This window comes from Podarcis tiliguerta (genome assembly GCF_965153285.1).
Source record: "Podarcis tiliguerta genome assembly, chromosome: Z".
Taxonomy (NCBI): domain Eukaryota; kingdom Metazoa; phylum Chordata; class Lepidosauria; order Squamata; family Lacertidae; genus Podarcis; species Podarcis tiliguerta.
The window spans coordinates 34,109,357-34,253,535 of NC_139553.1; the positions used below are offsets into that span (position 1 = coordinate 34,109,357).

A 144,179-nucleotide genomic window follows, 5' to 3' on the forward strand; every position below is an offset into this window, starting at 1 on the left:
TATGGAGGACAACATGTTGGCTTCCCCTGATTTAGATCTTTGGTTCATGTTAGTTCCTAAAACCTGTCCTGTTTTTTTCCACCCTAGATTGAAACATACTCTGTATGTGAGTGTGCTTAATTCCCTTCAAACAAATCTGTAGGAGAGCATATCATGAATCTCAGTCCGTGGTCGACCTGTTACTTCACCACTAATGTGAATGTCTCCCAGCATTTCTTTTTATTGTAAATTATAACTGCCAGGAAAGGCTAAGTCCCTGTGATAATTATTCAGTCGGATAAGAGAAATCAAACCTCACCACACTTGTGAATGAATGTCAGAAGACTTCAGTTCATTTACTCATTGGAATCCATTATCTGTTCTCTTTCATATGAATCCTCTTAATAGGACTTGATTCTTGATCTGGATGCAGGACATTTCATTATCCTTGACTCCATTGAGCTGATGCTCTAAAATTATACTCGGCACACATCCTGTGTAGCTAGATGGCTCCAAAATTAAGTGGCTATCCAAGCAAATGGTGATGAAATATCTCTCTGAAAAATAAAGAGGTCATCAGTGACAAGCAGTGAGAGATAGAAGAAGCCGATGCAGTCTGATAGCTAAAGGGCTGCATTTGTGAAAAGGAAAGAAAGCACTGATCATATCGTTCCCTCTAATGCTGAATCTGGGCAGGATGTGCTGATGGCTTTGTAGCCAAAATACCACACTATCCATGAACAAAAGAAAGGCATCTTTGAGTTGGGGGTGAGTCCTATGCTATGCAGAAGTACTAAAACAAATCAAAACCCAAACCAAAAAAGAAAGGAGGAGGTGGGTTGTACATGAATGCACTGTTGTGGGTTAGAGGGGGCAAGGGAAGGTGCTCAGAGTGAATGTGAAAATGTGAGTGAAATTAGCATAAACTGCATCCCCAGTGGTTTAGAAGAAAACAATTAGTGCCAGGTTTGGGATGAAGAGAATGCAAAAGGAGGTAGAGAAAGGAGCACTCAGAAGGACAACTAGAAGCTGGAAAAAGAAAACAAATGCTATTCAAGGTTGCATTAACAGATGTATGCAGTTTGAGCTGCTACACTAGCTTTTTGGCAGCAAGATGATATTGCTTACTGGGAGGGAGGGAGGGAGGGAGGGAGGGAGGGAATGGTGGGGAGAAGTTTCCTGCCAGTGTGTTTGTACCATACTGACCACACAGCTGAATCCCCTATCCCTCCTGGTTAGGAACAGCAACCCAACTGCCAGGAAGATAACATTAGATATCCACCACATCCAATGAGAGGCTCCAGAGTGGAATCTACCAATGAATCCTGAGAATTATAGATTGGTACAAAAGTAGATCATCCTTTCTTATTGAATATTTATTTCATAGAGGTTTCTCCTTAAGAAACAGGGGTGAATGTCAAAACTAGAGTGCAGACATACCCTTTTCAGAGATGGAGATTCCCCCCACCCCCCACTTCCTATAACATATATTGTGGCCCCATTTTTGACAGATGCAGAGCACAGCTAAAAGACTATTTTTTGCCAACTATAAATGCCATCAAGGGACATAACTCTGTATTTTTTGGCCTTGTACTGAGCTTAGTGTAAGACCAGTAGAGATCTCTGCGCATTCATTCATTCTCTTTAGCTTCCCACCTCCCATTTCCACCACTAACTGAGATTGCTGATCAAAACGAGACAGGTTTGCATGTATCATTGGTAGGTTTAGTAGAGAATATGGAGAAATCCCCAGTCTAAAAAGAAAAAGGAAGAAAACGTAACCTCCCTGTTCCCTTGTGCTATAAATTGAAGTCAAAGGTAAGGATTAATTTTCCATTTAGCTTTAATGGGTTGTGCTTATTTGTTTGTTTGCTTGGAGGACCGCTGAGCTTACTTTCCTAGTTCTATTACTTCGTGTGGCTATGGGTGCTTATCATTAATTACAGGAAATAATTGGGACCAGCAATTTGGAATTAAAAGTGATGTGGAGGAGAAAGCATTTGTATTTTTCAAAGAGACAGTCCTCATCACCAAGGGATGTGCTCTGCTAAAATAATGGCAGCAGAGTTCAGCTGCAAGCTTTGAAAGCTCTACGGCCTGCAGCAATTCTGCATAGATTGAAACATTGTCTGTTTCTTTCTCCAATGTCTGGATTGTCATTTCAGAAACGTACAGTAAAACAATCAGCGCCACAGACAGCAAAGCCATTCACAAATGGTTTGCTGCATCTCTCCAGTCAGGTTCCTCACTATCAGTGGCTAGCATCTGAAACAGAACTGAACTCTGTCTAGGCATCTAAGTCCTCCTGTGATAAGGGGAGGGGAAGGGTGCACTTTCTGCAACCACCTGCTCTGTGGCATTCTGCTCAGTGCCAGACTCCATTTGTTAGAGGGCAAAGGTCTGCAATGGGAAGCCTGCTCTGGAAGTGTAGGCTCTCTGTGTAATTTAGAACCCCAAGCACAACAGGAGAAAGTTGGGGGCTAAAGGGCAACAAATTTTCATCCTCCAGCACCAGTCCAGAGCATTGTGGGAAGGAAATGGAAGCCACCAATATGTGTTTGTGTGTGTGGTTTGCATGCAGAAGATCCCAGATTCAATCCCCGACATCAGTTGTGTTTGGGAGAGATTCCTGTGTGAAGAGAGCCACTGCTGATCAGTGCATGCAATACTGAACTAGGTAGACCAATGATCTGACTCTGTATAAGGTAGCATCTTGTACAGATGCTCACTTAGTTAAGGTCCATAGATTATTGGTAGAGCATCTGCATGCAGAAGGTCCCAGATTCGTTCCCCAGCATCTCCAGGTAGGGCTGGAAGAAGCCATGGAGAGCTGCTGCAAACCAGTGTTGACAAGTATCAGCTAGACAGACCTATGATCTGACCTAGTGTAAGACTGTATCCTATGTTCCATTAAAAAGAAATCTGCATAGTGCCCTCCTTTATCAGAGGGATTACAAAGAAAATTTCGCAATTTTTTCTCAGGAAATTGTCTTCTGAGAAATTTTGGCTTAGTTCTACATCTGACCAAGCAAACCAAGCTTTCACTTGGTTTGTTTTCCCAACCTTCATTAAGCTTGGGGTATGTTGAGGTTCAGAATGCAAATGATTTCAGAGGAGAATGACACATGAAAGAGATATTGAGGGTTAAACCAAAACAACACTTTTGAAGCCAAACCACAATAGAACACTATGCAGTGTTCCATAGGCAAATGCAAAGCATTAATCATTCATAATAACCTTTCCTTGTGACTCAAATATTAGTAAGGTAAAGGTAAAGAGACCCCTGACCATTAGGTCCAGTCGTGAACGACTCTGGGATTGTGGCGCTCATCTCGCTTTATTGGCCGAGGGAGCCGGCGTACAGCTTCTGGGCCATGTGGCCAGCATGACTAAGCCACTTCTGGCGAACCAGAGCAGCGCATGGAAACACTGTTTACCTTCCCGCCAGAGCGGTACCTATTTATCTACTTGCACTTTGACATGCTTTCGAACTGCTAGGTTGGCAGGAGCAGGGACTGAGCAACGGGAGCTCACTCCATCGTGGGGGTTCGAACCACTGACCTCCTGATCGGCAAGTCCTAGGCTCTGTGGTTTAGACCACAGTGCCACCCAATAGTATGCCACCCAATACTACGCCAAGTCCATTGCCAGCTTTGACCAAACAGATGTGTGAGGGAGACAAGCCTATGTGCTGTTACTGTCTTAAGATAAACACAGTTGTCTGCTCTTAACAGATCCCCTTGAATGTCAAGATCTTCCAAAACATATTGAGACATCATTTTTACTTACAGGTTATTACACCGCCAAGGGCCTATGACTGGTATATGTCAGCTTCCATGTGTCCATATTGGCCAGCCTCCGAGAGCTAATGTTGTTTCCCATGCCAATAAATCTGCTGCTATGTTGAGAGAAAATACCGCCACCCAACATAATCACCAGTAACTGTGAAGATTTCATCATGCTGCAAAAATGGTTCCTCAAACACCTCCATAGCATAGTCCAAAGGCTTTTAACGCATCCCTTTGCTCAACTGTAACTTTTCTTTTTAGCTATGTTGAACACATATTTCATCAACTACTCCTTTGTGAATGGACAAGTGGGAACAAATACAGCCCCAAGTCCAAATAAATCTAACCAATCCCAGCAACACTGAATCACTGTCTATTTGTCTCAGCTTTAGCAGCTTAATGACATGCGTGCACACTCATGCCACAAATCCTGGCTGCCCTATAGGACTTTTTTCAGCTTTTCCTGTTTAATTCTGAACAAGTTTAATACTGACTCTTCCCCTTTGAGGGCTAACAAAGAGGGAGCAAATAAGGAGAAGGTTTCCAATATTATCTAAAATATTGTCAGTCTTAATCGGCTGTGTAAATGACACCTCCTGCATTCCCAGAAGAGCTAGAGCTGTCTGATTCACTTTCGCATTAAATAGTTTAATCATAACTACTCAGCTAAGATAGGGCAGGGGTACAAACAAATAAAGTGATCACTCCATGACAGGAAATTGGCCAGCACAAATCATAGCACTTATATACCAGAAGCATTCACATCTACTCATCAAATAGCTCAGTTGGTTAGAGTGTGGGGCTTATAACACCGAGGTTGCAGGTTTGAGCCCCATAAGGGGCAGGCACATGGTCGTGTATTGCAAGGTTTTGGAGCAGATGATCCTCACAGTCCCTTCCAACTCTGATCTATGATTCTGTGATTCTACTGGAGCCTATTAGATTATCAAACTGAAAGCCATTTCACACCACTACAAACCATTTCATACTACAATTTACTGTTAGAGTGTGGGTGGTGAGATTTTGGAATGGTGGATTCACCTGGTAAATGCCTTAAGTCTTTTGTTGAAACTAAGACTGTTCATCTGGTCCAGGCATAGCCTGGATCCTGAACCAAATTTGGGTCATTCTGGGGTTTGTCCAGAGTGTGTTTAGTTAGCAGTGAATGGTCCCATGTCAGGTCCACCTGAAGCAATTTGGAGCTGAGAGAGAGAGAGAGAGAGAGAGAGAGAGAGAGAGAGAGAGAGAATAAATATATGGTCAAGCAGAGAAGAAAAGAGGGAGAAGTAAGCAAAATACAACATTAAAACAATTTATATTTTTTGTAATTGTAAGTTTTTCAATTACAAAAAACAACATAAAATGACAGTAGCATCTAATAAAAAGTAACAAAAATTCAAAAAAAGAAGTAAGCAATGAAAAACAGTCTTTTTGAGATCCCATAAATAGAACCATACTATTGCTGACTGTTAAACAATCACCATTTCTACTTTGAAAACATGTGGATTGATGTTTGCTCCAATTCAGTAGACAGTGTTTTTCCCCCAGGGAAAGTGGTGGGATGAAAGAAAAACCCCAGACCTGCACCTAGAAACCATGGGAGAAATGGGAGTGTGGATGAGCCCTTAGTCTAAAGATGTGGAGGGGGTTGACCACATCCTGCCATTTTATTTAGAGTAACCCTGCCTACCAAGGCCAGAGTTGCAGAATGTGTAAACCTCAAGATGTTGCTAGACTACAAGTCCCATTTGGCAATGCTCCAAGCTACGCGCACCTTGAAGGAAAAGAACCAACTTATCTCATGGCTACCATGTTGGCCTGAAATTATCAGCCAACCGACACAGAACAAATGGTATTAGCTTTATCAAGGCCTAGCTGGGAGGGCGGTGGACAGGGTGGAACTTCCAAGTTAGCAAGGTTAAAACTTTCTTCCTTTAGCAGAGTGGGGAAGGGGTCTTACAACCAAATGGTGGCAGCGATAGAACCTCTCATAGGGCTTTGAGATGCCATTAAAATCCAAGAAAAAAGAAGTATGGGGTGATGAGAGCAAAGCAGAGGAATTTATGGTTGTCAAGTTGTTCCAGGACTCAGCTTAGTGGCCACGGAACAAAGGCAGGGGACCAATTGACTTCACACTGCAATGGGAATCCTGCAACTTCACCTGACCAGACTGGGTTGGAGCCTCTTACTGCAGGCATCCAATAGGCGCATTATCTTCTTCCCTGCATTGGTTTGTTTCTGTCCTGGAAGCTACAATCCCTGGGAACCAGTGGACATTAACTGGCTGAAGTATTTTTATCGCAGCTCCCCCATGTGAGTTAAATGAGATCTCCCTGCACAGGCTGCACTGTGCCTAAGGATTGAGCAAAAGCCTAACACTACCCCTTTAGGGTGTGTCTCTGTGTAGTTCAGTTCCAAATAAGTTTTACAACAGTGCTCTGTCTGTGGCACCACTTTTCTCTTAAGGTGTATTGAGAGGTTCCAAAATACACCTCCTGACTACACATCCAATCTTTGCATGTTTATTGTTTGCTTATCCAAATACAGACATTGTTTCCACTTTAATCTGTATTTCATGAGTACAGCAGAATTAAGAAAAGGAGTACATTTGCTTTCTCACTGAGCAGAAGAAAAAGCAGCTTATCACCAAGAGCATTTATGCTAACAATACCTCTTGCTTGCCATGTGCTCATTACCCTGAACATTTAAGATAACAATGCCTCTCACTTGCCATGTGCTCCAAGTTAATGACATCTAGTCTTACCAAATCATTGTAAATGAGAGAGAGAGAGAGAGAGAGAGAGAGAGAGAGAGTTCTCTGCAGTCCTTGGCACAACTGCAGAGGTTCTTTAAGATTCTTGGTCATCCTTTTCATTTGTAATACCTAAGAAACAGCTTCCCCTTGTTTTATGAGGCCATCTATCCAGTGACCTGTATCTGCCCCCTCCGCACGGTTGATTTCAGTTCTGCCCTTGAAGCGTGGCTCTGGCAGAGCTGCCAACACACACTCAACATCCTTCTCTGCTTTTCATATGCTGTTCTTATAAGAACTCCATAGACAGGAATGGAATTAAATTTCTCATCCATGTGCATTGCCAGAATCTCTTCCTTTGCTTGCCATTATGGGTTCTAGCCAATGCTATTCCTACTCAGAACAGACACATGAGCCTTCTGTATATATGAAATTATATATTACTATATAATAGTTATATTATAATTATTATGTGTTACAAAAGCCAAATATATAGGTGTAAAATTATAAAACATATAAAGGAATTACAGCTGTGGCAAAATCCCTCAGTGAAATTGGGGGTAATGTAACATACTGAGTCTGGGTGACTTAACCCTAGTGACTCTAGAATTATACATAGAATTCATAGAATTATACATAGAATACATATAATTCATAGAATACATAGAATTATATATAGAATACATAGAATTCCTGTTAATTCAGGAATTCTATGTATGTGGTAGCATTTAATTATATTCAGCAGAAAGGAATCTTCTATCATTGTGTGGTTCCTGTGACCACCTACTCCTTTAATTGGGAATAAATTCAAGGTGCAGCAAGATGGAAACCAAACTAGAATTTTATCAACCAGCACTCTGTGAGTGCTTAATGGTTTCCGCTAGTAAAGAAACAATACTTAGTTTCAGTCAAAACATCTATTACACATATACTTATGATGGAACTTATAACTTTCCTCTATATGATGGTTTCTAGCAAATCAAATTCCTCCTAGGATGGCTCTTTTACCCTATCTGTAAAATACCTCTAGCCACTTTCTGTGATATCTTCCTTTCCCTGAAATTTGCATGTGCAAATTTGCCCTTGCCCAGGACTACTTTTCCAGCCAAGCTCTATATGGCTGTTAATCTGTCAGATTCCACTATTATACTCTGCACTTCATCCTGATTGGTCGTTTCTCTACCCAACCATGATTGGCCAGGAGGATGACCAAAGTCTGTCCATCACAACAACCATGAACCAAGAAAACTGTAAAAGCAATAAAGAACCATTCAATATATTAAAAAAAACATAAACAAATGTAAAACAAATATTTATATGTATAAACAGAAGTGTAAAAGCTGCATTAGAGTTTGATTTAGCTCACCTATATCCCACTGGAAATTACAGCAAGTAAGTAATCTATATTTTGCAGTATTTTTATTTTGTAAGTTGCCTTGAGACTATTTTTAGTAACAGGCAGCTAAGAAATTAAATAAATGGATAAATTTTGTTTTAGTTGCTGATTGGTTTTTGACACTTTGTTGCACTCCACTGTATAGTTTGTTAATATTGTTTGCTTTTATCACTTTAATGGCTTTTGGATGAAACATGATAAAGAATTGTTGCTGTTGCTATTTTATTTTTGTTTATTATTATTTCATCACCACCAACAAAATGCATATAAGTTAATGCCTCTTTAATCTCTTATCCCTCTTCCCATCATATGTTCCAAGACAATGAAGTTTATGGTTCCATTAAAAAAAAAAAAAAGCCACCTGATTTATTTAATAGATTGATGTGAATTTCATTCGATGGGGAGAGAAAAGTATGAGCCACTAGACCTAGGGTTTTGACAGCACATTTTTAATTCTCTTCTTTAGCATTGAAATGCTCTTTGCCTTTGCAAAATGTCATTGAAAAGCAATCCACCCGGGACATTTGCAGAACACAGGACTGTGCATAGAGTTGAACATTAGTTCCGATGTGATAAATAAGGAAAGATTTCTTTGCCCACCAATACCCACCATCCCACCAGCACCCACATTTCCACCCAAGATTTATAGCTAGGTTCAAAAGATTTCTCCAACAGGGAAATAGGATAGGCCACTCCTGCAGAGGCATTTTCAAAACGGCATTTTGATTCACAAGCTGTCATAAATCACAAAAAAACTAGGGGAAATGTAATATCAAGTTCTGTTTTATTAAAAGTCTCTCAGCATTCACAGCTTCATCATTTTTAGTGAACCATCCAGTGGTGTGTGTGTGAGTAAAAAAATATGGTTCGGTAAGTGGCCGGCTGTTAAGCAAGGAAATGCTTTGGCAACAAAAGCCATGAGGATCCCACAAAATGACAAAAGAAAAGTGGAGATACGGGGGGGGGGGGGATGTGTACAGAAAACACACAGATTTGTCATCTCTCTCACCTGGAGCCTAGATACTGCAATGGGGAGATGGAGTGCATGAAGAGAAGGGTTTACTTTGAAACCACTGCCAGTTTCCTTATTGTAAGGTTGGCTTTTGTGTGTATCCATATCTATCTAGCTATTCTAGTCGCTTTTACTCTGCAAAGAGAAAGGTAGATGCATAAGCCGAGCTGAGCTAATTTCTCATTCAGTTAGCATTTAGTCTGGATATTCACTTCCCCTTTAAAGTTCAAGTACTAGGGCACTTGGAAAGTACTCCTATGGTGGCCAGTGTGCTACACATGCTACTCCCCCCCACCCCAGACACTGCATAACATTCACATCTTTGTTGTGAGCATTATGCCCCCCAGTGAAACCCAGTAAAATTTTCTGATATCTTTATGTGTGTATATGTGTGTACAGTAACTCATATATTTCGGTGTGTTTTCATATATATATATATATATATATATATATGCAGGTTTTGGTGTCCTCGGGTGTCTTCCCGTGTAAAAGTTGGGGTGTCTAGGCGACGTTTCGACGAGGTCTCACTCGTCATCTTCAGGCTGGTGCTTTCGGCTTCTTGTTACTGGAACAGAGCAGGATCTCAGTGTTTGAGTTCCTATAAATACTGTTGAGGAGGTGTGGTGTATAGCCTCCAATGTTCTGGGCAGAGAGGAGGTTCCCAGGCTAGTGTGCCTTTTCTTCTTTTGTTCCTTAATTACTTGAGGGATATCTTGGGTGATTTCTTGAGTGATTTCCTGAATCCCACTTAGGTGGGTCATTAGGTGTGGATTAGTTGTTAAAGCCTTCGTGTCTTGAACTCTTGAACTTTGTGAAGAGTTTTTCTGAGAAGATGGCTGTACTGCACTTGGTTGTGCTCTGGCTTGGCTTCGTGTATAGGGGCGAGCTGTGGTTTTGTGGCCTGTGCTGCACCCCCCTGCAATCCCTACACAGATCTGGCTGGCACAGGCCACAAAACCACAGCTCGCCCCTATACACGAAGCCAAGCCAGAGCACAACCAAGTGCAGTACAGCCATCTTCTCAGAAAAACTCTTCACAAAGTTCAAGAGTTCAAGACACGAAGGCTTTAACAACTAATCCACACCTAATGACCCACCTAAGTGGGATTCAGGAAATCACTCAAGAAATCACCCAAGATATCCCTCAAGTAATTAAGGAACAAAAGAAGAAAAGGCACACTAGCCTGGGAACCTCCTCTCTGCCCAGAACATTGGAGGCTATACACCACACCTCCTCAACAGTATTTATAGGAACTCAAACACTGAGATCCTGCTCTGTTCCAGTAACAAGAAGCCGAAAGCACCAGCCTGAAGATGACGAGTGAGACCTCGTCGAAACGTCGCCTAGACACCCCAACTTTTACACGGGAAGACACCCGAGGACACCAAAACCTGCATTCCTGTACCCGTGAAAATCTACGAAAGCATATATATATATATATATATATATATGACAGCGACTATACCCTAGCCTAATCTAATTGCAGCAGTTAAGAAAGTCCTGAATAACTTCATTTTTATTGTGCTAGCTCATAAACGTCAACCATGTATACAGTGTTCAAAGGCAATTTTATGCCAGGATAATAATTTCACCAATTCCCCCCGCTCAAAAACACCCCCACCCTAAACTGCTCTGACAGGTTTTCAACTGTTGGACTGGACAGGTGCTGTCTTAATGCTTTTAAGAGCGCTATATGCATTTCTAATAAACAGTATGATTTGAGATCCCTTGCACAGTTCTAAGTAATAACATGGTCGATATTGTCTCCTTGAAGTCAGCGTAAGTAGCAAGAGAAGTGGTCAACAACCTATTTTTAAGCAGCGAAATAAAATGGGGTAGAGGCCACCGGGAAATTGTAATCAAGTTACAGCAGAACACCACACAACCAACACTATAAAAGCATGTCATGGGGAATCAGAACAAAAGTGCCTCTATTTCAGCATTCTTACTCCAGCTACAGTGAGCCAGATGCCTCTGAGAAAGCATAGGATCTGATGGAAATAGGCAATCTGTAATTGTTTGTCCCCAGCACCTGGTAATTAGAGGTCTCCTGACTCATTATATAAATCTAAATTTATTTATTTATTTTGGCTGTCATTACTAGCATCCACTGAAAGTCTTTTCTCCCATTGCTGCTTTTTTAAAAAATAGTCATTATACATTTACTGTAGCTTGCATGTCTTCTGGTCCGATGTTCTGGTGTGAGCCAGCTAAGTTGTACCAGGCAGCCAGGCTGAAAAAGGAGTGTCTTCCAGTCCAGCACTGTGGCACGAGCCTGCTGACTTGCACCAGAGCAAGTGTCATTTCGTCTGACATAGTGGCGCAAGCTAGCTGACTCGTACCACAGAGCCAGGCCTAAAAAAAATGAACATTCCAGGATCTAATCAGAAGCCAGGATTGGCTTCTGTACTTTTCTGCTTAAATTGAGACAGTTAAGCGGTATGCACCTGATGAAGCTGAGCTTGAAGGAATCATTATATTGTAGCCAATAGAATGGCTTGTGGAGTGTTCTTAGTTGGAAGTTGAGCATGATGCCCATGACAGCTTCCTCACTTTGGAAATGTGCCCATAGACCCAAAAGGCTGGAGAGCTTGTTCCATAACATGGGGAACACTGCAAAGTAGCACACAGCTACCAAATATTTTGGCTTATCTGGTTATCCAAGAAACAATGGAAGCTAGCTGTGAATGATTTGTGGCCAGTGGCCTTCATTTAACAAACTGTCTAAGGATGCCACTCAACCAACATGAATAAGGAGACATAAACAGCCAACCTCTTCCTTTGCAGCCATTCTCCTCTGTTTACATTTTTATATGCATGGTCAGCATAAGACAAGCAGGCTTAGAGGCCCAATTCCTCTAGTTAGTGGAGGTGTTGCTGCCCCTATGCAAAAGCATGCCTCTCTTTTGGCAGCCTACCAATAAATAAAGAGGAAAACATCCATTATTAATACACTGTCTCATTCCAAATTAAATGTAAATGTGCAAAAATGTGCAGAGGCCCCTCTCAATTTGGAATCTGTATTCATTCTGTTTTGCCCTGAAAATATGATGAGCACAACATTTCTCTCTCAGTAATTGTGCGTTAGAGTGTGTGTGAATGATCTGATGGCCTTTCAAATGCAAACCTGATAGCTCAGTTGGTTGGAGTGTAGCATTGATAATGTCAAGGTTGCAGGTTCAATCCTCTTATGGGACAGCTGCATGTTCCTCCCCCCCCCCCCTTACTGTTCTCCACCCTGTTGGGAAAATTTGTTAGGACTGGTGTTGTTTGGCTTAATTGTTCATTAGTCTGGATGGGAAATGTAGGTGAAGAATGATTGAGTAATCAAATGAGGCAGTATTGGGTTAAGGGCACTCTTGGTCACCGTAGACTTTGCAGGGGTCATTGGGGATGCTTTTATTCTTGGCATGCGCACTGGGCTTAAGGGTGCTTGTTGACTTCCAATCCTTTTCTCTAGCACATACACATGCCCATCAGTAGGAAGGGACATGAACCCTCCAATTTAGGGAGATTCCCTACTGAAGAATATTTTGATTTGGTTACTCAGGTTGATTTCTGCAGAAAATCAACTTTCTCAAAGTTCTTATTATGTATATTACAACATATGCAACCTTCCTCCACAATTTGTGTCCTGGGTCTTCTTTAAGGGTGTGGTGGCAATGACTTTCTGGTGAAAGAAAGTCTTTTATCTCAACAATATTTCCACTTAATCTTCCCCAACTTGGTGCCCTCTAGATGTTATGGACTAAAACTCCCATCAGCCTCAGCCAGCATGGCTAATTTGACAAATTCACATTAAAATGCTGCTGAATTTTCATGAGGACATTAAAAGAAACAAACCTAGAAATGGATGGACTGGATTTAAGATGGGGGAAATGAGAAGCGGAGAGAAAATGAAATTGACAGATTCTCTAATCACGAATAGGGCTAAAACACCCCCCTCTCCAATTTCACTTATATAACACAGAAACTACAATTCTCTATTTTCTTTTTCTTTTTGAGCACTGGTAGTTTTCCTCATGCCAAATCCTCGGTGTTCAGGTTCAGTGTAGATTGGAAGACCTGTTAAACAAAGAGTTGATCTGCCTACACCTTTCCTTCCATGTTTTATTTTAGGATGGACCTTAGGCAGGCTACCAACTAATGCTAAAAATCCACAGCACGTATAGGAAACATAAAGTTCACAACTGTGAAGAACAGGGGGGGAAAGATGGGGCATACCAAGGGTCAGCCTAATCTTCAGCATGAAGCAAAGAGCGGGTTAAAACATCATCTTGTTCTTTAGCCGGGCCTTGAACTTTTAACAGTGAAAGGATCAATCTTCTTCCAGACAATCCATTCTTCAGAGACATTTAAAGCCTCGGACATTTTTACTTCTGTTGTTTCTACAGAGATCTTTGTTGTGTAACCCTTTTCCAGGTACCACAAAGCTTCCTTTATGTGTAAATTCTGTTTTGTATATGATGGATCAGTGAGAGCAAAAGAGGCATTATTTCGATTTTCCTGCTTCCTCTCGTTCCAAAGCCATTCCCAGGGTTGCTAGGTAGGAGATGATGAAGCAGACTGGGAAAGGCAAACTTGTTTTGCACGTGTAGTGAGATGGGGTGGGAATGTAGCAATTCCTAGATTTAATATAACTGGGGATGTGCCAAATGAACACAAATCTGAACTTGGCCATGTAGTTCCCTGGGTGACTTTGGGCAAATCATTGCCTCTCGGCCTAACCTACCTCACAGAGTCGTTGTGGGGATTAGAAGGAGGCACATGTCACCCTCAATTCCCAGTAGAAAAAAGGTGGGATATAAATACAAAAAGAAGAAGCGAGTAAGTAGAATCTGTCCCCTGCCAAACTCACTCACCATTTGGGGTGGGGGGATAATTGGGAAGGCTGGGAAATGGTGTGGAATCAACAGCTCTTAAATTATTCATGACTAACCTGTCCCTTGGGACACGGGAGGTGCTGTGGTCTAAACCACAGACCCTAGGGCTTGCTGATCAGAAGGTTGCGGTTCGAATCCCCATGATGAAGTGAGCTCCCGTTGTTTGGTCCTTGTTCCTGCCAACCTAGCAGTTTGAAAGCTCGTCAAAGTGCAAGTAAATAAATAGATACCACTCTGGCGGGAAGGTAAACAGCGTTTCCGTACGCTGCTCTGGTTTTGCCAGAAACGGCTTAGTCATGCCGGCCACATGACCTGGAAGCTGTACGCCAGCTCCCTCGGCCAGTAAAGCGAGATGAGCGCCGCAACCCAGAGTCGTCCGTGACTGGACCTAACAGTCAGAGTCTCTTTTTAACCTGTCTCTTTGATTTCATTGGGGCTAAAGCATGACTAACTTGGTCTGGATCCAGCCCATGGAAGGTAAGACTATCAATGGTGCCAGTACATCCTTCACAGTGGCCATAGGTTCCCTGATTGTTTGAATCTCTAATTGCCTGGATTAAGCACCCTCTTAAAGCAAAAGTGCACCCAATCAGTTGCATGCTCAAAATAGTGAAAAATTGGCAAGTTTTGAATGTCTTTATGTGTCTTTTTCAGATAACAGTTACATCATGATGGTTTCTGTTGTATTTGTTATGTTTTGTTATTTCTGGTTGCAACAGGTTGTTGTACCTACAAGGTGTTTTTTTTAAAAAAAATAATAATAATGTAGTGCTATTCAAACTAAGTGCATTCTTAACACATGATACCAGGAGCCGGGGGTTGTCCGCATTCCCAAAATAGTAGCAGAAGCTTACGCCTCTGAATCAGATCACTTTCTCTTGGGACAGATAAACACAGCTGAGATGTGCGAGACTCTTAATTTTAGTACCTGCGACACCATATGCTAAATGTGAGATTTAATATCTAAAGTGGTTGTCATTAAGAATTCAACTTAAAGTAACTATTATCAGAAATAGCATCTGGCAGATGTAAGTTTTCTCCCTCACCTAGGACAAGAACTAACCACAATGCTGTTAATAATGAACTCCAAGGATACACACACAGATATGAAAAAATAAATTACTATAAAAGGCTACAGGCTTCTAGCTAGAAATTTCATGGTGAGCAAGCCTAAGGGGTCAAGGAATCATTACAGCAGAGCCTTATTGGTAACTGAAAATGTTTGAAGTTATTTCATTTCATTAAATATCAACAATATACCATTTTAAAATAAGACCCACTGCTTGTCAGTCATGCCAGTGAGTAATATGATAGAATACTGTCTGTGTGCTTTATATCTCCACAGGTTAAAGGCTGAAGAATGAGAGGTACCATTCAGAAAGGGACCAAGAATATCCTTCTGAAGAGAGGCAGGGCCTTCACAAGTCACCCTGAAACTACAGGGCTGAAATGGTGACACTGAAAATGGTAGCCACAAAGCTGGAGTTAAGGAACCTTTGGTCTTCCCAACATTGTTGGACTACAACTCCCATCAACCCTAACTATTGGCCATACTGGCTGGGGTTGACAGGCACTGGAGTACAGCACCATCTGGTCTTAGCTGAAGATTTATACAGACAAAGAATGAGGCTTGTCGGCAGAGCTTAGACGTCATTTCCACTTAGTTCATCCTAGAAAGTGACTGTCGGTCTAGTTTAAATTCATCTACTTGAGTAGCACTGTGGTGAAATCCAGGGGAAAGTCTGTAACTCAGTTGTAGGGCATATATTTTGCATACAAGAGGTCATAGGTTTCATCTCCAGCTAAATGGATCTAGTAAATGATGGGAAAGACCTCTGCTTCAGACTTTGGATCATCATTGTTGCTCAATACTGGGGCAGAAGGACAAAAACAGTCTGACTTGGTATAAGGCTGCCTCCAAGATTCCTATCCCACACTATATAATAAAATGTATAAAGACCAATATTGTATGGGGTGTGTGGACATGGGTAATATCCTTGCCGGTTTATGTTGTTCAGTTAAGTTAAGTGTACTGGAATGGAAAGAAACAGCTCATTGGATGGGGCAGAGCCACTATTGTAGCTTCCCACTTGCTTATGAGGAGGGAGAGGAGGGGACAAGGGAATTTTGAGGCTGTTGCAGTGCAAATGTACTGGCAGGAGCACTGGATTGGCTCCACCAGAGTGTTTGCCTCACACTGACCACATTGTCACCTCAGCCCCTATCCCTCTCCTCCCTACAATGCAACAGTGAACTAGCTGCCAGGAAACTAGAGTACAGACTCTACCTCCATGCAGCAAACCACTTCTGGATGTGAGTAGCTTCTATGTGATCTGTTTCCCCACATGATTCTAGCTAGCCCATATAGGAGAAAGAAAACTCTAATCCTAAATTCTGCAGTGATTAACAATAACCAACACATAAATCTTAGTTATTACGCCCTCCTTTTGAGATAGGTAGTTCAAGGGACTAAGCTGTTCTTCAAGCTGAGGACAAGAGGTTTTAAGATGCGGAGAGCATATGAATTACCTCATGGAAATTAATCAGCATTTTATTGCAAATTTCTCCTAAAGTACATTTTTTTGTATGCAGCTTTGCCTAAAATGATGCACTTGTGAATGTTATGTTCACAATTATATGCATTTTGGTACACATTGCTGAGCTGGATAACTGTACTGCAAAATTTGGAGAAATGAGAATTTCGAATGATTGCTGTGTTTCACTTTGCATAGTGTAAGGTAGGTTTGCCTTTAAATGTGGACTGAATCTAATTCCTTCTCAGCCATAGCTGCAAATAGGGATGGAGGAGAAATTTGATTTAGCATGCATTTGAAGCTGAATCCACTCCAGCCATTGTAGCTGGATATTGGGAACTGTAGTCCAACAACATATGGAGGAAAACAGAATCCCCAACCCTGCCTTTAACCCAAGGCTTATGAGTCATATGTGGCCATCCAGGGTTCTCTAGGACACAACTTGTCTATGGGCCACACTCTCACTCAGTGCAATTTTTCTAGAAAAGGAGGTGCTGCAACTCACCATGAACGCCTCCCTTGTTCTCTCATAATGGCAATGGCGCCCACCTGAGAGATGCTGGAACTGAGTTCTGGCTGGAAAACCCCCCTGTTCTCAGCCATTCTGCTCTATGATCTCCAGAGTGCTAATGTCTGGCTTCAGTGTGTCTTTGAGTTGTGATCATGTCTTGCTGGCTTGAGTGAAAAGATGTGATTGTAGAATCCTCTGGCTTTTGTGTTGCTGGAATGCAACCTATAGTATGAAAGAGTTTGTTGCCTCTTAACCACTGGCATATGGTCTCCTGAAGGGCTTCTGCAACAGAACATCACCCTTGGGCCGCCAAAGGTTCCCATCCTTCCTTCTTAGGACTGTTTGTTTGTGTGTGTTTACAATGGCAGACTAGCATGCCTACTACTTCTCTGGAGGCGTCTTGTGAAGTCTCCCAAAACAACAACAACAACAATAAAACTCAACACCTTTGTGGATGGTTCATACTTACATATTCATGCTGTGATGTCTGGAACATCAAGTGAAGGCTTCAGTGTGTGAATGGATCATCACTGCTTAGCAGCACATATGGGATTTTCAGTTGGCCTCAGATTCCATGTTTTTTGGTGGAATCTGTTGACATACTTTGGGACTGACATATTTCAGGACACAGGCATGTCTTTATGAGGCAGCCCATATTCTAATCAATACAAACATTGCACAAAAACTCAAAGGCAATTTGGGGGATGTTCCAGGTTATAAAGTTCCCAGCCATCTCAAGTTGTGATGGCAGTTTTCTTGTTTTTGGTAGTGAGTCCTGCCTCATCTCTAGACTTTGATATTCTTTCTAAGAAAAGAACTTCCCCTTGGTAATCCAGCATTCTATTAAAATTGGATGCAGCAGTCACACTACTTGAGCTTATTCACTGTATAATCCATCATTATTTGCCAGAACTCTGAGTGATTTGTGCTTTTTATTTTTTAAAGGAAGCTTTTAAATATTTCCCTTTCTGCACACAGCAAGGTATACTACTCGGTCAGGAACCGTAAGTGGAAGGGACAACTGTGAATTGGTGTAGAGTGCACAGCCTAAGTGTTCTAATAGCAGTATAATACAATTTATGCTTATACTGCTTAGTTGGTTTGGGTATATTCAGCATATCATTATTCTATCAGAACTGAAAACTCCTAACTGGCTTGCATATTTTTTTTTTTAGCAGATGCACCCATAAAGGTAAAGGTACCCCTGCCCGTATGGGCCAGTCTTGACAGACTCTAGGGTTGTGCGCCCATCTCACTCAAAGAGGCCGGGGGCCAGCGCTGTCCGAAGACACTTCCGGGTCGCGTGGCCAGCGTGACATCGCTGCTCTGGCGAGCCAGAGCCGCACACGGAAACGCCGTTTACCTTCCCGCTAGTAAGCGGTCCCTATTTATCTACTTGCACCCGAGAGTGCTTTCAAACTGCTAGGTTGGCAGGCGCTGGGACCAAACAGCGGGAGCGCACCCCACCGCGGGGATTCGAACCACCGACCTTTCGATCGGCAAGCCCTAGGCGCTGAGGCTTTAACCCACAGCGCCACTGGACCAAAATACTGCATCTAACATTTTTAAGGAGTTTGCAACTCAGGGGTGGCAAACCAACAACAATGCCCCACTCCCTTCCTTTTTAATTTCTTCACTATATCCAGAGTAATGTATCCTGCCCTCACACCTATTTAGCTGCATGGCAGTGCCATGTAACCAATGGGATTTTGCTAAGTGATGATCTCTAGTGTCACAAGGTTGCAAGGTGACAGGGCTGGCCCTATCAATAGGCAGAGTGACAATGGCCTCAGCTGGCAATTGCTGAGAGGCAGCAGTGAATGCTCTTTCAGCTGTTCCTTCTAAGCTCCCCACCCTTAGCTATACCCTTCTAGTGGAAAACAAGCTTGTGTTTGCCCCATGGTTTGCTCTGTACCCCCCATAACTTGCTGCTGCCCTCAAGTGTGGTGAAGAACACTACCCAATTACTAGTATTGAAGTAAGATCCAATTGGCAGTCTGGTCCATTTCTGTCCATCAAATGCAGGGACAGGAATGATTTTGTTATTCGCTGCTTCAGGCAGCAAAATGTCTTGGGCTGGCCCTAGGTGGAAACCATCTCCAGAACATGTTCAGTCTTGCATTACAATTCCAAAGGTCACAATGTGGGGGTTGTAAAGGCACTGAAGACTAAGTGCCTTGGGTTATGCTGGGCCTGTGCAAAGTCACGGCCAGGTGGAATAAATCCCAGCACTCCTTGGATGTGAACCAAATGATTCTTCTGCTCATCCCTAATTCAGACTTAAATAGTTGCCATTCATTCTCACAACAGCAAAATGTTAAAAATGACAAGGTTTATAAGGGTTATTAAGTTTTGTAATAGGCTGTTCTTTTGAAGCTTGTTATATGCTTGTTCTATTCCCATCCATTAGCTGTGTTCGCCACTCCCCATCCTCCTTCCAGCAAGTGATGGATCCACAAGGGCCACAATGAAATGTGTGTAAATAAAGCACTCCTTGGGTGGGTGTGGAGGAATGGGAATAAGAGACTTTGCATGTGTTCAAGAAAGAACCCAGGAAGGAGCTTTGATCTATGCAGGATGACTGACAGGTAAATGAAGCCCTTGGAATGAGGAAGAACAAGTTTTGTCTTTTTGTCATAAAATAATTTTCTTACAAAATCTGTTTCAATATAGCTTCACCCTCTCTCGTTTGACTCACTTAAAGCTGCAGCCTTCACCAACCAAGGTGTTAGATTTTTCATAGAGGGCTTTTTGTTCAGCATCACTAAAAGGATGGCTATTTTTAATGAGCTGGCTGACAGCCTGGATTTAAAAGTGGTTTGTCTTTAAAAGGTGTGATGCAGAAAAACCAATGACATATGGATGGTGGTAAAAAAAAAGTTATTTGAAATTACATAGTGAGTTAACTGGTTTTCAGCCAGTGGTTCAGGACCTAAGAGTTGTCTCAAGGCTATAATGTGAAGGCACATGATGTAGTCACCACACTGAAGATGAGTGGGTCTAGTTCTAATCGGGGCCTGATTGAGAGAATAACTTGGGAACTTACCCACGTCTCTTTCAGTACCATGTCAGAAGAGTACCAGTTGCTGCCAATCACTAGTGGGGAGAGTGCTGATGTTCTCATGTCCTGCTTTGGGACTTTCTGTTGAGAACAGGATGCAGGACTTTGGCTAAGCCTTTGGCCTCTGTTAGCAGAGCTATCTATCTATCTATCTATCTATCTATCTATATCTATCTATCTATCTATCTATCTATCTATTTATCTATCTATCTCAGAAAATGTATACACCACTTGATGGTAACAAACAAACAAATAAATCCTCAAAGCAGTTTACAAAAGATAAAACAGTAAAATCAAGGGAAATTCAAAACCCTACTTTAAAACATGAAAAAAAGTTAAGGTACTGAAGCAGAATAAAATTACCTCTACTTTCTAAGCATCTGGGTAGGCTTGTCTAAAGAGGAATGTTTTAGCAGGTGCTGAAAAGAGTATGGTAAAGTTTCCTGCTTGGTTTCAGTAGGCATGGAGTTTGAAAGTGCAGGTGCTGCCACACTAAACAATCAACTTATTGCAAATGCGGATCGGGTATTATGTGGCGCCTAGGGTGATACCAATTCTGTTGATGGAAGCAGTCAAGTGGGCACAGGCAGAGTAAGGTGATTTTGTAGGTAAATTAATTGCACTTTGTTAAGTGCTTTATTTACTAATAGTAACACCTTGAATGTGGCCCAGTAGCAAATAGCTAACCAGTGCAGATCTTTGAGCACAGGTGTTATATGCTGGTAAGGCCTTGCTCCTGTCAGCAATCTTCACCAACTGCAGCTTCCAGATCAAGCACGAATGAACCCCCAGGTAGATCATATTGCAGTAATCCAGTCTAGTAGTAACCAATATATGAACTACTGAAGCAAGGCTTTCCTGGTCCAGGAATGACCATATTTATCAAACCAGCTGCACTTGGCTAGAGGCACTTCTAGTCACAGAGGCTACTTGAGCTGGATTCAGTGACAGAGCTGGATTCAGAAGCACCCCCAAACTGGAAGCCTGCTCCTTCCAGGAGAGTCCATCCAGGGTAAGCAACTGACCAGTATCTTGGACATGAGAACTATTCGCCTTCACTTCCTCTGTCTTGCTAGGATTCAAGCTGAGCTTGTTTTACGTGATGCATTTCACCACGGAGCCTAGGCCTGCCCTGATTCAGATGTTATACACAAACAGAGCTGAGTATTATCAGCATGTTGATGGCACCATACCCCGACACCCCCAATGGCTTTATGTAGATACTAAATAGTGCTGGAGATAACATAGCCACTAGGGGGCTGAAAGGCACTCTCCCAACCCTACTCTCTGGACTCAGTCCTGAAGATAGGATTGAAACCATTGCAATTGGTTCCAAATGAGGAATTTCCATTCCCTGGAGCCGGTCAGGGAATACAATGGTCAGTGGTATCAAATGCTGACGAGGGGGGGGGATACAATGGTCAGTGGTATCAAATGCGGATGAAAGATCAAGAAGCAGGAGCAAGGTCACACTCCCTCTGTTCTACTCTCTGCAATGGTCATCCACCAAGGTGACCAAGGCTGACACTTTCATGACCAGGTCTGAACCGAGATTGAAATACATCTAAATAATCTGTGTCTTCCAAGAATGCTTGCAGCTGTCCCACCACGGCCCTCTCCACCACCTTCCCCAAGAAGAGGGTATTGGCAACTGACTTAAAGCTGTTCCAATCCAAAGGGTCCACAGCTGGTTTCCACAAATGCCTCTTTCAATGCAGCAGGAACCACCCCCTCATGTAGCAATGTGTTAACCACACTCCGAACCCAGCGAGTCATAATCCCTCTGCTATATTTGATAAAACAAAAGGGACAGAGTTTGAGGGGGCATGTGGTCAGATGCCAGGACCTTGTCCATGCCAGCCGATTAAAGGTAAAGGTAAAGGGACCCCTGACCATTAGGTCCAGTCGTGACTGACTCTGGGGTTGTGGCGCTCATCTCGCTTTATTGGCCGAGGGAGCCGGCGTACAGCTTCCAGGTCATGTGGCCAGCATAACTAAGCTGCTTCTGGCGAACCAGAGCAGCGCACGGAAATGACATTTACCTTCCCGCCGAAACGGTACCTATTTATCTACTTGCACTTTGACGTGCTTTTGAACTGCTACGTTGGCAGGAGCAGGGACCGAGCAACTGGAGCTCAACCCATCATGGGGATTTGAACCGCCGACCTTCTGATTGGCAAGTCCTAGGCTCTGTGGTTTAACCCACAGCGCCATCCGCGTCCCGCCAGCTGATTACGTTAGGTGAAACCAAACACATAAAACATCATCAATAGTGGCACTGAATACTTCAACTTGAGTTCAAGATTACTCCAAAGTCAAGTGACTTTATTTTCAAAGTGCATATCAAGTTGGTCACAGTGGGTCTTTGATGCCTCCAGATATCCTTCCCCCACACTGGCAGTCAGTAACCTCTGGACTGTTTGAGACAACTCCACCACTGCCTGCTAGAGGAAGCAGAAGGAAGAGGAGAGAACTCAGCCTCATAGCTGGGCTTGCAAAGCTTCCCTGCTGTTTGGGGAGGTATGACTCAGCCTAGAACCAGGACTTGTGCAGCCTTCAGGGACTTGTAGTGTTGGGGGAAAGTGTATGGAGGGAGGGGGTCAACCAAATGCCAGGTCTATCATGACCTGTGGGGCCTTGAGGCCGATCTCCCCAGAGGGAGAGAAATGCAAAATGGGTGAGGTGGCCATGTATGTCTTCCCAGCCATGCTCCATAACTTAAATCTCTGTGTCTGAGCACCCTTTCTTTGGTTCCAGTGCTTTCCCCACAAAAACTTGCTCTCTAAAGCTCAGTTGGAGCAAACGTCAATCCACAGAAAACCCAAACTGATGCTCTGATTCAGCTTTAAAGAGTGGGTTTTCACAAGTAAGCTCAGCGGGGGAAAACAAAGTTCAGACATGGAGCTTTTAAGCATGGACCCATGCCTGGAAAGTGTGGGTCAAAAGGTTAATGTAGATATCCTTGAGCAGGCACACAAATCAACTGGTCGTAGTTTTCCTCACTACAGTGAGATATATAATACATACATTAAATTACCACATGCACATATTATGTACATCTTATCATGAGAATCTTTACTTATACGCAGAAAGAAGGAGTTTTATCTCCATATGGCAGGTAGGAAACTGAGGCTGAGAAAATGGCTGTTTGCCCAAGGACAACTTGTGACCTGAGATTTTGGCTGTGGACTTCTTGGTTTGCAGTTCACATTTTTTAGTGACTATATTATGCTAGAGGCCAGGCTGGGCTGTGGGGAGGCTATCATGAAGGAAGGAAGAATTAGGTTTTTTGTGTTCATCCCTGAGGACAAAAATGTTAAAAATGGAAATGTTAAAAGCAAAGTGAGAAAAAAAATATATTCTCACTTCAAAGTGAAATAAAATTGTTTTGAAAGGAGTCTTGGAATGCAATCTCAATGCAAAGAGAGCCTATTTAGAGAAAATGGGATCCATAAATGTCAACGACACCTGTAGGCTGCCTGTGAATGCCCCTGTTTTTTTGACAACTGCATTGATAAGCCACAAGCACATTAAAACAAACATGCTCACTTTATCAGGTTAGGGGGGGGAGCAGGGGAAGTTGCTGAGTTGGAAGAAGAACCTTTTGAAAATCATTTGTTTCCCTGCAAAGTGGCAGAAAAAAAGATTTTGGAAGAATGGAAAGCAAGAAATAATGGCTGCATACTCCCCCCATCACAATAGTTTTGGATTTTTAATTTCTCTCTTTGGGCATGGAGAGCAGCAATCAGAAGTCCTTCATTAAGTCCTAAAGTGTCTCAGTGCTATCCCATAACTCCTCTGAAGGGGAAAGTTCCATTATGAAACTGGTGAAGCTATTAACTCCCACTGATGTTAAGGGGAAAGACAACAGTCTGCACCCAATTTGTGCAGGGTTTTTTGTTTTGTTTTTGTTTTTGTTTTACCTTTAAAGCCTTAAACCAGTGCAGCAAACCCCCTTTGTATGCCCTATATAACCACCACGGGTTACCTTTCAGTTTTTGCGTGAGGTTAAGCTTAGATGCTTGAAGACTCAGTCAGAAGGTGAACAAATAAGAAAGATTTATTATACAGAACAGTGTAGATAAAACAAATGATGTGTTGGGAGATAATGTTCTTTCAGGAAATAGTTAACTTATTAATAATTATACTAAAGCTAGTGGATGTTACAGGCTTCTAAATAAGGTTGTAAATGCACAGCTTCTTTTAAACTTCAGTTGCTTATTTTATTACTCTTCAGTTAGATGTTACAGGTTTCTAGACTAGGTGGTAAATGCTCAGCTTATTTCCAGGTACTTCAGTTCCTTAACTTAATTGCATAGGTGTTACAGCTTAATACTTAGGTTCTTAAACAAGCTTAATGCACAGCTTCCTTCACAGTTCAATACTTTGGTTCCTAGCCAAGAAGATACTTTCTCTCAGTTTCTCAACCTCTTAACAATCACATTCCTGAGGTACTGCTAGCAGTATAACAAACCCAGGGGGTCACCACACCCCTCCGAACTGGTTTGGGAGCCTTTCTAGAATATTTATCATCTCCTGACTGAAATGAGACCTCAGTAGACTGTAACCTCACAGCTACTACTTCTGCTCAAATTCAGCCCCACCCCCAGTTAACTCCTGTCTGAAGGCTCTCCCAAGACACTACACACTGTCTTTCTACCTACGTTCAGAGACTTCTTTCTCTAGCTGTAGATATTTTCCTCAGAGTGGATGTTACACACAGAGACCAGAATCAACTCAATAACTCTCCATCCCCAAACTGTCTCTTAAAATATCTCACTCCAGCTCTTCCCCTTTAACTATCTCCTTAACTATCTGAACACTATTTCAGAAACTGATCCTTTTATTCTCCCTCCCAAAGTGCTGTCACCACCTCCCTCCCCCCTCTGCCTAGCTGTCTTGGTAGTCAATCAGAGAGAGGCTCCAGCACTTTGGTGGACCTCTGAGGCACTGCATCACCAGACTCTGGTCTAACTCAGCTGTCTATTGCAGCCAGCCTTTGCCAACCTAGTGCAGGATAGCTGTGCCTCAAACTGTTTGGGATCTTGATATATGAAAGACCACCTCTACTTCTGTGAACTTGCCCATGCATGCCGGCTGTTAGAAGAGGCCTGCCTTTATGACCCTAAGACTGGTGGGCACAAGAAGCAGGGTCTTCCTATTTGTGGCATCAGGGTCAGTTCCCCACTCCCCATGGGTAACTTGAAAATTGCTAAGGGTCTTGGGCAGATCAGCTCATGATTTTTCTTCCTGGTGCAGCAGTTGCAATATACTATGTTAGATGCTGAATGGTTTTTAATTGCATTTTTACAGATATAGGATGGACCACCAGAAGCAAGTTTGAGGACCACTGGTGGTCCTTGGTTGACAGTTTGGGAGCCCCTAACTTAGGTTATGGAGTTCCCTGCTATGGGAGATCTGACAGGCCCCCTCTCTGTCTTCAGGCATCAGTTGAAAGTGGGGAACTAAGAGTTGTTGAGGTATTTGATGAAGTTACTGTTGTTTTATGAATGCTTTGCTTAAAAATGCACACAGTGATGGAACTAAAAGGCTAAGTTGAAATGTATCATTGGATGAACACTGGATCCAAACAAGCAACTTTGAAGGTCCTTGTGCAAGCAAAATGTCTGAAGGATATCAGTGAAAGCCTTAAGAAGGTCAATGCAACTAGGAAAATTTATCAGGGGGCTTAATCAAAACTTTTGGCTTCAGCCGCAGCCAAAGGGAGAAAGGTCATTCTGGTAGGAGATGATGGGATGGCCCCAGACTGTTTAACTGGAAGGGACTGCTTAACTGGAAGGGAGATCCTTTTCACACCTTCATAATGCAAAAGCTCGGTAAAATTAAAAATAATAATATTGTTTGCTATACAGCATCAGGCTCCCCCCCCCCCCATTTTCAAAATGTGTGTGTGTGTGTGTGTGTGTGTGTGTGTGTGTAATATATCAACAGCCAAATGCCACAGGAAAAACCACTTTTGCAGCTGGAATTATGATGGGGCACCTAAGAGCAATAGACATAAATGGTATTTTAAATGCTGCAGTTTCAGAGGTACTTTTCTGCTGAAACTAAGAGAAGGGGGAGGAAAAAATAGGTTTGTTTAGTGGTAAGCAAAGCTAACATGACAGCAATATGAGGCTATCACCACCAGACCAGTTGGTCTTCCAGGAATATCTGGTAAGAGTTTTTAATAATAGATGCTGTTTCTCTACTGGGGTTTCTCCCAATAAGTCATAATAAGACAAAATTGTGGCATAAACCCCAAAAGGGGAAAAATACTACATCTATTATTAAATTCTTTTTTCCCCGTTAGTAATTTTGCCCATGACCTTGTAAAAAAAATTTTTTTTCATGATTTTTATGGTGGAAAGCAATCATAGCAAGGATAAGGGTTACAATGTTGAGGTTCCAGTGGGCTCCTGCTGATTCTTTCTCCATTACTTTGATAGCCAGGTTATTATGTCCACAGGAAGAGACCATTATCAGCCATCTTTGCCCAGTAACCCTTTACATTACTGATCCTATACATCAGCAGGCAGAGAGCTGGAGCTGGGTTGAAGGGAAATGACTATGCCCTGCAATCCAAGTTCCCTGTCTTACTGCAGTACAGGGTGAATAATTCATTCAGACTGAGGGTCGCATTTCCTTCTGGGCCACCTTACATAGGGCACATTCCAGTGGTGACCAGGGCCAGAGGCATAGGTGGGCGGTCCAAATAATATTACACTTAGCTTTGCATAGTAGAGCACTTTCTGCACACCTGCACCCCTCTCTATCCTTCAACCACACAAGCAAGAAGAATCATCAGACACATTCCAATCCAACAAACAAAGAGGATGTGAATCAAGGGACTCAGCTACATTAGTAAAGAAAAAGCATTTTAATGCATTATAACACTGTGACACCAGTTGGCGCTGTGGAGTTCTGTCTTTCGCCAATGTGATTTCCCACTTTGCAGTTTGCAACGCATTTTCCTGAAATGCTTTTTTGATGTGTCATGATCTAGCCAAGGTCAGGCAGGAATATGGTCTGTGGGTGAAAATGCAGATGGGAAGCGTGTGTTTCTTGCAGAGAATCCCAAGGGTCAGACAGAGGGGGCATGTAGAGTCACATTTGACTCCTGAGCCTTAGGTCTCGTAGAACTATAGAGTTACCGTAGATAGGATCCCAAGGGATCCTAGTTCACACCCGTGCAATGCACAGGTGGGTTTCTTATATGCAAATTCTTTGTATGCTTCTTATCAGTGATTTCCCCCTCCCCCCTAGAAAAGTAGGTGCCGGTACTCACCATAAAGTTGATACAGTAAGTGCTACAGTTTTTAACAACAAAAAGAGGGGCCAATACTGTGTATCCTTGAGTACCCCCTGGGGGGGGAAAGCATTGATTCTTATTCAGAAGCCATACCTCTGATGTGCAGTGGGAATGAGTTTCAAGCAAGTATTCGAGGAAAGGAGAATTATGATTAGGTGGTAGAGCTTCTTTGTTGAATGCAGAAGTGCCCAGGTCCTCTGGCACTTCAGGTGCAAGCAACAGATAGCAGGTGGCAGGGAAAACCTCTTCCTGAGATGCTAAAGGTCAGCAACCAATCAAAGTAGGCATTACTGGGCTAGACTGACAAATAATCTCACCTTGGCCAAGGCTGCATCAAATTCCAGGACATAGGATTGTAGTTTTGTTGACCGGATGTGAGGAACGTTTATGACACTTTGGGCTTTTTAGCTTAGGAGAAAAAAATGTGACCAAGAGAGGGACATGATATGCATGGTGTGAAGAAAGTGGTCAGAAAGAACTTTTAGAACAGGGACGTCAAACTCCCAAGAGACTGCGATCTACTCACAGAATAAAAAACTGGCAGTGATCTACCCTTTTTTCGGGGGGTGGGTTCAGGTCAAAAATGTTGAGCTTACTTTAGGGGGGAAAGGAAAAAGTCACTCACCAAGAGATCGATCAGGAAACAAACAACCTCACAGCGAAAACTCCGTCTTCCGTTCTAGTGATCATGTGCGAATGGAGGACGGGGCAAGGGAGCGGGTCCGGGTCCTCTTTTTCCCATGCAAAGGAAAAAGAGCCCGTGATCAACCCAAACCTCCCAGGGATCGACCAGTTGATCGCTGTCCACCTGTTGGACACCCCTGTTTTAGAATATTAGAACCTGGAGCAATCCAATGAAGCTAAATGTTGGGAGATTCAGTATAAAAGGAAAAACAGCTTCACCCAGCACATGCTCAGACTCTGGAACTCACTACCACAAGATGCCATGATGGCCATCAACCTGGATGTCTTTAAAAGGGGATGAGACAAATTCATGGAGGATAAGGCTACCAGAGGCAACTAGCTCTGATGGCTATGTTCTACTTCTACTGTAGGAGGAAGTATTGTCTCTGTATACCAGCTGCCAGGAATTGCAAGTGAAGAGAAAGCTTTTGCGCTTAGGCCCTTGCTTACAGGCTTCTTATTGGCATCTGGTTGACTACTGTGACAACAGGATGTTGGACAAAACGAGCAGGCCCTTATTACGCTTCTGAAACTTTAATTGAAAGGAATAAATATTTGCTCCAGACTTTGCTCTATTTCTGATGCTCAATCTGTTCGTATTGCGATGTCAGATTGGTTTGGGGAGAGCTTTTCTATCATTCTCAAGAAACAGGCAATGAATATTAATTGCAGCACTGTGTTTATATGATTCTCCTTTACATCTCAAAAGGGAAGATGGGACTCATAGTCCCTGAAACCTTGACATGACTTGATAAGACCCCATTTCTGTTAACACAGTGTAGAGTTGTCAGAAGGTGGGGGATCATATATTTTTTGCATAGCAAATACAGGATGGGTACCCTTGAGCTAAGCAGCAGGCTTGCCAATTTATCACCTTGAAATGTCAGAGGGCAAGTGTTGTCAGAATATTCAGAAGAGATCACATTTGAAATTATGATCCCAGCATTTGATATTTTAGATGAAATTAAACCTGCCATCCCCCTAAAAGTGACTATAGCCCGTTCTTACAGTATTACAGCTGACACTGTTATATAGCACCAATAGTAAAATTGGTTTGATGTCTTGTTTTGTTTTTACAACAAATGGTCCAGAAATTTCATGAAATAAATAAGATAGCTGCAGTTATGAAGTTAAAAGTGACAATGTTTGTACTAAGAAGGTCTCTAGTAGACACATGAGGCTTGTAATTGACCACATTTGTAGCGGGAAATAGAATGGCAGAAGAGAAAGCAGGGTTACGTCTCCACTTCCCCTTGAATGAGCCTTATGCACATACTTCTTAATGCACATAAACTCCCTTTCATAATGATGCTGAATTTTTGGCTGCTAGGACATGGCTAATAGATCTGCCAAATGTTGTAGCTCAGGGAAAGCAAGCTTGGTGCCTCTCCCATCACCTTTGAGCATTGTACCTACTGGTTGTGGCTGATTGGGGGACGGTCAAGTCCAATATCTGGAAGGCACCATGTTGGCTACTGGTGTAGCTCCTGCAGACATTCCCACTTGCCCCTCAATATATTTACCACTATGTTGTAGAATAATTCATTTTAATTGGAACTTCTTTTTTTAACTTCTCCTTCCATTTCTTGCATCCCCCATTTTTAAAAAGAGATTGGGGTTTTATGTTGAAATTTCATTCCAAGCTTGGCTTGATTTATGAATAAGGAAAACATTGGCACTATAAATATCACCTTTTTATCCCCAACAACTTATCTTTAGGCTGCCTACCTTTCCTACAGCTGCAAGAAGGTTTATTGCCACTGAAGATGAGACTGGATTGTTTCTGCCTTCCTTGTATAGATTTCACAGTGCTGTGCATGCAGACTTTGGAGTTTATTTGAAGTGTTTGTTACTTAGTCCTTGAATCTGAGCCTCCTGAAAATATGTTCACTTTATAGGGAAGGGTGGATTTACCTGATTATCAGTGTAAAAGGAAAAAAAGGAAAGCTTTTCCAGTGATACTAAAATGATACATTTGGTCCCAAGCATAGCCACTGACCCAAAATATAGTCACTATCAGCACCTAGAAGCTTCTGAAAAAAAGTCAGTAAATCAAATTCACAGGAGATTGCTGTGGAGTCAACAGAGTATTGCTGGAACCAATACTCTGTATTTTATTATTTTATGTTTTAATGATTTTGTTGTACATAAGGATATTTTTAAATAGTTGGTGGTTTAGGATTACACTTTATAAAATAAATTTTAGGATTACAATATATAAAATAAAGTTAAATAAAGTAGAGGTCCAGTAATGTGCTCTTTTTGGGAAAAAGAATTTTGGCAACACATTAAGAACTGCGTGTCATCAGAGACTGAGAATGACATCAATTCTAGGAGATTATCTGGACTGTGTGCCCTTTCAAAGCCCTTTCAGGAACAGAAGAGTATTTCAGGTGTCCAACTTCTTCTCTTGTGATCGGCAGACAACAAGGCATCTCTGGATTGGCCAGGCCTGGTATACATACTTGGAGCCTAGCCTTTTGACTCTGCTTGGTCAGCGTTGTAGGACTTGGAGTTCTTGAGATGTCCTATGTATATCCCCTGCTGATACCCACAAAACCAGCAGTGGGGAAACTGTAGCTTATCAGACTTCCCCATTTGGTCCCCAAGGCCATTTTGGCAAACCCACATCTTCCATCCTAACTGAGGCCATATGTGACCTTAGATGAGTAGAAGAGGAAAAAGAAGAGTTTAGATTTGATATCCTGCTTGATCACTACCCTAAGGAGTCTTAAGGCGGCTAACATTCTCCTTTCCCTTCCTCACTCTGTGAGGTGAGTGAGGCTGAGAGACTTCAGAGAAGTGTGACTAGCCCAAGGTCACCAAGCAGCTGCATGTGGAGGAGCAGAGACGCAAACCTGGTTCCCCAGATTATGAAACTACCGCTCTTAACCACTACACCACACTGGCTCTCAGTAGAATAGAGACACAGTTAGGTCAAAAGGTGGTTTTCTAACACCTGCAAAGCCCTGCACAAAGTCCCATGCATGGTGTTTCACAAGTCCCAACAATCAGTTGGTCATCGGGGCTTGCAAAGTGCTGTTCTGTTGCCTAATTTCAAACTAGATGTTCAAAGACAGGTAGGTGGCCCCTTTCCCACTTGGTTGAGGGCAGGAGAGGAAAGGATCCAGCCTCTTAGCCAGATCCTGTTCCACATCCCTGTACTATACAATAGTTACTCAGAAAAACACTATTGCTCAGATCCTTGTAAGGCAGAGATGAGAATCCCAGACTTGCAGGCTGAACGAGGTCTTCCAAGCCTCTCTATCTTGCCCTCAATACTCACCTGCCTGAGGCCACACCTCTCACCAATTCTGTTCTGCACCATCCTCAAATCCATTTGCCTTCTATTCAAGGAGAATGGCTGTAACCCAGTGGCAGGACATTTGATTTGCATGCAAAAGGAGCTAGGTTGAATCCCTGCTATCTCCAAAATGGACCAGGGATGAGCAAATTTGACAATTTGGGTTTCTCTCATTTCTCCTTTTTTTCAGGCTTAAGTTCAGTTTTCCACATCAATTTGTATTTCTAAACATCCTCATCAGCATTTTTATGTGAATTTCTCTTTACAAATTTTTTTACCTGCAGTTTTGCCTAATATATACATATTTGCAAAGCAATTTCCCGTAAAATAATGCATTTTTGTCTTTCATGTTTCCTTATCAATGCATTTTAATTCATGCTTTCCTCTAGTTCATGTATTTTTGTAAACATGACTTGGCTGGAGAACTGCATTGCAGTATTTTTTTTAAAAAAATGCAAATTTTGAAGAATAGCTGTTTTTGCTTTGTGCATTCTTTTTGAAAGGGAAAATTAGGTACATTCATAATTAAATGTGAACTGAAATAGATTTCATCCCCCATTCCTAGGTAGGACTGGGGAACACCCCTACCTATAAGCTTGGACCTGCAGTCTCATCCTGTTCGAAGGAGCTTCCAGACAGGTTCTAGGCAGCATAGGTGAGTCACAGAGCACTCACTCTGAGTGCAGAATGTCCCAAGTTCAATCCCTAGTATTTCCAGGTACCGCTGGGAGATAACCTACTCTGAAATCCTGCAGGGCCACTGCCACTCATCATAGACAATCATGAACTAAATGGACAAATGTTGTCGTTGTTTAGTCGTGTCCGACTCTTCGTGACCCCATGGACAAATAGCCTAACTCAATATAAGGCAGCTTCCTATGTTCCTATATCTTCCTGTCCATCCTATGTCCAAAAACAAAAATACACCTGAATCCCCCCCCATCAAACCCCCCCCCCCCATTATGGGCCTCTGTTTTCTAGGATCTGTGCATTGCTTTGTGCAGGTCATCTGTATGGATGTCAGATCCTCTCCTCCTCCAAGCTACCTCCAGCTGTCTTTCTCTTCTGCTTTGCATTTCTTCCAAGGTTTTTGATGTTGAAATGCATTCATATTTCTTATCAGGACTCAGTCCCTGAGCATATGAAACTTTCTCAAAGAGAAAAGCATGTAGCCAGTTATCCAACACTTATATTTTATTAAGGGTTTCAAAAGGAAGCTTTCTGTCTTTCGCCTGCCATCGCCGGCACAAAATATGTTTCAAAAGGCTGATTTCTCTTCTGCAGAACGATTCATAAACTTTATTCTAAGATGCCAGTGCCGCTCTTTGGGGGGTTGCAGATGGGCTGTAATCAAATGGAATGAGTGATTTCTTACCTGTAGTTCCCACACAGGAGGCTTCAGTGGAGTTTGGAGGATAGTCGTTCCGTATCTTGGCAGCAAAGAAAATGCTTTCTTCTTCACAAGAAATGTTCTTACTTTGGAAGGGAGGCTGATAAACTGATGGTGATAAGACCTGCCACAGAGAGAAGATAAATGTAATATGAAATGCGGGGGGCGGGGGGGGCTCACAGTGCAATCCTATGTATTGTGCAGTACTACTCAGCAGTAAGTCGTGTTGACTTCAGTAGGAAATACTACTAGGGAAGCCGGTGTAAGACTGCGGCCAAAGGGTACAATCCTGTACCCTCTCTGGGTGTATGTCTGGGAGTATAACTCAGCCGGACTTTCTTTTGAGTGGAACAGGAGGGAAGAACTTTTTCTAGCTTGCAGGCTGCATTGTCCCATGTTTAATTTTCCAAGGAGCTGTTGGTGCTGATGGCAGGTTCAGCCAGGGGCAAAAGTCGGCATGGTCAGAAGAAATTTGTGCGTGGAGCAATACATGTAAAACCAGCATTTATACAAAAGGCTACATTCCAGTCTGAGGGCCCCTTTCCCCCATGTTTAACAGGGGGCTGTATGTGCTTGAGGAGGGCGCAGCCAGATGCAAAGGTAGGTATGACCTTGCAGACAACCAGTCCAGTATCCACACCACCAACCAGATGAGGAATGTCCGCTGGGAGGAAAGCAGAAATTAGAAACACAATGGTGCACTTGCATCAGCACAACCGTGATCAGTTTGGTTGCACCAAGTGTGGAGCTTCTGGGGTACCACAGCAGGCACCACAACTATGAAGTCTAATGGACAGTGAGAGGCAGGGAGCACTGGATTTTGGCATCACACAGGTCACTGCTGAAATTTGAGATGGCAAGGTCTACTACTGTTACAGTGCTCTGCACAAAATCTGGGGGGGGAAATGGGAGTGCTGGAGGGCAGGAATCAGTTTCACAATAGAAACTACACCAAGTAATTGAGAGTTTTGGAAGAATCCCTAGCCTGTATGCATTGGAGGAAGCAAATCTCGCTGTATGTAGTTTACAAGAGAGTATACAGATTGATTAGTCCCTGCTGACCCAGAAAGCGACCAGAGGGTCTCCCATCAAAAGTATATTTACATCTGTCCCCAAATAGATTCATCCCAGAGAGTAAATTCTGCCCTCCACTAAGTGAATTACTCCATAATCCTCATGTGGTTTATTTAATAGTGTTCCACAGCCCTGTATTTACCAGCAAATCTTATTAAGCAATCTCACTTTCAACTGTTAGGGACCTGCCTGTTAATCCAAAAATCTTTTTATACACAGGAGCTAACAGCATCACAGAGAAGAATTCATTTTGATTGACAGGTTGGCAATAGGAAATAATACCTGAAAATTGCCAGTGAGAAAATGATGGAGACCCAATCAAGCTTTTCCATCTTCCTTTACAAACCTCAGTCCCTTATTTATTTCTAGGGCTTCTGTGAACTAACCAGGAAGAAGAAGAAGAAGAAGAAGAAGAAGAAGAAGAAGAAGAAGAAGAAGAGAGCTTCTACCTAAAGAGAAACCACTTAATAGTCACTAATGCACAGACAAATATACTAAATGCGATCTGGGAAATCTATCTAAGACATGGGTGACTGCACTGGGAAATTGGGGTTGAAGCATAGAGCAAAGACACAATCCACCAGGAAGCATTCTGTTGAAAATAATAAACATAATTGGAGTGTGTGTGCATATAATCTAACTCAGGGATGGTTGACTGGAGATCAGAAAGCCAGATCCAACCAGGATGGAATTTCCCATGGCCCCCTGACAGACAGCTCTACCAAACTTCAATCATATTTTGGTAAAAGGCTTGTCACTTTTTCACATATAAGGAAAACACTGATGCTTCCAGTTTGCAGGAGCTGCATTTTATTACTACTACGACTACTACTAATTTAATTGCCTTCCACACACATGTCTCAAGGCAATGCACCAAATGCAAACGCAGCTTAAAAACAATGATACATGAAATAACAGCAGATAAACTTAAAAACAATAAAAAACAGACACCTGTGGCAGAGACCTATTTGTCCAGCTAGGAAATCTTGTCGGAACAAAAATACCTTCAATTGTTTCCAGAAAGTGCAGGTTGTGGGTGCCTGTCGTATCTCAGCATGAATGCTGTTTCACAGAACAGGGGTCAAAAGACTAAGTTCAATTCGGTTCTGGTACTGAAAACCAATTCCTAGGCTTGCAGTGTGCTCAGATGCACCCTGTTCTTTAATTCTAATGGTATGTCTTTGACACCTGGCTCTGGCTGGTAGATCCTGGGTTTTAGAGAATTATAGGGAAAAAATGTAAACAGGAACGGAAATTGCCAATGTTCACTTATTCATCCCATGTCTGCAAAGAAAATCAATTCATCAGCTGTTATTGATATTTGTTGGTGCTGCTTTCAGCACACAATTTATAAATAATTGATTCTATATTCACCATTTGCATTGTGTTTCTCTTGCATTGAAATGAATTGGGTGGGATAATATAATGGCTATGTAATTTCACCACAGCAGGCAGCAAGGTGAATAATGAAGCTTTTGGTGAAAGATGAACTGTAGCAGGATGGAAACAATACTGCTTGCAATTAATACTTGGGGAATGAAAAACAGTGCCCTCTTACAACCCCGGAAGTGACACGCTTGAAGTCTTCCCACCTCTTCTCCTGTTCTACAGGACTGATAATCAGCTAGATTTGGATTTGAAACCTCCATTGAAAGAGAGTGACAAATTCAGTGCAGGTTGGAGAAAAGGAGAAAGATAAGGGACAACAATGAAGACCCTAAGTGGCAACAAAAAACATAATCAAAGCAACTCCTTGTGGCTTATCATCTGGAAGGCCTCTGAGACACAGAGTCAGTCCTTGCTCCTTGTGTTCTTATTGGTCCAAAGCTCACAAGCTAAGGTCTGAGGCTGCTGGCATGGCCTCCTTGGCAAATGTATGAGGGTTAGTGTGTTGGACTATGAACTGGGAGACTTGGGTTCAAATCCCCACTCAGCCATGAAGTAACCTGATGAATGGTGCTGGCCGTAGCAGCTGGTGGAGTATTAAGTCCCAACAGAAAGCTCCTGGACCTCAAACCTGGAATCTGTATCTTTCTTGACTGTGGTTGGGATTGTATGAACACTGTTGTGACTTTGTGGGTTTCGGGGGGGGGGGGTTAGTCAGGGTTAAAACCTAATGGAGTATTCAATTTTTGAAGTAGCCAGACCAGCTTCTTGGTAAATGGACCTAAACATAGTCACTGGTCTGACAAAAGAAGCTCCTCTGTTTCAGAGGGCAAATTGCCCCACACCCTCATCTGGCAGGTAGTGAGAAGGACAATAGCAGAGTGGTGAGTGTGAGAGCTGGGCTGGAAGGTGTCAGAAGCTTGAATGAGAGTCATGCTTGACTATGTTTCTATGGTGGACTCTCCTTCATTGGAGGTTTTTAGGCAGATGTGATTGATGGCCATCTGTCATGTGCATCTGTGGGGGCCTTTGATTTGAGGATGCTAATAAATGCAACAAAACCTTTCCATGTGCTCCTGGAGGTCAAACAAGAGACCGTCTTCTCCTTTTGCAGCAAATTTCACTTCATCCCAGCACACCCTTAAATAGTCTGGGTTTGTTTGTGTGTTGTGTACAGCAGTAGACATTTTGTTCACCTCGCCCATTTCTGAAATGCCAGCCAGGGTTGCAGCATAAAGGGAATCCACAGTTAAAAGCTTGGTGGTTGAGTAGGAGACTTGAGGAGGTTTACAAAATGTTCCACCCATTAAAAAGGGGGGGGGGGAGGTTTGTTTCTCTCTGTGTGCTTCACTCTCAGTCAAGCTATTTTTAAAGTATAAGTCCAAACCATAGCCATGAGCATATATCCCTTGATTTCACGCATACTCCCACATCGTCTATCATCATCTAATTTAGCTATCATTCATTTATTTACCACCTCTGCTGCTGCCTTCTCTCTGCTGACATTAGCTTTATGAAAATGGCTTCCAAACTATGGTACTTTATGGTGCAGAAACACGATTTGCAAGATCACCTGGCTGGCTCAATCTGCTGCCACATGTTACAAGGAATAACCTCAAATGGTCTTAAAGTCACAGTGCCATTATGAGATGCTGGCACGCAGCATGTGAAGTAACACCATCTGCTGGGGTGCAGGGTTCTAGTAAATCATTCAAAACTTTGTGTAATATTAATAAAATTCCTTCTGTCTTGCAACTAAAAAGTAGCAGAGAGATGAACGCAATTTGACTGAAATAGGCCAGTGATTCCCAAACAGTGTGCTGGAGCAGACTTAAGAGGGATGGAAATGTGCTTTCAAAGATGAAGGTACCATGTTGGATGCCTGAAGTCAACACTATCTACCTATTGGAGCAGGGTTTAGTCTTCCACTTTTTGGCAGCATATTATCCCAAGGTATGAGGATTCATCAGGTGTCAATGCATTACAATCAAAGTTGCTGGGAGCTGTTGCTGCTGGACTCAGGAACTCTCAGTGGTGACAATCCTGGTTTACAGGACAGGCAATAAAGCAGGAGTGGGATAACTGTTTCAGGGCCACATTCCCATATGGGCATTCTTCTAGGAGTTGCATGCCAGTGGTGGGCATGGCCAGAGGCAGATTTATGCATGACCAGAGCATTGAATGAGCCTTTGTACACTAGGATACATTCCAGCAATGCACAAACCAGGTTTCTGCCCCTCCACATCTCTCCATCCTCCATCCACACAGTCAAGAGGCCCTGTCACAGCTCAAGACATAGCTCCTTCTTCAAGCATCAAATGCACCTGCAAACTGAAGTGCGTAAAATGACTACTGTGGAAATAGACTTTTCAGTAGTGGCCTCCCACGTGCAGCATGATCTCACCAGAGAATGCTCTCCTGACACCTCCCTATTTTGGTGTCAAGCAAAGTTTTTTTAAAAAAATAATATTTCCCAAGGCCTTTAAGCACCATTCTAACCCATGTGTATTATTATTTTAATCTCTGATTTTCATGGTGCTTTAGTATAGTTTTCTGGCTCTCTGTTCTGAGTAAGACGTAAAACTATGGCTGAAACTATATTGTGGTCTGCTCTAACATAGCTGCCTTTGTTTTATTAGTACTGCCTTTGTTGTACTGTTGTTAGAGTATTATTGAACTGGGATACACACACACACACACACACACAAATAAATAAATAAATAAATATCAGTCAGCTGCAATGAGGATGCCTTTCCATTGTGATGGAACTAGAAGCTGAGTGAGAAAATGTGTATCAGGAATGAAGTACATGTGGTTCCCAGCCATTGCTGGATTACAGCTTCCATCATCCCTAGCCATTGGGCCTACTGGCTGGGGCTGATGGGAAGTGGAGTGCCATAGGTTTTCCACTCCTGAAGTACATAGTCATCAGGTTGGGTGTCTTCATCAATATGGGGGGATCTAGTACTCTGATTGATTGAAGGGGATACAGGTGGCGCTGTGGTCTAAACCACAGAGCCCAGGGCTTGCCGATCAGAAGGTCAGCAGTTCGAATCCCCGCGACAGGGTGAGCTCCCATTGCTCGGTCCCAGCTCCTGCCCACCTAGCAGTTCGAACGCACATCAAAGTGCAAGTAGATAAATAGGTACTGCTCCTGCGGGAAGGTAAACGGCATTTCTGTGCGCAACTCTGGTTCGCCAGAAGTGGCTTAGTCATGCTGGCCACATGACCCAGAAGCTGTCTGTGGACAAGTGCCGGCTCCCTTGGCCTATAGAGTGAGATGAGCGCCGCAACCCCAGAGTTGTGCGCAACTGGACCTAACGGTCAGGGTTACCTTTACCTTTACCTAGTACTCTGATAAGCTTAGTGGGTCATCATGTTCTCTAAGAAAGGGCTAGACACTGTTTGATGGACATAGTCTTTGCAATGCAATGATAGGTCAAAGAGTTTGCAAGAGAGAGTAAGAGTCATATATACTCTTTGCAGGTTGAAACTAGGGAGAGACAGTGTTGTGAATTGGTTTGGTTCAGCTACCATATGCAGCAATGTAAATACTTTCTAGATTTATCAATCATAGAGAGAGCATAGGGAATTGTATTGCTTCCATGTGCTTTAAGGTTTCCTAATCCTATGCATCTAAGCAAGCAAATTGGGCCCCAGAAGTGCATTCCTCTCTTCCAAATGGCTCGAATGCTTCACCAGCTGTCAAGATGGGAGACACCTAACAGTAGTAAGATGTTGCTTGCAGCTGGGTATGTATAATGTAGACCTGCTGGAAATGTCTCATTTGTCTTGACTGCTTTCGTATTTCAATTGCTTACATAATTGGGGAGGACATGCATAACAGTATGTCTGTATACAAGACTTGCAGAGAATATATTTTTAAAGATACAACTACATTCTAGGGTGGGAAATGCAACTCTGTTCTATGAAAAATAATATGCAAGAGCTTGAGAGCCATAATTTCTTAACAGTTTCTGAATATCTCTCCCTCCTTCCATCTCTTCCCTCTCTCCTTTCCCTGCCTCCTGTATATCTTTTTGTGCCACACCCTTCCATTTTCACCTCCTTGCTAATAAGCATGAAATTAAGTTGACTGTCATAGAGTGCAGAGGACTGAAGCCTAAATCCTCATACATTTTAAAATCATAGACAGCTATAATGTGGAACAGCCAAAAACCAATGTGTATTATGGAGGATTTGAGAAACAGATCCTTTCTCAATATGGAGAGTAAGGACATAGGAATCTGAGTTAGACCACTACACTGACTGGTACTGGCTCTCCAGAATTTCAGGCAGGGTTCTATCCCAGTCCTACCTGCAGATTTTGGGGACTGAACCTTCTGCATGCAATGTAAATACTCTACCACTGAGCTATGGCTACAAGCACAAAAGGTGTCTCACTAATTTTAATCAGTGAGATGCTGGAATGTATGCCCTTGACACTTGTGAGATATAATGGGGCAGGAAGGCACGCACAGTCCCCAGCAGCACCGTCACTGCTGGGAAAGAATGACAAAACACAGTTCCAGTTTCCAAATGATTATATGCTATAGTAATACACTTGTACATGATTTCAGCAAATGGGTTCACAGAGTGAGCTGTGTAGTGTGGATGAATTTATACGGAGTGCATTTCTCTGGAGGTTACAGTGAGCAGAGACAACCAACAAAAGCCTACCAACCTCCAGCTATCTTTCAGAACATAATCTGAAAGGCACAACATCTATGTTTAACAACTGTGTATGAGGCGCAACAGTTGATTTAGTTCTCTGACTGGCCTAATGAACAATCTTTCCAGCTTAGCACTGAAAGGGCATCTGGAAATCATCCCCCTGGGCAAAAAGAAACTAACTCTGCCAGCTCTGGACCTCTTCTGGGGTCACCCAGGAGCACCCAAGCGAGCTGCACGCTTGCATTGCATTTCATTTGATTGTCACCAATTAGTGAAACAATAACAATCCTTACAATCTGTTAGATGTTGAAGCTGCTCCCTAACACAATTAAAAGGCTTGCAACAAATGTGAGCCACAATGAGAAATGTAGCCCATTAAGTCCCATTTAATCAGCTCACAATTTCCACTGTTGCCTGGCATGTCCCCCTAGGACCAGACTGAAATAATGGCAGTAGTTACCTCATTCTGCTATTTCTTGATTGATTGACAAGCTGCAGCACAGTCAGCCACACTCCTCCACCATTTTCCCAGTGGGGGGCATAGCACAGTAGTGATATGGAGCTGTAATGATGCTGCTGCTGCTGCAGTCACTATTATATAAATATGACAAGAACTTTCTTTGCTATGTGGAGCAGCATTTTTCTTCCATGTTTCATCTACTGTTTATATGCAGTAGGTCTAAGGGACTTGATTTTTAACGATCAAAATCCGTAAAAACAAACAAACCTAGGTCTCAGAAAGCATTGTCTCTGAGCATGGTATTTACAAATGGGGGTTAAATTTGGTTCACTTTGCTCATGTGAATTAAATCCTAACTAACTAACTAACTAACTAACTAACTAACTAAATCCTAACTAACTAAAACAATATACAAGCTCAAGAAGCTAACATTTGAAATCTGCATCTTTGCAAATGTTGTGATGTTGCAGCAGCAGCAATGCACAGATAATTGAAAATAGCACACCTATGAGCATTATATTTGAGGAAATTGTGAGTTTGCAACTTATGGAAAATTGCAAACAAAGCTGTGTATGGATGGATTAATGCCCATTAAAATGCTGCTGAATTTGTACAAGGACTTCCTTTAAAATAAATAATAAATCACAAGCTGAAGCAGAAATGAAATTTAACATGGACCGGGACTGCGAGAAACTAAGACTGACTGATGTCCACTCCCAACAGTACTATTGCTTGTAAACTGGTACTGCTTGCATTCACATGCTCCATTTTGAAATGCACACTTCAAACATCTGAGGTGCACTTTGTATAATAGGCAAAGTGGCTCTAGACTTTATGGAACCAGTGGGCTTGTCTTTGAGTGGGTCCCATCCTGGCTTTGCAAATGCTCCCCTAAAAGAGAAGCATCTATGAAAAAATTGGACTAAGGGGATTGGAACTTTCCCTGAGCGTTGCTGCTAAAATGTAATAAAAGCAGCAATGGAGGTTACCGTATTTTTCGCTCTATAAGACGCACTTTTTCCCTCCTAAAAAGTAAGGGGAAATGTGTGTGCGTCTTATGGAGCGAATGCAGGCTGCATGGCTATCTCAGAAGCCAGAACAGTGAGAGGGATCGCTACGCAGCGCTCTCTCTTGCTGTTCTAGCTTCTGGCTTAGCCACGTGAAGCCTCTGCAGGGCACGGGGAGCCTTCATCCCGCTGCCCTGAGGAGGCTTCGTGCGGCTATCCCAGAAGCCAAAATAGCAAGAGGGATCGCTGCACAGCGCTCCCTCTTCCTGTTCTAGCTTCTGGCTTAGCCCCTCTGTCCCTTCCCCCACCTCCTGGAAAAGCCCACAAGAGCTGCGCGGAGCGTGCATGCAGCTCTTGGGGGCTTTTCCCCGAGGAGGGAGAAGGGCAGCCCATCAGTGACAGGCTGCCCTTCTCCCTCCTCGGGGAAAAGCCTGCAAGCGCCGCACACACACTCCACGTGGCTCGTGAAAGGGAGCGCTGAGCAGAGCCTGGGATGCATTCCCCCTCTAAAGACTAGGTGCGTCTTATGGTCAGGTGCGTCGTCTTATGGAGCGAAAAATACAGTACTTCCTTAGGGCAAATGGGGCACTGCCCCATCAACCTTAGTCTCCTCAGTCAGTCTGCATCTACCTGCCTTATTACTTACCACCAGTTCAGGTTCCAGCAGTGGCTGCCAGCTTCTTCCTCCTCTTTAGTCTCAGATGTGCCCATGTAAAACTCAACAGGACGGAGGATGGAAGCAAGATTAGAGTTAGTTGACTTTGCTGTCCTTAGCTCTGCCTCTCCCTCTGCCTCCATCTACAGTTGGCCTTGTTGCCTTCCACCATACCAGTCCAAATGGACACTATCCCCCCCAAAAAAGGGGTGTGACAATTTAGGCCCTTTCAGAAACTCAATTCCAGGTAAAAAACCTGGGGGTCAGCAACCAGAAACGAATGCACAGTAAATCAGCATTGGATAAGAGAGAAACAACTGAATTAGGAATTCAGGTATTGATTAAGTGGCCAGGAATGTGGTTGTAAATAGTTGAATTAACATCGAACTGATGTGGTATGCTGTTTGTAATGTCTAGCTGTTGCACTATGCTTTATAAGTAAATTATAGCTGATGTGGTGGGCGCTGCTACTTAAACTGTTTTATATGCTCTCTGCTTTCTCCCATTACAAATCTCTGTATTTTGAAAATTGCCTATTATTGCTGTATTCGATTGTGCTGCTTTGGATCTTCAGCAACCTTTCCCATGATGGAGTTGAGTGTTTTCTTGGTGCAGCACTAACAAGTACTTCAATAGCAATTTGCTTTCCCAAATTAACCTGCTTTGACCAGTCACTTCAACAGCAAAAATACGTCCTTTCCCCTCCACCCCACTTTACCCATGTAGGCAGGGGTATTAGGGGCAAACTACATGTTACATTAGGGACGTGGGTGGTACTGTGGGTTAAACCACAGAGCCTAGGACTTGCCGATCAGAAGGTCGGCGGTTTGAATCCCTGTGATGGGGTGAGCTCCCATTGTTTGGTCCCTGCTCCTGCCAACCTAGCAGTTCGAAAGCACGTCAAAGTGCAAGTAGATAAATAGGGACCGCTCCGGCGGGAAGGTAAACGGCGTTTCCGTGCGCTGCTCTGGTTCGCCAGAAGCGGCTTAGTCATGCTGGCCACATGACCCGGAAGCTGTACACCGGCTCCCTCGGCCAATAAAGTGAGATGAGCACCACAACCTCAGAGTCGGCCACGACTGGACCTAATGGTCAGGGGTCCCTTTACCTTTTTGCATGTTACATTATTTCCACCTTGCTATAAAGTGTGCTTAAACTTCTCCCACCCCCTAGAAACTTCTTCTTTCCGCTCATTTGCCATGTTCGTTTGTGACATCACAGGAAGTTTATAGCCAACAGCAACAACCAGTGACACATCTGCATAGACCTTCCAGGCCTCAGAATTGTGAGGGCACCTCAGCAGTCGTGTCTTTCTTTGCTTTATTTATTTCTTTTAAAAAAACAGGAATGTCTGAAGCTGATGAGATTTTCTCAAAGACCAACTGCAAAAGTCATGAAGAGAACCTCATGACTTAAGCAAGCCAGCTGTTGGTTCCCACCCCCCGCTCCCAAGAAATAAATGCCTTTCTAAATTATTTATTTTGAAATAAAAGTATTTTAAAGAAATGACTGCAGAGGTGCCCCCACAATTGTGAGGCCTGGGGGTTGGGTCTGTGCAGATGTTGCCTCAGCTGTTGCTGTTGGCTACAGACTGCCTATGATGTTACAAACAAACATCTACCAACTGCCTGTGATGTCACAAGCAGACATGGCGAATGAGGGGAAAGAGGCATTTCCTAGGCGACGGGAGCAGCCCCAGGAAGTTGGGGGTAGGTAGGGCAGCTTGGGACACAGAAGTGAGTTGCCAACTTTTCACGCTCTCAGGGCTCCTGTGCTTATCTCACCTACACAGCTGCCAAAACAATAAAATGAAATCACAACTGATTTAGTCACCCCACCACCACAACTTATAAGAGTTTGTCTTTTGTTCTGCTGTCCTTTGGGCCACATCAATGAGGCCAAGAGGGCGATCTTGTCATCTGGGCAGCCCAGGAAAGCCACACACACCGCCCAGGCTTGCACCCTGGGGAGGCCACTTCAGTACTGCTAACACAGCAGTTTGACTTCATCCCCAAGAGGTGCCTTCCATTATCTCTCAAGGCAGATGCCAACAACGTGGGATGTGTGAAATTTGTGCCAGGAGCAAACCAGCCACAGCACACATACTTAGCTGACGGACTGGGTGTTGCTTAATTGGTTATTTATTTACATCCCTGGGAGGAGGATAGAATGCCTTTTCTCCTTCCCATCCCCTGCAAAATGATGAGGTTGTGTGATCATATACTGTAGATCAGAGAACTGGATTTGGCCAGGAAGCCAGATCCTTACCTTCTGTACCCATCCATTGAAGACCACATTATTTTAATAAACAAATTGCTTCCAGTCAGTACAGACACAGTTATTGTTCACATGGATGTCTGGAAGGTAATCTTTGACCCTCACCCAGCATCATAAGGACCAGGCTCTTGTTCTCTTTTTTTATAGAATAAATTCTTCATTCACAAGTAACTGAATGGATCAGGCTGGCTGAACTTAAGCCTTCTCAGTTAAAGGCACCAGGAATTATATTTTCTCCCTCAGGGAGCAAATAATTCTTCTCTATACAGGAAAATCTATAAGACGTTCACTGTGATGTGGCAGTAAATACAACCATCCAAAGAAGGCAGATGCAAAAAAAAAAAAAAAGGGTGTAGATGGATAAGAAATCCCTTACCAAACTGAAGCAAAGTTGCCATAAATGTTGTCTGCCCAGAGGAAAGCAATGGGAAACAAAAGCCACCAGCTTATGAGATCACAGCTCATAAAGAATGCATATAAAGAGGTCAGTAACCAAACAATGGTGCTCTTCTAGTTCATTTACAACACCCTTAGACTGTTAATCAGACCAAAATGTCAGCTCCTCCACTGCTTTATTCATGAGTATCAAATTTAAGAGCCTCTTTGAAGGGAGAAGGGATCAAATTAGTTGCCACTGTTTCTAGAACTCTGTTATATAGATGTTTTAAAAAGGAGCCTGGCAAGATGAGCTCTGCTGGATGCAACCAAACATCCATCTAACCCAGCACACAGTTTCCAACAATTGCAACCCAACAGAGAAGCCCGCAAGCAGAAAATGAAGGCAACAGCCCTCGCCCATTGTTCGTCCCTCAGCAAAAAGCACTCAGAGATACACTGCCTCTGACCTAGTGGTTTAGTTGTACTACCATAGGGAAGGAGGCCATCTCAAAGATGTGGAATAACTAGTCTCATATAAGCAATATGCTTAAGTCTAATCAATGCATGAAATGGTTAATGCCATAGAGTAAAATGATCTGCCAGGCTTAGCTAAGTCACTCCTGCTCACGTTGGGGAAAAGTTACTTCTACTGTCTACCATGTGAACTTCAGCATGTAAGGAAGTCTCAGCTGGTTGCTCCAAGCTCAAACCACACGTTTTTTCTTTTTTTACACAGCCATCCTTGTGTTCTTATACCAAATAATTTAGGAATGTTCATGGCTTTGAAGCTAACCTAAATTTTGTTGCCTGCGTTTTCTGAATGCTGTATGGGACAGCACATAAATCTGATATCTGAAGATTTTGTAAGTAAACAATTTTTAGCTTTTTAAAAAAATGAACTACCATGGCCACGGATAGACCTATTTTCCATTAATTTACCATATCACCTTTTTAAGTAATGAAAGCCAGTGGTCACCATGACATCTTTGTGTAGCAAATTCCATACATTTATTATGTATTACGTGATGAAGTGTTTTCTTTTGCCTGTCCTGAATCTACTGTCAACCCATTGCGACAGATGACCCCCAAGTTCTAATAACTCTTATTCCCTTCTCACAAAATACTCACAACTGGTAACCTATGGCATTTCTTTTCTGCAGTCCACCTTGGACAGATGATCTGACCCCAGGTCCAAGCATTAGATCAATAATGCAACTTGTCTTTAATTAAGCACCAAGAACCTCTTTAAGTTTCATCAAACACAAGCCAATAACCACCAAGGACAATGAAAACATCTTGACCTAAGCAGTGCCTCCTCCTTACACATGTCTCCTCCAACTAGTAAGACTCCTTTCAACACCTTAATGCATCTGAGTGTTCACCATTTTCTCTTCCTTTGTGGGATTCCCATTGGAACTTGGTTGGCCAGTGTGAGAATAGGATGCTGAATTACGTGGCCCTCTGGTCTGCTCCAGCAAGGCTTACTTATGTTCTTAGGGGCCACACGTCAATGATGGGTGGGCACCCCTGTATCCCTCTGCGTGTTTCTACCACCCCTTCTCTCTTTTTCAGACACCCTCTTCTGTCTCTGTCTCTCTCTTTCAGCATATTGATTTTTACTGAATCTTCTTAAGGGGCTTTCTAGTTCTGTGGTAGCTAATATGGTGCCCTCCAGATGTTGCTAGACTACAGCTCTCATAATCCCTGAGCATGGACTGTGCTGTCTGGGGCTGATGGGAGTTGGAGTCAAGCGACATATGGAGGGAACTATGGACTGCCCCTGTTCTAATTACTCTGGCATCAAGTGAACCTGCCTATCTCCACCAACAAACGTCATCCCCCTTAAAATATATTGTGAGGGTTTTTTTGAAGGGTAGGGTAGGCTGCACATCTGAGTTCCTTCTAATTCTGGAATCCAGCTTCCCAGTGAGGTAATGGCCTAACTATGGGTAGTTAAGCTAACAAAGGAAGTGGCTCCACACCAGAAGGCAAATAAGGCAAAGGTAAAGGGACCGCTGACCATTAGGTCCAGTTGTGAATGACTCTGGGGTTGCGGTGCTCATCTCACTTTACTGGCCGAGGGAGCCAGTGTACAGCTTCCGGGTCTTGTGGCCAGCATGACGAAGCCGCTTCTGGCGAACCAGAGCAGCGCACGTAAACGCCGTTTACCTTCCCGCCGGAGCGGTACCTATTTATCTACTTGCACTTTGATGTGCTTTTGAACTGCTAGGTTGGCAGGAAGGCAAATGGATGCCCCCTATCTCCCAACTGCCTGGTAGTTAGAAAGACAAAAGCCAGAGTTGAGGTGTGTGAGGTAGAAGTCAGAAGCTGGAGGCAGCAGGCTGAAGCCTGTAGGGAGAGACATGCCTGATGTCTCCTGGAATCCAAAGCTTTGGCTATGGGAGAAGCAAGGCCCTCTTGGGGGAGTTAATATTGTGAGCCCCTAGAATTGTATAGTTGGAAGACACCCTAAGAGTCATCTAGTTCAATGCTGGAATTTCAAATGACACATCCATAAGAGATGGCCATTCAGCCTCTGCTTAAAAACACTGTCTCCACTGTCTCTCATTCCAAGGAAACCGAATTGTGGGTTACTCCTAGAACCTTGCATCACTCAGAAACTGGGGTGGCATGCAAAAATATATTACTTTTATTCACTGTGAAAACTTGTGAGATAGAGAATAAAGCAATCGTTTAAAAAATGCAAATAATTTATTGCACATGCTGGGGGGGGGATCTCTTGGTATTTAATGACAGTTTTATTATTTCAAATGTTGCATTACCATTCTCCTCTTCTAAGAATGTAAGAAATACAGAGGAGAGAGAGAAACTGGCCTAAAATATGTCACCTAGTCTGTGTGCAATTTGACAAAGGTTGTTTCTGTGCACATGTACTTGGGGAGGAGGGTGGTTTTGAGAAATAATGACGAACCGAGCACAGCTTAGCAAATGCAGCCAAGGGATATCATGCTAAATGACTGTCTTGGTTCCCTAGTCACTCAAAGGAATTCAGTATGGTTTAGACAGGCATTGCATCAAAGAATCTGTGTTCAAAGATTGTTGCCAATCATTTCGCAGGAATGTATCTGTGAGAACAAAATGAGGAATGCTTCATGAAAGTGCCATCATTCCACAAAAGTTTCTCTAAAACTTAACTTTTTAATCTGCTATAGATTAAGTGCCACCTGCCACTATCAAGTTATTTTTCTTGCTCAAATTCACACCTTGATTTATGATTGGGATGATGAAATGGCAGGTGTCCCAGGGAGTTAAAAAGCTTCAAGATTTCTGACTATATCTGCAGTTCTGTATACAAAGATTTTATTTGTAATGGACCTATCTGAATAAATCCCTTCCCAATCTTGTTTTATACAATTAAAAAATCCTTGTTCCATGTTATGCCAGCAAAGGGCAAACTGAGATGTTGTGGCCATGTTTGCATCAGGCAGTTGTAGCTGAATGGGAAGGAGGCTGAAAGCAAAACTAGATTAGGGACTAGAGATGGTTGAAGCTTTCGCTATTTCTCCATTTCTCATTTTTCCAATACTAAGTTTAATTTCCATAACAGTTCACAAAGTTTTATCTTAAGTCTTCATAAAAATCAGTATTTCGTCAATATTTTAGTACCAATTTCTCTCAATATCATATTTTTGTATGCAATTTTGCACTTCTTTGTAAAACAGTTTCCTTTAGAAGAAGAAGAGAAGAGTTTGGATTTGATATCCCACTTTATCACTACCCGAAGGAGCCTCAAAGAGGCTAACATTCTCCTTTCTCTTCTTCCCCCACAACAAACACTCTGTGAGGTGAGTGGGGCTGAGAGACTTCAGAGAAGTGTGACTAGCCCAAGGTCACCCAGCAGCTGCAAGTGGAGGAGCGGAGACGCGAACCCGGTTCACCAGATTACGAGTCCACCGCTCTTAACCACTACACCACACTGGCTCCAATGTTGGTTTCACTAATTTATGCACACTTTACCCTAGTTTATTTATTTTTGTGCATGTTGCTTGGCTGAAAAACTACATTGTACAATTCAGGCAAGTGGAAATTTTGAAGAAAATATCTGTTTGGTTTGTGCATTGTTTGAAAAGTGTGAATTAGGTAGATTTGCCTTTAAATGTGAAATGAATCGAATTTCTCCTCCATCCCTAAAGCCCAAACGTACAGCATTAGAACTTCTGATACATATTTATTTAAAAACAGCTGCAGAGGGAATTGTATTAGGAAGGTAGGCTTTAACCCTTTTCCCAGTATCGATTCTCCACTTGCTATCAATCTTCTTCCCAAAGCTGCAGTTCCTCCAATGGAGAGAGTATGGATAGAGTACATGCTTTGCAGCAAAAAACAGATACCTGTTCCAATTCCTGGAATTTCTAGGGAGGGCTGGGAAAGATCTCTGCTTGAATTGCTGAAGAGTTACTGCTCATCAGCACAAATGGTCCTAAGCTAGATGTCCTAATGGCCCGAAATGTTATAAGGTATCTTCCTGTGTTCTTAACATCTTTTGGGGGGGGGGGCACCTTACAGGGACAAAACTTTGATTAAGGTGTAGGAAGCTAACAGCCCAGGCCACACCCTTGACTAAGAAAGATGGCAGGTGGATGGGGACTAGCAAAGATATTTGCATGTTGGTGTGGGATGAGGCCTATTGACTGAAAGCAGCATGGGGAGAACTGGCCATTTTAAGGTTTGAGGTTTAAGGTTTAGGGCATAGCTTTCCAAACTTTTCATGTTGGTGACACACCTTTTAGACATGCATCATTTTGCAATGCAGTAATTCTGTTTTACTAGCAAACCAGAGGTTAAACGAACCCCTTTCCAGCCCCAGGAGGAGTGTGGGGAGCCTTTGCGTGACACACCTACACACTGCAGCTGACACACTAATGTGTAATGACACAGAGTTTGGAAAGCTCTGGTTTAGGGTTTAGGGTTTGGGAAATTTCCTTTTTCCTTTTAAAAAGCCTCCATGTCTGTTTTGGCCATAAATACAACAAGAGAGAAAAGCTCTAAGGGAGGATGGGGAATTAAAGTGCAAAAATAGACATCTCCCCTTTTCACCCACCCACCATGCTCATACACAAAGACATTTCAAAAGCTAACCATTTAACAAAAAACTAAAATAGTTTGGTATTGTTAGTTTAATGCGTTAGTGTATTGTATTGTTAGTTTAATGTGTTAGTGTATTTGTATTGTATTGTTTCCTTTTTTGTCTTTTTGGGGGGTTTTGGTTTTGGTTTTTCTTGTTTTGTAGTGTTTAAATTGTTCAAAAAGCACTAAATATTACAAAAAAACCACAAAAAACTAAAAACTAAAACCATGCAGCTGACCTGCCCCAAACAGAGAACAAGCTATTGCAAAAATGGGGGAAATAACACTTTTAAATAAATCAGCATTGTGAAGTACGCAAATAGCTGACATTTACTATGCTTTGTTTTTCCATGTCCTTGAGAAGGAATTAGCAGGTAATTGATGGGTCTTTGATATCACTCCGGAGCTGTTTGTTTTGTCTTTTTACCTGATCAATTTTGAAGAACATTTAGTTATACTGAGTGAAATAGCTGATTACAATAACCATTATGGACTTTATTGCATCAAGCTTCACAACCTGCAGAGCGAGTCAGTTAATGCGGCTTTAGTATTCAAATATGTGGGGAGAGGTGATTGGCTGCACACAGACAACACTTTGTTCCATTTTCCTGATGTCTCTCTACCTGATAATTTCCGCACTTTGTGTGATTTTTCACACAATGTAAATGGCACCTTAAGAAAAGTAGAGGAATCCCATCAGAACTTTAGTACTTGTTTCTTTTGTTACTTCCAGGAAAATATCTGTTTTCAATCTTGTTAACCCAGGAAATCATGGGTTTGCATTATAAATTGATGTGGTGAAATTTGCAGTGATATTCCAGCATACAGGTCTTTCCTACCATTGAAAATTTAGCACGGCATTATGTAAATAAATAATAATAATAATAATAATAAACCACAGTTGCATAATGCAACAGGTAATGCAGTGTAAAAGGAATGTTAGAAATTGGGACTGGAGTGCTAGGTTTATAACCAGTAAAACTAATGCAATAAACCCCGTGTCTGAATGGAGCCCACAGCATGCAACATAAATCTATGCCAGTATCAGTCAAATGGGTTGAGAAGATTTTGCATATTCTCCTGATATGTCTAATGGTGTCATCAAAGGTGATCATCACATGTCACACATGTTTGATGAGACACAGTCGCATGCATGACTGTAGCATCAGAAAGAAGTTGAGCATGGAGCCTGGCCGCATGGCATGGTGTTATGCTCAGCTGCTGGCTTTCAACCTCATTGCAGCTGACCCTGCAGACAAAGTGAGCTTGGTGGAGGGACCAGACAGCACCAAGGCATGATAGGATTTGTAGTCCCCACTCAACCTGCACTGGAGGCTGGACTGGGAGACACTGTAGAGGCAGTGACCCATTGGGAGACAGTGCAAGGAAGGGCAGGGCAGTTGTTCTTTCACCACCATAAGGAGTAAGCTGACTGGGGGGGGTGGGCTCTGCCCTGTCCCAAGAGACATTGGCAGGGGGGCTGAAGACACCTCTAGAATTGGTGCACCTGCTTTACAACAACACCACGGAAACGCGTTTCAGCACAAAGACCACGTTCCCTTCCGGGATTACATGCCTGTGGTGGGCAGGGCTAGGGTGGCACAATTAATGCAAATCTTACCTTTATACAGTAGACTGCTTCCTACACCCACTGTCACTCCTCTCTCTATTACCCACCTAGGAAAGCAAAAGGCATTGTCAGAAATCAAGGGCATGTTTCAGGCAGGCAGAAGCACTTAAGGAGCATGCAAGGCAGGGCCAGTATGAGGTGTGGCTAGTGAGGGCATGTGGCCTCGAGAGAATCCTGAGGACCAGAGGATACAGAGGCTTGGAGGTGCACATTTGGCCACCTTGCCTGAAGTTCCCTACCGCTTGATTTACAGTTTCCTCATTTCCTTTCCTTTTCAGTGGTGGCCCCTCAAACTGTGGAATCCCTCCCCTCCTGAGCTGATGTTGTGTCCCCTGCCTCCCTTTCTAAGAGGAGCCTATTTCTTCTACTGGATTTCTTCCATTTGTTTTCATCTCGTCATTTTGGAGCTTTAATGCTACCACAGCTCCTTTACTGCTTGCCTTGCTGGCAATATTTCTGCAATTATTTGACAGCTTAAAATTAATCGTGATAACCCCATTGCACTCAAAAAGCAATATACAAGTATGGCAACAAGATGACTAAACCTAGGGCAGGGTATATGCAATCTAATGGTCAGAGCTGGTGAACTACAAAAGTTCCAAGTCACTTAGAGGTAAAGGGACCCTTGACAGTTAAGACCAGTCAAGGATGACTCTGGGGTTATGGTGCTCATCTCGCTTTACAGGCCAAATGAGCTGGCGTTTGTCTGCAGACAGCTTTTCGGGTCATGTGGCCAGAACGACTAAGCTGCTTCTGGTGCAATGGAACACCGACACCAGAGCAGCGCATGGAAACACTGTTGACCTTCCTGCCGGAGCAGTACCTATTTATCTACTTGCACTTTTTGGCATGCTTTCAAGCTGGTACCGAGCAATGTGAACTCACCCTGTTGCGGGAATTCGAACCACCGACCTTTTGATCGGCAAGCCCAAGGTTCAGTGGTTTAGACCACAGCGCCACCCATGTCCCTCCAAGTCACTTAAAAAAGGTAATGGGACCCCTGACCTTTAGGTCCAGTCGTGGACAACTCTGGGGTTGCAGTGCTCATCTCACTTTATTGGCCGAGGGAGCCAGGATACAGTACAGCTTCCGGGTCACGTGGCCAGCATGACCAAGCCTCTTGGTGAACCACGCAGCGCACGAAAATGCCGTTTACCTTCCCACAGGAGCGGCACCTATTTATCTACTTGCACTTGGCTTGCTTTTGAACTGCTAGGTTGGCAGGAGCAGGGACCGAGCAACGGGAGCTCACCCTGTCGCGGGGATTCGAACCAAATGTTCACTTACCGAATGCTTAATTCTCTGAATGGCAAATAGCACCCAGAATATCTACAACATAGTTAAGGCTCACTGGAGAAGCAAAGGCAACAGCACTGGTGGGGGGTTTTTTTGGGGGGGGTTGGAGCAGAGGTGAAGGTCCAACTAATCAGAGTTTAGAGCAGAGTCATGGACAGGGATATTGGCAGTCATCAAACCCAATAGTTTCCCAGAAGTTGCTGGATTATCCCTGGCCAAGTGGATAATGCACCACTTCTCTGGTTCACACAATTTATTTCCTATCTCTTCCAGTAGGAAAGATACACATTTTCTGAATTACAACCCTGTGACAGTTGAGAAACATTTATGAAAGAAAAGAAAGGTTTCCTGTTATAGAGCCAGTATCTCATAATTGTGCTATATCTGTGCAAAGATAGATAGATGGATAGACTCAAAAAAATATATCCTTTTATCCTGCTCTTAGCTTGAAATAAAGTACCCACCACCTCTTTGGAGTGGGAAAGTTGCCAATCTCCCCCACCCCACCACCATCATCGTAGGAAAGGTTTAGGTCCCAGAATAATTGCATGGTGACCTTTCAGCAAACTGTTCACTCATCAAGGCCATCTCGGCATGTTGCTATATGTCTTGAGACAGGTAGTCACCCCTAAAAGGTTGACGCACTGACACTATTGCTGTGACAGATATTAAATTTGTCAATTATTAAAGAACTGTCATATGTCAATAAAACAAAGATATTTAGTGCAGAGCCTTTTGCCAAGCAAAGCAGGGGGGGTGGGCAGAAGGCAGACAGAAAAGTTGATGGTTATGTGCATTTAAGCCTCCCCACCACTTTCAGAACTATCACTCGCAGCACCATTGCAATAAGACAGAAGTGAAGAAATCACATACCTAAAGGTCAAATGTAGCTGCCCAGGCCTCTCTGTATGGCCCACAGAATTCTTCCCAGACTGCATGATTCTTCGCTAGACTTGCTCCCAACATACTCTTCAAATGCTTTCACCTGGCTGGGATGTGTTCTTCAACTGCGACAATACACCGTGTGTTTGCCTGGATGGAGCATGAAGAGATGTGTATGTTGAAAGCCACCCTGGGTAAATAATAAAAGTAATGGGGAGAGGATGGTTTGTGCCTGGGCAGGAAGATTAAAGAAGTTCAAAGTCTTTTTTTATCTCTAACGGATGGCTGGGGTTTTTATTTCCTTTATTGCTATAAAATGCTTTCATCTATTTTAGCTATCTATCATCTATCTATCTATCTACCGTATTTTTTGCTCTATAAGACGCACCAGACCACAAGACACACCTAGTTTTTGGAGGAGGAAAACAAGAAAAAAAATATTCTGAATCTCAGAAGTCAGAACAGCAAGAGGGATCGCTGCGCAGTGAAAGCAGTGATCCCTCTTGCTGTTCTGGCTTCTGGGATAGTTGTGCAGCCTGCATTCGCTCCGTAAGACGCACACACATTTCCCCTTACTTTTTAGGAGGGAAAAAGTGAGTCTTATAGAACAAAAAATACAGTATCTTATATCTGGATGTCTGATACCAGTGGTGGAGCTAGCTGTTCCTGCACCCAGAGTGGTGGGGAGGCATGATCTGCCCATGGGTGGGGCGATTGGCACAGCGGCGCAATCCTGGGGGGGGGGGGTGTTTGATAGCAGTGAGGTGGTGCGATCCTCCCAGCAGGGGTCCGATCACGACAGGCATCTCTGATCTCTCCTATTGCTGTATAGGAAACACCAATGCATTTGAGGGATAGGCATGTCCCGCCGCCTCTCTCACATTTGCTCAGCAGTCCAATTTATATATGCTACATTGGGGGCGTGGCATGTGAAGCTCATGTCACCAGAAAATACAGATGAAGTGGATGCACTAGTGATAGGAGAGAAATTTGGTTCAGTTTGCACTGTAAAAGCACAGGTCCCTAATTCGCACATTCCAAAACACCCTCCAAAATTCTAAACTTTGCTAAGCAGTTCTGCAACCAATAGATGAGTTCAAAAATGATATTTTATTAGGGAAACGTGCTTGCAAAATTTTGTCCATCCTGAGATATTCTCACTGAAATGCTGGTTAATTTTTATGGGATTTTTTTTTTTTAATCCCAAACCCATTTAGAATTGTGAAGATTCTAAAGGCTTGGAAACAGTGAGAAACAGAGAGAAATCAAAATTGACAGATCCATCCATCCATACTAATAATGTCTTCAAATTTCCAGTTGGATGATTTTATCTCCTTCTTTGTATACAGTCATTTTAGGTGGCACTTCAAAGCTGTTTGGAAGTTGGCAAAAATGAAACGTGCAATGGTTTACTGAGTGTACTTCTGAAACTGCAGAGGGATTTTCGACCGAGAGCAAAGCTAGCCACTCTGCAATTAGGATGGTTTAGATAAAGTGACTCACAGAAATAGCTCAAGCATTCTTCCCAAAGAAGGACGAATGAATTCTCCTGTGAACAAATTTTTTTCATTGTCCACAAAGATGAATACATGCTGAAGTCTTTGTTTTATTAGAGAAAGTGGGGACTGTTAATAAAACATCAAACATTGCTTGGAGGAGTTTATGATACAAAAAAAAATCTCATTTCATGGAGAGGATTTAAGTTTCTGATTATTCTCTGACGGTGGCGAATTCAAAACTTTGTTTAGATCTTGACAACCACCTAGATCAAAGAGACTGGCTTAAAAGAATGGCACAATTTTCAGTAAAAAAAAAAATACAGCAGTAACAACAAGGATGGTATTTATTAGTGTTAGCTATCCCAGATGCTGGCCTGCATTCTGAACTTCATTGTGTAAAGAGACAAAAGGGTTCAGGTAGCTTCCTTCAAAATAATTAATAACAATCACAGAAGCTTTCAGAGCTCATTAACAGCTTCAGGACAGAGGAATTTTTATGCAGTTGCGTCTCTGTAGTGCTATGAGAGAATGCTGCCTTATATGAAGTCAGAGAGTCAATCTAGCAAGCTCAGTATTGTCTACTCTGCCAGTGGCACTAGGGTCTCTGGTTGAGGTCCTTCCCCTCATTTGCCAGTAGATTGTTTTACATGAAGATGTCAGGGAATCTAAACCTGCGAATTCAAAGCACTTGTCCCCTTGGGATGATAAAGTTTCCCCACTCCTCATAGTATACAGCCTAGTATACAAGCTGTACAGGTCAATTCTACAATGTGCTCACATGTCACAGATCAGAAAATCATGGAGTGATAAAATATTCTCTTCACTAAATGGGTGTGGGGATGCTACACATGATCTCCCATCATTGTATGGCATAGCAAATTAGGTAAAGGTAAAGGACCTCTGGACAGTTAAGTCCAGTCAAAGGCGACTATGGGGTTGCGTTGCTCATCTCGCTTTCAGGCTGAGGGAGCCGGCGTTTGTCCACAGACAGCTTTCCGAGTCATGTGGCCAGCATGACTAAACTGCTTATGGTGCAACGGAACACCGTGACAGAAACCAGAGTGCATGGAAACGCATTTACCATCCTACCGCAGCGATACCTATTTATCTACTTGCACTAGTGTGCATTCGAACTGCTAGGCTGGCAGGAGCTGGGACAGAGCAAGGCGAGCTCACCCCATCGTGGGGATTCAAACCGCTGACCTTCTGATCAGCAAGCTCAAGAGGCTCAGTGGTTTAGACCACAGTGCTACCCGTGTCCCTTATAGCAAATTACTACTTGGTAATTGGCCATCTGTATTAGTTAAGAGTGCATGAGAAATGCATATTAGCTCTGCTGTGGTTTCCATATATTAATTGTTGCCCATTTGTATAACAGTCCTTTACATGAAAGCCAGAGAAAAAGATCCCACCAGGAAACTTGGCTCCAGCCTGCTTTTCTTCTGCCCATTACATGAGGGAAGGGGATGTGCTGCTTTGCTCCCATCCTGCTGAAGACCCAAGAGGAAGAGAAGGTGGGGGAAAGAGACTCTTAGACTTTTCCAATTCTAACTTCCCCTAGAACTTAAGTTCAATTCTTCTCCATACCAGATTGCATTTGACATATGCATAATGTGGCTTCAAAGGTCTATATGTCGTCCAGGACCAGCCCAAGACATTTTGGCACCTGAGGTATACCCCAGAATGGTGTCCCCATTTTGAAGGAGTGAGAGAAGATCTACACCAGAAACAAGGGGGGAAGAAATATAAACATAGGGATCTGCTGCCCCTGTTGATCCTGCCTCATGATGCAGTCACCTCAGCTTGCCTCATGGGTAGGGTTGCCACATTTCAAAAAGTAAAAACCAGGACACCCCAAAGTTGCCTTTCAGAATTTGTCAATTCTGCTTTCGAAATCCCAGTAATGTCTGGGGAAATCTCACCCTACTCATGGGTGGGCTGGCCCTGATGTCATTCCAGCCCACCTCACTGTTTAAGAAAGGGAGAAGGAACTGTAAATAGTGATAGTACTTGATAGTATATGATCTGATGAACCCTGTGCTCATTGCTTTTTGTTTCTGACATTAAAAAGTCAAGTTTGCTGGTGGGGTTCTTACTTTTATTTTTTAAAGGAAGCTGTGAATTAATCATATCAAACTTCCCAGGGGTGAGATGGCAACCTCAGGCTGCAGGTGCCAGAGAGCAGGAAGTAGCAGCACGATGCTGGAGGACAGAGCTGTCTGTGCTGTGTGGTCTGCCATGTTTCCTCTACATGTTAGCCTAGTGCCCTCAATGGTGGTGGTGAATACTGTCCCATTTACCAGCGCTGAAGTTTTAGTTATGAGTCCAGCTGGTTTCTGTACACACTATAAGGAGGTTCTTGCCCCTTGCCCGAGGCAGAAAAATGTAAATTTTACAGGGAGCATCACATTCCACTGATGCCAGAAGCAGCTCATTGAGTGGCACAGAGACATTACACTACCTTCTTGGCACTGTTGCTTACCAAGAGGATGAGGTGGCAGGAAGATTGGTGTGGTGTCAACATACCAGCAGGAGGGCTGAACAGGGTCCACCTGTGTGTTTGCACCACACCAACCTCCCCTAGCTCCTCACCCCTATCCCTCCAGGTAAACAACAGTGACTTAACCCCCTAGGAAGCGAGCACAGTAGCTCCATCCAACCCAAAAGTTATTTCTGATTGATGAAAGTCAAGTAGGCCTGGGCACAGAAATCCAGTGCTTATGCTCCTTGTCTGTTCTGATAGTATTCTTATCTTATGTACAACAGTCATACATCATTTCCTTCTGGTTGCAAATATCTGAATGATAGCCTATGTTCAGCATATGAAATTTTGCTTTCTCCATGCTTCCATCCCTTTCAGCTGGTTAAAAAATAGCTCCCAAGCTAATATATTTAGTGCTAACATCTGTACATCTGATGAAAGGCAACCCAAAGTCAAGATGAGTAAGTACAAAGGTTGCCTCACTAGCAAAATGGGGCCATCAAATAATTCTCTGCCATCAGTTCCATTAAACATGTTTACTGTCAGGTTTTGTACAGAGGTTTAGCTGATCCTGCATGTGCACACGCACATAGACATGCGCATCAAGAAGTGTAACAGGGACAAGAAGAACCCATAAATCTTACAGATATAAATGCCTGGGCTTTAGCTATCCTATGAACTGAATCAAATGTTATGGTCTGTGAATACACTTTGAAAAAGAGCTACATAAGTTAATTTGCCACAAAATAAAACGAGAGAGGGTGAGAGGGAGAGAATTTCTTCAAGATGGAAAATTGCTTTTGTTGGCAGTTCTCACCAATAGTTTGCAGATTAAAACACACATGGGCAAGTACCTATTGCCTATTTAAAAATATCTGATCAACAATATTGCATGCACGGAGCTGTTCTCTCAGTGCAGATTCCATATTTAGATTTGTGGTGTTTTTATTTTCAGGAAGCCTTTACAGGAACCTTGAGGAAGATATTTGAAAGGGGTAACAGTATGGGCAGTGGAGGCTGGTCAGTCCAGCACACACTGTTCAGGGCATGTCACTGCATACTAGCTTCCTCCTGCTGAGTCTCAGAGTTGCCCTTGTAGAACTCAGGAAGGAGTAATAATAATTTTTATTTATACCACGCCCTCCCCAGCCAAGGCCGGGCTCAGGGCGGCTAACAAGCAATAATAAAAACAAGTTGAATGAATACAACTTATAAACAAGATTAAAATACAACATTAAAATATTGAAACATTAAAATACTAAAATGCAGCCTCATAACAGGAGGAGATAGGAAAAAGAAAAAAGAAAGAGGGGGAGGGAATCAAATTGGCTCCAAGCCAAATGCCAGGCGGAACAACTCTGTCTTACAGGCCCTACGGAAAGAAATCAGATCCTGCAGGGCCCTGGTCTCATGAGGCAGAGCGTTCCGCCAGAGTTGAAAAGGCCCTGGTTCTGGTTGAAGCTAATCTAACTTCTTTAGGGCCTGGGACCACTAGGGTGTATTAGTTGGCTCTGCCTCTCATTGACTCCAGTTCCATCTACCACTGGGGTCCCTGCCTTCCCAGCACCAGCCACCACAGAGTAAGAGACTCATGGCTATTCTCTTTCCCGCTACCAAACGTTCCTCTCGTGAGCAGGCCTGGGCTTATATTTTCATCAGCTTGACTCCCATTATTCTGCACCTCTATTACGGCCTAATAATCATGTTTGGAATCTTGCATGCGCTAATTGTACTGCTAAAGTCTGACACCTGGATTTTATTCCTTGCGTCAGAGAAGAGTAAAACTAATCAGACAGTTTCTGATAATTAAGGCAGGGACAAGACTTTATCTCGGCTTCCCATCCATCACTTTCCAGGTGCTCATCCTTTCAAATCTGCTCCGTCTCTTGGCGGTAATTTCTCAAAGCTTGTCTCGATTAGAACAAAATATGTGTGCATCTTAGTTTTAAATTAGCTAACAAGGTGTAATCTGAATGCTGATGGCACAGTGCCCAGTTGGCACTATGGGAATTGTGAAAAATGGAAAACAACCCAGGGGATATCCCTGGGGTAGCCAATGTGTTGCCCTCCAGATTATGTTGAACTAAAACTCCCATCACCACCATCCATTTTTTTTTTTTTAAAAAGTTATCACTATTTTAGTGTGAATTTCTCCTTGCATACACATTTTGGGCCTGCATTTTTTTGTGTAATAGACATGTTTCTGCAACACAGTTTTCCCTAATATGACACATTTTAGTATGTTATTTTTATTCACATTTTATCCTAACATATGCAATCATTATGATTAATAATACAACTTGTTAGTTACTTTTTACCATTGCATCCCAAACCAACTAACAATAATCCATAAATAACACACAGCATAAAACAAAGCATAGAAAAAATCTAAAATGCATACATATTTTTTTAAAGGCAGGATCACAGCATCCTACCCACTAATGAAGGCCATAGATAATTAAAAGCCAAGGACCTGGTGACGAAGAATTTTTTTTTTTTTTTTGCTGACTCTTAAATATATCTGGGTCACGGGTGGCGCTGTGGGTAAAACCTCAACGCCTAGGACTTGCCGATCGCATGGTCGGCGGTTCGAATCCCCGCGGCGGGATGAGCTCCCGTCGTTCGGTCCCAGCTCCTGCCCACTTAGCAGTTCGAAAGCACCCCTAAGTGCAAGTAGATAAATAGGTACCGCTTTATAGCGGGAAGGTAAACGGCGTTTCCGTGTGCTGCGCTGGTGCCGGCTCGCCAGAGCAGCTTCATCACGCTGGCCACGTGACCCAGAAGTGTCTTTGGACAGTGCTGGCTCCCGGCCTCTTAAGTGAGATGAGCGCACAACCCTAGAGTCGGACATGACTGGCCCGTACGGGCAGGGGTACCTTTACTAAATATATCTAGTGCTGGCATCAGGTGAGCTTCCCTGGGGAGAGCATTCCACAAGTGGAGAGCCACGACAGAAAAGACCCATTCTTGTGTGCCTCCATCTAGACCTCTCATGTAGGATCCACACCATGAAGGCACTTAGGTGATGATCACAGGGTCCAGGTCATTTCACATGGGTAATGGCAGTCCTGAGCCACACAAGGCTTTAAATGTCAAAGCCTACACATATTACTTAGTTGGAGGAATTGAAAAATTCAGAAAAGTTGAATTTCAAAGGATGGCTATTATTTCACATATTGTTTTGGAAAATATGAATTAGTTCTTCTTTAAATGTGAACTGAATTGAATTTCTTACCCATCCTTCATGGCCACCAAATTATGATCTGAATTTGGAAAGGTTTGCACAAGTGTAATATCTAAGTGAAATACATCTTTAACATTCTGATAATTAGATTTCCAATATCTCTCAAGGCAGAAGGTCTAGTGAAAGTGTGTGTTTATTTTCTAGTTATTCTTCTGATTCAATTTATTCTGGTAGAAAGAAATTGCAGTTGATGCTAATCTGTACCTACATGTAAGTATACTTTGCATTTCTTCGAGTAACAAATAGAATTGGGACTATTTCGAAACTTGCAGAGAGAATTCTATTTTTAACTTCAAGGCTTTTGCCATGGTAAATACATATAAATGGACCTATTAATGAACACCAAGCTGATGTGTGTGTGGCTTAAGGGTATCATGAGTTCACTGTACATTTATGTATACAGCTTCATCCTTTCAGTCAAGAAAAGAAGGACCCAAAGATGTCAAAACATATATTATTTCTGCAATTTAACACAAGTTTAATAAAATTATTATTATTATTATTATTATTATTATTATTATTATTATTATACCCCGCCCATCTGGCAGGGTTTCCCCAGCACTCTGGGCGGCTTCCAACATAACATACAATACAATAAAACATCAAACACTAAAAATTTCCCTAAATAGCATTGACTTCAGATGTCTTCTAAAAGTCAGATAGTTGTTTATTTCCTTGACATCTGATGGGAGGGTGCTCCACATGGCGGGCGCCACTACCGAGAAGGCCCTCAGAATGCAAGCATAAGAATACTAATGTGAGAATGCACTTATATTTCAGACTAGTGTACACAGTTTCCCCAGCAGCTTCAGGCTGCCCTTTTTACCACCGAGTGATAACTCCAAATCTATCTAAAGTGGATGGAAGTCAATACATTGATAAGGACGCTTAGTGTACTTTCCAACACTTCAAAAATGGAACAAATACATTAATTTAGTAAAACTAGAACCACTAGAATTGTACGTGATAGACCATTTAAGATTCTGAGTGCCAGTCACAAAATAGCGGGGTGGGGAGTCATAACACAAAATGGCTGTCACATCTGCTAGAGACAGGGACACAAAAGGCGCATGCCCTCCATCAGCCACCTGCTAATAGGAGGAAAAGGCACCTACATAGCTGCTGCTACACTTGCTCAGAAAGAGAAACTATTTGCAATTCTCCACTCAGAAGGGAGGATGGGTCCTGGCACATTTAAGGGGGCATTTTCAGTGTAGAGAAGGCCCAGCAGGGAGACGGTCTTGGTTGTTTGCAAGGAGATATTCACTAAAGACTTCTATGGGATTTTTTGGAGGTACTTGTGAGCATTCTGGCACTGACGGGTGTCACATTAGTTACCCTTGCAAAATTCTGAAGGTAATTTTATGTTGATTTTTAATCAGAAAAAGAAATGTTTGAGAGCACATATGGGAAATGAATTACATCCATGAACATGGCTTGGAGAAACTTGCAGCACTGCAATCTATCATGGGGCAATCTTTCTGGCACCTCATCAGTAGCTGCTCCCAGACTCTCAAACTCCCTCCCTGGAGAAACTAGACTTGCTCCTTCCTTCTTGTCTTTCTGCTGGCAGGTGAAGATCTCCTTGTTCCGACAGTCTTTTGGGCACTGAATGTTTTTAAGAAAAGGGCTGGTGTCATGCTGTTTTTATTGTAATTGTTCATATGTTTTAAACAGTGTGTGCGAGAGAGAATTCTAATTCTATTAAAGTTTAATGATGTTTAGTTATTGTTTTTCCGATATTATTTCGATGTGTTTGGAGATTCATGTTTTTATCAGTAAGTCACATTGAGTCCCATCAGGGGAAAAGGTAGGGTGTAAATAAAATATATATTGGTGATAATATTATCTATATTTAGATCTGCATATAAATCTGGGAGGTGTAGATCAGGCCAGCTAGCATCCAGAAACTGAATCCCTAAAACACCCCTAGCACCTGTATACATCCTGGCTCACAAAATCTTTGGAAATATGGAGCATGAGCTATATTTGGTGAATTGTGGTCTCATAACATAATTATGACATGATACATCACACAGTCACCATGGCAACAATAACAACAAAAACCTCACCCACATCCATACACCTCAGCTCTTTGATTACGAGATTCAAAGAAAGAATTGGCTTGGCATAAACTTTGCAACTCACCTTTCACAACCTTTGAACCACTTTCGTAATTGGACAGATAAATAGTGAGACTGGAAATTGGAGCTGTTGGCTCATATGTCTTGTCTTCAAACAATTATCACTTGTTCTAAATTGCACAAAGGCAGAGCATGTGTTTTGTACCATTCTCTCACACCTGTTCTCAATTCCAAATGGTAAAACATGGATCCTTTGTAATTAATTGTTGAGGGTTTTAAGCGCTCCCCCTCACCTTTCTCTGCTATTAGACTTCAGGGTCTAATAACCACAATCCAGCATATATCTTTCCAAATGACTTCAGCTGTAGATTATTACTACCTTCAAGGAGTGATTTGTCTCTTCCTCACTTTGCAGCTAATTTCCTTCCATGCTAAAGGCTCCTGTGTTCTGACCCATAACCTCTAAATTGTCAGATTCATTGATGTGCAATGTGTCCAATTCATTATCTATATGTCTAAACAGATGGAGATGGTATAGTTTTCCATGCATACTTACAGACCCTGCAAGTGTCCCTATTTTCCAGGGACATCCCTGATTTAGAGAAGCTGCCCCGGTTTCTGATTTGATCCCGGAATGTCCCACTTTTCCTTAGGATGTCCCTATTTTCATTGGAGAAAAGTTGGGAGGGTATGGAATTACCCAACCCCCAAGCTGTCTGAAGGCAATCCTCTATACGGAAGGTTTTTGTTTAATGTTTCATTATGTTTTTTTTATATGTTGTAAGCTGTCCAGAGTACCTGGGGCAGCCCAGTGAATTGTGTGGGGTATAAATAGTAAAATTATTATTATGGAATGGGACATCCCTATTTTCATCAGAGAAATGCTGGAAGGTATGTACTTATATTCCCAAAAGCCTTTGGGCTATTCCACCTAGTTCAGAAAATGATTCCAGCTTCCATTTTCTCCTCCCTCCTAGGATCATGTGGACAGGCTTGCTTGAACCTCATGTAAAGGGGACTTCACATGTTGCTGAACTACAACTTCCATCACTCCTAGCTCTTGGCCATGTTTGCTGGGGATGGTGGGAGTATTAATTCAGCAGCACCTGAAGATCTAAAGCTTCTACACACTTTATGTAGTGCTCTGTTGGCACATATTACATTGCTCCTTACCTCTAACTGTACTAGTTTCTTTAGGTTGTCTGATCCTGCATTTTCTAGTGAATCTGCTACTGCATTTTCTAGTGCAGCTACAGTAGGAGAGAGGAATGTGTGGCTCCCCAGATGGGAAAGTTCCCATCAGCCCCAGCTAACATGGCCAATGTTCGGGGTGGTTGTAGTTTGGCACCTTCTGAGGTCCACAAGTTCCCCACCCTTGGCATACAGACTTCTCAACCTGAAGGATCTTTTCAATTCATCTCAACAAACCTGCTCCTTAAATGACATCATGAGGCAGGAATGGGGAACTTGTGGTTTTCCAGATGTCCCAGCCAGCATGGCTGATGATTGAAGATGATGGGCAGTGTGGTTCCTTCCATGAAGGCATCTTCTGGTTTCAGGGGCTTTGTGGGTGCATCACAATATATGTGATGAAAGCCTTTGTGGGTGCCTGTGAACTGGAGTGTGTGGCTCTTCTCGATCCACTCCTACAGAAATCACTTACATACAGTTAAGACTAAATATTTGGTGCTCCAATAAGCTCTTTCTTACACCCAACTCTGTTCATAATTAGCCTTTTTTCCCCAGAACCCTTGGGGAAACTCATGGCATTTCTCTAAGAAAGCTCAAATATGTTCCACCCTGGGGGAACTCATCCCTTTCTGACAGTCTCATCTTCCAAAGCAAATTTTACCCTTCTAAAGGAACAGGAAAGAACCTGAAGCAGAGAGGATTGGCTGGTGACAGCAGAGACCTTGTAAGATTTGTTGGGATGCATAGAAACTGCATTTTCTAAGACTCCATGGCCCAATTAAATGAATTCAGACATTGCAAATTAAAATTCTTCCTTAATCGAAACACTGGTCCTTCTGGCTCAGTATTGCCAACACTGAACTTGTACAGGCTCTCCTGGGTTTCAGACAGGAATCTTTTTCCTATCTATCTGTAAATTCACGTACTTGGAATAGAAGAAAGTATTTGTGAACAAAAGCCAAAGGGTGGAGGGTACTGATATTTTATTTATGGTTCTTGGTGGATTCCTGAATGCTCAGGAGGACTTTCCAGTGGATAGGAACAGGTAATTCGAACAAGGCTCTTGCCTCATTGTGTAATGGTGAGTTGAATTAAGGGCTGTTGAATTAATAAAATCATAGAATTGTAGAGTTGGAAGGGACTTCAAGGTTAATCTAGTCCAACCCACTGCAATACAGGAATCTCTGTTGATCACTCCTGAGTGTGGTCTCTGATGCTGCAAGGCTTGCAATGCTCCCTGAAATTCTAATGAACTGTGGCCAATGAAGTAAGGCTAGGTGGTCACTAGAGCTCAAGTGGCATAGGTTAGTGTTCCAAGGTGACTAAGCCTTGGTTAAAGCTCATAATTGCATCTATCATGTGACAATAAATGCAGCAAAGAAGTCCTTTTTTTTTTCTGCATCTGCTGCATCCTCAAGTAATAGCACCCAGCATAGGTTTTGCTGGTTGTTTGAAACTTGCTTCTTAACTGCTGGTCAAGGCAAGCCTCTGGGGGCAATGGAGGACTGCTGTGATCATCTGGCCCACCATGTTGAGGATAAAATTTACTGACTCTGTGACGATTCAGAGGCTACCATTACTGTTGAAATTTCAGTGGAGGTGTCCAATGCTGCCTCAACCTGGGATGCAGCTACTTATTTTTGCCTCCACCCAATGGGGCTTAGGGAAAGAACCTGAAGACAGCCTCCTGCAAAAGAGTGAGGGCTAAACCTCCTTTCTCTGTGTGGCATCCCCTAAAGGCCTAGGTATTCAGGCCTGTTCAATTTTCCTCCACAACCCTTATCTCCTCCAGTTCTCCTCCCCTCCAAAGTCTTGTAACCAGCTTTCCCTCTCCTACCATAATGTTTTATTATGTTTTTATATATGTTGGTGGTCCCCCCCAAGTGGCTGGGGCAACCCAGTCATATGGATGGGGTATAAATAGTAAAATAATGATTATGGAATAGGTCATCCCTATTTTCATTGGAGAAATGTTGGCGGGTGTGTAGGTCATGAAAGTTACCCATGAAACGATGCAGCCTTCAGTCTGGAAGATAAAGTTTCCATATAAAATTTCATGTATTTCACATTTCAATGATGTCCGTCCCTCCACCCCACCCCGCTTTAAGTGTTTTAAAATATTATTACCTGCCCTGAGCCTTCAGATTGATATCAGGTTAAGAATTGTAATTCCATAAGTAATGAAATTATGTGCTGTGGCTTAGTAGATATTCCAAACAGATATTAATTTCCTTTCAAGAAAAGGAAGGGATTTACTGTACTGGAAAACCCTCTGGTCCCACTTGCACCTCTGCTAAATCCTCAGGAGGGAAACGATTCGTTGCATTCGTGTCTATACTAATAGTGTGCAAAGGTCTCATAGTCCTGGCAATAATGCACTCAATTAAATTTAGATTACTTATTTCTCCAGCAAAGTGACTCAAGGAAGATGCCAAAATGGGAAGGGCGGCTTGTCTGTGCTTCTGTTGTAAGAAACTGAAAATGACACAATGTCAATTAGCTTTCAAGCTGCACGGCACATCAAATAATTAGATAAGGAATTAGACGAGGCCAAATTGAATCTCTTTCAATCACTGATAAAGGACTCTTGGGTTTCTTTTGAGGGGGGGCTTTAAAAATTGATTGCAACAAGACAGGCGCTCATGTGAAGAAGCAAAAACTTTTTTGAATCAGTTGTTTCAAAGTTCTGTAATTCTCTTCACTGGGTTAAGAATCTGACTCTAAAAGAGATCTGCTTCACACCAGATAATCCCAAGAGGTTTTCTTTCCATACTCGCCAGAGAGCAAATAGATACAGGACAGAAGGCAGAGACTACCCACTGGTTCTTTGCTTTGCTTTATAATATATTTTTATTTGAAAAGTAAAGAAGCAGGTCATGATATAAGAGTCAAAGGAAGATTGATGTGGCTTCCACCAGTATTCATGCATCAAAGGAATATGCTTCTCAGTGAATCAAACATGGGCCTGCCTCCTGTGTGTTTCCAAGAAGTTGGCCAAAAGAGTCAAATATCTACCCAGGGTACTTCAACCAACTTTTATGCAAGCCACCATCTCTAGTCTAGTGTCATAAATATGTTTTCAACTAGACCTCCCATCATCACTGGTCATTTGCCAAGCTGTTCACTGGGGCTGATGGAAACTGGAGCCCAAAACACATGTAGGGCATCAGGCTGGAGAAGCTTGATGCAAACAAATGGGTCTATGTACCAGTTCATATGTTTTGCAGATGGTGACATGCTTAAAGTGACAGAGGTGTGGCACCCTTCCTCTGTACTAGACCAGGGGTCGGCAAACTAAGGCCCGGGGGCTGGATGCGGCTCCCCAGGCTCTTAAATCCGGCCGACGGACCTTGCCGCCCGCTCAGTCAGTCCCCGCGTGCTGCAGACGCCTCACCGCGTGGGGAATGACTTCCGCGATGCTGGCATGGCTTCTGGGTGGGCAGCAATTCTGGCACGGCTTCGGATTTGCTGCAGGAACTGCCTGCAGCCAATCCGAAGCCTCGCCACCCGCAGCTGAGGTAAACCTGGTGCGGCCATGGACGGAGAGGCGAGCGGGTGGGCAGCGGGTCTGGGCCACGCCATGGGCATCATGACGAACGCATCGCGGGGCTTCAACTGAAGCTTGGCGTGTCTGCTGGCCCTAAGCCTGGCACCTGGCTCGGCGCTGCTGCTGGTGGCGCGCTCAGTGGCTGCACTGGAGGGCGAAATGTGTGCTGCCTTCCTGGTGCTCCATGTGCGTGGCCTGCCTGCCGACCTGGCCTTGGACGACGGGCCGCAGCCCATGGTGCATGCCACCTGGGAGCTCCACAGGGATGTGCCAATGGAGCGGCTGCTCCTCGTCAACAACGCCGGTGAGCAGGTGGCGCCAAGATGCGCTCCTGAGCGTGTGCAGAGTGCGTTCCTCCTCCAGGTCCGGAGGCAGCTGCGGGACCAGCTTGCAAGGTATTTATATTTTTCAAAATATAGTCCAGTCTCCCACAAGGTCTGAGGGACAGTGGACCAGCCCTCTGATGAAAAAGTTTGCTGACCCTGGTACTAGACACTTAAATAATGTATGACAGAACACAAGCACATAAGAAAAGCTTGCTGGGTCATGCCAATGGCCCATCTAGCCCAGCATCTGGTTCTCACAGTGGACAATCAGATGCCAATGGGAACACCATAAGAATTTAAGCATAAGCGCACTCTCCCCTCCCATGCTTTCCAGCACCTTGCCTCCAACCATGAAGACAGAGCATAGCCATAATGGTTAGTATAGGCTGATAGCCTTATCTTCCATGAAATGGTCCAGTCCTCTAGACCTGCACTAGAAGTGACTTTTATGTCACGTGGAAACTCTCATATAATGCGGAAATCAACAGTTAGGGAAACTTCAAGAAAATGGAATAAACTTCCATGTGGATGCAGAACATTCAAAAAAGGCATAGTCCACCCAGCCATATCACTCCACTCTCATGACATTTGGGGGATAAAGAAGTTCTCAGCTTGACTTATGATTTAAGGACCTACATTTTGTCAAGTCGGTCACTGGTTCATTTTTCCCAGGCTCTCTTTGTGAGCCTTCCTTCTTCAAATACATAGCTTGGTTTACATGCCCCCAAATGGTGCATGCATAGATTTCTCTTTCTGATTCATATAGATGGGGCAGTTCTTGAGAGAATATCCATCACTCCCCTATGCGCAGCAAGTTGCTGAATGCTGACAAACATAGTTTCCCGTGTATGGGGATGACAGCTCTGTCTGCCCTTTGTTTGACTAGGTTGGCTGATAAGCAGTTCCTATAGGCTCCTCCAAATGAAAACAACAGCTTCCTAAATGAGAAGCTGAATGCTGACTGGGTTTTGCTTTCTCTCACAGTCATGTTTCAGCATCTATTAACTGTCAGAAGGTGAACTGAATCACGGCTCTTCAATTCCCTGGCACAAGCAGAACATGGTTTTCTAGTAGCTCATATGAAACAATAAGAAGGTAATTGCCAAACATTCATATTTTAATGTATTCTTCCTGGGCTGTATATCTCAAGCATGTACCATTGGATTTCATAGCTAGTCCCAGGTTTTGTTTGCTTGTTTTGCCTGTAGCAAGCTTCCAAGATAACAACTGCAACATTGCAACATGAGTGACTGTTAGATCTATTGGAAAGGCATTAGAGAAATGAAATGGCAGCAATTCATTTCCCTTTTAAAAGAATGGGCAAGGAGGATCTCAAACCCCAGCTAAGCTAGCCTCCGAGGCTAGACCGGTTTAATAAAAAATTTAAAAAAGACACACCAACTCTATAAGAGACATGCTGAGACTTCTGAAATGCATTGTCAGCAATTAAGTGCATATGGGAAACAGAGCCATTCTTCATCCAAACACAGTGCTCAGAATTATGTGGGTGACCCTCCAAACGTTGCTGAACCCATCAACTCCAGCCAGCATGGCTAATACTCAGGGATATTGGAAGATGTAGTCTGCATGTTCCCATAGCCTTGCAGTATTGGGGGTCAAACTGAACTGGAAGTTTGTTTCCAGTTTTAGTTCTACTCAAATTAATGGACATGGCCAACTTAGGTTCATTTATTTCAATACTCTTAGTAGAACTTTTTTGGATGCAACCCCAAAAATCCTTCCCTTTGTCCCTAACAGGCTATACGCCAGTGGCCTACAGTAGCCTGGAGCCCAAGTCACCAACCTCTGTTCCTGATTATGAGACTGTGGCTTCATTGCTTCCAGGATCAGAACCTTCCCTGATGTACCAGAAAGGATGGGGCTGCACAACCTACAATAAGAACCCTTAGTGGTTGCCTAGATGGGACAGTGCTTCACCCTTCTCCCTAGTGACTATGTATACAGCTACCCGGTAATGGCATTAATACTAGTGCTAACAGTTCCCTTGCTTCTCTTGCTAATCTGTGATTTCAGGCTGCCAGCTCTTTGGTGGAGAAAACAGAACAATATCAACTGATTTTTATTTTATTTTTTCAAGGAGCATGGATTATCATAATTTAAAATGTGCCAGATGGAATTTTGGCATTGTTTTCTTAAAGCCTTGCAAATAGGCAAATAATAATTCATTTCATTTACTGAGGTCAAATATCTGGCAGCCACACTGATTCTGGTTCATTATTCATTTAATAAATGTCCCATCCTTTCTTAAAATAAGGATTCCTCTCTTCCCTTGTCTCTTGCAGTGGCCAGCAGCATGGCTTCCCTATAATCCCATCCCTTTCTGCCTCCACAATTGTGGTACTGTAAGTTCACAGCCACCCCAGTGGCCAGCTAACTTTTGGCTCCTCTAACACGGCCCCCAAATCTTGCCAAATGTCCAACCAGCTGGTGTCCAAGTACAGAGTTGATAGCAATGTAATGGGACTCCCATTGGATAGATGGCCCATCTGTCTGAAGGATACAGTGGTCCTGCCAAGGCTAATGGCAACTGCTCTTTCTTGGCACTTAAACTCTTGAAGGAAGATGTATAAAAGAAAAAGGAAACAATTGGAACTTAGGTTCATCCTAAACTTCTGACATAGTTCCTTTTATTTCCTACTGAACAAAAAAGATTCAACCAGTCTTTCAAGGTGGTTCTGTGAAACACTGGAATGGTTAGTTCTTTGCTTGATTATTTAATTTGTTTGTTTCATTTATATCCCAACTTTTTCTCCAAGGATCTCAAGGCAGTGTGCATGGTTCTCACCTCCTTATTTTATTCTCACATTAATTCTGTGAGATAGTTTAGGCTAAGAGATAGTGATTGGGCCACGGTCGCCCAGTGAGCTTCATGACTGAGTGAGCATTAGAACACAGGTCTCCTGGATCCTAGCCTGACACTCTCTAATCACTGCATCATGCTGGCTTTAATGAAGTGGGAAAGCAAAAAATTTACAATAGAAACTACCAATATTTAATGCCATCACATATGCAATGAAAACTTAGGTTCCCTCTAAACCACGGGTGTCAAACACAAGGCCCGCGGGCCGAATCCGGCCCGCCAAACCTCGTCATGTGGCCCGTGTAGCCGCCACCGGCCACCAGCCTTCACCTTTTATTCTCGGGGCTTTTTTTGTTTTTTTTTACACAAGAAAGCCGCCTCTTCAGTGCATGCGCGGCAGCCTACAAGCCAGAGAACGTCTGCCCTCCAGCGGCGCCGGCTGTTCTACACAGGAAACCTCCACTTGTTTTTATATTGAGCGCATGCAAACAAGTAGCAAGATGTCCACCTAGCATCTGTAGAAAATGATGTGATTTTCCGGGGCCCCCCCCAAGTTTATTTCAGATTGCTGTTTGAAGTGGGTGGGTGGCTTTCAGAACTGTTTGATTTATAGAGTCTGTGGCAACATTATTGACTCTTACAATGCAACTAATGGCTCAAAGCTCCTCTACAGAGCTGACTGTATTTTTAGGCAGAGATAGCTGATTGCCTCAATAGACACATGCAAAGAAGAGGGGCCAATGGTGGCAGCTCTACAGCCCTTGCCCTTTCTCTTATGCCCTCTGGCTGTGCCCTTCCACTGGGGGAGAGAGTTACCTATGCCAGGCATGTCCAAAGTCTAATCCAGCCCCTGTGGTAGTTTAGGAGTCAAATCCTAAAAAAAGCTCATGCATGTTCACTTCATCAGATCTGGCCCTCTTTGAAAAAAGTTTGGGCACCCCTGCTCTAGACCATTTGTGTTTTCATGTGTGTGTTTTAGGGAATATTCTGCAGCATGTTATTATATCAGCACATTAGTGGCGGATTTATACTGGACCGCCCACATGTCATTAGTTGCTCTTCAATGCTTCCCCAATGTTATCACATTATTTTCTTTAGGGGCACTGTTGCAGTGTTGCACTATACGAGTACAAAAGATGAACAACCCTCCCCCCCCCCCAGCTTTTTGGGCATAAAATGTTGCAGGATTTCAGCAGCAAGCTGTGGGACATGCATAAGTTGCAAATGGAGGAGTATGTTCACCCCAAACCTTTTTCCAAGTGCAAAGATTGTTGAAAGCAGGATTATGATAACTGTCACAATACCATCATGAACACAAATCGTCATGAATGCACAATGAAAAGAATGCCTGGAGGGGCCCTAGAAGGCTAAATGGATCTTATCTGTTCAGAGAAACAAAGATAAAAAAAAGACAGAGGGGGGAAGAAAATAAGATAGATTAAAAAGGGAAGAAGAAAGAAGATGTGGAGATGTATTATTTTTATTTATTAGACACTTTTTTCAATACAATGAAATTTAAATCAACTTATAAGAATGAACATTAAAAACAAGGATAAACAACCATGTGTGTGTGTGTGTGTGTGTGTGTGTGTGTATACACACACACACACACACATGGCTGATGCAACTCAACCACACCCTACTAAAAGATAAGCAGAATGCTGTTTCCTGGTGCTAAAAACAGATAGTAATTAAATAGGAGGTGATCATCAATAAGAAAAATATTCATAACTTGCTATCACAATCAGATGAATGGAAGGAAGACATGTGGCTGTGTTTTATCTTGAAATTTTGAATACTGATGTTTCATAAATAAGTTTCATCTTTCAATGAATTGATTGGCTGCATGACCTTCCTTCATTTATAATAAGTAAATTTAGAAAAGAGCATAAGAGCTCTTCTCCCAGATCTTCTCATATCATTGCATTTAATCATAAGGATTAGAAAACTGGGAAGGTTTATATTCTGCGATTCCTGCTTGAAAGAGTGGGTTGACAAGAAAATCACTCTGGGTTTCTTGAAGAGGCCCTAAACTTTTCTAAGTAGTAAAGTTTGCAAGGAACCCAAACATTTAGCAAAAAGCATGATTATGCCAAATGCATATGCTCTCGGTGAGCAAAACCTGCCTCTTTCTTAATGAATAGGAGAAGTTAGAAACCAGGTGGATTGGCATACAACAGCAGCTCAATGGCAAAAAAAATGATCACAGCAGTGAAGTGTGGGGACTGCTATGATGGCAGGATTCCAAGCTGAAAATCTGGGTGTGTCCTGAAGACTCTGTTAAATAATGAGCGGTTTTGGGGGGGTGGGGGGAGTTACAAACTGAAACATGAATGTGTCAGTCAATCATTGCCAACCAGCTGGTAAGTGCAGGGCCTACATAATAGTGTTTTCCTGTACTGAATGTTATAGATGGATGCCAAGTGTTTGATCGGTTGTATCTGATGCACTGTTGTAATAGATTATTCAGAGCATCTGAAGTCAAATGCACATGTCCATTTGATGACTTAATGCTTGCAAACCACCACTCCCAGCTGAGTTTTGTGTGCAGCAACCCTATACATCAAGGGTAAGCAACCTGATGCTATCCAGGTGTTGTGAACTTCATCTCCCATCATCCCTTACCATTGACCATCCTGTCTGGGGGGCTGATGGGAGGTGGAGTCCAACATCTGGAGGGCACCATGTTGCCTCCCCCCACTATACCTGTTTACTTACAAGTAAGCCTTCCCCGAAAGAAAAAGATACCAACACACCACTTCCATTTTGCAGCAAATGGGCCACAAAATTGTGTCTCTGTGCACTCAGCACTCCTTTAACCCAAGGATATTGTAGCCTAGGAATGGTAGGACACAGCCTACATATTGTAGCATCTGATTGCAGTAGTGTAACTTGCAAGTAGGGCTATAAGAATGTATTGTTTCTATTCAGCCCCATCTGATCACATGCCAGACTGTTTCTGTTCCACAAAAGTTTGACTTCCACCAGATACGATTTAACAAGGAAGAGAATAAGGAAAGAAAAAGGAGGAGAATTCCATCCACCTCCCTGCCCCAAAGAGAATAGCTGCAAAGGTGTATTCAAGAGAGATAAGTGTTTTACTGAATCAGGATATATTTAAATAAAAGTTTCAATCCATAGCCTTCCTTGAGTGGCAGGTGGTCTATCCATGTTCCTTTGTAGCAATGTATGAACAAAAACTATGTTATTTGTCTCGCTGTCTGCTATGGAGGAATTACTTAACTTAGGTAATTTATGTAATTAATTACATAAATTACATAAATTGCATGTTGTCATTAAGTTATTCTACCCCATTCATTTCAGTGTAAAGGAAATTCAGTGCAAGTGGGGGATGTAATCACTTGCACGTATTGTTTGAGGACTGAAACCAACAAAAAGGAATCCCGATCATATTCACTGGATTGATTTCCATTCTGTGCATGGGATGAATAAGAGAATACTGGCAATTCCTGCTCCCGTTTTTGTTTCTTTGTCAGAATTCTCCGACATCCCTAGTTTCATGTGCTTAGAGAGCTAAGAATGTATCAATTACAGTCAACACACAGAGAAAAAAGAGATACAGAGAGATGAGAATGGGAGGCTTAGAAATGTTGCCACTCTTGCTGATTAATAGTAAATTTTAACCACAAAGGAGAACATGATCTGGGTCCATAGAGTTCATTAGTAAAAGCTTCCATGACAACCTCAGAGAAGAGGGCAGACAATCCTTTAAAAGAAATCACAACAAAGTCACAAAAGAGAATACTGTTCCTTAAGATATAGAATAACTCTGAGCAAGAACTGGTGCCTGGAAGGAGAGAGGGGAGAAATGAAACGCATCCTCATGAAGTAATCTCCTGTTCCAGAAACTCTGGTAACTAAGGCTGCTTGGTCAAAATTCCACTGCTTGCTTGCTTGTTGGGTTGACATCTTCCCCTCACTCTGGCCATCCTTTCTTACACTAAGGTTGCATCCACACAGACGTTTGTTCAATTTTCCTGAAATCTCATTTTTAACTTCCACGTTATATTTGAGCTTTCACACAACATAAAAGCCACTTTCAGAAAACTAGTGGGGTGTGGTTCATAATTAGTTCTATGTTGATTCCAGAATAACATCCATTTGCAATCCCTTTAATCCAGAAAAACTTGGATGCACGCACAAATTTCTACTCTTCTATTTTCATGAGAGAAAGGAAGCATGTATGTGTAGAATGGGGGGAGGCTGCGATATTGCCCAGTGATATTCATTGTTGTACAAAATGTGTGAATTAAATTTAGTGCGACGTGCCAGTATGTTGGCCAAAAAGCCACCGTTCCGTAAAGCAACAGGTACTGCAGCATGAAATGAACATTAGAAAATGAGCAGAAGTGTTAGCATTATAATCAGGAAAACTAATGCATTATTCCCCATGTCTGATTGCACCCTAAAAAGTTTTGCCATTTAATGCTCTGTGTCTGTGTGTGTTTCACAGGCCTGTAATGCTCAAATGCCATCTTGCTAATCACCCGCAGAATTGTTCATGAGGGATCACTACAGCGTCAAAGGGAACAGTTATCCTTTAGCTATACTGGCTTCAAAGCTTAAACTCTGCCAGATTGCACTTCCATCATAATGGACATGTTCAAGTAAATGGTGTGCAGTTATTATTTGATATTATACTGCTTTGTGCTACTGGCCATAATTGTGATTCTGCCTTTTAAAAGCTTTTGTTAAAAGGCATGGAGTCTTTTAATACAGCTTTTTGATACAGCTAGTAAGTACCAGTATTTCAAGGACAGCCAGCATGATGCCTTTCGCATGCTTTGGGCTACAGCTCCCATCAGTCCTGATCACTGCCCATGCTGATTAGAGCTGATGGGAGTTGTAGTCTAAAACATTTGGAGGGCACTTTCTGCTTCTACAGTAAAAGTTCCCTTTAGTGGACTTGGATAGTTCAATATTTGTTGCTGATGGCATCTGTCTGGAGAGACAATGGAGTGTGTTTCCAGGGATGAAGTCTAACTGCTGGAGAATCACAGCGCTTGCTGTGGCTGCAGAGGCTGGTAACTCATAACTGCTACCTCCTGAATTGCTTTTGCTGTGTTAGCAGCAATGAAGTAACCTCTCCAGGGCACAAGCCTTGGAAGTGTGTGTGGAGGTTCTGGGCTGCCCAGATGAAAAGACACCCCCCCCCCCGCATCACAGATGTGAGAAAAAGGAAAGCAGAGCAATCCATTTGGCACCAGCTTGACTAGTACAAGATGACATCCGTCTTAGGGACTGCAGTCCAGATTTGTGCAGCCTTTCTTCTCCCAAAGATATCCCACAAGGTTTAGGATCAGAATTTTCCTTCTCTTAGACGGGCTATCTTCCCAGGCTGATGAGCCCAATCTGCCCTGCCTTCCTGACCATTGGACACAATTTTGGTCTCATCTGCTGAATCTGCCAAAGCCTGTGCAGGGCAAGTGCCTAACCCACCAAGGTTTGGAGACCCATCCGTTACCCTCACCTGGTTTAGCCAGCCAGTCAAAGCTGTTCCCAGGGTGTGATTGTTGTCACATGCTGGCAGCTTCTAGGAGCCACAGGTGGGAGCTGAGCGCTGGGTGGTGACCAATGGTGGACAAACTACCCCAGAAGAAGCAGGATGTTTCCCCCAACAGAGGTACTACCCCTCCACTAACACCCCACATACCCCTAGCTTAAAATAGGGGTATGGAATCTGTGATTCTTCTGATGTTGTTGGACAACAACTCCTCTCATCAGCTTCAGTGAGTGTAGCCAATGATCAGGGATAATGAGAGCCATAGCTCATCATCAGCTGGAAGATCACAATTTTCCCAACCCTCATTTTTTAAAAATACCTATGCCCTATTGTTCAGAAAGATGATATGAAAAGGTGCCACTAATGTAACATCTGTGTAAGAATTATCTAGGTATATGCCACTGAAGATGCACGTCACTGTTTACATCTGTCTCATGTATAACTGATGATGAGCCATTAATTCAGATTAGTGAATTGCCAATACATGCCTACTCAGAAGTAAACCCTATAGAAATTAATTAGAAGGGTGTCCTAACTTGCATTCCAAGCCAGCGTAAAGGAAAGTATGGATAAGCCCCAAGTTTAGTTGGCTTTATTTTATACTGCTTAAGGAGACAAATTGCTTAATAATAATAATAATAATAATAATAATAATAATAATAATAATTTATACCCCACACATCTGGCTGAGTTTCCCCAGCCACTCTGGGCGGCTTCCAATCGAGTGTTAAAAACAAAACAGCATTAAATATTTAAAAACTCCCTAAACAGGACTGCCTTCAGATGTCTTTTAAAGAGAAGATAGCTGCTTATTTCCTTCACATCTGATGGGAGGGCGTTCCACAGGGTGGGCGCCTCTACCAAGAAGGCCCTCTGTCTGGTTCCCTGTAACCTCACTTCTCGCAATGAGGGAACTGCCAGAAGGCCCTTGTAGTTGGATCTCAGTGTCTGGGCTGAACGATGGGGTGGAGACGCTCCTTCAGGTATATAGGACTGAAGCCGTTTAGGGCTTTAAAGGTCAGCACCAACACTTTGAATTGTGCTTGGAAACGTACTGGGAGCCAATGCAGATCTCTCAGGACCGGTGTTGTGTGGTCCCGGCGGGCACTCCCAGTCACCAGTCTAGCTGCCACATTCTGGATTAATTGCAGTTTCCAGGTCACCTTCAAAGGTAGCCCCATGTGGAGCGCATTGCAGTAGTCCAAGCAGGAGATAACTAGAGCATGCACCACTCTGGCAAGACAGTCCGCGGGCAGGTAGGGTCTCAGCCTGCGAACCAGGTGGAGCTGGTAGACAACCGCCCTGGACACAGAATTAACCTGCGCCTCCATGGACAGCTGTGAGTCCAAAATAACTCCGAGGCTGCACACCTGGTCCTTCAGGGGCACAGTTACCCCATTCAGGACCAGGGAGTCCCCCACACCTGTCCGCCTCCTGTCCCCCAAAAACAGTATGTCTTTCTTGTCAGGATTCAACCTCAATCTGTTAGCCACCGTCTTTCTTTTAAAAAAACACACACACACACAAACCCAGTAAGTAGACAGAACTATTTTTCTAGAAAAAGAGGTACCAGAACTCACCCTGAATGCCTCCCTTGTTCTCTCATAATGGCAATGGTGCCCACCTGAGAGGTGTCAGAACTGAGTTCCGGTGAGTTCCGGCTTTAAAAAAAGCCCTGGAAGTAACTATATCAATGACCAGCTCTGCTGGCTCTGGATGGTGTTTAGCTTACATAAAAAAAGATAGGCAGGAAGTTCATCTACCCAGAAATGAACAACATTGTCTGGAGTGGTGAAACCAAGTAAGTGAAAGAGAGAGTTAGCGTAACTCAGTAGGCATGTCAGAGCACATTTCCCTCTCTGAGTTATTGTGCAGTCAGAAACTGAAAGGATGTGAGGATTTTGGCTGTGTACACTGTTGCTATAAATAGACAAATGCATTCAAAGAACAACCAAGCAAAGAGCTTACAGAAAGGTGCTGTGTCATGCATCTTATACCTGTTAGGTACTTATATACGATTATGATATACATATATGACAGTATTACGGATGGTGGAAGAGATTCAGTTCAATTTGCATTTAAAGGTGAACCTTCTTAATTCATACTCTCAGAAACAATACAAGAACCTAAACGCAACTTTCCTTCCTAATTTACACATCTCTGACATTTGCAGTTCATTTGTCCAGCCAAGTAATGTGTAAAAAGTGCATATACAGGCGTAAACAGCTCTGTTCCTATCAAACCTCTGGTGCTTACTGAGCACTTTTTGTAAATTCCAGCAGGCTTTTTAACTGAATTAATATTTTATTTTTTTAACTCATTTTGAGTCTTACTGTATCAGGTCATTTGTATACCACCTAGAGTTTACTGTGCTTGAGCAGTATACAGATTGTTGAAATACAGCAAAATAAAACAAACAAATGCACATAATAGCAAAAGTAACATCACAAAGGCAGCATATTAGGGAAATTTGCTTTGGAATAATTTGTGTGTTGTGAATATTAGGTGAAACGTGCATTAAAGTATGGATGCATTTTCATCAGGATTTTAAAAAATAATAATTGCAAAGCAATATGGAAATGTGGAGAACTAAATTTAAGATTGGTAAAATGAGAAATGGAAAGAAACTGAAATCAACTGATTGTCCATTCCTAGCTATAGCACCTGTGGATGCACCAAGCATTTTAATTTCACATCTTCATGACTTGTAACCTTTCGACCGTCCGCCCAGCAAAAGACGGATATGCAGGATTTTCAAATTTAGACCGTTACGGATGATCTGAACATACAACACTTATTCTGGAACAACTGCACTGGCTACCTGTTAGTTTCTGGGCTCAGTTTGAAGTTCTGGTTTTGATCTACGTTATGTATTGGGTTTAACACATTTTAGGTTACAAGGCACGTTCTAACCAATCGTATAAGAGTTGGTAGACAAACATTCTAATGGCAAGTAAGCGGATGCTCTTCCAACTGTCAACTGTCAACAGTCAGTCAGTTCATGCTCGGTTTATTATTGTGTTGTCCAGTCAGTTTGGTTCTTGTGTTCCTATGAGTGAGCTGTTGTCACTCACAAATGTTGAATAAACTTAGTTGAGGAACTTATACTGCCTTGGGCTTCTGACTTTTTCCGAACTTAACATTGGCGACAAAGGTGGGATAGATGAGCTCCCGCCGGCTGCCAAAGGCCCAAGACTGCACCACAACACCACTGCCTGCAGCCTCGCAGTAAGCGCGACCTCACTGCCATGCTGGACTCAGCAAATAGTCCCGGAAACGAGACCATGCCTGCTGCGTCTTTGCAACCACCCACAATCGCACAAGCAACTGCTCCAGGTCCGAGGATGGCTACCAGTCATAGTCGGCCGCCACTGGACTTCGATATGAGCCATCCTGCAGAATGGCGGCAGTGGCTCTGCTGAATAATGAGATATGTCCAACTACAAGGCTTCACTAGGGAGGCAGACAAGGTGGATGTGCTACTGACTGTGCTGGGAAGTTCTGCCATCACTCTACTGGAAGGTCTGATGGCACCCAGGGACATAAAGGCATGAACCTTCGATGAGCTGACACAGGCTTTATTAAGAACCACCACCACTACGACTCTGCACACAGAGAGCAACAAGCGCAAGAGTCAGCAAGTGAATACATCAGAGCACGCCAGGCGATTGTGATGTATTGCCAATTCGCTGACATCGAGGAACGACATCTTGAAAGGTTAATCAGTGGCGTGAGAGGCAGCCATCTCGCCGCAAGCTGCTGGCAAAAGATGACATCACAATGATGGAAGCAATGAATATGGCCATGGCCTTTGAGAAGGATAACGCCCACGAGGCAGCCCACAGCCCACATACCAAAAAGAGAATTCACCGCATCCAGTGAGATTGGTCGTCTTCTGTAGATTCCCACAATGAGGATGTCCACTGAGCTTCGGACCGATCCTACCAACACCAGCAGTCCCAAGCTATGAGCACATCGTCAAACCAGCGGTCATCTGACTCACCTTGAGGGACCTGTGCCAGCTGCGGAGAAAACCACGAGCGTCAGACATGCAGGTTTCAGGACACCACATGTCGCCACTGTGGGAAGACTGGGCACACTGGTCGAGTCTGCCACTCCAAGACCTCCAGAGCATGACCCAAGCAACATGTCAACGAGGTCTACATAGAAGAGGAGTTACAGTCCACCACTCCAGCCAGGGTACTTCAACTTCCGTCCCCAGGGTCCAATAAGCTCAGGGTACAAGATAGAGGGACCCCGTGCACTATGGAGTTGGATAGCGGCTCATCCTACTCCATAATATCTGCTAAGACTCTGAAAGAGCTGTGCCCTAACAGCGGTCCTCAACTCTGCCCGGCCCCCGTAGTGCTGCGGGACTTCCAGAGAAAAAGAATCCAGCTAAAGGGGACGGGCACCTTCAAGGTCCAGTTTAAGAAGTACACCAAGAATTTGAACCTCATTATAACCAAAGGCCATTCACTAGCCTTCTAGGCCTAGCAGGGTTCAGGTCGTTAGGCTTAGGTATTTCAGGGCTTAATCAGATTTCCACAAGGGCAGATTTCGCATTGATCCGACCAGGCTCTTGAGCAATGACCATCCACTGTGGTGTGGGGGGCTCCAAGAGGGTTCTCCCTAGGGGACACTGTATACGTCTGAAACTATGGGTCTGGACAGGGTTGGGTCCCTGGTATCCCTGCCCGCTGTACAAGTCCAGTTTCCTACGAGGTAGGGTTGGAGTGGGGACTGGTTTGGAAGAGACATCTCAACCAGATCAGAGCAAGGGCACCTCCGAACATGGAACTTCAAGTGGAACCAGAGGACAGAGAAATGGGTACTTAGAGAGATTCTGTGCCCGGGCCAGGGTGGGAACCAGACATGTTGCCAGTGACTGAGTTACCCCATCAGGGCAACTTCAGGCCGGAATCCTCAGTGGCTCCATCGGCAGTGCAACCTTCAGAGCCGGCCTCGCTGACCGCCCCACTCAGACCGCAGGTACTGGAGGAACCTCCTGGGTCACCCACTCGGGCACAGGAACCGCAACGGTCCCAGTGGAAGCAGAAAAAGCTGGTACACCTTGATGACTATGTTTGTTCCTTTTGTTAGGAAGTTGAGGGGAGGAGTGTTATGTATTGGGTTTAACACATTTTAGGTCACAATGTGCGTTCTAACCAATCGTATAAGCGTTGGTAGACGAGCGTTGTAATGGCAAGTAAGCGCATGCACTTTCAACTGTCAACGGTCAGTTCATGTATGGTTTATTATTGTGTTGTCCAGGCAGTTTGGTTCCTGTGTTCCTATGAATGAGCTGTTATCACTGGCAAATGTTGAATAAACTTAGTTGAGGAACTTATATTGCCTTGGGCTTCTGACTTTTTCCGAACATTTAACAATCTATAAACCCCAAGACTTCAAAACCTCAAGGAGTGCTTCTCCTCACATGAATTGGCGCAGACCATGCAATCATTCTCCATGTGTCCCCTCCATAGGAGGTTTGGAGGGTGGCAACATGAGAACAGGCCTTTTTAGTAGCCACTCCTGGAATGCTCTCCCCAGGGAGGCTCACCTTAGCCAGAGCTAAGAGTGTGTGTGAACTGGGCAGAAGCCTGAGAGTGAGAGCCGTCCTTGATTTCTGCTTGAATCCAAGCAGTTGGAGAAGCAAGACCTTCTGTGTTGTTAATGCTATGAGCCCCTCCATCATAGGCTCAGGTTGTATATAGGCTCCTGGAGCTCCTGGAATCTCACACTGCTCAGAGATTGGAATATATATGTTATTTTTTGTTGTAGTGTGGGGACAATTTTGGGGAGAAGGGAAGGGCAATGCCAACTACCAACACCACCATGCGCAAGCTCCCCTTCAAACAAGCCCTCCACTGTCAAATTGGGTTGAAATAAGTGTCACACAGCGGTGAATTAATCAACGCAGAGTCTTCTTCATAAACAGAATGAAACTTTACTGAAGAAAATAAACTTGCTCAGAAACAGCATAGTCAAAGAGCATACACAGAGTGCTCATAATAGCTAGCTGACTCTTCACAGAGGCACAGATATGAGTTACTGATTAACTGGAGTCCTGCAGCCGCTCTGTCTGCAACAACACAACATACACACACTCTCTACACAGAGATGGCTGGTTACATCTATAGGGAACCCAGGATGAGTCACGAGTCACAGTGACACAGCATTTTACTGCTAACAGTTAGGCTTGAAAGATTTGTGTAGGCCTCGTAGGCCGCACTGCCTAGGCCTTGCCTGCTTCTGCTCTCAAGAACCTTTGGCTCATGACAATAAGCCTTCCATTACTCACAATAAATAAAGTACTTCTTTCACTATTAATTAAAATGGAGGAGTGTTGCTTCCAAGGTGGGTGGGTTGTATTTGGGGAGGAAGGATTGCCCTTTTACTCCCCAGCCTAGGACCCCACACACTTTAAAATGTCCTCCCACACTGCAGCTAGGTTTGAAATTAAGCGTTCCATTGTAGCTGCTTAGGGAGCAATCCAAGCCCAAGATACGCCAGAATGAGTAGAGCTTGGAATAGGCAGATCTGCAGCTGAATCTGGGCTCATCAGGGAATACACTGGCTGAAGACCTTCATTCCAGTTCAGCCAGACATGGACTGGCATTAAGTCCTTCATCCTGTCTCAGCCAGGGCTCAGGTGGCTGAGCCAAAGCCACCTAAGTAAAGGCCAGAATAAGTCTCAAGCAGCATTCAGGAAAAGTGGCAGGGACAGGATGGGGCAAGGAGGAGACTTACCCCTATTCCAAATTCTGTTCAGTTCAGTTGTGTGACTTGGCAACACAACAGAAGTGATGCTGCCAGAAAGTGTAGTGTCTTGTTTTCCCTCTGCCAAGCATGGGTTGCCTCAGCCGGCTGTAGCCCTGTTGCTGAATGGAGTTTGGAATAGTGTAAATTACAAGAGCATAATTTACCCTGGCTTTGTAGAGTTTGGATTGCTTATTAAAGTGCAACACCTTTTTTCAACTGTGTGTGCATGCGTGGGAGAGTCCAGTTGCTGTGCGTGTGTGCATGTGAGTGTGTTGTTGCAGTTCATGGACAAAAATGATAACCCTTACCCTAAGAAGGACCATCAGCAGTGAGCCCTGCAATGAAAGATTTCTATCATACTTTCCGTACGTGTATTCTGGCATCAAATATAAAAGTGGGGGGCGGGGGATGTGATCATCAACCTTTTCATTGTAAAAAGAGTGGGAGAAAGTGTGCCTAAAGATATTTACCAACCATCAAACACATTATTTACTGAGAGAAACATAAAAGAGGAGAGTAAAAATCTATATGGATTTATTTTTTATACGTGATCATCAGCAGATTATAGAAGATTTGAAAATATGGACTTTTAACAGTAATTATTTAAGATCTCCTCCTGGTTGTCTTCTTTTTTACAAAAAAAAACCTGGTAAAAAGTCAAATGTTAATTAAAAGCTGAATCAATAAAAGGAGAATTTAAAAGTAAGTTAGGTTCACTCAGTACAGCTGTCCTCACAATGAATTGCTTGAAGATACACTCAGCCGTCTCACATTAGAATCATCAAGGACAGTTTAAAACAGATTTACACAGTAGGAGGTATTAACATTTCGGTAAAACCTTAATGGGGAACTTTCACACCAAGTGAAAATTGAAAAGGGAAACATTTAAACAAAATGCAGATTAATTAACCAGCAATTTTCGGCATTCATCTGGCTATTAATGGATATAACTGTGCTGTACATCCCATCCTTAAAAGCTTCCTGACCTATTCGCTGTCCATTATGCTGTGATGTGCTAAGAAAAAAAAGTGCATTTGCTATAATGCACATATGGCCTGTTATTGTAGAGATCACTGTCCTCCCACAACACAGTTGCCTTCCTGGCTTCTGTTCCCTGCCTGGAAATGGCGTGTGTTTCAGCTTGTTAAGACATTTCCTTTAATGTTGATATTATACCGTCTTTTTGCCACTTATGTCTGCTAAGTATACAGACAGGCCTGAGGTAGATGTGAATAGTTTGTGACAGGGGTTCCCAAGCAGTGGTTCCCAAGCAGTGTAGACCACTCTGTGATTTTTTTTTTCCCAGGTGGTCTGTGGCATGTCTGTGAAAAATGATGACAGATGCAGCCACAGCACCTTCTTTCTTAGAACAGCCCACTTGGCAGGTGAGCAGGACAGATTGACAGGAAGATGAGGCACTTGAAAGGAGTGATGAGCAGGGAAGTTAATAGGGGGCTAGAATTAAGAAGTTGAATCTTGATTCAATTAAAAAGCATACTGCATCTAGCACAGTACGTTGCAACAGGCAGAAAAATAATTAAGCGGTGCACCAAGACCCTCAAGAATTTTAAATTGGTCCATGGAGAAAAAGTTTTGGTTCATGCAGTATAGCATTTAACACATTTTAAGCTCCATCCATGGAGTACCAGTGAAATTAACACATGGTATCCACAACTGTGAGACTGTTAATATAGATTGGTGAGGAACTTGCAGCCCTCTAAATAACGTTGGGTTCCAACTCCCATCAGCCCCAGTAAGCATTGGCAATGGTCACCCCCAATGGGAGATGTAGCCCCAAAGTATCTGGAGGGCCACAGATTCCCCAGCACTATACTGTATTGAGGCTTACAATCATATGCAGTTTCCTGGGAAGAAATCCCATGAAGAACTACTTCTATGCACATATGCATAGGATTGTGTTCCTCATTGCCCAAGTTCATCCAGAGATGAAATTCCATGGGAATTTGAATGCAAATATCCCCTTCATTAACCGTGTTTGAGAACATCCATATGCTGTCCTGCACCAAGTAATCCAAATTAAACAAACAAATTACAGGGAAACACTTTTCCTGTTTTTGTGGTACTATTTGGCATGAACTTCACATATAGACTGAAATCTGCCCCTACCCCTACCATTTAGTTAAATATGATGTCATTTGCAGATATGCCGATCGGTTTGTACAACACATCTAAGTCTGAAATGTGTGCTACAAGATTAGGCCAATGCTACCTTCCAAAGACTTCATTTGTTCTCTGCTGGAGTCTTCATCTAAAGCTCCATTTGACTGATAACTAGATGCCTTTCAAATCCCTCCTTGCATCTTCACAGGCCTGTGATGTTTTGGCACTGTGCTTTTCATAGTTAACCATAATGACCATACTGTTGCTTCCCATGTTGTCTAAAGCTTGGTGTTTTCTTTTATATTTATTTTCGGGAGGGGAAGAGAGACACTTTACAAACTGAATTTTTACTCCTATGCAAAACCTTTAGAAACATCTCATTATGCCACACACTCTTGGTCGGGCTCTCTATTTGCTCCCATTTGCATTTAATATATATATTTTTAACAGTATTTTAATTTCTCACTATCTTCAAAAAAGCAGAAGAGATAACACTCATGTGCTGGAGCGTCTGTCTCTTTCAGCAATGTCTGCCTTCATTTAACAATTAAAGTGTGAATGAGCCGAGCCCATGAACAATTGAGCAAACTTGCTGTTGTGCTTGAGATATTTAAAAACTTTTATAGATGGCAGTAAAGGTCTTGGCAATGAAAAAGGATGCAAACCTGATTAGCTCCCTGAAAATGAGAGGAAAAGCGAACATATCAACACACAAAGATCTTGCCTATAGCTACTCATCTACATTGTTAATTACAAACCCTACTGTGGAATCCAAGAGACTATATCAAGGAGATCAATGGGTTTAACAGGCTGCTAAATATTCAGCAAAGAGCTTCTACCTTAAGCTCAAATTAGCAGAGAGACATCAGCACTCTTTTTCTTTTTCCTCCAATATTGCGGATTCCATTGTGTGGATAACTCTATGTGAAATGGATCAGATATGGAAATACCAAATATGACAGCTTGTTCATTCTGATTTGGGGGATGAAAATAGTAGGGGGCATAAAATATTTTCAAGGGGGGGGAACTAAATTATGAAAATCTTTACCTTTTTTGCTGCATGTTCACTGTCATTGTTTCTCTAACCAACAGATGCTTTAGCACCACATTTTAAAAAGGGAAAGAACAAAAAGCCCATAAGAGACTTCCCCTTCCTGAGAATAGTTATATGGGCAGTCCCAGTCAATCAGGGACCATATAATGTGCAAGATGACATGATGACAGCCCATAAGAGTGAGCAATGTGGATTAGGACAGATTAAGCAGCCTTCAAGAAGCATTGTCTCTATTGTCTGCGGGTACATTATTTGCTTCCTTCTCTTAGTGAAATGTCTTTTTAAAAAACCTAAAGGAATTTGATGCTTCAAAAAATGTTAACAAATCTCTCACCATACCTGGCTTTCACTCAGCCCTGAAGATAAAATAAGGGACTTTTGCACACCACCTCAATCTGCGAGAAATGTGAGATTCCAGGGTTCCAGGCACTCATGTAGGGTTTGAGTTTCCTTTTGGAAATAAGGCAGAGTGGAGACTGTGGTTTTCTTTATGATATATGGGTTATTTACTAATATATATAAATTCTATATGGCTTATTTACACACACACATATATATCTCCTGAGGGGACGCAAGTGGCGCTGTGGTCTAAACCACTGAGCCTTTTGGGCTTGCCAATCAGAAGGTCGGTGGTTCGAATCCCTGCGACAGGGCCCCAGCTCCTGCCAACCTAGCAGTTCGAAAGCACACCAAAAAAGTGCAAGCAGATAAATAGGTACCACTCCGGCAGGAAGGTAAACGTGTTTCCATGCGCTGCTCTGGCTTCGGTGTTCAGTTGCGCCAGAAGCGGCTTAGTCATGCTGGCCACATGACCCGGAAAAACTGTCTGGGGACAAATGCCTGCTCCCTCGGCCTGTAAAGCGAGATGAGCGCCGCAACCCCAGAGTCGTCTGCAACTGGACTTAACTCTCAGGGGTCCTTTACCTTTACCTTTGCCTTTTTATATATATCCTGAGCCTATGATGGAGGGGTTCACAACATTAGCACCCCAAAAGGGTATTGTCTCTTCCATAACTGCAGCCATTGATTCAAACAGAAATCAGCCATCATGCTCTGACCCTCTCTCCAGCTTGTTGCATTTACCAACTTGCAGCCTTTTTTCCTCTGGGTCACATCGCAGCCAACTCTAAAACTCTGCTCCAAACTGTGGCTTTATCTTCTAACTAACTCAGAGCTAAAGGAAGAACCCCACCTCTATTTGGCATCCAAAACACAGTCCACTGTCTTTTGCTTTTTTAAGGGCCCATCACTTTTCCCTTTGTTCTCACTCTTAATGGCTCATTTCCTAGGTGATTACCTCATGAGGAGATCACCCTGGCTTATATTTTAACCCTTGCTGGATCAAGGGTTAAGGAAACTTGATTAGTTTCTAATACTTTCTGGGTCCTGAACCTTTGGGGAGTCTGGCACCCCAAACTCATAGCAGAACATTTATGCTTCATTCTGTTTGCCATTTCTTGCCTCTGAAGACGGAAACAGTCCTGACCTATAAAGATCTGATCCTATGAAATGACTTAGATACATGATTCATCTAATCCTGATGCTGTTTTGCTGTTTTTTAGCTACAGAAAACAATTTAAATATAAAATGTTATTATTAAAACCTCTGTCAAATTTAATAATTACTTGATTTTTTTTTTAAATGCACACAACATGTGTATATTGGGCAAATACATGCATAAAATGTGTATATTAGTGGCAACAGTGTACTAAACCTCACTGTTATGGAGAGAATTAACTGCAGAAATGTGTGCATTGAGCCAAATTGCATACAAAAATGTCTGTTTTAGGAGAAATGTGTGCTAAACTGCAGACATATCTTCATGAGGCCTTTAAAAAAATATTCTCAAAGTGAGATAGTAAAAAAAGAGAAACTGAGAGAAAACTGAAAGTGACAGGTTTGTCCATTCCTATTTGGAATAAGCAAACTGGGGCAGATTCCCAACACTGCCTTGTATTCTACAGCACAAATCCAATGCTTGTCTCCATGATTTATCATTTTATGCATTTAACCAGTGCAGAATTTCAAATACATAAACCACCTGATCCATTTTCTCCCTGTGTGATGTGTGACCTTGCTTTCAGTAGTATTAAGCCTACTTTTCATCTTTTCATTGCCTGGTAAAATGGTAACAATAAAACAAAAAAACATTTTTATGCAGTTAAGCACAAGGTCATAGGCACACAACAAAATGGGTATGAATGCATGGTGTGCTAACGGTGGCTTCAGGATGAGTCATCTTACACACTTGTGGTTGGCAGGGAAGGGAGCTTTTATTGCAGATCTTTGCTTCAGTATAGGCTTTGGCAGAAAGCAGCTAGCAGCTTTGGTTAGGGTCCCACAACGGTAAGAGACACAAAAATTGCAAGACCCCTAGGGAGAATTACAACTCCCCTGATCCTTCAGGGTTTTGTACCTCGGCACTTATTTATACAGAGCACCCGGGCAACACAGGAGAGGAGAACCAGAAAACCTCCCCCTGTTCCAACCTTCCTGAGCTGGAGATGCTACTCTTGTTTTGCCTGCTACTTAATGGGAGGGGAGGAGAGGAGGGTGTTTCAGGTACTCAAAAACTGGCTCAGAGAGCTATTTTGTGCATCCTATTTTATCTGAGACCCTGGGCCCACCCACCAACAAATTGCAGCAGCTGGCCTTGACACCAGATGGGAGGATAAATTTCCAGGCAGGCATGCCTGCTTTGTGCAACCCCACATGTCAGGTGAACAGCAGCAACCGGAACAATTGCATAGCAGGTAAAACTTTTGCTACCATCTCACTGCTTTGCAACTGCTCCCTGCAGAAGGGAGAGGAGAGGTACTGGACTATGTAGCATCATTACAATGGTGAGCATTGTTTCATGTGTACTTTCCACAAACAATTGTTACCTACCTTAGAGTATGTGCAATATCCCAATAAATAAACATACTCTTTCTTACAGGAGTTTGATCCCTGTCCTAGTTACATTTCCTAGTCTTCAGATCGATTGATCTGTCTGTCTACCTAATCATTCATATGCAGCTTTTTTTGCAAGAAAACATCATCAAAGAGGCATACAAAACAGTTATTTAAAAACATACAATACAAAATAAGCAGAACAGCCAAATAACTCACATAGAAAACTCAGGTGATGAATCTCATGGAGGGATAGATGCCATGTGGGAGCAGAGTATGGCCAGAATCCTGAACAGTAGAATGGTTGTTTTGGTGTAAAAATACATTGCAATATGCTATTATGTGATTAATATGCTATTAAGCTATTTTGCAATTTTATGACATGAACTGCCATGAGATCTACGGATGAAGAGCGGTATACAAATTTATTCTAATAACAACAATAATAATCGTACTTGTTGAAATGAAAAGATAGGCAGCATCAATATAACACTCTGATATTGTGGGTCAATCAATATTACAGACTTGCTAAAGAGAACAGTCTTCACAATATTTCTAAAAGTCAAAAGGGAATGAGCTAGATGAACCTACCAAAGGACGGAGTTCCATAACTTAGCACCCAGCACAAGTAAGGCCTTGCCCACAAATTTAACCGTAGACACTGGTGAGACATGGAGCAGAGCTTTTCACAATCATCTTAGTGGGTGGACAGAATCATGCAGGAGCAAGCAGTCATTTCAAGGCCCCTTTTGAATACATCCTTGCATTAAAACAGGCATAGGCAAACTCGGCCCTCCAGATGATTTTGGCCTACAACTCCCATCATCCCTAGCTAACACGACCAATGGTCAGGGATGATGGGAATTGTAGTCCCAAAAACATCTGGAGAGCCGAGTTTGCCTATGCCTGCATTAAAACAAATACATCCTTGCATTAAAACAAAGCAACTTTTCTGCAAGCAGAAAGCTAGCAAGGTGTGAGCTATGCTGGGATATTTCTACTTGATGTTTGCAAGGAATTTTATGCAAAAGAGCATTCAAAATCGGCATCTCCCATCTGCAACTTGTACTGAAACAGTTCACCCTACCACCTCATTCTGCTGCATCCATTCTGCTGGACCAAATCATTATAGAGCAGCTGAAGAAGGTAAGGCTCACAAAGATCCCAGTCTGAAACCCTGGAGAGTAGCTGACAGTCTGTGCAAACAGCATTGAGCTAGATGAACCAATGGAGTGACTCAGTAAAAGGCTTTGTATAACCTCATTGGACGTCGGTTTCTTTAAATTAGTGGTGCAGTTTTCTGATTTTTTGGCTTCGAACTTCAGGTGTCTCCCTCTTTAGATGGTGAAGTGGATTACTTCACTTAATTGAAGGAACTGGGTATGTTTAGCCTGGAAAAGAGGTGGCTGAGAAGAGATATGATAGCCATCTTCAAATATCTAAGGGGCTGCCACATGGAAGATGGAGCAAGCTTGTTTTCTCCTTCTCTGGAGGATAGGACTCAAACCAATGGCTTCAAGTTACAAGAAAGGAGATTCCAGCTAAACATCAGGAAGAACTTTCTGACAGTAAGTGCTATTTGACAGTGGAACAGACCCCCTCGGGAGCTTGTGGGTTCTACTCTCCTTCATTAGAGGTTTTTAAGCAGAGTTTGGCCATCTGTCATGCTTTAGTTGAGATTTCTGCATTGCACGGGGTTGAACTAAATGACCCTTGGAATTCCTGACAGCACCACAGTGAAAAATACACCTTTTCTGGCCATCAGGCTTCTCACCTCAGATAGAAGGGCCCCAAATATAAAATATAAGGGTCAATTTGAGTGCATAACTTTTGATTATTTAAATTCTACTAGCCAAATAAAGCAGAGTCATCAAAAAAGTCTATTGCCGACATTCTGTAAGAGAATGTATTTATATCACAGTGGAGCAAACAGAAGGTAGGAGTCAGGGAAGGGAGATTTAAATTGTATGTGTGAAAGGGTTAAACATCCTTAAAACATTGCTGCTGTTGCTGCTGCCATGTATTTGCAGGCAAAAAAGAGAAGCCACAAGCTGTTTGTTGTTCAAGTATATTTTTTCCCCTCTCCCCTTCTCTCCAGCGAGGCTGCTGTTTTCAGCTTCCGTTCTTTATTTACTCTAAAAAGGCATATTCAATTTTCTCTCCCACTCAAAAGAAAATACACAGCATTGTAATTACTCGAAACGTAATAGAGTAATTAGATAGGGAAGGTGTTTGGAATTTATATAGAGATGCACTTGACTACGTGGGCTACGTTCAAGGTTGCTTCTGCATTGGACAACCTCCAGCCACTGCAGTAGCATCTGGTATGAAACAGGTTTTCTCTAGCTTTTGGATTAAAAAATATATAATAATAGAGAGCAATCATCCAAGGTGCTTTAAAAAAAGAAAAAAAAGAAAAAACATTTCCCTTCTGGACATGAAGTGATATTAGGCATGATATAAACGACAGTTTGCAGTAGGAAGGAAATATCATTTGCAACCCAGAATCAATTGCCTTCCATCTAAATTCTTTTGCATTTTTTCACATTAAGTTAAAAGGTTGGAAGTGATTGAAGCAGGATACATTTTGCGTAATTTGCAGCGAGATATCTTGGCTTTGTTTCCCAGCCAGACAAGTTGAAGTGAATGAAAAGAGGTCTTTAGACAGTCCAATCCAGATTTAATGTGGACATCTTCAGCCAAAAGCATTTTTGTCCGCAAGAAATGAAAGTGTTTATTCTAGGCAGATTCTGTTTGGCTGTTCCTTCCTCCACGCTCTCAATGCCCACCCCACTCCTGCCCAACACACACACATTTCTGCCTGAGGCAGCAAGCCATAGTGTGCCAATAAATCTTGCCGGCATGGAGGAAAATATGCAAAGCTTTGCAGGCTAAGTGGACCCTGTCTCTTTCAGCATATTAACATAAGAGAAGGTTTTTTCTATTGTATTTTTTTTTTTTTAGTACAACAAGATAGGAGCATATGAGATGGCTGTACTACACTACAGCATGGAAAAAGTGTATGTATGAATGCTATGGTATTTATTTACGCACAATTTGATTTTTATTTATTTATCTGTAAATTTATTTATACTCTTCACTGTAAGGTCCCAGGGTGTAGGGTGTGCCACAACAACATAATATACAATTGTAAAAAAAAACAAAAAAAAACACCCTAATAAAACAATTACAATTAGGGGGAGAAACACATAAAATCATTACAGGAGTTTGCAAGAACTCTGAGACCCCCCCCCCCAACAATAAGATGACTGCTAGGACTTCAAAGCACCATGCAGAGTTCTTGTGCCATTTTACCTGATGTCATTGTGACATCAGGTAATTGGCAGGTAGGTGGGATTTGTCCAAGGGGACGGAGGGAGAAGAGATAAGGATCTAGTCCTCTGGCAGCATCCATCTCCCCACCCCTGGTGTAGAGGGCTGTGCCAAAAGAACCTAACTCATTTCCCTCCAACTATTTTCCATCCTGGCTATGCTCCATCTCTGCTGAAGAGACCCCAGCACTTCCTAGTCTTTGGGAAGGAGGCAGGAAGGCTCCTTTTGGCAGGGGAATTGGTCATGCTGCCTTAAATCCACCTCTGTGGTATATACTCTTGGTCGGCAGTTTTGCAGGTTTTTATGTGTGTGTTTTTTGTATGTATTCAATAAAATCTTGTCAGGGGGATAATGTGAAACAAAGCTTCAAGAGAAAATTATCAAAGTGACATTCATGGGCGGGATGAAGGGTTTTGTTGCACTAAGCTTACTTTTGAAGTGGCTGGCAGATGTTTGTGAGTGTCTTGTTTTTCATTCTACAAATCATCTCTCCAGTGGTCTGCAGACTTTCTGGGTGCCTGTGCTTTCTGAAGCCCCCATGCCATCCTTGACTGAGCTTTCCTGTAAAATACAGAAGGTAAGAAAGTAATGTGTGCCAGATCACTATCTTTATCATCCTTTCTTTTTTTCTGGGGCTACTCAAGGGTAATCAGTACCAGCACCCCACTTTGTTTGTTATTTTTAACCAAAGCTTAAAAGTCTGGCACTTACTGTAACAACTTCATGGTGAGTACCAACACATTTTATCGGTGGTGGGAGAGCACTGATCATCATCATCATTTTTTAAAGATAAAAGGAAAGACTTCCCTTAAAAACAAAATCACCAGCACATCAATCCCAGGTTCTCAGTAGCTACCCTTCCCAGCCCACACTTCAAGTATGTTCCAGAGGAAGATGTCCCAAGGAAGATGCCCTTCCATGGGGCTTCTTGATAACAAGAAGTTGGAGAGGCTGCAGAATCCGGAAGAAATGTTTAATGAGACAACACACACACACACCATTCATGGCCCCTTCTAAGCAATAAAGTACCGTATTTTTCGCCCTATAGGACGCACTTTTTCCTCTCCAAAAATGAAGGGGAAATGTGTGTGCGTCCTATGGGGCGAATGCAGGCTTTCGCGGAAGCCTGGAGAGTGAGAGGCGTTGGTGCGCACCGACACCTCTTGCTCTCCAGGCTCCAGGAAGCTATCCGCAAGCCTTGCGCACCTGGGGGGAGTTCCCCTGGGCGCGCAAGGCTTGCGGGCGGCAGCCTGCAGCGCGGAGCACGCCCTGTGCTTCGCGCAAGTGTCAGCAAGCCTTGCGCACCGGGGGAGAACTCCCCCCCGGCGCGCAAGGCTTGCGGGCGGCTGCCTGCAGCGCGGAACACGGGGCGCCCTTCGGAGGACGCCCCGTGCTTCGCGCAAGTGTCAGCAAGCCTTGCGCACCGGGGGAGAAATCCCCCCCGGCGCGCAAGGCTTGCGGGCGGCAGCCTGCAGCGCGGAACACAGGGCGCCCTTCGGAGGACGCCCTGTGCTTCGCGCAAGTGTCAGCAAGCCTTGCGCACCGGGGGAGAACTCCCCCCCCCCGGCGCGCAAGGCTTGCGGGCGGCAGCCTGCAGCGCGGAACACGGGGCGCCCTTCGGAGGACGCCCCGTGCTTCGCGCAAGTGTCAGCAAGCCTTGCGCACCGGGGAGAACTCCCCCCGGCGCGCAAGGCTTGCGGGCGGCAGCCTGCGGCGCGGAACACGGGGCGCCCTTCGGAGGACGCCCTGTGCTTCGCGCAAGTTTTGGCAAGCCTACCGCACCGGGGGAGAACTCCCCCCTGCGCGCAAGGCTTGCAGGCGGCAGCCTGCAGCGAGGATCACGGGGCGCCCTTCGGAGGACGCCCTGTGCTTCGCGCAAGTGTCAGCAAGCCTTGCGCACCGGGGGAGAACTCCCCCCGGCGCGCAAGGCTTGCGGGCGGCAGCCTGCCACCCGGCGCATGAGGCGCCCTGAAGCAGAGCGCCCTCGCGCCAGGCAGACATCGGCCAGCCCCACAAGCTCGGGGGACAGCGGGGAGGCGCAGCGCCGCCATCCCACTGTTCCCCGACCTGGTTTTGGGGGGGGAAATAAAGGGAAAAATTTTTTTCCTTTATTTCCCCCCCAAAAAAGTAGGTGCGTCCTATGGGACGGAGCGTCCTATGGGACGAAAAATACGGTAAGTGGAATCCTGCACCTATCAAAAGTACAAAGAAATATCTGAAGCACCCTGAAAAAGAGACCGTAAGACAACTTTTAGAGAACCTGTGCACAGAGTACTTATATGCACATTGAGTTGTTTCTAACGTTGCTCAGAACAGACCCATTGAAATTATTGAACATGACTAATTTAGGTCAACTGGGGCTACTCTAAGTAAACCTTGTTGGATACGAACTGTAGGTTATATTCAGACCTTCAGGTGCATGGGTGGGGAACTGGAGCAGAAAGAGTGATCACAATATCAGTTTTCCCCTCCACAAGTTCTCTATCTGTATGAAAGAGTTCTCTGATTGCTATTCTGGATGATATATGTGTGATACCATTTGTGTACAGTGGTACCTCGGGTTAAGAACTTAATTCATTCTGGAGGTACGTTCTTAACCCAAAACTGTTCTTAACCTGAGGTACCACTTTAGCTAATGGGGACTCCCACTGCCGCTGCGCGATTTCTGTTCTCATACTGAAGCAAAGTTCTTAACCCAAGGTACTATTTCTGGGTTAGCGGAGTTTGTAACTTGAAGCGTCTGTAACCTGAAGCCTCTGTAACCCGAGGTACCACTCTACTTATTTTCTTCTGACAACAATGCAGCTTGGGGAGAGGGGTCTGGAACAGTTTCATGGGGGAAATGGGAGGGCTAGCCCTTTCCCTAATGATGTTTCTCCCCTCATAAAACCTTTGAAGATGCCATGTGACCTGAGTGCTCTTGAGATTCCCAGCAACAGGTGTTCAGCAACTGATATCAGGTGTATACTACCAACAACAGCAGAAGCAGATTGCAGCTGTCATAGTTGGCAGCCATTTATAGCATTATTTTCCATGAATTTGTCTAATCCTCTTTTAAAGCTGGTGACCATCAGTATATCTTGTGAGAGTGAACTCCATAGTTTAGCTAGGTGTTGTGTGAAGAAGTACTTTTGCTTGTCCTGAATCTTCCAACATTCAGCTAGACTGGATGGTCTTGAGGTCTTGTATTATGAGATTGGGGGGGGGTCCCTGACCACTTTCTCTGCACTATGCATAATCCTTTGCACCTTTATAATGTCCCCATTTACCGTTACATTTCCTTATGTGACAAAAACAATCAAAATTGAACGAAGGAGTCTGTGCATATTCCCAATGCAAGACTACATTAGCCAGACTAGTTAGGGCAACAATGACACTATAACAGGTCTGGTCTATGTTGCAAAATAGCTAGCTCTGCTTCATAAATTGGCACACCCTCCCTGCTACACACAAAAAGAAACCACAACCCAGTTGCAACATGCAAGAGCCCCTCAGCAAGTAAAGCAATGTTGCAAAGTTTTAATGAAAACATCTAAAGTAAACCATGTCTTCCTCGGAAAGTTCAGAACCATCGACTTCTAGACAGACTCAAAAGCATGCCATGTTCATATTGCTCTACCTACACATTTCTAAGACCAGACGAGTCATCTGAGTCTGCCTTACAACAAGTCAGACCTTTGGCATTAACAAAACTACCATAATGAATCAGACCATTGGGCCATCTAACATGGCATTGCCCCTGTTGACTGGTAGTGGATCTCCAAGAATACAGGCAGAAGTCTTTCCAGCCTTTCTGTCAATGACCTATTTAAACTGGAAATGCCAATGATTAAACATTTTGCATGCAAGTATGTGTTCCCATCCTTGCCTCCTTCAGCTGGCCTGCCTTCCTATTCCTAAACTACATCACGCAGGGGAAAATTCATCTTAGATGAGCACAAGACTAACATCAAAAAATGATGTTCTGCTTCTTTTAACTCCTTTGCTGGATATTCCACAAAGCTGGGGAAATTCCAGGATTTGCTGGTGCATGTATACGTGCTATTAAATCAAAAACCTTTTCACAAATTTTGACTGATGTGGGTTCACAGATGTACAAATCCCCAAATTCTAAGTTCAAATGAAGTATGGAAATCAAAGAAATGTACAGTTAAAAGCTTTCAGGTTTTACCTGGTGGATACAACGTCACAGTTTTGATCAATATATAATTAGGCTGGCCTCGGGATAACTGATCAGTGCACAAGCTATCCTCAGAATATATATTGATGTTTCACATTGCCCAGTGAACTCAAGAAATGGATCATGATCTGTATAATGCAACAACACAGGTATCTACTTTAAGATCCTGAATGAGTTATCAAACAATGTGCTATCTGAGGCTGCAAGCCTCATCAAGGATTTGCCAGGGCTTTCTATCAAGCCCTTGGGATTCTCCCCAAGCTACATCTCTTCTCTAGACTACCAGACTCCTTTCTAGACCTTTAGCAGCCCTACTCTGTGTCCCTGAGCCTCTCGCTCAGTAGTGCAGTGGTATATTCAGAAGTGCAAGGTTCCTTCGTGATAGTCACAGCTGCTGCCACCCAACCATGCCCCTTCTAAAATTAAGCAATAATCTTATAATTATACAATAATAATTAGGGATGCATTGCAACAATAAATTCACATCTCCATGTGTTGCCTTTCAGGATGGCATGCCATTTCCTGTGATACTTGGGAAATTATTCGGAATGCTCCAGTATCTTCCTTCACTATGATTTAACTTTCATTTTCCACGAAGGTCTATTGTACGTTAAATAACCTGCCACACTATTTTCTTGGAACTTCAGATGTTCCATTGCCACTTTGCTGGAGCATCTCTGGGCCACAGCAGATCAACTAGGAAATAATACTAGCCTAGATATGGTTGCCCCTTTAATTGAAACAATTATCAAGCAATTAGGAATTCTCAACTATACAGCAAATATGAAAAACAAGTATGCATAGCTAAAGAAGACATCTGGATGGGCTTGCTGGTTATTATTATTTCTATACGCTTTTTAGCAGATTCTAAAACAGTATAGTGAGGGTGACAGCCTCATGTTAATAAATGGAAACTTCCAAAGCATAAATCCTGCCACACCGAAAGATCAACTCTTCACTGATGCACAATGAACATTAAATAGCACTTGTAAAAGTGCCACAGGTCTAAACGATTGAGTAGGCATGCACGGGGCCAGTCAATCCTTCAACAAAGCTGGTCCCAGGCTGTTAACAAGATCCATGGAGGCAGATCTATTAATTGCTAAGTCCTTTTAAAACACCACTGAGCAGAGAAATCCTAGCCCCTAGATCAGCTGGCTGGAGGTGGTTAGAATAAATTGGAGGTGCCTCCCTACCAACAAATATTTCTTTGGGTAGCTCTACAGCCAGGGGTCTCCTGCTGCTACATTTTTGCACTATGTTTATTGATAGGCCCAGGAACAGACCATTCCAAGAGCATGACAGGGGTGGGTGGAAGCAACCTGTGAACTACTCGAAGACTCTTCGTCAAAAGAGGTCTCAGGATCAGTTTCCCCTCTATGCCAGTCTGGAGCTGAGGTAAACAATCCCATTGGAAGCAATAGGATTGCCGGACCAGATGGCAACCGCCCCAGCCCCCAGGGACCACCAGAAAGGAATAATGACTCATGACGACGTGTTATGGATTTAAAATTTGGCCACAAACTTTATTAAACTTTCAAATGTAGGAAGACCTTGGCTGGGGCTCCTCAAGGTAAATGGGATATGGGGGTGCCCTGCAAGACACATGTGTATGCAGGCAGCCCACCTCATATCCCCGCACGCAGGGTAGTTCACTGACAACCTTTCAGTGTATGGCCAGTGACACCCATTTACAACCCCTTTAAGAGGGGACCCTGGAATCGTCGCTGCAGGGGGGGAGTGAGTCACCACTTCAAACCCCCTCCACCAGTTTAGGGAAGACTAAAGAATTCCGCCCAAGGCCCTAAACTGCCCAAGTTGTGATGAATTGCGACGGGGAAGACAAAACCTGTCAATGCAGGAAAATTTCTTCCCGGTTCTTCAACAGCAACCAGTCCAAAGACTGTAGCAGCGCCCACTAAACAGAAAGAAAAAAGGTTAACCTGCAAACAAGAAACATTAAACAAAGGGAGGGTTGGGTGGGTGAAGCTCCTGAGCGGACTGCCTGGCTTCTACCAGCTCCACCCCTTATTTATGTGGCTGGCTTCACCTCCCAGCAGTGTAATTTGACTTAGCTGAGGCTGGACGTGAACCTACAAAGAATAACCCTGAGAGGCAGGCCAGCCCACACAACCGGTAAGTTCCCTGGGGTCCGAAGTGCAGCACGCGATCCCGCAAAGGGCACCCATGGTATAAAGTGTGAGTGCTCATTTAAAAAAAAAAATACCCACAAAAGGGGAAAAGTAAGTTTGCCTCCACCTGTCTTCTCTTCACTTCACGTCATGGCTGGTATGAGTCAGCAGGAATTTGTAAGGGGTGGCTGACCTGTCACTTCAATACTCCCCACTCACCTGATTTAGAACTGTGCCATACGTTCATGGCCAGATCATAGGAAACTTTGTGATGGGCAGATATGTCACTTTTGGTTTGTCTTAGTGTCTCGTTTTTTCCAGTCTTAAAGTAATTTTTGTATTTAAATTTTGTATTTTAAAAGAAGAAGAAGAAGAAGAAGAAGAAGAAGCATGCAGTATTAGTGTGAATTTCTCTTAATTCATTGTAAATGAAGGGGACATTGCATGCAAAAATGTGTACAGTAGTAAAAATTTGCAATAAAATTGCTGGTGAATTTTCATGAGGAATAATAATAATAATAATAATAATAATGACAAATTGCTGTAAAATGCAAATGACTTGAATTTAAGATTGGAGAAAGGAGTCACTGAGAGTCCCCAAACTGACAGATCCTTCCAACCTATCACATGCTAATAATGGAAATCAGGGTCTCCTCAAGCCCCCTTGGAAGGACCATTTCCAGTCCCACTGCTGATGCACTGTGGCACCAATTAGGAAATCCACACACCTTAAAACTGAACGTCTCTAGTACTGTTGATGTACTGTCAGAGGCTCCAGCTGGGGATGGAAGTGGCCTGTAATTCTTTCCTTTTCAAATATTTATCACGTTGCTCTGCACAATCTATTTCAGTCTCTCGCATCAGTTTCATGCACTTTCTGTTGTTTGTATCTGTTTTACTATTTCCAGTTCTTAATAGTTCAGATGTTTCCATTAGCAGCTTCATATTTAAGCCATTTTCAGGGTTGTTCCCCATATTTTTATATTTTAGTAATGAGATTTTAATGAGGAGTTGGAGCCACAACAGTTGTCCCCATAAGGCTCTCTCCTTTATCTTTCTGGGCAGCAATCACATTCTATGCATGGCTCTGCCTGCCTCAAATACTTCTTACAGTGTTGCCCTAGTTCACCCTGCATTATATTCACACTGTGCTCCAAGTGAAAACCAAACTAATGAAGGAAACAAACTGGTAAATGCAAGAGGCAGAGGATCAATTTCAAGCGTCATTCCAAACTATGATTTGGAACTGGATCCAGGAATAAAGAGACAGAGAGAAGTGAGTTGAACAGGCCACATTAATTAGCATCTGCAGGGGGAAAGGAACAGTATGGGAAACTAAATTCAATTTCCTGCCTTCGGTGAGTCCGCACTGTTTGTCGCAAGGAATATGACATGGTACAGCCCCAATGACTGGACCTCACCTTCCAGTGATGTCATTCCTAGCCCTGACCTGACACCAGATGTGGAGCCTCAGATGGCAACACACAGAGCAAGGACTTTGAGGAGCACGCAGGACTCCTGAATCTAATGTTGAGGGTGTCCTTGAGTGACCCTCTGATACCTGATGAAGAATCCCTGGAACTGTTAGAACAGAAGGAGCACTGAAAGTAGCCAAGCCTTTGTGGCAGCCAGTATGTGACTAGGGTTAGCTCCATGGCAGCCATTTTGTGGTGATGCCCACAAGCTTCTGTTTTTGGTTTTGTATTTCCAAATGTATACAAGAAAATTGCAAAGCCCCCTTATAGGCTAATATCCCTGAATCTAGATTTTTTTTAGGCTTTGTTGCCCCAGGGAAAGAGCTGAAAACAAAAAAGGCAAGTTATCAGTGGGACAGAGAAGTCCTGTTCTTGACCAGAAATGGTCCAAACCAATTGCTTCCCAATGTTTTAAGAGTCAGAGGAACACTGAAGTGAGTGTGAAAACAGAAAAAAGTGTGCTCTCACTTCTTCCCTACCAGTCAATAGCCAGCAGGGCATTGGGTAAGGTGATTTAACTGTCTTCAGTTGGGGGGGATGAATTCGTGGCTCAATGGTAAAGGATCTGTTCTGCATGCAGACTGCCCCAGGCTCAATCCCTGGCATCTCCAGGAAGAACTGGAATAATACCCTTCCTGAAAGCCAAGATAGTTACTGCCAGTCAGTACAGACAATTATGGGCTAGACAGACCAAGAGCCTTGACTCAGTATAAGACAGCTTTATGTGTGTCCTCCAGGCCAGCCTGCACAGTTCAATGTTAATTTCATATTTTTATTTCTGTACAGTATTCCTACCATGATAAAGCACCCAAAACTGCAACAGGAGCATAATTGCACAGCCAGACTAATTTCCCCTATTTAACGTGGTCTACGCTCTCTGGGATAGGACATGCTCTCATTACAACTTTCATGCTGGTCTGTTAACAAGGGCTTAAAAGGTGGGGGTGAAGGAAAGGAGAATGTGCTTCAGTCATTTCACAACTTACTTGTTCTCTTTAGTAAGGTGGTGAAGCAATGTATGCCATATCTACTGCCACTTGTAGCTTTGCTGAAAGAATCTAATCAATAGGACAAGGAAGAAGAATCCCCTTTCTAGCCCAAGTTCATCTGGCGTGCTATTCAGAATCAATAACACAAAGTCCCAATGTGGGATGAAATTTTGTTGACAACAGCAGGAGTAGGGAGCCTGTGGACTTGCAGGTGCTTCTGAACTCCAACTCCCATCATCCCTGGCCATTGGCTATACCTTATGGGGCTGGTAGAAGTTGTAGTTCCACAATGTCGGAGGGGGCAATGGTTCCCCACACCTTAACTACTGCAATACCCTAGTTTGGTGGGACATGGTGGGAGTATGCTGGCTGACCAATGGTATCACCCAGCCCTCCTGTTGGGTTGGAGTTGTCCATCATTTAGGCCCACCATAGCATGGGCTACTCCTGTGGGCCCTCACATCAACCTGAGTGTGTGGTGGCCCAGCTGCCTAAGCTGGAGTCACTGTCATAGTGCAACATGCTCAAGATCTCTTAAGAAGACCCAGCCCCTCCTGCATTGGCTGTGGGATCCTGCCCAATGCTTTTGCACCTAACAAAAGTTGTGACAGAAAATTAAGAAAATGCATATAAGCACCTTGATCTAAGGAACTCCCATATTGCCCATTTTATTCTTGTCTCCAAAGTATTTCATATTTCCTTTTATATGCCCTAGTGCTGTAGCCCCATATGCATGCTACCAGTCCCGTAGAACACTATGGCAATGTAGCCCCTATCTCTTGCAGTTCTTCTGATCTTTCGTAAAGCTATCCAACTGGGTTCCGTCTTTGCTGTTGCTATTTCACACCAGCTTAACTGGATTCCTGTCCTAGGATGCTTTGATATGACCTGCACCTCCCACTCATGATGGCATTTTTCCAGCAAAGAAGAAGTGGACCACCTGGCATATTGGATACCATTACAACAAAGCGTGAAATATGCCTGTAGCCTACTCAGTTTTTAGAAATGAACTCCACCACTTCTGTTTTTCTCAGCACATATTTGTTTACAGCATATTAATAGATTAATTGCAAATAGAAGTGTGGCCTAATTACTATTGATGATCAGTTCATTTAGGTTGTTTTAAATTTTGTTGTTTGCCAGAATGGTAGCTTTATATATAGCTCAGCACTCAGTATAGAGACAAACACAGAGTGGAAATATTCCCCCTGTATACGCAGTGAGTGTACTACTTGGCTGCTGATTTCTTTCGACTCCTGTGCCTTTCTTCTGTGCAAGAACTGACTTCAGCCTTGAGCTGCCAGGTGGTGTTGGACTACCACTCCCATCAGCCCTGACCATTGACTAAGCTAGCAAGGGATGGCGGGAGTTGTTGTCCAATGGCATCTAGGGACCCAAGTTTGGAGAACACTAGTGTAATGGATAGTGAATGGACTTAGATCTGAGAGAGCTGGGTTCCAATCCGTCTCAGATATAATGCATATCCATAGTGTAACATACATTACAAGGTTGCTGGGACGATGACATTAGATGGATGCATAATGGAGGCACTGTCTTGAACAGAAGCGCTCCAGTGAGCCCTGCATCATCATCATCATCATCATCATCATCATTATTATTAAACACTTTCAGGCTGCAATCCTATATATTTTCAACCTGGGATTAAATTCCTTTGGATATACTGGAACTTACTTCAGACTAAACATGCCTAGGACTGTGTTGGCAATGGTTCACCCAGAGGAGGAAAATCCAAACTTTGCAAATTCCAGCATAGTTCGCCAACTCTTCAAAAAGGAATTAGCTGCCCTTGTTAGGTGGAAGTGGGTGGGGGGTAGAAGAGCAATAAAATAGAATGCCTTTTTGCAAGATGGAAGTCAGTCATGACAATAAATCCAATTCACTCTCATAAGATCTTGGGATGGCAACCTACTTGGATGACTTCAAAAGAGTACATTCGTGGTGGATGGGGCTATCATTGGCTGCTGGGCATGATGGCTATGTTCTTCCTCCACCACTGCTAGAGGCAGTATTGTCTGTGAATGCCAATTGCAGGGAATCACAAGTGGTGAGAGCACTGTTGAACTAAGGTCCTGCTTGCTGGCTTCTCATAGCATTGGGTTGGCCACTGTGGGAACAGTGGTGGATCTTTGGTATGATCCAATGGGGTTCATCTTCAGAGGCAGTGCCTTCCAGATCTGTACCTTCAATCTCCTTCATTAAGAAAGGTTGGCATCTCCAGCCAAATAGACTAGATGGGGCTCAGTTTGATGCGGCATGGCTGATATTATGCTCTTTTAAACCAGTTTATCACAGGGAGTAGCTGAGTCGTATACAAGCTGCATTTCACCTGGAACATAAATGTGGACCTTTCATTGTTATGTAAGGTTTTCCATGTGCTTGCCTCCACCCTAATCTGTCCAAGCACACTCCCCAGAAGGAAAATGTAGCATAATAATTGCTTTCCTTGTTGGTACCAATTGCTTTCCTTGTTGGTTGGTGCTGACAGAACACAATGAAGCTGCACCCTTCTGGTGAATCCCTCCCTTTAGCTAGGATTAAGGAGAAGGGCAGACCTCAGAAGCTGGGAGCAGGTGGTGCAAACCTTGTAATGCAATGGAAGCCAGCCCAGTAATTCTTTTGTCACACTCTATAGAAATGGTCCTCCTCCTCTCCTTTTTTTTTTTTTTTTTTTGGATGAAAAACACAGTGAAAAATTATAGAAACTGTTTGCTCTAAGTGGGAAAAAATGACTATTTCCATAATCCTTTCACAAATGGCTTTTGTGGGGGGGGGGGGAGGAATTATATATTTCATCACATTCGGTAGCTTTCATCAGGAATTGTTAAATGTGTGAATGCTGCAATGAAAACACAACATGGGAATTCACATTGCCCTCTAATTCTGGAAAGATATGAAATTTCCACACTGAGCCCCTCAGCAGTTTACCAGCACATTTTTTTAAAAGATAACAATAACACTACATTATTTTCCTTGCGTGTGCTGTTAAAAACCATTAGCAAACCTTAATTTTGCCAGCAGATTGGGCTCCAGCTTTGTTTTCCTCCTCCTAAACTTTCATTTCTGATGGTTACAAATTGAACCCAATATAGGCATCTGAGCGTGTGCTGGTCTAGCAGGAAATTTTATTCTAGAGAAGGAAACTTTCCTGCCTGTTGAAGAAAATTTATTTAAGAAAATCTCCAAATGCTAATAAGATAGAATCATAGAATCATAGAATCATAGAGTTGGAAGAGACCACAAGGGCCATCGAGTCCAACCCCCTGCCAAGCAGGAAACACCATCAGAGCACTCCTGACATATGGTTGTCAAGCCTCTGCTTAAAGACCTCCAAAGAAGGAGACTCCACCACACTCCTTGGCAGCAAATTCCACTGTCGAACAGCTCTTACTGTCAGGAAGTTCTTCCTAATGTTTAGGTGGAATCTTCTTTCTTGCAGTTTGGATCCATTGCTCCGTGTCCGCTTCTCTGGAGCAGCAGAAAACAACCTTTCTCCCTCCTCTATGTGACATCCTTTTATATATTTGAACATGGCTATCATATCACCCCTTAACCTCCTCTTCTCCAGGCTAAACATGCCCAGCTCCCTTAGCCGTTCTTCATAAGGCATCGTTTCCAGGCCTTTGACCATTTTGGTTGCCCTCCTCTGGACACGTTCCAGTTTGTCAGTGTCCTTCTTGAACTGTGGTGCCCAGAACTGGACACAGTACTCCAGGTGAGGTCTGACCAGAGCAGAATACAGTGGCACTATAACTTCCCTTGATCTAGATGCTATACTCCTATTGATGCAGCCCAGAGTTGCATTGGCTTTTTTAGCTGCCGCGTCACACTGTTGGCTCATGTCAAGTTTGTGGTCAACCAAGACTCCTAGATCCTTTTCACATGTACTGCTCTCAAGCCAGGTGTCACCCATCTTGTATTTGTGCCTCTCATTTTTTTTGCCCAAGTGCAATACTTTACATTTCTCCCTGTTAAAATTCATCTTGTTTGTTTTGGCCCAGTTCTCTAATCTGTCAAGGTCGTTTTGAAGTGTGATCCAGTCCTCTGGGGTGTTAGCCACCCCTCCCAGTTTGGTGTCATCTGCAAATTTGATCAGGATGCCCTTGAGTCCATCATCCAAGTCGTTGATAAAGATGTTGAATAAGACCGGGCCCAAGACAGAACCCTGTGGCACCCCACGTGTCACAGATAGATAGTATTGTAAGAGAGACTAGAGTTGCTAACTCTTGATTTGAAGGTTACATCTTGGATTAGGAGGTACAGTCTAGAACTGCTGTTTTTTCCAGGTTCCAACAGCCATTACCTGACTGCACAAGCGTTTACTTGCCCAGGGATGGGGAACCTATGGCTCTTCAGGTATTACTGGACTCTGGTTCCCATCATCCCTTGACTATTGGCCATGCTGGCTGAGGCAGATGAGAGCTGCAGTCCAATAACATCTGGAAGGCCACAGGCTCCCTATCCATGTAAGATGTCAGCTGGTTAGCTTACCAGGGGAGAGAGAAGGTTAACCTTTTGGACGTTTGGATTTGGAAAGGATTCTAGAAGAATCTGGTATGGAGGATATGGTTGCTGCTCTTCCTTAGCTAATAGACTTGACTTCAGGAGGCAACTCAAACATGGGATGCGTCCTTTTATATTTTAGTCCATTTAATGTGACCAAATTTTTTTTCCTGGCCTTGTCACTGTGCCTTTCACATGCAGAAGTTTTAACAAGGACACATTTTCCATCATGTTTTCTCTGTGCCGGGAGTAGGGCGTGAGGTGAACTCCACTGAGAAAGAAAACAGTGTGGTGTAGATTCACAATCCTACTTAAATGCACCTTCTCTGGTTTGTGGTTCCTCCTGCTAGGCCACTGCATCAATCATCTTCCTGTGTACCTGGGCTGATCTCTGCAATTACAGAGGAATGCCGTGCATCTGAGCAGAATGCTATATTTTTGTGGGAAGCCCTCAAGCAGATATGGAAAATCAATGGTGATGAAATCCCGCCAGTAAATTTTGTCTTGTGTTCCTCCAAGTGTCACGATTCCTTTGCTTGACTGACTGACTAATATGAGCTAAGTGTGTCATCTGTTTACTGAGATGTTTTTCTTCTGTAAATGCTCAAATTACTCACTTATCTTTGTTTACACTATTCAATCAACAGATGCTCAGATGAGAAGTCACCAGGTTAGCTACTGAGAATACTCACTCTGTCACAAGAATGGTTCCTTCTGCTGCTGTTTGTCAAGTGCTCATCACAAGCACAGTGAAAGAGTGAATCAATGGCATCCAAACGCCACCCTTTAATGTCCACATGCTGAGCTGCAAGGGAATCCCAATGTCTTGTGCCTAGGGGCTTCATGCAATCAATAATTCAATGCAATTGTATGATATGGAGCCCTTGTGCATAAGCTTCAACTTGCTCAGTGCACAATGTTGAAAGATGGAACTTCCATGGCAGTGCAACATTGGGCTGGGGCATAAAGCATGGCCATGCTCTAGCTGTGAGTGCCTTACAAGTAAGTAATGCATGAACAGGGCAAGAGTCTCATAGTTAAGTCTTGTCAGAATTCTGTCACACACCTAACACAGGCCTCTTCATCCTAGGGGTGTACATTAGATTTGAATGAATCCAGAATTAAGAACTTAAATAGGCCACTTTAGACACAACCAGAGCTTATCTGAGCCAAAGTGAGAACTGAGCCAAAGTGAAGTGGGATGTCAACTGAGGGGGCTGTTTTCCAAAGTGCTGAAACAGGCATCTGTGCACAGCCTTGGGGTTGGTGCGTACCTCTAGTTCTTACCTTATAAAAGTGGAGTGGTCGCTACTCTTTGTGGTTCCACACCATTCCAATTTTATGATAATGGAAAAAAATGCAGAAACCATGAAGGAAGGGCAGAATCAAGTCAGGGTGCCTTCTAGTTCTTCCCATTCTGGTTTTCTGCAATCCTACATTACCAGAACAGCATGGGCTAGAGGCTTGGGGGAGCAATTCCTGTTTTGTTGTGTTGTGTTTGGGGTTTTTTTTAAAAAAAAAACCAAATGCTTCAGTCTGTGCAGTTCAAGTTCTGACATCTACAACAAATTCTGACATAGATTTTAAAATAAAGTTCATTAAATAAAATGCTTCAGTTCATTTTTTGGGGGGAAAAGTATAAGAACTATCTTAGTTGTACAATCGTTAATGCAGGTCCAGAGGTGAGCAACTGACGGCCATGTAGATGTTGCTAGACTATAGTTCTCATCATGCCTGACCACTGTCCATGCAGGCTGGGGCTGCTGGGAGTTGGAGTCCAGCAACATGTGGAGTGTCATAAGTTCCCCACCCTTGATTTAAAAGATGCTTTCCCCCCTATAAACATTTACAAAAGAGATTATACATAAAGAACATAAGGAGCTGTTTAGTTGGATGGTTGTAGCTGCCAGACTTGTTATATTCTAAATATAGGAAATTATTCAATATTTTGAATGTAAAGGACTGGATAATGGGAGAAGTGGGGTATTGTGGCAATGCCTAAGTTAACATCCTTTAAAAACAAATGAAAATAATTTCAAAATGGAATAACTAGGAAGGCTCTTAGCTCAATGGTAGAGTATCTGCTTTGGATGCAGAAGGCCCCAGGTTCAATCTTCTAGCATCTCCAGATACAGCTGGGAGACTCTTGCCTAAAACCTTGGACAGCAACTACCAGTCAATGTAGACAATACTGAGCTAGATGATCTAATGGTCTGACTCGGTATGTATGTATGTATTTATTTAAATTTATATTTATATATGTATTTATTTAAATTTGTATACCAGTTGATTGTAGAAAAAAACTCAAAGCAATTTACAAAAGGCAGCTTCCTGTGTTCCATGTTCCTAATTCTGTGTTTCATTTGTCGCCATTTATTATTGCATGTTGTAGACACAATTTAATACTGACCAGTCAACATTTTTGCTTTCCGATGAATTGATAACTAAGGAGCAGTATGTCTTAAATATTTGATTATATTGCATATGTTTGTTTGATTTCTTGTAGGCACCGTCTGTTTGTTGGCTTTTGGTCTTGGTTTTTTTTTTTTTTTTTTTTGCTGTTATGTGCTGTAAACAAATAAAAAATGAATGCACATGAACTTGGTGTGACATTTCAAATGAATTTGGCAGTTCCCACACCACTCAGAGTGACCTTGGACCCAGTCCTTCTGTGCAACCTGTTCCAATGAGGCTAGATATGATTTTGGAGTTGAGAGAACAGCTGTAATATAGGTCAATGAGACTTGTATCATAAAACCAAGAGTTTTAGACATAAACTAATATTGATTTAGGAGCTAAAATGCATCAGGCATTTCGAGTCACAGCAAAGCAGTCAGGGAGCTTTCAGTCTACCTACAAGACTAGAATAAAATATTGTTCCACATCTATTTGATAGGACACAGCACGTGCTTGATATATAGAACTTGTGTGAGTAGAGTTTTAACTGGAAATTATCCAGACAGGCTTTCTGCAGTTGGAATAGTCAACAAAGTGACCAAGTGGTGACTTGGGCAAATTCACTTGCTCTAAAAATTGGAAAAGCTGGGATGCAAAAGGGCAGCATTTTCTCAAGGACATACTTCCAGGAGAAGGGGAGAATGGGCCCAGATAGAGAGGCCTGAATGGAGTCATTTGGCTTGATCATTTGGAGATCAAGCACTGCCATTACTTGGTGAAGAATGCACCGTGAAATAATGATTCATTCATTCCACTTGTTTTTATTCCAGTGATCCTTATTAAGCCATAGAGAAGTGAGGGAAGCAAAGGATGGAACCAGAGAGTCAAGATTTGTTGATAACATGAAAATTTATGAAGAAGTGCATCACAAGAACTTTGAGAAGGTGCAAGTGGGGGCATGATGCTAGGACAGTTAGCATACCATCCAAATGTCCCTATTTTCCATGGTAAGTCCCAGAATTACAAGAGCCATCTTGGCTTCTTACTTGATCCCAGAATGTCCCTATTCCCTCCACCAGCACAGCCACCGAGCTCAGGGAGGAGGATGAGCTGGTGCTCGTCCTGAGCAGTGGCAGCAGTGGCGGCTGCAAGCGAACACCCCGTTGCCTCTCCAAGGCCTCTGTTGTTGGCCTCCTCCTTTGGGCAGCTCATAGCTGCTGCAGGAGAGTGGGCAAGGACGAGGAAAGACTGCTGCCTCCGAGGCACATCCTTGTGTGACACACCAGCTCTGAAGTGCGAGCAGAGGACAAGGCCTCCCTGGGCGGAAAGAAAGGGGTATTTTAAATGCTTTGTACATCCGCATCTATTCTTTATCTTTGATGAGCTAGTATTGGATGTGCAGCCAGAACATGCACATTGGTATGTATGTGAGTGTGTGTGCCTTCTGAGGAAATACAGCCCATATTCAACACAGAGAGCTGCTGACTGTGTAGCTCAGCAGCTTTCTTGGGAGTGAAGAGAAATGTGGCCAGTTCTTAGGTGTAAGCCATGGCAATAAGGGACAGTATGAGCACCAGAGATGGCTGGTGTCCATTGGAACAGGTTGGGAAGAAAAAGGGGATACCAACAGTAGGTGGAGCCAGAACTATTGACAGGGAGAATCAACTAATTCTAATTTTTTCCTTCCTTATTCACCGCCACCTCCTCCTCCTTCCTGCACAGGGCAACACTAAGACTAAGAAGTAAGCTGAAAGTCAAGGCCACCCTCTAGACTGGTTGTAAGTAAGAAGGCAGGCACATGATAGCTGATGATGACTAAGGAGTAGACTATAATTGGTGGGGCAGTACCCCATTCACTTTAATGGTTCAGCCTCCACTAGTCAGTACCCAGCATCTGAGTACTGTTTGGACCTTCCCACTCTTGCACACCTGTTTGGACCTCCCCATTCTGGCAAACCCCACTGTTGACATCTGTTTTGCGCCCTGTTTATTATTATGTTTCCTGGACCAATGCTCTAAGCAGCAGTCTAGCTGTCATTTTAATTTCCCACAGTACCCTGGCATAGTATCGCTATGGAGTATTGTGGGAAAATGGCAGCCCAAGTGTAGCTAGCAGTCACCATCACAGCCAGGCAAGCCTTAGCGGTTCCACCAGTATACACGCTGCCCAGGGACCTGTCAAAGATGGAGTCTAGGCACTATTTTGCTTTTACCTATTTCAAATGATGGTGTATAATGCAAAAGTGGTAAAGGGTAGTCATTAATGGAACTCAGATGGTAGGTTCCAGCTTTTGTTTATTTCATGCATGTTTTTACATCTCATCAAGACCTCCACAAGGTGAAAAATGGTGGAATGTCTGAATCAAAGGCAATGGGGAATTGGACTTCGACCCAGGATTATGCCAGGAAAAGCAAGCACAGGAAGACAAGATGATGTAAATGCTGTCTTCATATTGATTGTTGTAGCACTGGATTACTTTTCAGATAACAGAATCTCAGAGCTCATCCTTTGGAATGTGCTTTGTTCAGCATATATACAAACAAATTAGCATTTCCCGATGATGTTTGCATGTGGAAAGATGTTGAGTGTTAATGTTATGATAAGGGAGATAAATAGGGATTAAGAACTTGATCTAGTGTTGTAGAAGTCAAAGGCAAATTGAGAGAAGAGTTGGGCATCAACTTTTCAACCAGCCATTGTAGCTATACCCCATTCAGAAGCCTCCTGCAGACTTTACCTGGTAGTAAAGCTTATCTACCTGCCATGGCCATCTTTGCCTGCTGATTTCTGGTAGTCTTGGGATGTGAAAGAAACTCAATTCAATTTCCGTTTTAATGAGAAACAATCTGATTTCCTGTCCCTGAACCAGTACACAAACTGAAATATAATTGTCTTCAAAATTTTCACTGTTCCAAATTTTGCAATGCAGTTGCAGGCCCAGTTACAACACCTCCCCCTCCCCTCCCCAGTGTGATGGCAATAGCTGGGGTGTGAAGGAACAAACTGGACAAGACAATGATCTGGGGTGAAAATTGGCCACAACTTTCCGCTGGATGGCGGAAATCCTCATGCCAAGGATTGTGGCCTCCCCAAAATGCTAATCTACTGAGGTGACCATTCTAAGGCTACCGCTGGAAGCTCTATGGCCCATCTCCCCCGCACTTGGTGTCTGGACAGAGACTTCCATTTAGACCCCTTTAAGGGGGTACTCTGAGTTCCCACCCACTTCAGGTTTGGGCTAATCTAATCTATGGCCCAAACTAAGGACCCAGAGTGTCCTCAATCCAACCTGGGATGATCCATGACCGAACTGATTCAGATCTGCCCCCTGGAATAATTCTAGTTTTATAGTGTCATACAGACAAGGTGGTGGGAGAAAGAGATATATGGAAGCTGCCCGTGCATCTCATTCTCCCCCCTCTTCTTGCCACCCAAGCACCCCTCTTTGGAGCACCCCTGAACTTTGCCAGCTTGACCCAATCCAATCCAAGTTGATCCAAGACTGCCTCAGTCTGATCTTGCCAAATCTGAAGTCAACCTGAACTGGCATAGTACACTGTGGGACCCAGGATTCAACCAGACCCAGTGAACAATCCCAGCTTTAGAGCAAGTGTGGGGTACAGCTGACTGTATGTCTGACACTGTTCATTTTTCTTAAAGTAAAATTATGTGGATTTTTAAAAATTAAAATTTTATTTTATTTTTTAAAGGTAAAAGGAAGGACATCTCTGAAAAACAAAACAAAACAAACAACTGCACCAATCTGAGGTGTTCAGTAGCCAGCCTTTCTGGTGCTGCAGTTAAACCCAGGAGAAGACATCACAAGGTAACTGCTCCGATAGCATTTTGTTTTGTTTTGTTTCAAATTAGGAAGTGGGGGCAGCAAGGGATGTTGCAGAACAGTGCGAGAAATGTTTGAGGGAAAGGAAATGCAAGCGTGTGCACACACATGCACACACACTTAACCACCTCCCCATGATAAATAAAACTCAACCTAACACCTAAAGCATCCCGTGAATTAGACAGACAAACAAAAGCCTCATTCACAGTGGAAGAAAACTTTCAAGAAGTTGGAGGAAATATTTCAATGCATCACTAATTTCTAGAGATCAAGCCATGGTTAAAGAAACTAGAGCAGTATGGTTTAGTTTTTTCCTGTTCAGTTGACAGGAAAACTCTTTTGAGTTCTATTCAGAACCTGCCCAAATTTAAGTGACCAGAACTGAGCCAGAAATTGTTCTCTCATTTGGATTTTAGTCTGAGGGGGAGATGAATTCTGGGGCTTTTAAAGCTTGCCTCTCCTTGGAGGAAGGCTTCAACAATCCTCTGAATTTATTTTCCAATAAATAAATGGCTCAGGAAATAGGTTTGCTAGCATCTCTGGTGGTTTATCAGTGTGCACATACACACTGGTGGGATGGAAAGCTTTAAACGAGCCAAAGGAACTGAAAGCTGTGGCAAGCTCCATATGCTCCTATCCTGGAAGTAATTTGAGAAATTCTCCTAGGCATAATGGAATTCAGGAGGAATGGGGTGTATGGCAAAGTATATACACACAACAATAAATGTGTGTTTTGAAGCCTGTTCTTTCATAAACTACTCACCGTCTATTTATATTAATAGGTGGCAGAGTAGTTTTATATATATTGCGTATCTCAGGTGTAGAGAAGAAGGTTAGGGGGAAACGCCTGCCTAGAGAGCGGCTGATATTCAGTGTAGACAATACTGTAGAGCTGGATGTGTCAATAGTCTGATTATTCAGTATAAGGCAGCTTCCTATGATCAGGAAAAGGGCTGTAACTTGGTGGCAGAGTACACGCTTTGCATGCAGTAGGTCCAATGTTCTTGGCATCTTCAGGTAGGACTTAGAAGGTATGCCCCCGAATGAAAGTCTTGAAAGCCTCTGCCAATCAGAGTGGATAATACCAAACAAGATGAAACATTTTGTTATAGATTTGTGGGAGGACCCCCCTAACCCCTAGACATTAATAAATGGCAGAATTTTGATTATTTGGGATGTGAAGGGAGAAGTATCAGCTGCTGAGGAATTCCTGGGCTAGCCTATGCAAAAGGAGCAGGCCAAGCTAGGGTCATTAAGAAACAATGAGGGCCATTAGCAATGCAAGAGGACTGTCCTTCCTCCTTGCCCTGAGATAGGAACAGAAACAGGGGTTTGGAAGGTTGCCAGGTAATCAGGGGGTGAGGTGACAGGAAAAGAGAGTTTTAGCAAGGAGTTCTGGGGTGAAAAAGGAGGAAGAGGAAGGACTGGGATCTATCTTGGGCGGGTTAGCTGGCTGGGAGAGATGCCTTTGGCTCCATGGCTGCACTGCTGTGTGGTACATGCCCCTCTTGAAATGACCTGGACCCTCTCTATGAAGACTGAAGGTGCAAATAGGCGGATGAACTAGATTTCTTAAAGCTACAACAGTCTCCACCATGTCTCTATTCTCCTAAAGGAACACAGACCCTGGGTGAGTGCTTGGAACCCCTTGGGCTCTTGCCACTGCTCAGCAGAGAAAGGGGAAGGCATCCAAATTTTGTAACAATATCATAGAACTCTGCTTTAGAGTAGGAGCTCTCGTGCATCAGGGAGGTTCTTGAAGTGCTGGGTAAAATCTAGCATAAGTTAACATCCCATTAGCACAAGGAGTTCTGCTTGTGTGACAGACCCTTCCTCCTCTCCTCTGCAGAAGATTTGTGGAGGGCACAAGATGTGCACGGGGGGGGGGGGGGAGGCAAGGAGTCCCGTGGTGGGGGGCAGAAATCCTTGCACTGACTAAACATGGAAATTTGCAAAGAGTCTTGTGCAGCACTTTGAAGCCCCAAGAACCACCTGATAGCCATGGCTTCAAAGTGCCACAGTGGTTCTGCTGGTGAACTGAAGTTAGGGTTTGTGAAGAGCTATGTGGGGTGCCATGCACAAGGCTTTGCCAATGGCACCAATCAGCTCATTGGCGGCATAGACCTATGGATCCTGCAAAACTTTGCAAGCCCTAGTATATAATGTTAGATGTGGCTTGGCCAAAATGGCCTTGGGGACCACATAGGGAGGCCTAATTAGGCGCAGGACTGGGGTTCCCCACTAATAAGCTAATGAATATCAAATAAGTGAAATCTCTCCAACCAGACTTCAGTTGATATAACCCTTGTCTTTTGAGTGGTGACATTTTAATATTTCCAGCTGTTGAACTTATTGCTAAATATGTTTACCGTCTCTGTATAATAAAAAAAGCTTTTATTACTTTTACTGTGGGCAGAAGAAAAGAAAGCTTTAAATCTTGAGTCCTGAAGCGCTTGTCTCCATCTTAAAAAGCAGTCAAGCTTTAGTGGGTGGGAGAATTGGGGGGGGGGGAGAGAGAAATGTCTTCTAGGGAGTTAGTTTATGAGACTGCTCTTCTTGCAGTGGTGGCTCATATATTTTAAATAAGTGCAACCATTTCTACATAAATGAAATGATAATCTAACAGAAAGTACTGTTTTTGTAAAGTAAGCAGATGATTTTATGGCCTGAAAGATGGAAATTTGTAAATGAGGGGACCGGCTGATGTGTATCGCCTGATCATGAAATGAACAAGTTGATTTCTTGCTATATTCCTGGAATATATTAAGTGGCACAACATTATTGCTGATTCACACAAACTCCGTTTGGGCTTTCAGGCCCCCACAACTATAAGTACATGAGCCAGGTGAGTGAATCCAGACCTGTTCACCCTGTGTATGCCTCATGTCATCACCTTCCATAGGAGCCATCTCCGGGGGGCTGTGGGTGCTTGGGCACCCGCAATAATATAATTGTTGGAGCCGGGAACCCACAAAGTCAATGGAAAAGCTGACAAGCGGCAGCAGCACCTGAATGGGTAGGAGAGATGCCTTGGACTCCAGGGCTGCACTGCTGTGTGGTACAAGCCCCTCTTGACCATTCTGTGAGATCTGAACTCCCTCCATGCAGACTGAAGGTGCAAATAGGTGAATAAACCACATTGGTTAAAGCTATGACAGTCTCCACCATGTCTCTATTCTCCAAAGGAACACAGATCCTGGGTGAGTGCTTGGAACCCCTTGGGTTCTTGCCAACACTCAGTAGAGAAAAGGGGAGTGCCAGTGAACAAGGCACCCTTTTTCCGGGGGGTTGGACTCGGACACAATGGCAGAGTCTCTCTGCCTCCAAGTCCGAGTGCCTTCCTTTGGAAAAGGATGCCTCGCTGGCTGCGGAGAAGAGGAGCCGCCAGTGCCGGCCAACACAATGCAGGCATGTTGCAGCAGAGGGCACCCACAATCCTGAGGGTGAGATGTCCCCCCGTCCCCCCCTCAATGTTATCGGCACACTGGAGACATTATTTGTAGTGGGGCAGCCTAATAAAGGTGTGCTGGATATCCCCATATCAGGATTGCTGGCAAGCTTCCCTATTATATATACATGGGCAGCATCAAGGATGGGACAGCGTGGGAAGAAGGGCAAACATAGGATGAACACTGGTGGCCTAATTCTTCTATCTCATGCAATAATCACTGGAGGATGCCTTCTCTGTGGTGAGTCCTACCCTCTGGAACACTACAGACACTCACACACACTGTTACACCGAAGGTGCATGTTTTAGATGATTGTTAAAAACATATATTTTTGAGTTGGTGCTGCTAATGCTTGAATGTATGGCTCAGAGTTTTGATCCTTGCATATTTTTAGATGGTGATTTCTTGCTTACAATATGTTTTAAGAACTCGATTCTTATTGTTGTAAAAAACTTTGAGATTCTCTAGAATTTGCTAGAAACTGATTACATTTAAAACGCGTATGCTGCTATTGTTATTGGGGCAGATTATAACAATTTAAAATTTGGAATTAAAAGAGTTTTTTAAAAAAATTACATTCACAGGAATAGGGCATAAACACACACACACACATTTCTTTTTTTACTTGGCTAAATGATGGTTTAAATGCTAGGAAGGGACTGCAGCATTATACAAGCCACCCACTCAGATTAACTACAGATGGATTAGTCCATAAATCAATTGTTCAAGGCACCACACGATCCCCAAAGAAGAGCCCTCGGAGACCTTGTAAATAAATAAAACTCTGCATGATCTGCTCATTATGATTATTATGGTCAAATTACCATTGTTGAGTTATTCTTCACTGCAATATCTAGAGACAAGGCTGCAGATGGCTCGCTACATCTAAGACATATTGAGGTTTCCCCCTTCCTTGTCTTATACCTTAGTGAATATAACAAACAATTCACTTTGGCACTAACACGTAATATGTGAAGATTGCTTCATAAAACGCATTTGAGCAAAGCTCAAAGGAGCAGTGGCAACAAAGCCTTGACGGGAAGTACTGCAAGAACCCACATTATGTTTGATGTCCAAGTCCAGTCCGAAGAAGCCCAGGAAAATAGATTTATATTCTCTTAAAACAAGCAAAACAATGATCTTTAAAGACATTCAAGTCTTTGTAAACTACTGACATACCAAATCTAAGCATGGATGCCTGTAGCTAATCTAGAGGTTCATATGTATGCAGATGCAAACACGGTGCTTTTATATGTACTTATAGGGATGTGGGGTAGAAATTTGGTTTAGTTCACATTTTAATGAAAAACTACGTAATTCATGCTTTCCAAAACAACATGCAAACTTAAATGCAGCTATTCTTTAAAATTCACATTCCTACAAGATCTTTGACAAGGCTATCCATCAAAGTAATGCGCACGAAGATGCATATTGTTGCATGTCACACCAGTGAGATTCCAGGGGTTCCACGCACACTTACCCAGGGTTTATGTTTCCATTCAGGAATGAGGCACAGCAGACACTGTGGTGTCTTTAGGATTTATGGTTTATTTTCACAAATATACAACCTGAGCCTATGATGGAGGGGCTCACAGCACTAACACACCAAGAAAGTATTGTTTCTCTCATACAGTAGCTGCCACCTTGGATACAAACAGAAAACAACCATCATGCTCTGATCCTCTCTTCAGCTTGCTGCCTTTACCAGCCTACAACCTTTTCCCTCTAGGCCACATCACACCTGACCCCAAAACTACTTCAAACTACTCTGGCTTTGTCTTCTAACACACTCTGAGATGTGGGAGGCCCCCACCCCTACCCCTTTGCTGTTTGGCTCAGAGTCTTTGCTTTCTTAATGGCTTATTACCTTCCCATTGTTTTCTTAGTGGCTCATCTCATTTCCTTTGTTTTCTTAATGGCTCATCTCCCAGGCAATTTCCTGAACATGGGAAACTGGAACCACCGATTACGAATCTGTTTTTAACCAGTGTTGGATCCAGGGGTTCAGGAGGCTTAGTTAAATTCTAACATTTACTGGGTCCAAGAGTTTGAGGGAGCCTGCTACCCCCCAAACTCATCCATCCATCCATCCATCCATCCATCATCACCTTAGGGAAATTTTCTTACACCGTAGAGTTATGAAAACTGCACAGTTTTAAAGACAGGTGCAGGGAGAGCTAATATATATTTATTTTACCTCAGGCGATTGAATTCTTTCTTACATTAATATATAGACAATCTGTTAAGATGATTTGTAAGCTTTTATAAGTAGCTTTATCTCTTCATTCCACAAAGGAAGATGAAAGAATTATTTATTTTAGCTTTCCATCAAATCAGCATGGAATCCTCCCCCCAATATTTATTTACATTGGGATGAAATCTCTTGATGCTAAAAGAACTGATATTGCCTTTTCTGGTCTACCCTGAAAATGTAGCCACACACGCTTCTGCAAATGAGCTTCCTTAATTTTTTTCAAAGGAAGTGTTTTCCCTTTTATTGTAATGCTGGGTAGAATTGGCAGAGTGGGGGGAAGAAGCAATCACAATTTCATTAAATCACGTTGAATTACTTGGAAATGCCAAAAGAAAAAAGATTTGCAATATGCAATATTTGCTCTGCAAACTGACTGCAAATGGAATATTTTTTAATATTTAGTCTATATCATGTTATTTATTCTTTTAAAAATGACATATTTGTTTTTGTTTTTCTAAGTAGAACATAAGGCAAATTATATTAATTAGGCTATTTACATGATTTCCTAACTCAGAGCAGAGAAACTTGCCTTCAGCTAGCAAATAATTGGAATTACAATTGCTAGAGATATCACAAGTTTGTTAATTATATCAGACTCCATCAAGCTCAGAGGCTAAGCTAAACGATTTGCTTCTCCCCTTTTCTTCCCATTGAGCTGTTATAAGATTACATGCACAGTTTCATTGGCCAGTTCAGTTCAATGGGTTCATGCCTTTGGGAAGTAGAATGGGTGGAGTCAGTTGCTGAGGCAACGCAGCACTAAATATTGTCTCATTGTCCTAGTTTTACAGTGCATAACCAAAGACATGGTAATCTAACGTGCAACTGAGTGCTGATGAGCTAAGTAACATCTGATATGATGACTGCAGTGGAACACAGGAAGCTGCCTTCTGATGTAGGTATGAGGAACCTGAAACCTTCCAGGTATTGGACAACAACTTCCATCCTCCCAGACCATTGGTCATGCTAGAAAGAACTGATGAGAGCTGAAGTCCAACAACACCAGGAAGGTCACAAAGTCAGGCCAATGGTCCATCTAGTTCTGTGGGGGGTTTTTTGTTTTGTTTTGTTTTTTGCCCAGACTCATCTAGATGGGATGAAGAAGAAATTTGATCCAGTTCAGCTGTATTGATTTAATTTGCACTTTCTGAAAGAGTAGTTTTGTTGGGATACTGCCAGGGAGACAAAGTCCATCATGACTCCACGTCGCCTCAGTTGCGATCCATCGATCTCCAGTAGATACTGTATCAGCAATTAGCGACATGAGCTCCAGAAATAGCTTGCCACATTCCAGAGCTGATGCACGCTCTATCAGCAGAATTCACACAGCGAAAGATGCACGCAGGAGAGCATTATTTACAAGTTTATTCAGCGTTGGTCAGAACAAAGAAAACATGACTGCCTGCTTCGGTGTCTCAGGCACAGAGAGAGAAAACGAAAGCATAGACACAACAGAAACATCCTGTGAACAGGAAATACGCAGACTCTGTGACTCACAAAGCCTGCTCCCTTTTAAGGTGGAACGGAAATATCCTAACAGTTTTTACTTTCTGAAACAGTCATCCTTCATAATTCATACCTCTTGATTATGGGGTGCAATTCTCCACACAATGTTTACCCCAAAAATGCACATATTGGGGAAAATGTGCATAAAAATTGATGCTACAGAATATTTGCAAAATAAATTGCTTGCAAAAATGTGTACATTGGTCTGAACCATGTACATTTTTTTTTTTTTTTTTTTTTTTGGTTAGGGTAAATTCACACTAAAACGTTGAAGAATTTTTATGAGGATTTTTTTTTTACATCATAAATTGATGCAGAAATGTTGAAAATTGAATTTAAGATTGAAAAGAAGAAGAAAGAAAATAAAAACTGAGAGAACCAGATTTGACAGATCCTTCCATCCTTACTAGGGACTGAACCTGAAAGATGGCTTCTCCATGAAATGAATTTCAAGTTAGATTTTTACAGTTCAATGGATGATATTGTACATTTCCCAACTCACCAGGATAAAGCTAGCCCCAATCCCTACCTGGCTTAAATTACAGTTCAATAGTGTACCCACTATTCTTAACTCAGAACAAAGTTTTCATGCCAAAAGGTGGGTTCATATGTTTCCAGAATCACTAGCAGACAGAAGAGCAGCACGTAGAGTGATTTCATCAGTGGCCAAGCCACCATTTTCTTTCCTGCAGACTGCCTCAGGCAATATCTTGGGGCACATTACAAAGCCACAACATCAGTTGTGTTTATGATAATCTTTTCACCTATTCCTTTCCTATTGGATAAGATGGCGCAGTGTCCAGACCCTGAACATGTTGGATGAAAGAAAATGATGTCCTGGACACTAAATAAATAGCTCTGTGCTCTTCTTTATTGCTATCACTGTCATGAGAGGTAAAGAAGGGGAAGAGAAAGGTCCACTGCCCATTTTACCTCTCACCCTCCTTGAGAGCAAAATTCACATTTCTTCAGTGGGGAGCAGCTGAAAGAATACTTTTCTGGGCCGCAGCTCAGCTTTGCACCAGAATGTCCAAGGTTCAATCCCTGGCATCTCCATGTAGGACTTTCCTAAAAACCTGGAGAGCCACTGTCAAGTCAGAGTGGACAACTTTCTATGTTCAGTGATCCCTGTTCAAGCCCTTTGAGCAAGTTGGCAGGTAGCTGCCTTTTTTTCTGAGTCAGATCAACAGTTCATCTAAGTAAGAACTGCTACCATGACTACAGTAGCTCTCCAGATCTCAGGCAGAAGTCTTGCTCTTGAAGATTCCTTAATTGGAGAAGTTTAAGATGGAGCCTGTGACCACCATGTGCATGTAAAGCATGTCCTCTAGCAATGACCCACGGCCTCTCCTCAAAACCTGAACCCAATTTCCATACTTCATTGACAACCTGAACATTTCCACTGAGTTAGAAAAGTAAAGGAATTTGGCGAGGATGCAGAAGCTTCTGCAAAGCCCTAAAATCAATGATGTTCCCTTCGGACAGCAGGAGATTTCTTTAATATTGAGCATGTCAGTAATATTTTGGCACTGATTAAAAGACCTGTCGGACACATCCCCACTCTCCAATTCCCACTGCATAGCTACCCATTGAGCCACAGCTTTAACAGCCATTCCCAGGAAAAACACAGCCCAAGATGTACAGGCAAAGATGATTGCTGGCAAAGATTAGCAGTATAATGCTGCCCATGCTTTCTTGGGATTATGCACAGAATTGCATTGTAAAATAAGTTTCATTCTAATTGGAAGGCTATTTTTTAAAAAAATTAAGATGAACCACTGTGGTTGGTGATTCTTTTGTCTTACAGTGCAAGCAGGATTATAGAATGCAGCTCAAGTATCCATGGGATATTTTAAAACATTTTAAATTATTGTCTAACATGATAGTTTCTTTTCCTGCAGGAAAATAAAGCTGAGATGGATGCACTTGCTCTGCCACCAACATTTTATTCTCCTTAAGTGAGGCAAGCTGTATTCCAGGCATGAATTAGACTTTTTGGGGACGGATGACCTCTGCTTCCCTTATTGCTGGGAGGAAAACCACATATTCTTCCACCCCTTAATTCATGTGTCCTGAGGGAAAAATAAACCACCAGCTCTTTCTGATGTAATTATTTCATGAGAAACTGCGAAGACCTAAACTAACAGAGGATTGTTGCTAGTTTTGATCATTAAAAAGTGAAAGAAAAGGTGACTGGCTGTTACACAGACCCTAGCAATCTTAATTCCTATGCAATTTCAAGAAATATAATTTTGCAGCGTGGCTAGGAGTTTTCTGTTTTCTTTTTCTTTTTTTCTTTTTTTCCTTTTTTTTCTTTTTTTGCTTATAACAAGCTGCTGTGTCACATTTAGCAGTGACAGGCAAAGAAAAGAAACTGCCTGGGTCAAACAAAAGAACAGTACTTATTCCCAGCCTAGATCCGAGAGAAAGACTGGAATTCTAATTATGTGTGTGGCATTTCCTTTCCTTCATCACAGTGATGAGACTCATACAGACACAACCCACCCATGAGGTAAGGTGAAGTGACCACCTCAGGGGGCAGGACCCACAGGGGCAGCAGATCCAGCCCCCAAAGAGTGCATTGCCTATTGCTGCTGCCACTTTGGCAGCGACAGCTGTGATGTCGCTGCTACCTTGGAGACCAGGTTTCCTGCTTCCTTCTCAGCATACCCCACCCAGTGCCAGCTCTCTAGCAGCCTCCTGACAAATAGGGGCTCCTGCTGTTCTCCTCCCACCCCTGGTGACCAAATGGTGGGAGCTGGCCTCTGGGGTCTCTCTCCTGTGTTCTGTACCCGCCTAGTGTGATTTAGAATGAGCCCCTTCCTCCCCACCCCCCATGATGACCTTTGATTCCCCTCCTTATTCTCAATGTCTTTACTCCTCCCTTGTTTCTTATGTAGACCTTCACTCACCCTTTATTCCCTGGCCAGTGGGAGGGTGTACCGTTTGGGGGGTTGCCTCAGGTGCCAAAATGTGTGGGATTTTTTGTAAATAATTTTTATTCATTTTCCAATAAAGAGAAGAAAAAGACATTCATATTAATAACAAATCAAGCCAAATCTTAACACATTCAAAAACAAAAAACAGTACAGCCAATTATAGAGTCCAAATTAATTAATTTCAATGGGACTTCCCATGTTCTGGATTTCAAGAGCTAAATGTCCATCCTTTATCTTTCTGCTATCTTCTTTGTTACTTGATATTGACAACCTCCTCTCTCAATCAGTCAGTCGCTGGTATAACTCTCTATCTTGTTTTATTTAACCATTCCTTATTTCTATAATCACGCAGGGGGCTTTTTCCACATTGTTCTCAATCTTAATATTTTAAAGTACAGTCCTCCTTCGATGACCCCTTCTTTTCTGCTGATTGTTGCTCTAATAGGCTCTGGGCTTCCATCCAAGGTTGAAGTTAATTAGCGACTTCACACCGTCTTTGATCTGTCCAAACCAGCCGATATTTCAAATGTACTGTAGAGGTGTACTTGGCAATCAGTAAGTTACACAAAGATTGCTTCGGTTTCCCCATAAAAACCTACGCCAGCTCTCCAGGGCCCTCGGACAGCTGGCAGGCATCCAGAGTTTACAGTCACTCCATGATAATATTCCATGCAAGCAAATGCATCCTCTGTAAAGTACACCCCTTTTGTAATTCCAATTAAAAAATACCTCCAATATCCCCCCATTAAAGGAGACTTTTTCTGATCATATCCTTTCTCTTTCTGCGCCAGAGCTTCTACCATCGCCATCTTCCCTCCTCAGCCCGAGCTGATCTGATCATATCTAATCTTACTCTGCCAATTTTGATCAGGGCTCTTGGCCGAGGACTGCAATAATGCCAATATGTGCAATTATTTTACTCCTCCTGTGTTTCCTTTGGGTATTTAATTCTTTCTTGGTGAGGTTCACCAAATCATGAAATAGCAGATATAATGAATACAAACACGTCGCAGCCTCTCACCTCATTCACCAAGACGACAAGATAGGAGTCTTTTTGAAGTCCGAAATTTGGCCTCTAGCGACTGTGTAGTTTAGCAGATTTTTCTTTTAACTCTTTCTGTCCAGAACACGCCTGGTATCTTTTTATTTTTTTAGGAAACAGGGACTCCCGGCTGATGAGACTGACTTTGGAGAGTTGCCAAATTCGTGGCTTGGACATCACCCAGTGTCCCTGCCTCCACATCTTGTTGCAAAGTGCAGGTAACAGATGATCTGCAGGTGGCGCAGGCCCTCCCTGCCCTGGGGGGAGGGGTGAACAGGGTTAATTACCCTCATTTAACCCTGAATTACTGGCATGAATGGCTGTCTGATCTCTTGGGAGGTTGCCATATCTTATTGCTGGAAGCCGGAAGTCTCAGGTGCCAAAATGTCTTAGGCTGGCCCTGGACTCATATCTCCTGGCATTTTACAGGTGAAAATAGAAACATTTGTGTACTTACAAATCTCTATACTCACACCAAGCATTTCTATCTGAGTGCCTCCCTCATGCTCTCTCTCTCTCTCTCTCTTTTTCCTCTCTCTCTCACACAAAGTGGTGGCTGGCACTCGTTGCAGCTGGTTGGGAGTCCAACCATAGGTGGAGCCAGAACCAAGGAGAGACAGAGCCAACTAATTCTAGCTTTGTCCCCTCCTGAGTTCTATATTGGCAATTCTGAGACTCGGGAGAAGGAAGCTGTCAGTCCTGGTTGTAAGGAGGAAGGCAGAATGGCAGAGTTGAACAAATCAAGAACATATGTAGGAAAGCAAGCATGGTGGGCAGTACCCCATTTGCCCCAGTAGAGCAGCCACACAATTATGGGCCATGCCTCAGTGACAGAGCATCTGTCTTGCATGTATTCGGTCCTAGGTTAAATCCCTGATGTCTCCAGCTAAGGATAAGGCAAAAAGCTCCTGCCTACAACACTGGAGAGACTCTGCAAGTCAGAGCAGATAATACTGAGCTAGATGGACCAACGATCTGGCTCAGTAAAAGACATTTTCTTATATCCCTATACATTACTGTTTGCTTATTTAAATAAACACAGTAGTGATGAAGGGGTGGCAATAAATCTTTTTAATAAATACACATTTTTTTAAAAAAACCACACACACCAAAAAACCAATGCATTTAAGCAGATCCTTGTCTACTGAAATGATAAGTTCATAGGGCTGGAATAACATTCTATATAGATGTTAGAATCATCGTACCAGGATTGATCACCCAAGTAAGCGATAAACCCAAGGAAAATCAACAATTTTCTGCATTATCAGAGCAGATTATACAGTGCTGCCGTAATGCAGCAGAGAGATGAACTGTTTTCCTCTGACACCTCACATGTGACTTTCTGAGTTTCCTTGGGAACTTCCTTGAGAAGTTACACTTGGTGGTAAGCCTGGGAAACCTAAGAACGAATGAAAGCTACCTCAACACTAGTAACTTGAAAGGTCTGCCAACTGATAATGAAAGCCTAGTTTTGACTCTGGAGAAAAATTCTTCCCAGTTAAAACTGCATAAACTGAATTTTGGGTTCACTGCATGATTTGTCATATTCCATGCCAATTTTGGATCTTCACAGAAAAGGTGTCAAGGCTGGAGGTGAAGTAAGGCAGGACAATGTTGGAGGCAAGGCAAGGCTGGTCAGAAGTTCCAATGCAGCAGATAATTCTGAGCAAGCAACTTGCTCCAACATGGTTTCAGAGCATACAACTAAGTTCTACCTCCTCACAAAGCAATTCAGAGCCTTAAAGTATATGTGGCCTGCAGATGGGCACTCCTCCATTCCATAGCTTCCCTCTCTGTGCAGCTGGACTGGTAAAGTGTGGTGAGAGTCATCTGGTTCCTTGGGCCTAAGGGAAGGCACCTGTGAGCATCTGGACACTGGCCCTAGGAGGTTCCTCTGGGGGGGGGGGGAGGTTGTCACTCAGCTTCAGTCGCAGTAGTACTTTGATCTCTAGTAATCAGCTCAGAGTTCTAAGGTTGATATATGTCCTTAATGGGTGCCTCTGTGGCCTCCCACTCTGTGTTCAGGGGTCATGACAATGGCTCTTTCCAAGAAGATCCTCCTCTTGACTGCTTAGCAATTTTAGGCAATCTGGTGACTTTTTCAGTATGCTCGGTGAATGTATTTAAAGATGAGAATGGGCATGATAATAAGCTGTTGTGCCAATGTCCAATCCCCAAAGAGTTATTGGTTGATTGTGTGTTAATTCCTAGATTTCTCTTCCATAAATTAAAAGGGCATATTTAGTTGGCGTCTCTTTACAGACATCCAATAAATCGCATGAATGACTATTTTTAAAACACTTCCTTTGATAAATTGGTGTGCAACCTTTATCATCTTGTTGATTTCACAGTGCAATGATCACCTAATTACTTCTACTTATTCCTAACATGTGAACACCTGTAGTTCCATCTTAATGTTTTACTTCATTTCTGTCTGTTTCTGTTCTGTTTGTTGTTTATAACACACCAGCCACTGAGAGAATCTATCTGCCAGTGAGAGACTCAGGGCAGTGGAGAATCAACAAAGGCAGTCTACCTCTGTTCCTTGGTTCATGTTCCTCTTAGAAGTTTTAAAAATAAAAAGCCTCAGAGCTATGTTTTTTTGGACCTCTGTAAGGCACAAAAGTATGGAACTGTGGCCTCTAACCAGCCACAGTCTCCAGCACCTTGCCTTCTGCACCACAGCCCCCCATGTCCTTGAGATGCTAGGCCTTAGGTAAAAAGGTATCTCATTAGCTGAATTTTCACCCTGGAAGAGAGTTAGGTAACCTCCCAGCTGACTCTCCAAGCCAATCAGGACTCACCTAACTAGGTCTAGTTCAAGGTCAACAAGTCCCAAAATTAACTAGTTCCAGTTCAAATTCATCCCTTTGGAAAATCAACCAGTTCGGACCACATACAGTTCAAGTTGAAGTTCATCAAAATTACCCTTGGCAAATATTTCTCAGCATGCATAATTTTACAAGCTGTTGTACCGAAATATAAAATACACTTACGTTGACTAAGAAAAACAGCAACACACACATTCTCATACACAGTGCAATGTTGAAGGTTTAATTTATCCCCCCCCCCACCACCACCACACACCTAAAGGCCAAAAGATTTTAGAGCATAAAAACACATCAGATAATGAACTTGAAAGTGAACTAGAAATCGTTCAGCATTCTACTCCAAAACAAACTTTAAAATAATTCAATTCACCTGGTGATTATGGAAATTATTTTCAGGTGCAGTTCAGAAAATTTTGAACTAATTCAGTGAACTTGATTTAACTGAACTCGTTAAAACAAAACATTCAGATGCATCAGGCCCTATGAAGCCCAAGTAGTCAAGTCAGTTTATCAGTCTAATTAGCTTATATTAAGTGTGAGGATTCTACCTGCTCTTTACTTTCCTTGCTGCTGCCTTAGATAATAAACCAAACTTTCCTTCCTTTGACTGAACCTGCTTCCAGTCCCTTCAGCCCTTTGTTGCAGCCTTGGGATTTGACCATTTCTCTGGCCCTTTGATCCTCATCTGCCAGAACCAGCATGTGACCTGCAGTCCATCAATGACTATTTTTACTACCCTTCTGATCCTTCTCCACTTGCATCCAAAGTGGACTGCAGTTGTAGACAATATTGGAGGAAGGCCAAGTTCTGAGCACCCTTTAGGTTGTTCTTCATACTTGCCAGTGCTTTCAATAGCTCCTATTCCACCATTATTAATTCACATAGAATGTCACACCTTTGTCCAGATTGTTAATGAAGATGTTAAATCTGATGAGACCCCTGTAATGCCCCACTTAGAAAACCTCCCCATGATTTGGTGTGGTGCCATTTCTCATTACACTATGTTTGCACTCAACCAGCCATTTTAAAATCCAAATGGCAGGGCTCCATGTCTGAGCCAAATTGAATTTAATTTTGCAAGTAAAGATTTTGCATCCACTGCTTTGCTGAGACTCAGATAAATTACACATTCTTTCATCCACTAATTTTGTAATGTTATCAGAAAAAGCAATCAAGCTTTGAAGATTACTAATACTCCCTGCCTGTTCTCCACTGGACCATGGAAGATCAGTCACTTAAAAATCCGAATCCCTGAGTTATCAAAGCATTGCTACTACACCAGCCTGGGGACTGATTAATTTTTAAAATATTATATTGGTTTAATTCACTTTAACACACATGGGAGCTCCTCTGACCCAGAGCTTGACTGTTCAGTGGGCAGCATTCCTTACTTATTAGCACCAGATAATTTATAAGAACATGATAGTATTGGCTTGATAGTCTCACCTTCCAAGGCATAAAACCAGGAAAAATCTCAGGATATTAAAATCAGGCCATATTGTCAACAGGGAAATCAGTTTTTCTGCACTCCTTAAGACATCTCATCAAATCACCACAATGTATATTCAATAGTTGACAAGTTCATAATGTTAAAAATAACACAGCCACCAGCATTTAGGGTAGGGGGGTAGGACAGCCTTCTAGCCTGAACAAAGGCCTGCCAATATGTCTCCGCACATCAAATGCTGCAGTTAGTGACACATAATACACATTTATAAGACTGTGTCAGTTCACAGAAACACCCATGCTAGTTTCTGATAAAGAAAAAGCCACAATGGTAACCACTATTGGCTGTTATTTGCGCCAACCTTGCATTAACCCTGCTCACATTTTTTTTAAAAAAAAAAAAATGAACGAGAGCCCTCAAAGGTATCTTTGTCATGTGTGAGGATGCTCAGGACTGACCACAATTTGCATCCTTTCTAAAGCTTGCCTCTTTATAATGCACTTAATGTAGTTTGGCTGTTGATGACCACTTTGACGTCCCTGATGCTGTAGAACATAAAGGCCCTCCTCCTGTTGGAGATAAGTTACAGGCATACCACCTTTGCAGTTCTCCAACAAAGTGCCAGCTCCTTGTTTTAAGAGGTCTTGAACAACAAAAAAATCCTCTGTAGGTCTCCTTCTCTGAATATACACTGATGCCAGCAGTGGAGGAGGCGGGGAAGGTGGGACACCTGCAGAATGCCACCTTAAGGGTTTCTGTTACCCAAGGTGGCAGTTTCACCCTGCCTCACAGGTGAGCTGGCCCTGTTGCCTCTGATTCTGGAGGTAACACATAGACCTCTTTGCTAGTAGGAATTGGTAGCATTCCTACCAATTGGAGTTGGTGGCCATCACCTTGTTTTGTGGGAGCAATGTGTTGCTGAGTCACAGATATTAACTACAACTAGACCTATTATAGGAGTCAACTGTCACTCTAACATCCCACCTTTAGAAAGGAAATTTACAGGAGGGCTTATTATCAAACCTACTTCAATGAAGCTGTATGAATGAGGCAGAGAAAATGAATATAACATAAATGAAGAGCAAAGCATGTAAATAAATAAATGGGTATCAATCGAAAACAAACAAACAAACAAACAAAAACAAATAAATCACATATCCAGCAAGGCAACGTGAAATTCCATTTCATTGAGTAGAAAAATCCATAATGGAAATGCAAATTGGTTCTCAACACCTCACAAACAAGATACATATCGAAAAAGAACAAAGAATCTCTTCATTGTGCTGAATAATACAAAAGAGAAATTCTCTTGGCAGCTGTTTCAGAAGGCTCCTAGCCGAGTCTTGAAAGAGTATGGTTAAAAAAAATGCACGCACACACACAAAAACATAAAAGGTTACTTTGGTGCCAACTATTGTACCATAGTTTTCCCCGCTAATTTATTCTCTGTGGTCCAAACCTGAATGGTTTCATCCAATAGTGACACCTGTTTTGTTTCTGTTTTCTAATCATCCCACTCTGAGAATTTCTTCTTACTCTAGTAATTCCTGAAGCAGCTGTGCTGGTCACAAACTACATGCAATTTATTATACCTACAATGATGTTCAAACTCAAAGAATCAGTTTCTGGGAGCTCTAATCCTTCTGTTATAGAAATAATTAGGCTCTTTCATTTGCAAGATAAAAATCTTTGGGGAATGCAAGAAAAGTAGCTAGTGACCACTATGTGTGTACATGTGTGTGAGTGAGAGAGATAAAGAAGAGAGTGCAATAGTCTTGCTACTGTATGGGAAGACGTGTCTCTCATTTTGTCGGCACACACACACAAAAAGACATCCTACAGAGCTTCCTTTTATGAACAAAAAGTCTATGTACCATGAAGATTGGATGAAAGATTGGGACAAAGCACTTGTTAAGTCAGTGTCAGCCAAGATTTGGGGAAATGTCATAAAAGTTATACAGCACAAATACACATCTTCATCTTTATTAAATAAAATCACAAAAGTAGTACAAACTGCTGAAGGAAATGTCGTAATTATGTTTCCTCTTTCAATATGTGATGGGCTGGTCCTCTTGTCTGGGTAAAGGTTTTCCAAAAAGTGGAAATTATGAACCAAAATATTCCACGGAAATGCAGAATCCCCTTCTTTCCATTTTTGACATTTATTTGAGTTTATTACTTACCTTACATAAGTCCGTCCGTCTCTGCCTCAAGGGGCAGTGGAGGCCAGCAACAAAGCTGGGCAGTGGGATGCTATGCCACTCTGCCGCATCCACCAGCTCCCTCTCCAGGGTTGCTTCTGCAGCAGCAGTGGGGTATGCAGAGGACTCTTAGGGTAGCCTCCTCTTCCTTTTCTACCACCTGAGGCACCCGCCTCATGCTGTGTCATAGGGGGGCCAGCTCTGCCTGGTAGTGCTCTCATTGTTGGGAACAGATGCAGTGAGCATCTGCACACTCAACAGTTTCACAAGGCATGAGTCTCACCTGTAAGCTAGCCCATATCATCAACAGTATGGTGGATGCTGCATTGTTTCAATACAGTTCCAACTGCTGCTTCTAACTTCACCTCTTCTGTAGTTTAGCCTGAGCAGAGTAGCTGTGGCTGAGCCTGTGTCTCCTCTCTGCCTTAACAAAGACCTCTTCATTACAGTGGGTGCTCGGGTTGCGAATGTGATCTGTGCAGGATGTACGTTTGCAACCCGCTGCGTTCGCAACTCGCAGCAGTGTGTCTGTGCACACGCAGGTTGCGATTCAGCACTTCTGCACATGTGCAAAGTGCGATTTAGCACTTCTGCGCATGCGTGACCGCCAAAACCCGGCAGTAACTCATTCCATTACTCCTGGGTTTCGGCGGGTCTGTAACCCAAAAAAACGCAACCTGAAGCATCTGTAACCCGAGGCATGACTGTACTGTCATTGTGATTTGGGCATAAGACAGGGCAAGATACCAACATATATAGAACTTAGCACTAGTGGAAAAATAAATTTACCAACTACGGGCACATCTCAAGAATCAAAACACAGACTACTTCTCTACTCTGTTACTTGGTTCACCTTTTTTGGTTATGCTTCAATGAAGGAACATTAATCCCATCCTCCTGGTACCTATGGGAATTCGTGAAACATTATTCCATAATTATTGTGTGAAAAGGATTAGGGTTTTGTTGGGTCTTCTCTGGGTTGATGCCTGCATTTATTTTCAGTTTTTCTCTGTTTTGTTGTGCTATCTGAAAAAAGTGTCGTCGTCCCCGTCCCCCCCCAAACATGCATTATATTCCATAACACGCAGGAAACACTACTGCTCTGTCATTTCAGGCCATTCTGCTTTTTATTATTATTATTATAAAAAAAAACCACCAGATTTTCCACAGCTTGTGCTGCCCACACATACCAACTGTCTCTGTCTCACAAAACATGACCATTTGTTTTAATAATATTGCTGTTTATTCTCACTGGAAGGACATTTACAATTATACCCTGTATCATTTCAGATATGCTGTCTATACTGCCTGTGTTCATATCTCTCCTTTCCATGTACCACAGATCTACACATATGGCTGGATCCTATATAGTTCCTCCAAGAATGGAAGGAGAGTTGTCATTTCCCAACAGCGCAGGTTCTGGTAATTTAAAACCTGATATTAAAATCAGTCAAAACAAATTACAGTCATGGGAATAGGGCTGGTCCTAAAATATGTATCTCATGTGTCCAAGGCCAGGGTAAAAGAGCAGCTTCTTCAGAAGTCATCAAAAGCAATATAGTGAAGGTGCTAGGCACACCTTTGTGGGGTGGGAATTCCATAATTTAGGGGCCGCCAGAAAGAATGCCCTCTCCTGGGCTGCCACCACCCCATGCATCTGAGAGCAAGGGCATGACCAAGGGGACTGCCTTTTCTGATCTTAACAACTGAGAGGTCTCTAGGGAAGGAGGCCAGATTTCAGATATTTGTACCTTAAGTTTCCTTAAGAATGGAATACATTCTTAAGGAAATCAGCCCTGAGTGCTCGCTGGAAGGACAGATCATGAAGCTGAGGCTCCAATACTTTGGCCACCTCATGAGAAGAGAAGACTCCCTGGAAAAGACCCTGATGTTGGGAAAGATGGAGGGCACAAGGAGACGGGGACGACAGAGGACGAGATGGTTGGACAGTGTTCTCGAAGCTACAAACATGAGTCTGACCAAACTGCGGGAGGCAGTGGAAGACAGGAATGCCTGGCGTGCTCTGGTCCATGGGGTCATGAAGAGTCGGACACGACTAAACGACTAAACAACAACAACAACAACAACAACAACCTTAAGTTGTTTGGTCCTTAAAAACTCATGTGAGCACCTTGTGCTCACAGTTAGACTATTTGTAGCCTATGACTTTTGAATGTATTTGATCACTTCTAGACTAGTCTATTGTAGGGATGAATGAACTTGCCAATGTTGTTGTTGTTGTTGTTGTTGTTGTTGTTGTTCTTCTTCTTCTTCTTCTTCTTCTTCTTCTTCTTCTTCTTCTTCTTCAACTTAAGTTCAACTTCCATATCGGACTGCAATTTTTTTTAAAAAAGTCCTCATGAAAATTCAACAGCATTTAAACATGCACTTCTTCTGACATACACATTATTGTGTGCAAGTCTGCCTAACTTGCAAGCCATTTTCCTTCATATAATGCATTTTGCATGTTGTTTTCATAAACATATGCATTTTAGTGGATGTGAATTTTCACCTGCATTTAGGGTTTGCCAGTTGCTCTGGGAAGTGTGAATTAGGCAGGTTTGCATTACTGTGATGCATTTCCCTGACTGCTGATGAACAACTCCAGGGCCCCTGCTCTCTCATCTTATGGCCCTTTGTCTTTAACTGGACTTTAACCAGACAGCCTGTCAGTTGGAGGACTCCTTTATATAGAGGACTGTCCACGGTAAACCTGGACAACCTGCACACACCCACCATTCAAGAATTATGCTTTTAAATATGGTTTTTTCTCCCACCCTGGATTTCCTGTATTCTTTCTGTATCTTTAATATTCAGTAGAAACCCTTCAGGCATCCCACATTACACTTTAGAGAGAAATTCCAAGGAGGCGGGAGGAACCGCCCCCCCCCCCCGTGAGTTCTAATAAAATCAGACTTCAGATTCCTCAGGGTTTTTTGGTTTTTGGGGGGTGGGGTAGGTTTTTTTTTTTACAAAGGGTTATTGCCTTACTACTCAGAATATTTATACAGTTTGCTGTAAACTACTACAGTTTATCTGGTTAATATGTTATACTGCTGGCTTGCGTTCGGCTGTGAAAATCTTGATGCCTCACTATTCCCTGCAGCAAGCCTTTTTTGAATAGGAAATTTCCCAGGTAGCAAAACAACAGCATATTTCAGGCAATTAAAATGTGTTCAGATAAACAAACAAGTAAACAAACAAACATTACTGAGGAAAAAGCATCACAGGGCAAGTTCAAACATGCAGCTTTTAAGGTAGTACACCTTTCCATAAGTCTGCTGTAGAGGCGAGCTGAAGCTTGCTCTTTTCTTTCTTTTATTTACTTACTTACATTTATATTCTTCCTTCTATCCCAATGAGCTTAAGCTAGCATTTATGGTTCTCTGCCTCGCCATATTATCTTGACAACAACACTGTGAGGATAGGCTGAGAGCCTATGACTGGCTCATGGTCACCTTGGTTACTTCATGGCCGAATAGGGATTTGAACCGTGGTCTCCCAGGTCCTAGTTCAAAACTACACTTTGTGGGCTCTATGAGAGCTTTGGGAAAAATTTCAAGGGGTTCAATGCGCATTGCCCTACACATGAGTAATAGGTGCTTTGAGCTTTAGTTTCCAAGGCAAAATCTGGATTCTGTAAATGAATTCTGGATCCAAAGTTTTCAAAGCCTGAGTCACTCTCCACAAGCCACCCCCCCCCCCCCAAAAAAAAACCTTCAGATTTGTGATAGGCCCTACTAGTCTTGTGATAGGAATTTTCAGGTCTTATATATATGGTAATGTTCATAAGTGTACCAAACAAGCACGTACATAGATCAACACAGGAAGACCGACCTGAAACCATTTTGATTCCCAAACTGACCAAATGTTTTCTCTGCAAGGTCAAAGGAAAATGGAAAAGCCTCCCCATTGCCTTTTCCTTCACAAATCCTGTCTTAAGGGTATGTCTGTGTTTGAATAGGGTGTGAGCCTGTGACATGGCCCAGGAACTAAGTATTTATCATTACAAAAGACTGGCCAGGCTCCCCAGGCAATCCAATCAAGTAAGCAGGGTATCCAATCAAGTAACCTGCCAGACAGGAGATAAACAACGACAGGAGAAAAACAACATTCAAATTTCTGTTTTAGACCGCCTTTTCTGTGATGTATATATGATGTTTCTGGGGGTGGTCTTGATCTACAGGGTGGCAATTTCAAAAGCCCATATAAGGCCTTGTGCGCCATTGTTCTGGGTTCTTCCTCCTTCCCTGCAGGTGAGGGGAGCACCCTGTTGCAACAGATCAATAAAGATCAGGCTTACTAGCTGCTTTGCTTCTCAATATTCTCTAGTTGGCCTCTGTTATTTCTCCTACCAACAGGGAACCTATGTAAGGGCTCTATATGGGCTCTTGGATACCCCATAAGGGATAAAAGGGCAGATTTTTGTTTACAACAGTCTGTTGTAGAAAGAAGGCGCTGCATGAGCCTGGAAATGTCCAAGCACTTCCCGCATTGCAGAACATTATCTATTCATTTCTTGCCAATGTCTTGCCCAAATGGTCTGACCGCTGCCTCCCCCTCAGCTGTAGCGCAGCTGAGTGGGAGGAGGCAGACAGACTCCTTGGAGGCCCCACAGAGCGTCCTGCCCCAGGTGACCCCGCCCTGCCAGTGGCTGGCCCTGCCCCTGCAGGCGGCCAGCCCTGTCCCTGGGCACAGGGCATGCGTGCCATCTCAGGTGCCAGATCAGCTTGCTCTGCCGCTGGCCCCAGTCCCAAGCTCTGTAGTGTTTTGTCCACCAGTACACTGAACAAAGGGACGCGGGTGGCACTGTGGGTAAAACCTTGGTGCCTACGGTTTGCTGATCGTATGGTCGGCGGTTCGAATCCCCGCGGCGGGGTGAGCTCCCATCGTTCGGTCCCAGCTCCTGCCCACCTAGCAGTTCGAAAGCACCCTTAAGTGCAAGTAGATAAATAGGTACCGCTTTATAGCGGGAAGGTAAATGGTGTTTCCGTGTGCTGCGCTGGTGCTGGCTCGCCAGAGCAGCTTCGTCACGCTGGCCACATGACCTGGAAGTGTCTTCGGACAGCGCTGGCCCCCGGCCTCTTAAGTGAGATGGGCGCACAACCCTAGAGTCGGACACGACTGGCCCGTACGGGCAGGGGTACCTTTACCTTTTACACTGAACAAACTTGGCAACTTTAGGTGATTCACTGCCTCTCAGCCTCACAGAGTTGCTGTGAGGATTTAATGAGATGGGGGAGGGATATGTATACCACTTTAAGATCCTTGAAGAAAAAAGGTGGAATATAAATGCCATAAACAAACAAACTAACCAACTTAACTCGAAAGCTAACATGACATGCTTTTGGGGTTCCACCCCAGCAGATTTCTTGTTATTCAGGGAATGAACTTTTAAGTGCTAAGGCAAAAAATAAAATAATGAACTTGTTAGATTTGCAAGTCACCTTTGTCTCCAGCAACAAAAAAATGAGAGGCAGTGTAGGAAGAAAAACAAACCAAACTGTAAACAACACCATATTTCCCCTCAATTTTGCCTAATGTCATGGGGAAGAAAACCATTCCTCACAGCTATGTGTGTCTGTCATCGCTCTGACACAGGAAAGGCTACTATCCGCCCCCTCCAAATGCATTTTCATCGTATGATAATTTAAGCAGATTGAAGCAAGCAAAGTGAGACTCTGTGCCCTTTGGTGTCAGTGAAATGTGTCTTCTTTCTGTTTGTTTTGTCTGTTGTGAGATTCACGTGGGAGGGGCTGAACAGCGAGGATTCAGAGCAATTTGGCATTATTTTGGCAGACCGAACAGAATGAGACTGGTGGAAGCCTCAGGTGTCAGCTAAATGATGATTCCAGTAACTTGTTTGTCTGCCACACTGGTTAAATGGCAGCTGCTATGTATGAAATTAGGAGAATCAGGCTAACACAACTCACACTCCAAAGGAGGGAGATGCACTGCTTACCCCATACAAAAAGTAAAGGTGGCCATGGTTGTACCCATAATTTCACCAGCAGAGCAAGTATACAGGGAACTCCCATTTTGCACAAGCTCAAGGCACATGTAACCGCTACTTTTGACCCCGGAAGGGCAGGGTAAGGGCAGAATGGGGCAGGTAGGGCAGATGCACATTCTCTAGGACACAGAATGCAACTGCTGTGCAGATGGGGAGTTGCCTGTACCACTAAATGAGTTTGAAGGCTTGGTTTTCTGTTTGCTCCATTGCTTCTCCTCCCCCACCCAACCTGGAAACCCACTCTTTACTGTTCAATCAGAGCTAACATCACTTGGGTTTTCTGCAGATTAACATTTGCTCCAATTCAGAAGTAAGGAGCAAAGGGTTTTCCCAGGGAAAGCAGTGGAGTAAACAGAGAACCAATCAGAAAACCTCTTGGATCCATGCTTTCTAGGCATGGGACAAACAGAAGTGTGGACAAGCACTACACCTGTTACAACTCACTTTTAGGCTGATGAATATGTCACACAGTTTTGTGACATTTTGGTTGGTCTAATAAAGGTATTGCTATGGCACTGATTTGGGATTTGTCAGTGCGGGCAGACACCTTTAATTTCCATGTGGCTTGGAAAATATAAAATGTAGCCATTTGGCAGCAAGATCCTAAACTGGAGAAACAGGGTCTTATCTCAGATGAAGACGGTGCTTTGTTTATGGACTTGCTAGGCAGAGCTACCAAGTTTGGCTTCTATTGAACGTTACCGAGTGGCTGTTGTGTTACATATCCTACCACCTGAAATTAATCTCAGTCTCTGCTCATTAAACAGTTTCTGGGTTCCTCTTTATTCCAGTTTTCCACCTACCAAGAAATCTGTATGTTTTGCCTAATGATGAAAACAGACCTGGTAAACAAAAGGTTTTTATATTTTGCAGAGATGGGGAACCAGTCTTTCTTTGTTTTTCCAACGTCACTCAAATGCAACACTTTTCAGCTGAGACCATTTACCCATTTGACTGAAAGGCATAATGGATTGGGTAATTAAGGATGGTATTTTCATGTGTAAAAAAGTCCTAAATTATTAAGTTGTTGCTGCATAGAAAAAAACCATGAAATTTCATCATACGGCCAAAGATCCAACCTAACTCCCTATTGCAACTCAAACCCTGAAAGTATAATCTGTTTTTAAACTCATTCAACCATTAGTTTCGGGGCCCTTTGTCAGATATAAAGAACTGGTTTTTACAGTATTTTTATTCCATCCATTCTCCAAAGAACTTAAGTACTCCATTTCCCCATTTTATCCTGATAACAGCTCTGTACGGTAGGTTAGCCTGAGAAATAGCAACAGGGCTGAGGTCTCCCAGTGAGCAACTGAACAGCACCCCAGGCTCTTCATGTCCTCATCTGACACACAAACTGCCATATCAGGTTGACTGTCAAATACTTGCAGGTTCTAACATTGATATCCCATTGCAAGTGGCCATTTCTCTGAAAACCTGGCACACAGGGCAGACCATGAACCAAAATAATACTTGGCTAAGAGAATCAGTGAAGAATAACTACTGAATTATCACTTTGCTGTGAAACGTTCTAAGCTACAAAAAAAGTTGAACAACACCCCTACCCCCTCCCTTCTGCCCTTCTCCTAGAGTTCTTTCTGACTTGTTATTAAACCTTTAGATACAAACAGATGAATGAAGCAACCTGAACAGAATAATAAACTAAAGCATGCCTAGGGCAGCAAATATGTTTTAATTCGCCCTCCCCTTCTATCTCTCTGGTGTCTTTTTGTAATGGATAATGTATCAAAAGCCTCTTCGTAATCTAAATTCAGAATGCTAAATAAATGAGCAGAATCAAAAAGTCATGTGCTGCTTCTTTCCCAGCCCTGCTGTTACCCTTTAGCACTGCCCCTGTCACTTAGGACTTGCAGACTTTTATCTGACTAGCAGCTGGCATCAAAAAGTCAAGATCAACCCACTTATTCCAGGGGGTGTCCAGCATCGCAAGCTCTGAAAATGTTGGCATTAACAAGAGATTTACTTCCATGCACCAGAAAACTCATAGATAGAGATGTTTCCCACCTATGAAGAAAACTTTTGATTCTACATTGAGTGCAAACTTGTGGGTATAAGGATGTGCTTCTTTTAACAATCGTAATGAACACGCCCACTAGGAATTAAGTTTCCAATGGCCAAGAAGCTAGGAGATGGAACAATTAACTTTATACGAGTGCCAACAGACCTTTTAATCATTTGTTTGGTTCTGCAATTTCCTCCATTTAAATCCCCAAGACAGAGCACACTTTGCAATGCTGTTTGAACATTCCTGGCCATTGTCCATGGATGCCTATGCTCCAGATCTGCTTGCACATGAGAGTTTTCATCAACATTTTCTCTTTCCTCCTGCTGAAACTCCCAAAGCACTTATTGAACCCCCTTGAGGTCCCCAGAGCCCCCAAAGAGCCAGAAAACTCCTGATGTGTGTGGGGGCATCACATGCATATTCAACATCCTGGTGGATTACAGCCTCTGAAAGCAAAGTTTTGCAATCTCACTGTATAGTAAGTTTCAAAAAGCATCGGCTCCACCAGACCGTATACATATGCAAGTTCTGAGTTCATGTCAAAATGAGGGTGCAGGGAAATGATTGACACAGCCCACAGTGGATGGTGGGGGGGGGAGGGATTAAGCAGACAAACCTAAATTGGAATAAAATATGGAGGGAAGCATTCCATTTCTTGGTATGTTTTCGGAAACGAAAAAGTGGTGCATCACTTTACATAATGCATACATCATTAAGGGTGAAGTACTTGCACAAGCATCTAATTTTCCAATCAGTCTTCAGTCAGCAGAAATGATAATGGCCAAAGGTTTTAAAACAGAATCCACCAAGAACTTTGCTCTTCTGAATTCTCATTTCTGAGAGGACCTCTTTCGAAGTGGACATTAAATAATGTGACCAGAAGCTTTGTGCACTTCATATGCTTCAGTGGAGCATAGAAAAAATGACTTTCTCAAAGAATATGGTTTCCTTCTGGCATGGGTGGGGAACATGTGACCTTCCAGATGTTGCTCAGCTACAGCACATATCATTTCTGACTAACAACTTTACTGGCTAGTTCTTTTGAAAGCTGCAGTCTAGTGAAATATGGAGGCCCATAGATTCATCGGCATTACCTTAAGAACACAGCTTCTCAGCCTGGTCCAAACAAAACAATGTTGTGTGGAACTACTACACTTGTCAGGGACAGTCCAGGGTAAGGCTACAATCAAAAGAGGCTTCAGTGAAGGGAACCCGAAGCCTCTGGAGCGCAGCGGGAGCTCCAGCTACTCTCAGGAGGCTTCAGGCTTCAGGTTCCTTTCGCTGAAGCCAGGAGAGTCTTGCTCTCCTGGCTTCAGCGAAAGCAACCCAAGCTCCCGCTGCGCTCCGGAGGCTTCAGGTGGCTATCCCTGAAGCCTGGAGAGTGAGAGGGGTCCGTGCGCACGGACCCCTCTCGCTCTCCAGGCTTCAGCGAAAGCAACGCAAAGCCTCCGGAGCGTAGAGGGAGCACGCCCTCTGTGCATCGGAGGCTTCGCGTTGCTATCGCTGAAGACAAGGAGCCTGCATTCACTCCATAAAATGCACAAACATTTCCCCTTAATTTTTGGAGGGGGAAAAGTGTGTCTTATAGAGTGAAAAATACAGTAAGTTCTCTTTTCATAACTGAGGATGTTTCTGAGGCCTGGGTATGTAGAGTAATTGTTAGGTCTAAACTTCACGCCAGTTTAAGCTCTAAACTCTATGATACCTTTTACAGTATGCTTTTAGAAAATTACATTTAAGATTATGAAATTCATTTGGACTTAAGCATAGATTTTTCGGTGCTGCGGGAAAATGGCTGGTTTGAAGATCTCGCAAAACCGAAAGATTTCATAGTCTGGAAGTGCCTCTCAAGTGGAGAATGGAATTGATATGTGGGTGTTTTTAAAATATAATATAAAGTTCAGTAATGTTTTAAGAAGGAAAAAACCAAGGCTACACATCATAAATAACAAACACATGACAGAAATCCCCATAATTAAAGCAAAAATAAAATAGAAAACAAAATTCAACATGTAGTCTGATTATTCTGACTCTCTTCACAAGTTCCATAGCATGAAGCATTGAGTTCCCAAGATACTGATCTTCAATCTCAAGTTTTTTAGCTCTTAAGAGTTCCAGAAACTTGCATACCTTCTCAAATTCTTCTGTGCTTGGTCTCATAGCTCCCCAAACTTGATAAAATTGTCAGCGGGAGCCTTTAAGTATTCATAATGGAGAAAAATGCAAATGCTTATTAATAAAACTGCTCAGAGTTATCTGATTTATGAGATAGGTCCATGAGAAAGAACCAAACTTGTTCTAAATAAATAGGACTCCCCCCCTTGCTGCCACCCGGATTAAAAGAAGATGGCAAGTAGTGGGTAAAATGAAAAGCACCCCCAGTTGCCTAAAGCCGCTTGATTTACAAAGCCACTAAACAATCAGTCTTCCCATCTCCTCAACATTTTAATAAGCCCTTTGCTCATAAATCTGTCAGTCATATTAGCATGTAGCACCACTGAGATTAGCACAGTATAGCAATGTGTTTTTAATTTGGGAACCTACGACACTCCCAGGATAGTCTTTCCAAATTAATTGCGAGGCAGAGGCATACTGTGAGAAGCAAACATACAGAAGATATGACATCATGGTATTCCACATGTTGTTCCATTCTTGTTTGTGGAGAAACTGCTCAGCAGGAAGAAAGCTCTAGGGAACATCTGCAGCAGTGGCTATCCTATGACAGTTTCCAACAGGGTTGGCTCTACCATTGGGTAGAATAAAGTGATTGACTCAGGCAGCAGCCAATTGGAGAGAAGAGTTTTGTGCCCCATTCATATTATGCACCTGCTAAACTACTATCTTGACAGGTGCATTGGAGGATGCTCTCCCAGGACCAGTGCTGAAGTTAGCTGCTCTACAAAGAATGAGAATGGGTGCCATCCTGCCCTTTGCCTCAGACAACTAAATGCCTCGGGTCGGTCATCATCTATGGCACTACTTTACTAATCTGATGGGGGCCCTTCAGCCCACTGCATATCGGTCCCTTTCAAATTAGGCAGCAATATAATCCACAGGGAAGAAATTGGGCATCTATACCGTCTAGTTTCCATTACGAAAGGTGGGGACTAGGCATTTCATTGTCTTTTCATTTGTTTAAACAATTTTTTTTTAAATCCTTCCAGTAGTACCTTAGAGACTAACTAAGTTTGTTATTGGTATGAGCTTTTGTGTGCATGCACACTTCTTCAGATACACAGAGACAGAAGTCACCAGACCCTTATACAATGGTACCTCTGTAACGCTTCAAGTTACAGACGCCGCTAACTCAGAAATAGTACCTCGGGTTAAGAACTTTACTTCAGGATGAGAACAGAAATTGTGTGGCAGCGGCGCGGCGGCAGCGGGAGGCCCCATTAGCTTAAGTGGTGCTTCAGGTTAAGAACAGTTTCAGGTTAAGAACAGACCTCCACCCACTGTATATAGTGAGAGGGTGAGGAGGGGTATTACTCAGAAGGGTGGTGAGAATGGGTGATTGGCTGATAGGTGTGGTAAACTTGTTGACGACTGTTAACGACTGCAATTGGTCTTACAGGAAAAATCAAGGGGTGAGATGGCTAAAAATAGCTTTATCGTGTATAATGAGATAAGAATCCAATGTCTCTATTCAGACCAGGTCTCTCCATGGTTTTAAGTTTGGTAATAAGTTGCAATTCAGCAACTTCTCTTTCCAGTCTCTTTCTGAAATTCGTTTGTAAGAAGACAGTTACTTTGAGATCTTGTATAGAACGTCCTGGGAGATTGACGTGTTCTCCTACTGGTTTCTCTGTCTTATGATTCCTGATATCAGATTCATGTTCGTTTATCCTTTGGCCTAGGGTTTGGCCTGTTTGTGCAATATAGAGGGCTGAAGGGCACTGTTGACATTTGATGGCATACAGAATGTTAGAAGATGAACAATTAAATAGTCCTGAGATGATATGTTTGATGTTGTTGGGGCCAGTAATGGTGTTGTCCGGGTGTATGTGGCAGCAAAGTTGGCATCCAGGTTTATTGCAGGCTCCGGTACCAGTGTCCATGTTAAGTTTGGTTGTTGTATTATTGTGGGTGAGGAGTTGTTTAAGATTGGGTGGCTGTCTGTAGGCAATGAAAGGTCTTCCTCCCAGAGCTTGAGAAAGAGAACTGTCATTGTCTAGGAGAGGTTATAGATCTCTGTGTTGAACTGTTTTAACTTGGGAGCTGTATGTGATTACTAGTGGTGTTCTGTTATTTTCTGGTCTGGTGACTTCTGTTTCAGTGTATCAGAAGAAGTGTGCATGCACACGAAAGCTCGTACCAGTAACAAACTTAGTTGGTCTCTAAGGTGCTACTGGAAGTAAAAAAAAATTGTTTGTTTCAACTACAGCAGACCAACACAGCTACCTATCTGTAACTTTTCATTTGTTTGTTTGTTTGCTGCCATGTGCATATTATGATGTCTAATATTGGCTTCAGAATGGGCAAGATTTGTAATTGCTGGGATTCATTTAAGGTTTTAAATAAATGGCTATTTGCATGGATAGCCTGTGCTATGCCCTCTAGGTGTTGGTGAACTACAATTTCCATAAAAGCCAATGACCATGGCCAATGGTCAGAGATGATAGGGGTTGTGGTTCAGTAACATCTGGAGGACACCACATTGGCTACCTGTGGCATAGGCCTAGGATGTTGGAAAGTTTGCCTCCTTCCATAACAGCCTGCCATCCCAGGGTGGAATCATCTTCTGAAGCTTCACTGCATGACTGACAAGTAAAAGAGGTTGGGTTGCTGAGAATGCAGATCAGAGCCTTTTCTGTGACTGCACTTTAGTTATGGAATTTCTACCATATGGGAGGGGAGCAGACTGACCCTTCTAGGCAGGTAGTGAAAATATTTTTATTCTGTGGGACTTTTAGTAGTTGTTAGTTTGGTTTTCAATGTTGGGATAGGGTGTAATTAGGCCTAAAAGGAGCAAACATTTAAAAATAAATAAATAAGAGTAACATAGCACTTTTCAGGCATCATAAAGACATAATAAAACAATGATAAGAAATGGCAAGATCTCCACTTCAGATGATGAAGATCTGTATGCTGATGATAAGGACTGATGTGCTGTGTTTGAAGCAATGGAGTCTAGAACATAGGAGGCAGTGGAATGGACAGGGAAACTATTAAGAAACATAGAGAAATAGCCTACTGACTTTTCTCACTAACTCCTACCACATAGCTCATACCCTCCAATATTTTTTCCAATGAAAATAGGGACGTCCTATTCAATAATAATGATGGTGGTGGTGGTGTTATTTATACCCTGCCCATCTGACTGGGTTGCCCCAGCCACTCTGGGTGGCTTCCAACATATATAAAAACATAATAAAACATTGTTGTATAGAGGTTGTATAGTTACTTGTCTCCTTGGCTTGGGGAGCGCATAACACCATACCTTCCAACATTTCTCCGATAAAAATAGGGATGCCCTACCATACCCTCCAACATTTCTCTGGTGAAAATAGGGACATCCTATGGGAAAGCGGGACATTCTGGGATCAAATCAGAAACTGGGACAGGTTCTGTAAATCCAGGACTGTCCCTGGAAAATAGGGACACTTGGAGGGTCTGCATAACTACCTAAGAATCATCTTGGCCTGGGAAGAAGAGAGATAAAAGGCAGAGCAGCCCACCATTTTACCTCCTGGTGTTCCTGGTGAAGCAGACTCCCTTGTCCCCAACCATCTTGCCCTCAGTGGGGAGGAGAGATCTTGCTTTCACAGGTTTTTGTTCTTGTAATTCTCAGAGGATGTTTCTGGACTCCTGGCCAACCAGTTCCATCTAGGCAATACTGACTCCTGGCTTCCTACATTCTGAGCAATATGGCACCAACATTTCCAGCATGTGCCTGAAGACATAAGTTATCTATGATGCAGGCATCATAACAGATAGGCCTGTCAGGGAGGCTTGGATTTATTCGCCAAGTTTGCACTGTATTTTACAAACATCTCTGTCCCTTAATCAGCATCCTGTTGTGAATTATAGCCCAATGGAGGAGCATGTGACCTCTCATTTTATCCTTCAGCCCTAATGCTCAAGCTGACAGCACTGAAAATGTGACACATGCCTGAAATTCATGGCTGCTGTCCGGGAAATGACAGCAGGTTTCTGGTGTGTGTGTGTTTTTTAAGCACCCTTCCCGACATCTAGTCGAATCTTCTGTGATGTCTTTCTCTCACCCTGCTGAAGCTTACTGTACACCCAGATCTCGCCCACCAGTAAATTTGTCTGCTTCTGCTACAGTTGGTTTTTGACATGGAGGGGGGGGGGAGAGAGATTCCTTAAGGAATGTAGTGATGATGCACTTCAATGAGCTGTGCTTTCAAATAACATTCTGAAGCATTACATGAGAGTTGTCTAAATACTAGGCAGCATGGAAGAGAGAATTATCACACGAGATACTTAAGCCTGAAATTGAGGCCTGAACCTAGAAGGCAATTTGGAAGGGGGAGAAAAAATATTTAAAGAAATAATGATGGACATCATTGATGGTAGCAGCAGAAGCAGAATTCTTATTGGTTGCTGGCCTTGCTTCATGCCCAGCCCCCCAATTCCCCCAGACATAGCGTCACTCTGGAGCAGCCTGCAGAAAG

The 144,179-nt window shown here is 43.1% G+C and overlaps 3 long non-coding RNA genes across 3 annotated transcripts; 1 reads left to right on the forward strand and 2 right to left on the reverse strand.

Annotated features, from left to right (window-relative positions):
• Positions 1-32,398: 32,398 nt before the first annotated feature.
• On the reverse strand, positions 32,399-53,600 carry LOC310668940. The gene is made up of 3 exons (XR_014506914.1): positions 53,406-53,600; positions 51,228-51,283; positions 32,399-32,731 (listed from the first exon to the last, which is right to left on the reverse strand). It is a non-coding gene; the product is annotated as an uncharacterized lncRNA (long non-coding RNA).
• A 4,962-nt stretch (positions 53,601-58,562) lies between these two features.
• Positions 58,563-60,849, forward strand: LOC310668931. Its single transcript, XR_014506902.1, has 2 exons — positions 58,563-58,975; positions 60,784-60,849. It is a non-coding gene; the product is annotated as an uncharacterized lncRNA (long non-coding RNA).
• A 21,210-nt stretch (positions 60,850-82,059) lies between these two features.
• LOC310668944 lies at positions 82,060-83,415 on the reverse strand. The gene is made up of 2 exons (XR_014506918.1): positions 82,886-83,415; positions 82,060-82,217 (listed from the first exon to the last, which is right to left on the reverse strand). It is a non-coding gene; the product is annotated as an uncharacterized lncRNA (long non-coding RNA).
• Positions 83,416-144,179: the final 60,764 nt, after the last annotated feature.